Source organism: Falco rusticolus, chromosome 7 (assembly GCF_015220075.1).
Source record: "Falco rusticolus isolate bFalRus1 chromosome 7, bFalRus1.pri, whole genome shotgun sequence".
In the NCBI taxonomy this organism is placed as follows: domain Eukaryota; kingdom Metazoa; phylum Chordata; class Aves; order Falconiformes; family Falconidae; genus Falco; species Falco rusticolus.
Window position 1 is genome coordinate 69,577,820 of NC_051193.1, and position 144,179 is coordinate 69,721,998.

A 144,179-nucleotide genomic window follows, 5' to 3' on the forward strand; every position below is an offset into this window, starting at 1 on the left:
TACTTGGGAAGACAAACACCATCACTCCAAACATTCCTCCCTTCCGTCTTCTTTCCCCAGCTTTATATGCCGAGCATGACGTCGTATGCTATGGAATATCCCTTGGGTCAGTTGGGGTCAGCTTATTTCTAAGACGTATGGAACACAAGGTGGTGCTTTCTGAGCTACTTTGCCACTAAGATTTTATTTGGGGAAGCATTTTTCATGGGTCTGTATTCAGGGAAAGGAATCGTCTGGAGAATTTCTAACATGTTTATGAATTGCTAATACGCATGAAATATGAAGGCCACATGAAAAAAACATTTGTTAATGATGCTGGAATATTCACGCAGTTAGACAGCTACTACCAGGCAATTAGATTAAGGAAGTTAAATGTGCAAACCTATCCTAAATCCCCTTAAGAAAACATTCTTTGCTTAAGGCGGGCACGAGCTAGGTGTTTTATGTTTCCAAATAATTACAAGTCTAACAACTGCTATGTACCGCTTAGCAATGGATTAAAGACTCCAGAATTTGGAATGGGTTGTGCCCTGCTTGCAGACCTCCAAACTACTGCAGAAGCACCAGCTGTTGATGCAGAAGCAGGACACCATCAAGTCTGGGTCACGCACTAAAGCCACAGGCTGTGGGGAAACTCTCATGTTCTGCCCAGGCTATATTATGTTGCCTAATCTATAGGCATCATGAGTCAGTTACCCGGCTTTAAATCCATTGTATGCACCGAGTACTCCAAGGAAGTACGACAGTGCCTCCCATACTGTCATCACAATTAAAACCATATCATCAGCAAACACCTTTACTAGAAGGACAGTCACAGTCCATACTTTTGTTATCTAATTTCAGTGTCTGAACTAGCACTGTAACCTTCATACAGGCTGCACAAAGGATAATCAGGGAAGCTTCAGAAGGATATTAATCTTAAGATTCACCTCATAATGCAGAAAGCTCAAATGCCCAATTTGCACATCTCCTTTAAATGCGTAATCCACCTGTGAGTAATCACTACTCACAAGCTTTTTACTGCAAGCACTTTACAGGTGCAACACAGTGAGGAGCATTAATTAGGAGGCAAATCTAATCAAATATTTTGCTTTACCACAGCAAACACAATTCACACAGGTTTATTCTGGGAGCATAACAGCAGCTGTACTCGGCCAGATCAAAACCGCACTTCCCTGTGTGTGCCACCATGGCCAGAGAACGTCACAGCCACCCAGGGAGCAGCGGGTGCGTAAAAAGGCGGTGAGCAGCAGTGACAATCCCTCCACCTTCCATACATGCCTCCAGGTCCACAGCCTATTACGTTGAGATGTTTTTACAGCAGCTACTTCCTTTCACCAGCAGCACACCCGTCTTTAACTGGTTTTATCAGTACCTTGTGAAGTGCTGTAAAGGTGAGCGTAGCTTGTTGCTCCACAAAAGGGCTCTCAAGCAGAACACCGATGCTATTATATACTCTAAAAGAAAAGGTTTTTTACAAGATGCTTGCCAACCCTGTGAAATCTTAATTTTTTTAGTAGTTTTTTGATTTGGGAATAGTCAGATGAGGGGAACCTGGAGACAAATTTGGCCTCCTTTCTACCAAAATCACATTCTGTATGGAGACTATGTACCAAGCTGTAGTTGTGAACCCATGGTATGAAATGCGTGCTCATTCCTAAGATCTGGCCCATGATCACCCAGCTCACTACATCAGGATCATGAAACAAGCATCAACGGCTAGCTTTCAATATTTAAAGTCTTAAGACTGCACTTCATTGCAGTCTGAACTTAAAATGCTCTCCGTGCCACTACCTAAGCTCCAAGTCAGTTGCTTCCCAAATAAAATTTCTAAACAAAGATTCTGAAACCCCTAAAAGTACTGTTTACTCACCCCGGTAGACTTTACTGGGCAAGTCCTCAGCAGGTGCAAATAGGCATAAGCTTCACTGAAGCTGAATATTATAAACTGATTTGCAACAGTTAAAGAACTTCATCATTCTTGGACTTTACTAGTAAAAATATATTTCTTCTGAATGAAATTTGAATCTGCCTACTTTTGGGAAAACTAGGATTATGTTCTTATAGAAAATCTACTTTTACCACAATCACAGCAAGACATCACTATAGTCTTTACCTTTTATCAGTCTCTTGAAACACACTCACCATATCGTAGCCATCTCAAGATGTATCGTTCATTTCTTAAAAAGCAACATTTAGTCAAACAGATAAAATACTAATCCTAAACCAGGGAGTAAGAAGAAAAATCAAAATCTTAAATTTCTTGCCATACAGGTTCAGCAATTTGCTTCTCTTGCACATTAATCATTTGAGCTACCTTTGGGCAGAAATGTCCCCTAAATCAAGTTCTACTCAGGTGTTGGGAAGAATACTGTCAATATTTAGAGGAATCAGTAAACAAGGATTCCTCAGTTCTCACCTTCACCGAAATAGTGAACCAGAGCCACACAAGTCAGGCCTCAGTTGCATTAGTTAAAATGGGTACTTTACGGGGTTTCAGGAGGTTTCATTAATCTTAGACTGTAGAAAAAAGAGCTAATATGGACCAGAGGATGCAGGGTGTCACAAGGGTTTCACAGAAGAGAACATGTCTGTGTTACACTCTTGGAGAAAGCACACACAGCAACTGAGGTTCATTTTAGTATATGAAACAAGGATGAAAACGTAGATATTTTTAATTCTCTTTGTTTACTTACCAAAAAAAATAAAAATCTTTTCTTATGTTCCCATGTGATAAAACTACAGAACGGAAGTCAAGGTGGAAATATATTATTGTCACTCTCTGATCAAACTGATCATCAGAGAGTATCACTTACTGTGTCTGTGATGCTGCTGTAGTTCTTGTAGAGAGAGGAGAGCTTCTGAGTTTGCTTTGCAGTTTTCTCCAGTCTCTTCATCAGTGACCTGAGAAACACAAAGAACCCCCACTGGAGGAGATAAAAACATCCATTCCTTTTATAAAAGGTACCCTAAAAAATAGGTACACATTACCTCCTCCCCTCCCACCACTACATGCACAGACAGAGGGGGAAAACAAATATTAAATGTTAAGTTACTGATACTTACCAGGTAAGAATTAACTAAATTGTGCTACAAAACGAGTGCCAACAACTGGGGAAGAGAGATGTAATTCAAGGTTAGATTGCAAAAGAGAGAACGTTTGTGAGAAGGAATGATTGAATGCAGCAATAAAGAGAGAACTGAGACAATAACTAGAGGCTGTGTAGCTTGACACATTTAAAGCAAAAATAGAGTCATTCTCAATATGAGCATATAAGTGGGAGTGGAGGGTGTGAGAGTCCATTGCAGCAAACATCCAATATAAATTGTAGAATAAAAGCAAAGCATCTGGATTTTACAATGCAAACATCAGACTGTAAAGGTCTGGCTGGGGCAGTCCTGGATCCGAACACCAGCCTGCTCTTTCAAGAACCCCCTGCCTATGTGATAATTATAAAGCCCAAAAACCATTACTTAAACATACATGGTCACATGTGGGGAATAACTCCTAGAGAAGTCATCTCAGGTTTTACACAAATAGCCCGATGAATACTGGGGCATGTTTCCAAAAGTTGCGGTTCATTATTGGTGGACACTAGGGTCGAATGAAAAACTAGCCGTTTCCAGCAATTTCTAACTCTAACTGCAGGTTACCTTTTGATCTGCTTGAAACAGTCTCACTAATGCGGAGCTTTTGTTGGTCTGGTGTATCTTTGCTTTCTGAACACTTTGCCTGATTATTTACTTACTGCAAGACTTCTGATGAGAAACACGAGTCACACTATACATTTCTATTTTTCTAGTGACTACATATAACGTTTTAAGGCTAATTTCCAAGTCAAAAGGTTTAAATATGAATTCAACTTTAGCTCTCTCCAAGTATTTGTGAAAAAAAGGTCATTCAAAGAAATGCCTCCTGCTAAAATTAGAGTACTTATGGATTACAAATTCCCAGGTGGTACAAAGAGATTTACAGCACGCTTAATAAAAATCCGAACAATTAAAAGACCCACAGAAAATAAATGGAATACTCTGTCTGCCTCCTTCAGGTATCCATTCAAGTGGAACTTGAAAGACATAGTGTTCTACCTCACATATGAGCTCCTCAGACTTCCATCATTCATTAATTTGCAAACAGAGACCCACCACCGGTGGGGGAAGCGCTGGTGTGTGAACTGTTACAGGAGCTTGAGCCCTGCAAACCGATGGCCCCTGACAACATCCACTGGAGGGTGTTAAGAGAGCTGGCTGATGTTGTGGTGTAAGGCCAGTCTCCATAATCTTTGAGAAGTTGTGGAGGTGGGGAGACGTCCCAGAAGATTGGTAAAAGGCTAATGTCACCCCCATCTACAAGAAGGATTTACAGGAGGATACAGGAGATTACAGGCCCATCATTTTACTCCAGCCCCTGGGAAAGTTATGGAATGAATCCTCTCGGGGGCTATCACAAGTCAAATGAAGAAGGTTATTGGGAAAAGCCATCATGGATTCACCAAGGGCAAATCCTGCTTGACAAACCCGTTCACCTTCCACAGCAAAGTAACCCGCTGAGCTGATGTGGGGTGAGCGGTGGACATTGCCTGTGTTTCCCCAAGGCTCTCAACACGCTTTCCCACAGCCTCTTCCTAGAGAAACTGGTGCGTTACGATCTAGATGAGTGGTCCATGGGGTGGGTGGGGAACAGGCTGGCAGGCTGTACCCAGAGGGTGGTAGATAGCTCCTCTTCAAGCTGGCAGCCTATCACAAGTAGGGTCCCCCAGGGATTGACGTTGGGCCCAATGCTGTTTCATATCTTCATAAAGGATCTGGCTGATGGGATCAAGGGTACCCTGACGAAGTTTGCTGGTGATGCCAAACAGTGGAGAAGTGGATGTTTCTGAAAGAAGGGCCACCCTGCAGAAAGACCTAGGTAGGCTGGAAGAGTGGACTAACAGGAACATTATCAAGTTCAACAAGCACAAACGTAAGGTCTTGCACCTGGAAAAACGATACAGGAATGCAGGGCAGGCTGAGAACCACCCGGCTGGTGTGCAGCTCTCTGGAAAGGGACCTGGGGATCCTGGTGGACAAGAACTTCAATAAAAGTGCAGCAAAGGCAGCCAACAGGATGCTGGGCTGCATCAACAAGGGCATCACCAGTAGCAATAAAGAAGCCATTATCCCACTCTACTCAGTGCTTGTCAGGCCTCACCTGGAATACTGTGTTCAGTTTTGGTCCCGCCACACAAAGAAAAAGATGTGGGCAGGCTGGAGAGGGTCCAGAGAAGGGCCACAAAGATGATCAAAGGACTGGGAAGCATTTGAGGCTTCATATGAGAACAGGATGAGGGAACTGGATTTGTTCAACCTTGAGAAAAGAAGGCTTAGGGGAGACCTTTTCACCATGTTCCAGTATTTAAAGGGTGGCTACAAAGAAGATGGAGACTCCCTTTTTGCAAGGAGTCACATGGAAAAGATGAGGAGTAGTAATGGGCAAAAGTTACTCCTGGGACATTCTGGTCAGACACAAAGGATTTTTTTTTTCTCAGTTAGAACAATCAGCCATTGGAATAATCTCCCCAGGGAAGTGGTGGATTCCCAAGCATTGGACACTTTTAAGATTCAGCTGAACAGAGTATGCAACCATCTTGGCTTTTGCCAAGAAAGGTTGGACCAGATGGTCCTTAAGGTCCCTTCCAGTCTGGTATTCTATGATTCCATCTGCCTTCACCTTCTCTTTGACTAGCTTTCTCCTCAGGCATTTTCTCACTTTACTTTTTCTCCATGGTACATGGTGATGGAGAGACTTCCTTTCCTCCTTCTCCAATGCTTCCTTCCACTTAGGAAAATTCTGTAAGCATTTCAGAGGGATTGTCCTTCACAATGAAAGGCCTAAGGAGCTCAGATCACCTCAAAACTTCACTACTAAAGACTTCATTACTATCATAAGCATCTTTGCTGTCACAAATTAGTCCCTGACTAGAAACATAACCAAGCTGGAAAATTTCTGCTACAAAACAGGCATGCAACAAAACTAATCAAGCACTGGAACAAGACTAGAGGAGATGGTAAATTCTCTATGACCTGAATATTTAAATCAGGGTCACAGATATAGCTGTATGTCAGCCACAGCTTGTGACCCCAGTGCGAGAGTTAATGGGTGGCATTCTGCTGCCTGCGTTATCCAGGAGGTGAGGTCAGATGGAGATGATAGGTTCTTACGGACTTAGATGTGAAGGTTTTCACTCTAATCAAGCGTCCTGTCATATTAGACAAATAGGCTACAACACATTATATGAGTATTATGTGAAATTATATCTTGTCTTCTTTGTTACAAGATCTTCTGCTTTTAGAAACTTACACAACATCAGAGCCTTTTGACTCGCAGCCCATTGCACGCACTATATGGCATCACAAGGCTTATCTAGAGCCCACCAAAGCAAGCAGCACTGGTTCTTTAACTGAGGGAGTATGTGTCTGCAGCCTCACTGATGGCTGTGGCAGCAGAATTTCGGCTTTCTTATGTACAGTCGTCATAAGAGTCGTCTGAACACTGTATTTGTTTGTGCATACACATGCACACAAATGTGTGTACTCCCGATCTAGGGAAAGATGTTCCTACCAGTTGCATTACCAAATCATAGAAAGAAAAGGAGAGAGAGAGGGGGAGGGAGGGAGGGAGGTGGCAGTGGCACATACCAGCGTGGACTCCCCAAGTGGGATGGTATTGCAGCATCTTTTTCACGGCTTTTACAGACAAGCTTGTAAAGGTCGCTGCAGAGCAGGTTCTCCTGGAAGATGGGTCATTTTGAAGGCTGGATTTTTTTACGGGGGACCAGAAGATGTGGGTGAAGGATGCCAGAGCATACAGGAAGGTATCCTGTAGGTAAGGGTAAGATTAACATGCCTCTTCACCTACCCAGTTTGTTGTGAAACACTGATCCCAATGGTTCCAAAGAGCTCGATGCAGGCTGTGAGTCCTCATGAAGAAGCAGCAAGTGTCACAATGTCTATTGCCCTTTGAAGTTATCATAACAAGTGCTACATTATCAACTTATCAGTAATTGCTCAACACTAACTCCAACAGAAACATGCTGGAGACAGATATGATCACATCTGACTACAAATTCCAGTTTGAGGCATAGTTGATTATCATAGAGTTAATGAGGGACATGAGGATGTATCAGGATATTTCCTTATATCTTATTTTTGCCTTCCATTAACAAGCAGTTCAGGATCATCGGGTGCTCAGATAAGCAATAACTACATCAAAAAAAGCCAAGTTTTTTAAAAAATGTATAATTTTCATTGTAGTCGTCAGCCTGCAGCTATTATAAATGAGTAACTTATAAGTGTGTAATTTACAGAATGTGTATGGAAGCACGTTTAATGCTGATACAAAGACAGCTTGTTTGTGTGATGAGGATTTTATAGCATATTGTGCTAGGCTTAATGTAGGCATGTAGGTATAGCTTCCTCAGCAATCACTAAGGATTGGCTGAGGGTGTTTTCCTTTTAATTCTGAAAAATGTGCATTTAAATGGGAACCTAGGTAAATTTACATAATTATTTCAAATCTGTCAATGTCTGTTCTTTGGACATGATCACTCTGTAATGTATGGAGGCTACATTAGTTATGAGAGAGGTTTTTTAAACTGTCACAGTGCTACCGAGATGAGAAAGCTAATCCTGTGCTTAATGGATGGATGGATCCTTCTGGAAAATGATGAGAGGCATCCCAGGGAGAAAGGCCTACTAACCATAGAAAACATTTTCAGTATATTTTTTCTATTTTTTCATACTTTATTTTTTTAAGTACGTTTGCGTGAAAACAGGACCCCCAGCTAAGGAAGCCCTTTCTCTCTGCATTCCCAACACCACCACCACCACCATCACGACCCTGGTATTCTAACGTGCTTTTGTGGTAACTAGAGTCCAAATCCTGTCAGCACTTACACACCTACTTAATCTTTCAGACACACCCACCAATTTCCTTGTAGCAATCTACTACAGTACAGTAGTATAGTATAGTAGTATAGTATAGTACTACTATAGTATAGTATAGTGTAGTATAGTATAGTAGTACTATAGCACATGCATATGTATTTGCAAGACTGGGGCCCAGATGATAGTTTCCAGATGAGTGTGTGCTGTAAAGAGAGTGGTAGAACCAGCACTCCTGGAAGAAGGAAATTTCGAGGAATGAATTCAGCCCAAGGTTATGCCACCCAACAATTTCTTTGCCTGGAAGAGCTATAGCGCAGGATCGTTTTTGCCAGTGGGTCTCAGAAAAAGCCAGCGCTACACAGCCTGGGAGGGAACCCAAGGGAGACAAGAGCAGTGGTCTGATGTGCAGACCCTGATGGGATTTCCTCCTTGGTGTGCTGCTGACCCAGACGGCAAAGCAGAGATTATTTACCTCTCTGTGGTACAAGCTGTGACTCCAGCCTTTATCGAGGAGCTCATTTGTAGCTGAATCCATGGTCTCAATTTTGGTGCAGCGTTCTTGCCCTCAAAGAAAGACCACTGTAGTTATTGGATCAAAACTGTCAGCTTTTCCAGTGCTCTTTTTTCATCATCACAACACCAGAGAATAACATAAGTGTAGAAAATGTTGGTGAGGAGCATTAAAGATTTTAAGTCTTATTTCCTCTTCATTCAGAAGTGACTTTTTCTGTAGGAAGTCACATCTGTTTACATTTTGCTCTAAATGAGGAGAGATGGCTGGTTGCTTTCACATGTGTCTGAGCAAAAATTCTAGAAATGGGCTGCATAATCCCGCGTGCTGGGGTATTTTACCTTTCTAGTTGAAGGTCCCAGTGTATTGGCAGAAGACATCTGGGGTGGTCACGATCGGCAAGGAAGCATTTCCCAAGGTACCAAATCCAACAAAAATTTAGGGGGAAAACAAAGAAAAAAGAATCAGGCTTACTTTACTGGCAGGAAAAGATGAAATTTGAAGAGGAGATAGCTGTGTTCCTCTGAGGGGCAGTTCTCATTTGGAATTTTATCACCAGAAGAAGTAGATGTTTTTGGCCCTAGAACAAATACACGAATACTTGTGAAAGCCAGATTTTGCTCCAGGTCATGTGTAGACCTGGAGAGAATAACATGAGACTTGGCAGTTCCGCTGCATTGCAGTGAGTGCAAAGCTCCAGCGCACCTTCTGATCCCCAGTCTACCATTCAGTGTCAACAGAATTCAAAACCCCGAAGTTGAACTCCAGCTAAACCACTGAGTTTCATCCATTTCTGGGTTTAGTTGGGATTTTTATGTAGTTTCCAGCTAGATTTACAACTCAGGCCATGGTTTCCTAATTCAAATTTACCCAAACATCGCCGAATCTCAGTGAAGCTGTAAATAAGACACTGACCTGTGGTTCAGGTTTCCCATGCGATGCAGAACCAGGGGCATTTTTAACTTGTGTGGCTTGGGGCTTTGCTGAGGAACCTTCTCACAGTGCTTCCTGCGTGCACGTGCCTGCCTGTTCTGTTGTAGTTAGCACCATGCTAGATAAACGGCAATAAACACAGAGATTATTGTATCAAAAAGTAGGCACTGTCGTCTTCCTCCATGTCTTTGTGTGTAACTGGCGGGTTTCACACACGCTTGCTGACCATCGCAGACACAACTTGCAGGAGGAACCTGACAAACAATGAGAAACAAAAGTATGAAAAAGAACAGATTTTGATTGGATACTAAAATTAAGTAAACATGACATGTAATTCATCAAAAGTATAAATACAAGCAATGCCAACATGTCTTTTTCCTCTAGAATGATATATTTTACCAGAGGGATATTTTAGATTTTTCACTTTGTGCCAAGGTAAGTTTAATACCTCTCTAATCTACAACATATGGGTCATATGACATTACACATTATTTGCATCACCAATAAAACAGCCCATTAATCAAACATGCCACCATAACCTCCAACAGTATAAACTGGAAAATGTGCTTTTTTAATGTTTTCAGTGAAATTATTTGCTTGAAATGCTCTCTTTTGGTACAATAACCATCTGTTAATTTTAACACTGGTCAAGCATACTGATAATTATTACAAGTCTCGGTTTAATTGAAGCCTTCACTGGAATAAAAAAAACCCAACACTCTGTGAATACATTCATTTCCAAATTTTCTGTGTAGGTTTATTTAGTTTTTCATCAGCATAACTGTGCAAGTTTAGAACAGACTCTTTGTGAAGTAGCTAATATCTATTCTTTGTGTAATTGTATGGTATTTTACTCACGCTCAGTCAGTCTGTAGCAGGCTCTATTAGCAATGGAAATCAAATTTGTACACAAATAGATAATTTTCTTCATAAAATCTCATATAATGAAACATTTGTTTGAAGCAGGAAATTATATGCACTGTTCAGAATTCTCAGTTCAGCCTTTGGCTTGTAACAGTTTCAGAGTTTGAAAACAGGCACAAAAAATATTTCAGATACAGAATTTATCAGCATTTAGGCATAAAACATGTCAATTTAAGACAATAGGAATGGCTTTTCTCTTAAACAGGCAAAGACAAGAGATATGAATTCTGGTTTTATTGCTGTGATACAGAAAATGGATATTTAAATAATCGTTTTGCATGGATTTACATTAATCTGGCTGGCAAATGTCAGTGCCCAGATGAACATGGGTTTTGTTTGGCTCCATTCAAGAAATAAAACCTATGCCTTTGTCTTCCAGATTCCATCTCCAGTCCTCAAACAGAGACTGACTCAAAAAGCACTTAAGCACAGGGTTGGCTCTGAGGACATTTATTAAGTCTTGTTTGAAACAAGGAGAAAGTGAGGGTATGGGTAACCATTTTCTGATGGGGAATAGTTTGCCAAATCAAAAGTATAGTTATCTTCAGCACAGGTATTAGCTGACAGTCACAAAATATGTATGTCCAAAGGAACATAATCAGCATGGTTAATAAGCATGGGAGAACAGGTTTGTATGTAAGACTGAGTCTGTGAACAGCCATTAGCACTGTGGATTCTACTCAACACTTCCATTTCCACACAGTCTCTCTATTTTAGCTTCTTGTCTGCAAAACAAGCGTAACATACCGCTCCACGTAGGGTGATGGGAGGCTGGAACATCCATGAGGCCCTTTCAGAACCTACGGTGACAGGCACTATAAAATCACAAAGTGTTGCTGCTGTTTATTAGAAATCACATCCTATTAAAACTCCCTAATGCTTTTCACTAATATTCCTATTTTGAAAACAAACCACTATTCTCATTAAGGAAGGCCAAGCTATTTTCAGCTAAAATGGGAACTGACCTTACATTTCGTTCAGTACTCACAGGGACTTTTACATTTCAGAAAAAGTTCAAGAACATACTTTTATTGATTGCAGATGAGTCAGATGTAACTAATACTGAGGGCTCCTTCTGCACAAGCTTACACATGTGCTCAGGTTTAGGAGGGTTTCCAGCGAGACTAGATGCTTGTATAAGTTTAAGCAAGTACATCACTGTCTGTAGACTCGCAATCTAAGAAATATTTTTTTACCATTTCTCCGAACCTGCTAATGATAACAAACTCGTGCTGACTTTAAAGCAAGTAACTCATTCTCAGTAGCATTATTATTTTCCTGCAGCAAAATACTTCTAAACTCCTTAGATATTTTAATTTCATAAGAATTCATCAAAAATTATATTTTCCATAACATCAGAGCAGGTATACTGAGCCAGCCAAGAGGGGATATAAGACTGAAAAAGTGTGAAATTTACACTGGGTGTCTGCCTAATGTAAATTTTCATTAGGTGACATGCTATTCAATTATTGTGAAATAATAAAATACACCCAAAGAGTGCTATATTTTTTACCTCTGGGTTCTGATGACATGCACCAGCTTTTGGAGTAATATTGTCACCAGCAACCCTTGATAAAAAATAGTTCGATTTAATACAGTTGGGGGCAGTTCATTCTCTCTCTATTGTAAATATAATGCAGAATATCACATGAGAGTCACTAAATTATATAACTGCTCATGCAAACCTGTACAATACCCCTAATGGCCCCTCGTAAATCTGGAATGTTTTGCTATTTCTTCTCCTTCTCGAGCATCCAGACTTGGGTGTATTTCTTTTAAAATACTTTGTTTAGTTGTATAGATCTTTTCCTCCACCGCTGTCAGTCGAGTTACCGTTGGGGTGAAGGTTCAGTACAGTCCCTGTGCACCGCAGGAAAGCAAATCCTGCAGACAATGCTTGCCCTCAGCAAGAGGCAGAGCTCAGCTGCCTGCTTGACAAATGCTGCTTAAACCTAAATAAGGCAAAAATGAACAAGCACAATGTTTCAGAGAACCAGTCTGTTGAAGCCTGGATTGAAAAAGAACATGTGGGAGGCCAGCACTCTCAACTGAAAAGATTTAAAGTTTTTCTATTGTTTCTAAATAACAATAAAACACATAATAAAATCCCTACTATATAGAAAAAATTAAAATTTTCCCACAAGAGTTGATGGCACTTTCTGATAAAATTAATCGTGGGGTTTTTTCCCCCATCAGAAAATGACAGTCCATCAAAAAAATCCAGAAATATATTCTTTTCCATGAACTTTGACCAAAATACATGGAAGTTGACATGTGAAGGCAAGGTAAAGGCTGCTAACAACTCCTTTTTCTCATTGCAAAAAAGACTTATGCCATTTCTGTTTTTCTCAAAGCAATATTTTTCTTAGAAATTCTTCCTTTCTGACTGCTCAGGTAGCCCATCGCCAGCAGAGGACACTCATTAAGAGCTCGCTCCATCTGAGCCTTGAACGGCCGCTCCATCATAAGGACCAGCCAGAGCCCTCCTGCGAGGGCTAAGGGAAAATCATGGTTTCATTGCTCTGAGCTACACAGTTCAGCTACACAGTCCTGCCTACCAAGTGTTTTTGGATTATGACCTGTTCTGTTCTTCCTGAGGGATTTCATGCACTCTGGCTCCTACAGATCCCAGCAGGTGGCACTGGGGCTTGGCAGACTGACCAGAGAGAACGCTGAGACAGCCCTAGCAAGCAAGCAAGTTAACAAAAAAAAAAACCCACACTTTAAAACCCCCACCAAACAAACAAAAACAAAAACCAAACAAACAACAAAAAAAAACCCCCACAACACCAACCAAACGAAAAAAAATAATTTCAGTCACTGGACAATACAAGTTTGGTGAGCTGCTGGCTGCGGCTGTGATCTGTGCCAAAATACATATATTTTTCTCCTTGTTTGTTAGCTCTGCCTTTGGTTTTTCTGTGCCAGCTCAAGACCCATTAAGGCCATATATTTTAACAATGATGATTTTACAATCAAATATACAATGCATGAATTCATGGTGGCCAAACCCAAATGCACTTTCAAAATGCTAACACTTAGGAAAATAGTCCAGAGGGTTTTTTGCCATAATATTTATTATAGCAATACCATAGATTCTGTTAGCAAAACCACTGCTGTGTCAGCATGTTCTGGAAAAAATAATAAAAGGAACTATAAATAACATACATAAATTTAATTAAAGATTAAATCTTTAGGCAGAAACCCCCTCCTTAAAAGGGACTACAAATGTTTTTTGTGGTTTTATCTTTATGATGTATCTTGTTTTTCTCTCCGAATTATATTTTATTAATCTTGCTGTTTATTTACAAACACAGCAATTATTCAAAAGATGAATGGATAGGTTTACAAAATCTCTGGATACAAAGCTATTCATCTAATAAGTAATGCCATCCCTGTTATAATAATTCTACAGAAACACACCACAAAGGCAGTCCAAAAGAGTGAATCCCCTACATTTTTTGGTTGCTGCTTTCAATAAGATTTTTTTTTTCTATTTTGAAATCAAGATAACTTGTTATTCTTGGCATACACAAAGGGCAACATTTAATAATAATTAAAAAAACCAGAAACATTTAAACATATATTATCTATTTATAACCGCTTATAATTTTGAAATGTCCCCCGTTTCCCTGAGCTGCCTTTTTCAGCAGCAGTTTGTGTTATGGGATAATTCCATGGTTTCCTGCAAGCTCCTGTGAAAGGCCTGTATTTATGCTTGGGACAGAGACACATCGCTGTGTCTGATCAAAGCCGTTGCTCCTACAGGTATCCTTAAATACTGCTGTAGAGCTTTCAGATACGTGATGGAAAACTTGTAGGATACTGTCATCCATTTTGAAATGCTTGCTTTTCAGAAGACAGCCTGCGCTGCAGGCAGAGGGACACCAGGGACAGAATCATGGAATCGTTGAGGTGGGCAAAGCCCTTTGAGACCATCGAGCCCAACCGTTACCCCAGCAGTGCCCAGCCCACCCCAACCCATGTCCCCAGGTGCCACAGCTGTGGGGTTTCTGAACACCTCCAGGGATGGTGATGCCACTGCATCCCTGGGCAGCTTGTCCCAGTGCCTGACCACCCTGTCCATGAAGGAATTGTTCCCGGTACCCCACCTGAACCTCCCCTGGGGCAGCTGGAGGCCGTGTCCCCTTGCCCTGTCGCTTGTTCCCTGGGAGCAGAGACCGACCCCCCCTGCCCACAGCCCCTGTCAGGCAGCTGCAGGGAGCGACCAGGCCCCCCTGGCCCCCTCCTCTCCAGGCTGAGTCCCCCCCCAGCTCCTGCCCAGCTCTGGACATTCTTTTGGATGTTTGGTGTTCCTGAACAGCAAGTTCTAGGAAACCAAGGCAGCTAGAGATTACATTTCTTACCTACGGCAGGTGATGTGCATTGCCCTCCAGAGATGTCTTTCTAGGCACTGAAGGCTGTAGAGGACACGGAAGGAATCAGGGGCTGAGACAGTAGCCCTATTTTTTGGTTGAAAATAAATGACAAAAGAAAAAGACAGGGTGGTTTATATTTTGATCCTAGTGTCAAAATAGCCATCAAGAGCAGCCTAAGAGAGAGGCGTATCACACATATTTGTGACACCAGCCCACTGATGGATGTTGGCATCACTGTGGGGAATCTGTACCTGCGATCGCCAGCTGAACAATAGCAGTTATTCAGTGATCTGGATTGACATTCTGATGTCCACAAAGAAGACAATTAATTGCTCAGCATCTCTAAGCGTCTATAAATATCCAGAGATTCCAGGAGGGCATTGGCTCACTGAGGCCAGTCAGTAGGCAAGTGCTGGCAGCAGCATGTGAACAACATCCCAATTTCATGGCTCGCCTTGGCGAAGCTGGCTGGTAACGTGAAGTCATTGTCTCCTGTTTCTTGTCACGTGTACGGATGGACAGGGTCCAGAAAATCAACCGTGCATCCATGACTGGAGCTTTGTTATCAAGGCTGAAGCCTTGTTCCCTCTTCCAGGTCTTTATTTAAACATTCCAGTGTCATCTAGTCACAGTCCAGACACAGGTGAACATAAGAGCTTGGTAGATGGCAAGGGCAAGAATTTGGCGTGAGAGTCATCTTGCAGAGAGGCCTGGGCAAGGGTGAATGCTCAGGCACACAAGTGAGCATGGCATGTGTGAAAGGTGGCCATTGACTTTAGGGACCTTTGAAAACCTGATGGACACAGCCCACAAATGTGTTACAGAAATGCCAGATCGCTGATGAGCACCTTGCTGTGCGGAGCAGCCTAAAATGGGAGGTGAGTCCCAACTGAGAAGCCTGGGCATGTGAATCCAAACCTTATCACGCCAAACAAAAGACCCATCAGCTCCTGAAAGGCCTATCTTGTTCACAGCTCTGCAGGCTTATATAACAGAAATAGATGTAGGGCTTTAACATAAAAAGGGGCTTAGAGTTTTATTAATGAGGTAATAAAACAATAAAAGGAGTAATGTGTTAATATGTTAGTTTGAAGCATATACAGGCAAGGTAATAAAGATGTTTAAGTAGCCAGCATCCTTAAAAGATATTAGTGCATTCAGATTTTTGACATCACACATTTTCAGACAGCACGTCAAGATTTTATGCTAATGCGTTACGTTAATTTTAAAATTAAATTTACCATCTGACAGATCAAATAAGGTATCTTAAGTATATTATGGACTGTATAATCATATATAGCTAAGAAGCGAGTGATGGCCCTAGATGTCTTTAGGAGCTAACAGTGTGTTTGAAGGAGAGGGGAGATGCTGACAGCAGTTTTCCCAAAATAAACTTCTGATATCTATCATCTCCTGCCAAGTCAAGAAGATTTTAAGCATGATAAGAAACTAAAAATCTCAAAGTATTGCTTTTTTTTCCTCAACAGAGTGGGAAATTGCATCTTGTTTCTTTCTCTTGTCCAAGCACACAGTACTTGCTGTAATAACTTCAATAAATTTAATAACTTCCATTTGAATGTTTAGAGAGGCATACAGGTATTTAGTGGACCTGTTGTTGGTTGGTTTCCATGTAGCAGTCAACGGATCTCATTTGGTGTATGTGTGTTGACACTCATCACTGCACTGTGGCCATAGCGCAGCTGTATCCAAGCTCCCCTTGAATTAGTCCATTCAGGAGCTGGCAACAATCTTCCAGCAACAGTGTGGAGCTCAGCACCAGCAAACAGCCCGGCCGTTTGCCCTGCAGGAATGTTTTCCAAGTAAGATGCAGGCTGCCCCAGCTCTCGGTGTTGGAGCTGGTTAGCTGAAAATGAATCCCTGCAGCTGTAGCGTACCTGTGTTATTAGGCACCTGTCCTGTTAGGAGGAGTTCCCTCTGGTCCTTTAAGTAGTACACAAATTGAGTTAGCTCTGTGAAGAACCTGCAGTCTGGAAAAAACATCCTCTGTGCTCTTACTTTGTTGTTTAGAGAAGAATGAGAGGAACACCCCCTGCCGAAGGCTGCAGCAGCAGAAGTTGCAGAGGATGGCTGTTCCTCCGCTGCTCTTACCTCCCCCTGTCACGGCACTCTCCCAGACTGCATTCCAGTCCCCCCAGCCCTGGCAATCCTTCATGCTACCCCGTGCCTGCTGTAAGTGACATGCTCCCCTCCCTCCAGTGACCAGCCCTCTCCCACCAGCCTCGCCACCGCCTCGCACGGAACCCCTCAGCAGGGAGCACTGAGCAAGCGGCATGTGTGGCCAGATCCCTCGGACTGTTACCCAGAGAAAAGTGCCATTTGTGTTGAAACTAGCAAGTCACGTACCTTTGGTACGACTCCGATGTATAAACCCATCCTCCTTCACGAGAACATCTGGAGCGCTGACCCCTCTCACGCTTTCCTGCCAGCCGCTTGACCTACCACTCTTGTTGCTTTGCTCATCAGAGCCATAGAGATTTCATTTGTCTCTCTTTCCAGAGCAGCACCACATCTCCATCTCTGGCTAGGCTTTCTGTAGGAACAGCGGGTATCGCCATGCCTTGTGCTGAGCCTGGGCTGGCAAAGCCCAGCATGACGGCACCACTCACACCTGACAGGCGAGCACCCACAGGCGTTGGGGCAGGATGCCACCACGCTGCTGCACTCCACCAGTGCAGAAAAGCATGTAAGCGTGCGGAGCGGCCAGAGCTGAGGTGCTACGGGGACTGTACTAACGCACACTTCGGTTAGATGCTCTAACATTAGGCTGCAGCTGAAGCAGAGATTTGGAAAACAGAATTTGGACTTACAGAGTTAAATTGCTTTCAGTAACTATATAAGCCTAGACCTGAGCTTTAAAAGACAAAACTCCCTCCACTGTTTTAGATGACTTTGTGCCCGCTGCACTGGGTTTTGCAGTTTGTAATTCAACGGTGCCTAACAGTGAAGAACAGCAATATTTGCTATAGATCCCCGAAAAAATATGGTTATATAGGCCCTCTTAAGGTCATCTAGTCTCCTTCTCACAGAAGGGTCATGTATACCTGCATCATTACTGACAAATATTTGCCTAATCAAGGCTTCCAAGGATGTGAGCACTGCATCTTTAGGCTGTCTATTCCAGTTTTTTGCTACCTTTACTGGTTTTATTTTTTTAACCTAATGCCTAACCTGGATTGTTCTTGTTGAAGTTTAGTATTTACCACATGCGTAGCACAGTGTAGCCTTTTGGAACTGATTTGCTTTGATTTCTTTATCAGCAAAACCAAAATACCATATGAGCTTGTGAAAAGTAGCAAATGCTTTTACGTTCCCGGTTAATCAGGTCTTCGAAAAAAAGAAAACACTTCTGGCAGCATAAAGGTTTGAAATTCTCTGAGATGTTTGTAAAGAAATGTGTTTTAAACCCTTTCATCCCCCAGAAAAATTCCAAACTTACAGTCAGCTCTGCAGAAACTGAAGAGTACACAGTCTCTACGTGGGTAGGCATTTGCCCGTTCTCTCCAGCCTTAAATGTTGGCAGAGCATGAAAATATTTTTCATATTTAAAGTCATAGCCTTGGAAAAGAAAAAAAAAAAAAAAAAAAAAAACAGAAAAAACCACCAACCAAAACATTGCACCTTTTATAGTAACAAAACAGAAATACAAGTTACCACAGCTTTACGTTCTTGTTTCTAGTATAATGAGCTGCTGAAAAACTGTAGATGAGAATGATTAGAAAAAGAAGCAGCTAGCTGAAATAAGCACAGTATTGTTGAAGTGCATGTTGATAGTCACACAGTGACTAAAACCCACAATTTTCTACTGTAGGGGAAAACAAATCGAAGAAATTCAGCTAATGCCTGTTAAAGTTAGGAAATATCTGTACTGTGATTAAATGGCACGGGTCAAAGCAGCTTCATTTTGTCAGGCATGAGATGAATTCCATTCAATACAATTAACCATTTAACTTTCCCTTCATCCTCATCATTAATATAACTCTGCCATGCTGAAATGGATAGGTTATCAACATGCAATGATAGAGTATTGTGAAATGCCTGTATCTATCAAAGAAATAGCACAGAAATCGATAGCACAGAGGAGCAGGATCCTGGGAATTCTACGAGCAAATGCAGGAAACAGATATCTGCAGGTATGCCAGCATCCTCGTGTCTTGTTCTGTGACAGGTTGTTTCAACACTGCTAAAGGGTTCCCTTTATTGCTTTTCCTCCTATAGCTGTAATATAAACATCTCTCAGGAGACACTGCATATGTTCCACTGAAATATTTCTGTTTGTATCTATTGGAAAATATCTTTCCCACCCACCTTCTTCTCCTCCTGAAGTTACTTGGTTTTCAGAACTGAGGAAGGTCATATCTGTTCTGCAGGAGATATAAACTCTTTTGCCTGAAAGTCACTGGCAGTAATCAAACTCACTGGGGTACACCAACTATTAATTACCTGGTAGGAAAAAGTACAACACGATGCATCTGAGCAAGCCAGCCAAGTGGTTGCGACTTATGTCATTCCTCAAACAAAAATACAGTTTAAAGACTGAAGCAATGAGAAACTGTCATTGCCCTTCTGTGCAGTCAGAGAGCAACAGTCCTGTGGGTAATTAGGCAGAATTTAATTCTTAATATTTCTAAAGTGCATAATAAAAATATCTTCTGTTTTATTACTCTAAAATCGGAAAAGACACACACCTTTTGCTTGCAGGTAATGTGGTAAAACTGATCAACTGGATCAACTCAATTAGAAGAAGACTAAATTAAAAGGGTTCTCTCAATATGGAATTTTTAAGAGTTACCATTTTTTATATTAATTGAAAATTTCAAAGAAGTGCCATTTTGATCCCAAAGCATTGAACTTCTTCATTTAAGCAACAGGTAAAGAAGAAGCTGGGAGTATTTCAGAACCGGGGTTTTTTTTGGGTGGGGACAGTGAAGTCAGGAAAATGCCGTTTCCTCAAGAGCAGCTTCAGCAAAGCTAATTGACATTTTCAAAAAATAAACCTTGTTCTCCATTAGCCATATTGCAGTTGTACAAAACTTCTGGCACCGTAGAAGAGCCACACAAAGGCAGTGTATGACTGACGGAAAACAAGGGACCGGGCCAGCCGGGGCCAGCACCTGGGCTTGTTTGGCTGTTAAATCCGCAAAGCAGGCACCGTTTGTGGGGTTTAATTCTATTCTGTTGCTATGCAAAGCTTATTTATTTAAAACATTTGTTTAACTCCCCCACCTTCATGCGAAGAGTTTTGGAAAAGGATCCTTACTACTGAACAGGAAAAGCTAAGTGAAATCCTTTTAAAAACGTCAGCCACAAGAGAGTAGTAACTATGCTTGTCCCAAAAAGACGGGTCTTAATTTTAATGAGCTTTTTTCATGTGGAACATTTACAGGATTCAGTCCAATGGCTGAAGTGTAGTGTGTACCACTGTTGGTAATAGTACCAGATTTGTTCTTTAATGTTGGACTATGAAGTAATTATAGGTGCATTTGATATGGAAGCGATAGCTCTGAGCTTACTTACTTTATCCCAGGTGCATTCAAGTCTCACTGGCCCACAGGTCAGGGGTGGCTGGTGGCATGCAGCTGGGGTTTTGGACACATTGGATTCCTCTGCCTGAATGGTCTGTTTACAGTTGGGTGAACTGGGGATAGGGCTGGAAGTTTTACCCCTGGATCACTGCAGTCATACTCCTTGTCATCTCTAATTCTTCTTTTCTGTGAACCAGTACAATTTCAGACCAATTTCTTGAGGGAGAGGGATGATGAAAGAGGTTCCACGCTGTTCATTGAAAAGTTGGAGAATTCACAGATTGCTCTTTCAATGGTTTCAAATACAGCAAGCCACTAAAAGCAAAATATTGGCTGTCTGCCCTCGTCTTCTTCAAGACAAAATAACACATAACTGATAACCAGTCGGAAAGATCTAGGTCTCCTTTTGCATAGAGGCCAACATTGCCTCAAGGCTCTACTTCAGCAGAAAGATACTGTGCTACCACCCAGGCCTGACTACACTCTTACTTGGTAAAGCCAGAGCTAAATCCTACTGCCAGCTGTGGTCCGAGCACAGATCTGGTAAGCCCAGAGGCATGAATTTGAATGCATCGAAGTTTTCTGATAAGTAAAATTGCTGATTCTTCTATGCACTTTGTGATCAAAGGAGCATATAGTGAGAAGTTCCAGGGTCTAGAAGAACACTTAGCAGTGTCCAGACAGCCCAAGAAGTAGGTAGCTGGTGGGCTTAGCAAGGGGATTCTGCAAAGTTTGCAAGTCCAGGGAGACAGAGCCTTATCAACTCCTTTCTTCCTCTTCGGAACAGAATGAACTGGTGACATTGACCACTTCTAAAATCCTAGCTTTACAATCAAAACTTTACAGACATTTGCACTGGGTATTAGAAATAGAAATAATATATTCCTGTATGTACAAATTAACTTTATTTTTTAACATTATTTGCCCTGCAATGTCTGCTCGCTAGCATGAAGGCTTAAATAGGAAGTTATTTTTTTCACCACTGCCTGTTTAAATGTTTGAACAGGCTTAATTCACCTCTTCACTTGGTTGCACTTTCATAGCCCTTTCCCATCCACTTGTCAGCTCCCTAAAAGGTCCCCCTCAGACTGGCCAACATGAATGCAATCCAATCATATGGGGGAAAAATCAAAAACAAAAAGCCGAACAAAATAAAAGACCTTTCCATCATACAGTTGTGATTTAAATTTGTATGTATCTAAGTATTTCCTTCAGTAAAGCCCTTCACAGTCCCCTGTGCAAGGCAACAATCAGCTGTTAACAGGAGATAAATTAAAGAATGGAAAATTATAACACACATTCCACCTGCATATTGGCTTTAACACAAACATCAATCATTTTCCAAGGTAATTAGTATTGTGCTGGCCTGCAGGGACCAGGCGAATGAAAAGGGCAAGATTTAATGCTCTATGCAACATGCATAAACACATGCACATCCACACACATGCACGCACCCACAGCAAAGAGGTTTTTTCACTGCTACAGAGCTTGCTGGAAAAGCTCCCCGTGAATGTGACAGATCTCTCGAGACAAATTTAAAAACTAAAAGGAGCCATACCCTGATCACATTTATACAGAGGCAAACCCAGAATAACACCACTAATGTCCGCACCATTTCTCAGGGTTCACACAGAAGTAAATGAAATCTGAATCTGGCTTCAAGTCCTTGCCAAGTTCTCAGGCAACAATACTTTCTTGATTAAGCAACAGACTATGAAGAACAAGGAGCTATTGTCCAAGCAGCTGGCAGCAGACTGATTAATAATAGCACTAGCGGACATCTGAGACATGCTAAAAGTTATTGAATTCATTAAGCTAAATTCTGTTGCAACTTGAAATCACTAGGAGTTTTGCCACTGATCACTGTTTAGACCAGCCTGTCATTATTTCCCATATAAAATAGGCAATAAAGCAGCAGTGCCAAAAAAACATGAAAACCAAAATTGGACAGAACCGTAGGAAATACACAAGTTGTAAAACCGTTTCATTTAGAAGCTGAAGATGGATAACAACTCCAACAGAAATCAGAGTGAAGGGGCCTATGCTACAGTTCGTGAGACACACTTAAGCCCAAAATACACTATTAGCTAATATAGTAATACATTCAGAAGTGGTGGGGTTTGTCTTTGCAAACTATTTTTTGTTTTCAGCACACACACACACGCACACAAAAGTCAAATAATTCTATCATCCCACACTCACATTAGGAGGTTCTAGTATCCTTTTTGAGTCCATGCACAAAGGAAAAATAAAAGCATTTTCGTTATTGTAATTAAGCTTAAAATTAATTAAGCTTGGAAAAGGATGTGCAAGCCATCGCTTGGTAGCCCATAAATGACCAAGAGGATGTCAGATAAATATTTTTGAGTTCCTACAGTTGTAACTCCTGTCACCCCTCCTTTTTTTCCTTTTGCTGTCATTCTAACCAGAGTCACAGATGGTTCCTGACCCCCAAAACCCACAGCATCTTGGTGGCTAGGTGCAGGGAACCTAACACACCTGTGATTATCATTGCTGTGGCACTGCCACTCAGCTTCTGCCCTGTGCTAACACAGAAGAGGAACAATTAACCTGGCCATTGAGAACTTGCATACAATCAGCATACCCAGCACTTACAGCTGCAGAGCAAAACACGAGCTGTGCTTACTACAATAAGCTTTGGAAAGAAAAGCCAAAGAAGAAGAGGGATTTCTTGCCTTCCTGTCAATGCTGCAGCCCAAAACTGAGGAAGGCTGCCCTTCAGCTATTGCTCTGGTATGAGAGAGGCAGGACATCAGAGGCTAAACCAGGGACACTTCCCACTGTTATGCTGTTGATGCCCATTTTGGTGGACAGAAGACAGGTTGCCCAGATCAGAAGGCAAAGGCTTGGTGCTGCAGCCTGCACAAACGAACCCCAGTGGGGCTGGCTACCTGAGCTGGCTCTCAGTAGCCCCCTTTAGGTGTGGGAAGCAGCATGGCCCCATTCTTCTGCCAGTCTGGCTAGACTACCAGGCAGGCTAAGAAAGCTGGGAAGGAAGCTCTGCTAAAGCGATGAGACTGTATTCAATGCCCAAATGAGTTGCTTGAGGGTAGCTCTGTATTGTACACCACCGATGCTGGAAGAAAAAAAATCAACAGTGGAGAAAAAATAGATTGGAATTTGTGGCAGAAGGTCCTCCTGTTCACCTGCAGCATGCCTGACAGCAACTCTAGAAATGGTTCTCTGTGACTGGTGTTACAAGTTCATCGTTCACACGTGTTACTATTCAGCATCCAGTACAGGAACCAGTGAGTGGAGTAGAGGAGGATGAGGAGACTGGGACTGGAACGTGCATGAGGGAGAGCAGCCTGGAAAGGGTTGGGCAAGGAGATCAGTGTGAGTAACGACAAGAAAGAGAAAATAGAGAATTGACCTGGGTGTCAGGCATGCATTGGCTGGCTGATGGCCTCAGGACAAGAAGCTGGTGGGAAGGAATGGAACGGCACAAGGAGTTTGGAGCCTGAGACACATCACTGGGGAGGATGCAACAGCAGACTGGAGGAGGAGAGACAGCAACTGGATAAGGAGTTAGGGAAAAAAATTAGAAGGAAAGTCTAAGAGCCTCGTTATAGAAACAGAGCAGGGAGAATGTGAGTTACGATCACACATGTTGCTGTTCTTCCAGTATTTCCTCATGTGGGAGCCAACAGATTTATAATTTATGCATCCTTTTACCCCCCTTGGAGGTCTAGTGAAAAAGAAATTCTGCACAAATTAGGTCAGCTTTGCCCTCCTTCCAGGGCTCAGGCTGTCACTAGTTTATTCCTTCCCCCACACTGTGGATGACCCAGAAGAAATGACACCTATCCAAGAGTGAAGAACAGTGTCTGGCCTTTGCTGTTGGGCTTGGTCATCTTGCAGAGATACTGATGATAAATTCAGACATCAGACACAAAAGTGTTCAGAAGTAGTATTTCCCACGTAAAAATCAGGCACGGGTGATAAGGGGACTTTGTGTGGAGGATTTTTGTTTGTATTCTTCTCTTTTGCTTTTATGTTTCTGTTCTTGAAGAAATCTTTGAAAAATAGCAATTTATTCAGAGCCTGTCACACAGCTGACAGTCTGCTGCTGCTATCAGAAGATACATCTTATTTCTGTTGAGCTGGTTTGACAGACATTTGTAAGGTTTCTCTGCTTTATGTCTCAGCTCCAGGAGACATCCTTACAGAAACAGAGCATTCTGTCTATTCCACTTGTGGCTAACAGATTATTATTATTTGTTTCTTATCCCAAACTATCAATACTTGGCAGTCAGTCCTCAGCCACACTGCTCACATTTCTTTCTCCTGTTTGCTCGATGAGCTTTGCCCTGTTATTAACTTCATTTTCCCGCACATAAAGCTGACTGGTGAGGCTCTTTTGGGACATTGCTGTCAAAATGATTTTTTTCAATAGAAAACACTGTTTCTGCAAAATTGGACTTTTTTTCCTGGGAAAATGGAATGAGTGCCCAGCACTCAACCTGCCTCAAGAGCCAGGGTAGCTTATGGGATATGTTACTCCAGAAATGTACGTCTGCTTCCTAGCTCAAGGGTCAGCCATCACTACGTGGTGCCCTATGAGAGGAGAGGGCAAGGAGGCAAACACACAAAAACAGGCGCCAAGGGCTGTGCAGATTATACGTCTGTGGGACTCTGCTACATGCAGCTGGAGATGGAACCTTCATTAAGGTGAGATGTCAGCACTTTTTAACAGACCGTTTTGGGATGAAGGAAAGGAATCTATGATCTGATGTACTTCAAGACACTTGACCGTATTTAAACAGCAGCAATATTGGGCCGCTAAGCCCTGATATATCCGAGGTGCAATAGCTGAAACCATGTACTATGCAAGCGTGTTTATATGGCTTTAGATCAAAGCATGGCTTTGTCTTGCTTACATATCATTTTGCTTACGCAAAAACCATTGACTATCTAATTTCTTTAACCTGTTTTATGATTAAACCACATCCTGAAGTTTTTTCCACAGGGCAGAAATTATGCCTTTGTGTGTCTTACTTGAGTCTAAAGTGCATGATGATCCTGATGGTCTCATCCTCCAGGACCCTGTAAGAACTTGCCTTATGTGCTTCAGAGAGTCAGACAGGGTCAAGGATAACCCAGGCAAACCCCCTCAATGCAGCCTTACCTCTGCTGAATCCCCTCTGCCAGCGCTGAAAGTCACAGCAAGAGCTGCAGTCAGGCTGCAGAAGGTCAGTGCTCTTTTGTAATCAGGCCCTTCATTTCCACGGTTTAACAGTGCCCAAGAGCCTCAGTCCACACGCATGGAGACAGGCAGACAAAAGCCCATCTACAAAGCCAGTCAAGCCCCATGAGAACGACACATTATTTTCTCTGCAGCAGATAAGAGATAATCAAAGAAGATCATCCTACTTATTCCTCTCTCTTTCTTTAGACTGAAAGCTTTTCATAGCGGAGAGGTATTTTGTTCATGTTGCATAAGTACAGAGGGTATTCAAGTCACTTTTCCTCCATGTTACACCAACCCGTTCCTCCTCTAAGCTTTCATCCCTAAAGTAGGTCCTGTCAAGCTCAGGGACAAAATGTTATGTCAAGGAAGTATGAAGAACTGCTTCTCTTTGCTTTCCCTGGGCTGTTGCTGTATTTAACTCACAGGCACTTTTTAAATAAATGATCAAAAAATTCCCAGTTACGTTTCCAAAGAATTAAAGAAAGGAATAAGTGGCTTTGGGACTTTTGTTCATCTGCTTTTGGTGAGACATGGAAACTTAGCTGATAGGGTCTTTGAGGGTATTATCTAAGGCTGAGACACCAAAATATTCTCCTGACATGGTCTGAGGGAAGGAAAGAGAACAAAAGCATGGCTGGAGCTCCATGACAGAACCGCAGATCAAAACAGCTCCCTCAGCATTGCGGTGTCTGGCTCTTGATGCTTCTTTTGGCTTGCCCTGTATTCCCAAGCAGCCAGTTGCATACGGCTTCTAGTTTTCAGAAGCACGTGGCACTAGCAATATGATCACAGTTTCACTGAGGTCAGGTTTACCAAGACCAGCTGGCAGCGCAGCTGCCCCTACCCAGTCACACACACGTGCACTCCCAACGAGGCAGTGACCACAGGCACTCCAGCACCCAGCCTGGGCTAAACCTAACAACTAACCTTGCTGCCAGCAGAAATAGAACTAACAGTAAGGAATAAGTTACCCAAAGCCACCATCCAGATTGCAAATACTGCTGAATCGACATTTTCCCTAAATTTAGGGTCTGCAGCAGTTAGAAAGGATGAGAAAGGCTTGGTTACAGTACGGTGGTACACCCATTGCTCCCCAGCTATGTCTATGCCAAACATAAGCCATTTTTTGTCTTTTGAATCTGAATTCAGCATGTCTGTTGGTATGACTATTGCCTTTCAAGTAGGGTTGGTGTGGATTTTTTTCCTACAGGACTGTATCTATCTCATTTGTTTCTCAAAAATATATTTTAGGCATGAATAAGATCTCTGTGGTGTGGGGGGTGTAAGAGGTCAAACTCACGCCAGAAGCTGGAAGTGCTGTCAGTCAGGGAATGCTGGAAGAGATGTTACATCGTCCCCGTACTGAGGCTGTTGAAATCGAGCCCTCTGCACCACCATGGTATCCCAGCCCACCCTACGAGAGGCTGGGGCACCCTGGCCAGCAGCTGGTTACTTACCTCCTGTCCCTGGAACAACAGGCCTGGAGCTTCTCGTATCCCACGCACATATTAACAGGCACTTCTATCATAACCCCACAGTACCTCTCCTTCACTGTGAACCACTCCGTCCGTGAAAAGGGGTTAACAATAAGCCTTTGCATTAAAGAACTGTTTAGAAATAAACGGGTGGACACCTATGAAAAGTGTGGTCACTTGAAAGATGAGCTGCATTTAAAAAAAACCATGAGAAATTAGTTATTCCATTGTTAGAGCAGGGTTTGAAGGCATTTCAGGATTGTGCAGAAAATGACACGTAATGCTACATGATGAACAAGAAGAAAATAAAATATTGAAAAGTAGTCAGCATCACTCCATGGATTAAATGAGGTAGTAAAAAAATAGTGGCGGCTCTTTAATTCTCTGAATGCCTAGTGGGCAATCTCTGTGAGACTGAGCAACCTGTTGCATTTTTACAACTGGAAGGTGAGAATTCTACACAAAGTATCACCAGGAACCTCCAGACATCCTCACTGTCACCAGCTTCCTCAGTGGCTTCCTAGTTGCTGCATTTACTTGTCAGCCTGCTCCTCAAAGCCCAAGTGCATCCTGCCAGGAAATAAAGTGAAACAATGGATAGGAGAGTTGTTTGTGCATCAGACCTCAGAAGTAAAAGCAGGGGGGAATATTTCCTTCTCCTTCCCATCCTGACACATACAATAGACTGTTTTGATGCAGCTCTGTATGTGCGGCTGTGTTCAACAGAGTGAAGCTCCATCACCGAGATGGCAACCACTGCAGATCACAGCTAAAGCGGCTGGCATGTGAAGACCTTAAACATCAGAGATGAGGCAGCAGTCGGTCATCAGAAATGAGTAAAAAATTCACGGCTTGAATTACATCTTACCCAGTAAGGCTTTTTATGAATTAGGTGGGACTTTTTGAAAAAAAATTCTCCCTCTTCCCAAAGCAACCTGACAATCACCACCTAAATTGGACTTGGAAAACACAGTGATATAAACACAGACACCTTCAGAACCAGGTCAACGGTAAGCCCAACTGTCCTACCAAAACTATTAACACCCACAGGGAGACACAAGCATTAGCCTTTAAAGGAAATGGCTTGTGTAGGCAGACTGCAGCATTCAATTCACACTAAATTTACTGATTTGCTGATAGAAATCTGTTCTAGAAAGGTGGTTTACCTTTTAGTAAGTCCTTCAGCATTTTTTCAACCCACCGGCCTTAGTGCATTCCTATATGCATAAGCTCTGCAACTAAGTGTTTGTAGCACTTTTAAGTCCAGAAAATAGACTAGGCTTGGCTGGCAGCAAGGTGTGGTCAAAGCAAGTCCACACACACACGTAAACGTATTCCATGCATCAATCGGGGTACCCACAGCTAACCCAAGAGGCCTTCCACCACTGGCTGTATCAGTCATGACCCCAGCAAATCATGCCATTGTTAACAGAGCTTCTTCAGCTGTGATGCCAAAATAGCTTATTAAGGAATGCATCAGCATCTCCATTACGTGGTTGCTTTAAATCAAGCTTGCCTGCGTGAAGGGAAAGGAAAAGCACACTGCAGTTTAAGTGCAGGTATCAGTCCTAAGACAGAAATTACTGGCTAAAATTTGATGGCCTGCTATAGGTCAGATTAGATTATCATAATGATCCCTTCTGGCCTTAAAAATCTATTAATTTTTAATAAAAAATGAATTTAAATCAAACTCCATCTTGTCTCTTTTATGCAGCTGCATTAAGATAAATTGTCAGGATCTGTTATGCAAAATATTTCAACAAAATCTTACAGAATAACTCTTGAAGAGAACGATATGGCTGTGGACAGGCCGAGAAATGCCCTTCATTTTTTAAATTTTAGTCACCTTATAAAATCTATCTCTCTCCCAACCTAAGCCTCACTACTCAAATTGGTACTCCTGATACTGCACTATATACATGAAAGCATAAATAAAAAAATAAGTTGCTACGTGAAAGTTCCCAGACCACAGTTCCTACTAGATGTTTGCAGCTTACTGGGCAATGTATGTGATTTGTTGCCACTGGATGCTATCAGTAGTAGAGAAGGGGCACGTCCTTGACCCTGCAGCCATGCAAACCTCAGACTATCAGTGGATTTGCTAAAGGAAACACGGTTCCCAAAATCTCTTATCTGTGAAGTCAAACAACTTCATATTTCTTAAACTAACACAAGGGCTGCATTCTGTGTCAGAGCAGAATAATAAGGCCAAAGAACCAAACAGTTTGCAGTGGAGAGTGGAAACACCTCCCAGCATCTCGCCCTCTTTCCCACCCATCTGTCTCCATGCACAGTTGCGTCATATTCAATTTTTTGCACTTTCTCTCCTGCCATTAGTTTCCCCTGCCAGCTGTAGCTCGGCTTTCCCCTCTGCTCTCTCTCATGATTGCCGACCTAGGTTGAAACAGGAAAGCGATAATTTCTGTGGTTCTGTCAGACTTTCAAACCCACAGTACTTAAGTGAATTCTGAATTGGTTGACCACGGAACGGAGAAAAATCTATTAATATGTGCATAGCCCTTCTGGAAACAATGCTTCAGCTAATCAGCTTTTTAGCAACTCCAGCAGCAACCCCAGTGGCAGCCAGGATGATAGCCACTGTGTAGTGAGAGTATTAATGGCATTTTACATTTATATTTTCTGCTGCACCACAGAATCTTTTAATTTAATTTCAATTCTTGTTACACAAGGTCTGATTGAAAGTAACAAACCTAAAAGGAAAGTGATCTCATTTAATTGCAGTGCTTGGTTACTCTTCACTTTTAAAGGCTGTTTTCATGTTATTTTATATAACTTTGTTTGGGGGGGGGGGGGGGTAGGGGGGAGGTTTATGACAAATAGTAAGGGGGTTTCATTTAAAAACCTACTCAGCAACTTAATATGCCTCACTACCAGAAAGTGCAAATAGTGAAGGAATTATGGGCTTCATTTATCTTTCCCTTTTTATCAGCAGTGCCTTACGTTAAAAAGCTCACTTATTCTGAGTGCTATTGGCTCAACTTCTTTTGGAGCTGGCGTGGTACATCACAATAATCGATCGTTGTGTACCGCTGCAGTGCTGTGACAAGGGGATGAATAGCAAGTGAAGAAGTGTCTCTGGGAAAGGAAGGCCAAAATATGCCCAGTTTAAGACTAATTACAATAGTGCTTATCCCTGAAGACTTGTGAAATATAGAGCAAGAGCATAATGACAAGCAGCCTGGTTGTTACAGATCGCACAGTACTGTCATTAACAAAAAAAAAGACATAAAGCTTAGCATCCATATAAAGTGGGCAAAATGATCTTCATTCTGAAGACAATTTAAGACATAGAGATTAAATGACTCAAGTAAGGTGATGTAGCAAGTCAATGGTGGAGTCAGGAACACAATGCTGGGTCCTCACTATGCCAAGTGCTCTTGTCACTGGGACACCGTCCCAAGACGATAAGGCGGCTCCAACCCGACAAGAACGAAGACATCCCATAGCTCCTGCTTGCAAGCAGGGTTTGGAGCAGCTTGGCATGCACAGCCCGGTGCGAGAGGTGGTTCATATCAATCCCTGCTCCTGCCCCACAGCTAATGCAGAGGCCATGACCACTACTTTCCTCTCTTTTACTTCTTCAGCTTGACAGTTATCTCTTCGGGGAATATTAAATATGGTTGTAACACACATTTCAAATGGCAGAAAGCTCGTAGCTTTTTCCACTGGGAGAACATTGCACAGTCAAACAATAAAGATCAGGCTTCTGCATGTTATTTCTTAAACATAGCTCTACTGTTAATACAGCCAAGCAGTCCGACTCAGTGTTCCTATCTTGGAAGGCAGAATCATTTAAAAAAAAGAATTAGTTCTAGTGGTAGAAAGGGAGAAGAACAGGCAGCAAATAAATTAAAAAGCCTACATCCAATCCTTTGTGAGAAGTGAGACATAAAGATATAAGCAATAATGGATAACTTAACAGATGGGTTATCATCGTCATTGAAATACAGCATTTCCTCAGGTGAATGGCTTTACTGGTTGATCAAGACGGGCACTTTGCTCTCAACAGTGGCTATTACTGAGGGCTCAATCTATTTTAAAAAAAAAATAATAAAAAGATGACATAATGCACATAGCCGTTGAGAATTCTCACTAGCATGTGATGATAGTTCATATTTTTGAGTCAAGGAAGGCACACACTCTTGAAATTTTTGCCAGTGTGTTATGGTTTGAAAGCATAACCCTCCAAACTAAGCTAAATTTGAGCCCAGGTTCAGATTATAGTCATCAACAGACTCAGAAGTCGATGTAAACAAGAGATTTTGATGTAAACAAAGCAGCAAAATCTAAGCAGAGCAGATGCAGAGAAAATGAGTGAAGGTGTTGGTCCAAAACTAGCAATCCTGACAGAAGAAACTGACCCATTGCTCCAGTATATCCCCAGCATGAGCCTTCCAGGAGGACCCTCCGGAAAAAAAGGTATTTCCAGTCAGCTTCAGTTTTCCGTCCAGCCAGCATCAACGAGATACACACAAAGTCAGGCTATGGGAAATGGAGGCCAGGAAACAAAAATTAATTTGGTTCAAAAAAACCCCAATACCGGCATGGGGGAACTCTTTTCTAAAGGTTATCCCACTCCCAGAAACAGGCTGGTGCAGCTGGGCATATTTACCCTAAGATTTTTCAAGAGTTTGGACATGGATTCAAATTTTGTGCCATGGTTCATTTTGATTTCTAACCAAGGAGTAATTTCAATCATTTTGTACTGCAAAAACCTTCAGTAACAACATTTGAACCAATTTTATCCCCTTAATGATGTTTAAACTGTAACAGCATCCCAGGGCCAAACCAATCGCTTCCCACTGACTTATTAAGGGTGGAGGTGAGTGTGGGTAATGTTTCATCAAGACACTTTGTACAACATAACTATCTTTTTCTATTTGTGTACACAGAAAGAGTCAGGTTGTGGAGCTGTTAAATTGGATTTTAAATGCTTTGACAGATGTTACATTTTAAATGGGATTAACCTCTCTCACCAGCCTCCAAAGTCTGAACAAATTATTAAATATATCCTACAATGATACCGACAACAAGTTTTCACCTAGTGGATTCTGTTTAAGTGCCATAGCCTTAAGCAATGCACAGCTAGACAGGGAGCAGAGAAGAAAAATGGCATGGGTAATTATGAAATATATATTAATAGACTCATCCAGGAACAGAATTGCCATGCTCCATTAAGAGCAAAGGCACGTGGCAACAAGCTCTTATTCACCAGGTGTAATATGGGAAAACAAGGTGAGTGGTATTTCTTCAAGAGCAGAAGCCCCAGGGAAGAAATCATCCTCTTCTCCCGTAAGTTTGTGTCAGATTCCTGGACAGTCTGCTGGAAAATTTATCTTTCCTACCCATCTAATTTTGCCATCTTGCAACAGCAGAAGGAAACTCTGTGGAGGCAGCTTGTATTTAAAGTCGATCAGAAAGCAATACATCTCTGTCACACAGCCAAGGGTTTGAAAGGCATTTTCATTGCACATCAAGAGAAACTGTGGAGTTTTAATTATTTTAGATAGGGGTAGGGTGTTTTACATTTTCTTGTTGCTGTTTTTTTGATGGAAAACAATAGACTTCCCCAGAACATCCAGCTATTCATGGGATAGGTCAGCTGAATGGAGTCGTGAGAACGTCAGATTTTAGGCCAATGTCCGAAGCACCAAGCTGCTGGCCATGCTGACAAGGGTTGATGGCTCACTGTTCTGTTGTGGACTGACCCAAATTCCAGAGCAGAAATTTTCTTGAGAAAATAATATAGTCAAAACTCACGTATTTCTATGAAAAACTTGAATTCCATACCAAGTTCTCTAACAAAAAGTATTTTGCTGAAAATATCCTGTTTGGTCTTCTCACGGACCAAAAATATCTTCATTTTCAATAGCTACAAGATAAATCTCTGCCCTCACCAACATCCATGTCTCTGCCATAGCCATTTCCAGACAAAGCAGGGCAAAGGCTATCACTGCCTTGAAAATCCCACTCCGTGAATGACTTTCTTCCTGCTGCTGCCGCTAGATGCAAATGATTTAGAGAGCTCTATTTCTTCAAAGCAGGTTGAAATTCCCTTCTTCAAAAACAACAAAACAGAATAACCTTTAAGGGAAATAAATCCAGACCATAACCTCTGTGTCACTGCTATTAGCACCCTCTGTTTTCTTTCTTTGAGCTTCTCAAGGTTTGGCCACTCTTCCTTCCTCCTGCCTGAAAAAGGTGATGGGCTTTTCACACCCTTCCTCATTTAACCTCACAAGAAGGGGTCCGTGTTTCTCTCTGTTTTAAAAATGGCAAAAGGGACAAAAATAAGCCATGAGACGGCATTTCTGACACACGCAGAGAAGACATCAGATACAGCTAGCTCCGTGCACATCGGGCTGTCCTCCTTACAAGGCGGGGGGGGGAAGGTAAGCTCAGCAAACGAGGCTCCGCAGGATCTCTCTGAAGATCAAGAGGTGTCTGAGCCTTGCCAAGCTGACTGCCACCTCTACCAGGAGGGCCACCAGGCAGAACACAGAAAAGGAGGGAGGACCTTACCTGTCTGTGCAGGGAACCGAAGAGCTGGAGAAGATCCAGGGTCACCCCCACCCAAGGGGCTGCAGGGATTGCAGGCGTCCTCTAAGCACGGGTGCATGTGTACCACCTGCCTGCCACTGCCAGGGTGCTAAAATCCTGTCACTTCAGATATGCCCACAGTGTATTTCATATCCATAAAGAAGTTATTTCCCAGCAACAGTGGCTTTGGCTTAAGGGGCAGTCTTCAGGCGTGGGTAAAAATCAGCTAAGAGGCACCAGTACACCGTAACTGAAGATCTGGGTCTCTGTGCATGCAAGCTACACTTCCAGCCAAGAATGTGTTTCATGTCATTTTCTAGCACTCAGAAAATAAAATGACTTGTTACCAGTGAGATGATGCAATTAGTCCACTAGCTTGAAGTGGTAGGAATGAAGCCACGCCTATGACCTACCGTGAGACAGTTCCACAGGTTTTCTAGACACCAGGCAATATCAAATAGGAACTGCTCCACAAAGGTAGTGAGAAATGAAAACAGTTATTTCACAAATTCAGAAATCCATCTGATGGTCTTCACATCTTCACATCCTGTTGGCAGGCTACCATGTGGTAGGTGTTTTGTGGAGTATATTCATAGGAACGTCTGGAAAAAAATGAATTCTTGACTTCAAAATCCATTTAATTGCAAAACTGAATTTGTTTCATGTTCAGGCTTCACAGCAGTGTCCTCTGTGAAGAGCATAGCATTAGCTATTAAAATGCTAGGCTTTGAAAATATCTATAGTTGATATAGATAGGGATGAAGTACAATTTTCTGATGAAAGAAAAAGTTCAGGTCATCTAATTTTTAAAAAAATAATACTGTTTTCATAGTGTAAATGACCAACTATCCAATTTTAATATTCAGTTCCAGCATGGAAATAAAAATTCCCAGTGAAGCGTCATATGATATTAATGGGTAGGTATTTGTGTTTACAAAAGATTTAACATGTCCTAATAGTCAAATTCATTTAAAGCAGCAGTCCCCCAGAAAAAATTTGCAGCAGGAAAAAAGTCTTCATTTGTAAAATAAATTGTTCGTTCTGAATTGTTTCTCCAGATGAAACTTCCATTTTGAATAACTGAATTAATTCTTTCTCACTCTCCCACATTCTTTTCTTTTCCCCCTGAAAAAAAGAAAAAAGTTTTGTTCCTTTTCACACAGAAAAATATATAAAGTGAAGACTGTTTATTACCTGACATATACCAATTTGAAAATAAAACAAAGGGATGTATTTTTTAAATAATAAATTTCCAGTATGTTTACCCCATGCATAAACAGACAGAGCTGGAGTTTGCAAGAAATATTAAAGTTAATTTAAATTGCAAATCTGACCTTATTAAAATGGCTTTTCAGAGAGCTATAAACAAACAGTGTGTGAGCTGGTAATGTAGCCAAAATAACAGAACACGTTCTCAACTAGCATTATAATTAAAGTAAAAAAATATGGTTTTCGCAGTTCTGAAAATCTCACAATGGGAGGAGGAGTGGGGAAAAGGTTTTAAGGAAATCTCAAGGTTGGGGGAAAAAAAGTGTTCCAGTTGGATGTCTCCTTTAAGAATTCTTGGGACATTTACTCTTTCAAATTCAAAATAAATTCTGATTAACAGCTTGAAAACGTTATTAAGCACTTACTAATTTAATGCGTTTTGAATACTTTTCTCCTACAGCTACTACATTGCCTCTTAGCGTCTGAAGCACAACCATTAAGATTTACTGCATTTTCTGTGAGAATAAAAATGGAGCAATTAAGACTGTGCGTGTATCTGCAATGGATGTGGAGAGCTAATAAATTTCAGAATTAAAAGCCAACAGATAAGCTGGGCTGGTTTCTTGGTTTATGGAAAATCTATATCTGAAGGTCTATTTAAACCAGTGTATTGTTAGCAAGCAAACTGTTTCCTTTTACTTAGAAAAATAATACAGGCTGTAGAAGACCAGGGAAATGAGGTGGAGCGGAGGTGAAACGCAGCAGGACACTTCTACCCGACCCCCCCGCAAAGTCTTGCATGAGCGTGACTCTTGGGCAGCACACATGGCGCTCGGTAAGCCTAGGGCAGCACCAGCTCTGCCCCTACGTCTTCTCTCATCACAAATGGATTTTGACTCGTGTCCGTTTTAATTCACGCCCATGTCAGAATGGTTGGTTTGTGCGTTTATCTCATTGAAGTTGGTTTCAAATAAATTTGTTTTTAATGTAATTTAGTTGTTTAACTGTATTGTCAAGTGTACGGTCTTCTCATTTGGAGTCAGCGCATCCAAACAGACAACGGCCGAGGACTGTTTTACTGGTAGGAGTAAACTGAATATTAAAATGGACAGTCATCCTCTAAGGCTACTTTAGGCAGGGTTGCAAAGAAGAGGCTCTCATCTTTAGGTATGTGGGGACTGTTAGTATTTTCTAAGACTAGATTCGATTGTCAGCTGCTTCCCCATTTAAGTGGAGCAGGGAGGGAATCGCAGCCTACAGGGCCCAGGTGCTGCTTCTCAGGGCTTCACAAGCACACAATCTCCTAAACCTCTCCAACAAGCTGAGACACATCTCTTCAGTATCTTGAGCTGTGCCTAAAAGCAGCACCTCACCTCACATGGGAACTTCTTCAGTCCATTTTACGGTAGCAAAAGCAGCACAGCGATTCTTTGCAGGAGCTTTTCCATGTCAGGGTGGTGCCTGGTGCAGGTACGTAGGGCTACTCATGCACATCTCTGGGCTTGGGGGAAGTTCCTGGATCTCCAGGGAGGAGGACAGGCGTTAGACTTCTGCCTTTCCCTGCCTCTGCTTGGGGTGAAAATCTCAGAACCCACTCCGTCCGCAGCAGTTCAGGGATTTCCACATCAGCACAAAGCAAGTGCCACTGCAAAACATGGAAAGACGAAACAGAAAAAAATCACCAAAATGTTGGAAAACTTGAAAAAAGAAAAAAAGCTGCCAGACTTGGTGCAGATTCTGGATTAGGTTTGTGGCAGGTCTGTTTGCCAAGGAATTCCCAAAGTTCCTTTACATGCTGCAGGAGTCACAACAACAGTAACAGAAGTTGTTTGTGTGGAATATCCTTTCTAGGGGGTGCCAATTTTGGCTAAAAACATCCCAGCTTCAGTCATCAGCTCTATTTACCACTGAACTAAAAAAAAATGAGGCGTTTCCCTCCAAAACAGAGGCAGGGCAGAGCAGGAAGGCAGGCGTGCTGGAAGCTACAGGGTTGCAGAGATATTATTTTGTAGAAGTGTTTCTTTTCCCAGGACCTTTCTGGGTTTAAGCTTCGAATCCCCCATCAGCACATGCAAAACCTGGCTCTGTAAGATGACAGGGATGTGATGAGTGCGTATTAGCTTTCCCTAGTTCCTGTGTGAAGAGCTTGGATCTACTGCAACTGAGACGGGTCCGCGAGTGCTCAGCACGAGGCGCCGGCTGAATCGCGAGCTGCAGAGCACAGACCCGTTGCCAGTGCTGCCCCGCCGTTCCTCTGGCCTGGCTTTCCAGCCCTTCATCCGCATTCTCTTCTACCTCACCCGTAACTGTGCTGGGAAGCGTTGGCCTGAAGACTATGGCTACCAGGCTGCACCAAGTTTTTGGGTACTTCCGGCATGAAACCAACAGGGATCTCAGCCTGGTGAGACATGCCAGCTGTGTAAGGGTATGCCAAGAGCAAATGGAGCTCCAGTGAACTCCAAAATTCAAGTACCTGCCGCGTGACAGAGGAGCTGAGCCTCCTGCCTGGCTCCTTATGCTGTGAAGCCTGCCTGGGCATTCCTCCCCGTCTGGAAAAAGTGTCTTCAGTTCGTGTTGGCATCCGAAAAAAATACAGCCTCCTTTTTAGACCAAGGGTAAAGCAAAATAAATAATAATTTAGAACAGGCAACCCCCTTCCCCCACCCCTTCGGCTGAGAAAGGAGAGAGCAGCAGAGGCACACGAGGGCCAAACGTGCAGGACTGTGAGCCACATGGGGACCGAGCCAGGCACTGGGATGGAAAGGAAATGTAACAGGAGCCAAAGCTGCCGCCAAGGAAGCACTACCTGCATCTGTACTGGTATTACGAGGGAAATGCAGCCTAAGAGATTTTTCATACTACAGCAGACGGAATGGTTGTTACGGAAGATACTATATTTTAGGGGATAACAATTCTTAGAAAAGTCATCATACATTTTTAGTTCACTTTCCTTCATACCTTTTCTTGCCACGTGTTGCCAGATGAATGTGTTGTAGCCCGAGCAGGACCATCACATACAAACCCAACTTTAATTCCACTTTAAGTGGAAAAGAGAAAAGATTCAAAATTGGGACTGCAGGCATGGGAGATGTGACTACACGAATCAGTGCATACTCTGTCACACCAAGAAGTTTCTCTGAGACTAAAACTGGTACCAGTATTATCCAGATGGCTCTGATTGCAGGTCTTGGAAGCTGTACAAAGTAGATGTGCCTTACTGACAGCAATATTCAGCTTCTGCATTCATGCCACGCTGTAAATGTGATGGGGTCTGAGGGGAAAGACCACCTTATTAGTGCAAACATCTGAATACTACTTCAGCTTCCCAATAAAGTTGATCTTATTCTAGGCTGGGGAATTTTTCACATGGGAAAAAGTGAAGACAGACGTTCCTGGGCTGGTAACTTCCATTGATTGTTTCCATTTGTCAGTGTGAAAATCAGTCAAACAGCAACAAAAGACTTCCTTTTCATGGTTTTCCTGCAGCTGAAAAATTACTCCTCCTTCCAAGCAGGATGTCCAGAGATTAAAAAACTGTATAGTTCCCCTCAGCCACAGATAACATTTGTATTGCTATCAGAGCGGGTAGCCCAACTGCTCTCTGACCCATCGCAGCCCATGGAACACACGTACATCATGAACAGGGTCGTGCCAGTTAGGCTGAGGGATGGTTATCAGCCAGGTCACGAAGAAGGAAAGAGGAAGATGCTGAAGTCGGGCTTTCAGAGGTAAGAAACTCCCGAGCAGTGATTTCATTTGCAGGCTCACATTTGGCCCTCCCCTGGACCAGGCTTTTGCCTGATTCCCAGATCCAGGCTCCCTCCCCAGCTCTGCTGCCAGAGTCACTGAGAGCTCACAGGTGAAATCACACCGTGTAGCTCCGACTGGAGCACGTTTCAGAAGAATAGCAAATAGGTGACTACTCAGTCACTGGAAAGAAATACAAGGCAATGGAGAATGCTCAGAGAGAAGCAGAACTGCAGCTTAAAACCGTAACCACTTGTGCCCTGGGTGTGGAGAATGAATTATTGCCTTCCTCTTTGCAGCAGTCTTTTATATATATTAGAAGATCAAAGAGCCACACATTAATTTTTTCCCTCACAACCCCTGTTTCTCTAGGCTGTTGATTATTCCCATTGCACTTCTTTTCAATTACAGACACATATTTCTTTGCAAACATACAATTTACACTAATAATAGCCAGCAGACGAAGTGACCAAACCCTCCAAACTGAAGAAAGAAAATAGCTCTCAAAAAAGACTGAATTTACTGCTTGGACTTCAGGTTTTAAGGAAGGAAGTTGTTTCTATCGTCAATAGGTATAACAATACATAACAAACCTCTCCGGACTTGTTTCTAGAACTAGTCTATAAAGTGATTCATCTCAAGCAGAGAGGTGTGAGAACTCTGAAAAGAGGGAAAAATTGTGAAATATTTAACTCAGAGTCAAATTAGAATAGAATAGAATATTTCAGTTGGAAAGGACCTACGACAATCACCTAGTCTGACTGCCTGACCAAAAGCTAAAGCAAATTATTAAGGACGTTGTCCAAATGCTTCTTAAACACTGACAGCCTTGGGGCATCGATCTCCTGAAATACAGGACCAGTGATACCCATAGTTTAGACGGATGATACGAGATTTGTCTGCAAAAATAAACAACCCCCTAAGACACACAATGTCTGCACTGCCCAGCATGTGGGCTCACCGCTCTGGAAATAAGGGAGCCCACTGTCTGACCCTAAAGTGGCACAAGCCTGGCACACAGATGTCCCTGAAGACACGCTTAAATCCTGTGTTTGTCTTCTAATGCTGCCATCGCCTCCTCTGTTCAAAGCCTTTCCCCAGAAGGCGCTGACTGCCTCAGAGGTGAGATGAGTGAAACCAGCGATATGGTTTGCCTCATGTACTAATGCTGCTTCCAAGACAAAAACACTGCAAGCACTGTAGCTATCAAAACAGACACCTCTGGGCACCTCTCACGGCATGTGCTGTCTGCCCTGTGAGCTCGTTTGTACTTGCAGAGATCCAGAGGAGTCAGGGAAACGCTATGTGCCCTCCCCAGCGCTTCCCTCCCCTCCTTAGATTCAATAATAATAGTAATTCACTGTGAGCATGTACAAGCACACAGGTTAGAAAAGCTCTACATGTTAATCCCTGCAGAGAAGTTTATTTTTTTCATTGCTATTATAAACTGAACCATATTCTTTATTCTTTTAAGTTACAAATCATCTACCAACATACTTCCTTTCTAGTCTCCCACCTCCTTCAGGCTGCCCCTACGCTAGACTGACTGATACAGAAGCATAGGGGAAGACCAAAATCACACTCCCAAAACAAACTCAAAAAATACACTGCATTGCTGCAAAGCACATTTTGCGAAGAGCAGTGAAAGCAATTCCAAGCAGAGGCCAAAAAAAAGTAATAAAAAAATACCCTAAATCATAGGAATGAAATGCAAATATCCATTGCCAGGAGATTATATACATGACATGCCAAAAATGAGCTGCAAAATTACATTCACAAGTAGCCTCATGCAACAGCTCTGACTGTTTCTCTGTTACTGCATTAATGATCAGACCAGGAAAAATATCAGGTGACAGATGGAGGCGGCGTTGCAATGCTTTTAGCTCTTTGTTTCTTACTTCATGGGGTTGTCTGAATTCACTCAATTATTATCCAGCAAATAAAAGGCAAGAATTAAAGGCTAAAGGATAATATTCAGCTAGTCTATAACCCATAATAGGTGAAAATATCAGCAGGAAGGAAACACATCTTGACTATGAAGCCAGTTATCAGTTTTCAATGGAACTGGGAATGTCCTGAACGTACAGTACGTACGCTGTCCAGCAGGTAACTTGTCGCACAGCTTGTTACAGAAACGCATCGTCATTGTCATTTGGGTGGAAACTCTTGGATAATTGAAGGGACAGCTTGCAAAAAGCAACAAGTCACATTCTTACATCTCAAGCCCGAATCAAGTATGAACCCCTCAAGACAACCCTTTGACACCATAGAAAGGATGCTCACGTGTAATTGGGAGAGAGGCATAGACCACTACGGAGACTTGCTGTTGTTTGAGTTCTCCAAGTACCAGGACAAGAAGTCCTGATACCTTGTGACTAGCAAAGCAAAACGTGACAGTTTGAAGATGGTTTAGGGTAAAAGTGCTGGAAGACTAATGGAGATTGACTTAGACAAGTACTAAATGTAAGGCAAATAGAGTTACTGTTTGATTAATAAAGCAATAGCTCAGGTCCTGAAATAAAGCCAAGCTGCCACATGCTCATTTTGTGGAGAAAAACTGACTCAGATATAGCCTCAGGCAGTTGGAGAGTTCAGCGAGGAGTAGGAAGCTAGGAGAGACTGACCTGGGGGGCTACCTGGGCATGGACCCACAGAGTCAGCTCAGCTCTGAAGGTCAGCAGGACAGTGGGCAGGACATGATGTCTCTCTTACAAGGACTAGGCAGAAGGGGTTAGTACTAAGCACTGGTTTAATAGAGGGGGAGCTACCAGGTGAGGATTTGACATTTCTCAATATAGAGCCTAGCAGTGAGGTTTCTTTGTAGAACCAGCGGGAATTTCAGGAAGTGAGAGCTAAACGTCTCACAAGCCCATCAGGCAAATATTTGAAAGAGTAATGGCACAATAAATGTGACATTTTATAGCCTCAGCTAATGAGCAGGCTTCAGCACCTACAGCTCTAACATAATTGAAAAGCATAGTATTAGTTAACCTATTTCTCATCAGTGTAGGTGATTCATCCTCAAGGCTCGGTTCAATCTCCTTCACTCGCTTATTCCACCAGCGATCTGCCGAGAGTATTTCCCCCTTTGCGGGCTGGTGAGTTCTGCCTTCTGTAAAAAGCAGGACTATTAATTGGAGTAACTCTCTCTGGAATTGGCTTGTTCTTTGTTTTGATGGGTAAACAGCAGGTCCCATTGCCTTTTTCCTTTGTCTTCTGTGGTGACATTAAACACGGGCACTGCTTATACAAGACCTATCAAAAATAAAGAATTTCACGCAGGTTTTGCAATAGTCCTCTCTAGAATAAAAAGAGATAAATAGGTAGAATCAGCAGAGTAAAGGTGATGACAAAAGGGCAAGGCATCAGTCTGTTGCGGTATAGTTCCTACAGCTTGATAGGAACAGATTCCGAGGTGCTGTTCACCCCAAAACTCTCCCTCAAGTCTACTTGAGTTGTGGATGTTCAACTTATCTTTTTGATTAATCCCAAAAATAGCTCATGAATCCAATTTGACCTAATTTTCCAAAGTCCTCAAGATTTCCCTATCACTCTGATATCCCAGAGCAGAACCATAGCTGCTGGCTGCTCCGTTCACATAAAAGCGGGGGTCAACAACACTCGTGAGAGAGTATCTTGGAAGGCAAAATCCTGAAAGTTAAGAACTCGTCATTAGAGAACCAGACCTCACCTCTTCAACTAGGACTGTTCTAGGACTGCTCAGGCCCTGCTTATCCCTCCTCAGGCCCTGCTTATCCCTCCTTTAGCCCTCCATGGAAATCCCAGCCAAACCAGAAAACCTAATCTTAATGTTCCCAGCACTGACAGAGGTGGAAAAGAAATGTAGGGGAAAATCCTTTCTTTTTTTTTTTTTTTTTTTTCTTGATAAAAACCTTTTGAGTTGTTTCTGCCCTCAGATAAAGATATGATAAAGAGGAGAAATATGATTCTGCAGGTCACCCTTACAGTCCTGACTAAATAATCGCCGCAAGGGTGTCGGTGACCCTGCAAAAGATGGTTATCTGCTGTCCTGTGCACAGAACTGGTCCCACTAACGTGTTTACAGCTCTAAGCCCATCACAAAAGCTGAAAGAGTTTAGATGAAGGAAGAAAGGAATACATGTTTTCTGGGATTTATGTCTACGGGGGGGCGGTGGTTTAAAGAATCCTACAATAAACAGAAGTCAAACACTAATCCTCTTTTACTTCTCTCCTCTGTAGCAGGAGTAGAAGGCTCTGCAGACAGAAGTGCTTACTTGGGGAGCAGCAGGCAGCGGGGCTCAGAGCCCTTGGCTGTCCCTATGCACCGCAGGCAGGGAGCCGCAGCACTTGTGGGAGAGTCAAGCCAGGGACTAAAAGATCTGCTGCTCTGGGATGAAAGACCTAGTCCTCTCCCTCAGCAACTTTGCCTGCAGCTGCTATGGCAACAGGATAAGAAGGATGCAGAAGGGGAAATTATTATTTTTTTCCCCTCTGTGCTGAGTCACCTGCTCAGCCATGAAAAGCAAGTGAGACTGTTTCATGCTGAAGTGGGCAAGTTGTTTCTGTGATTTGGAACAAAGCCTTACCCAGCAGCGCACATGTGATCCCGGCATGCTGTGTGAAACCAGTCCTGCCCGCTGCACCCATCGCTGAAACACAGCCGCGCTGCCGAGGGCAGAGATGCGGGACAGCATGCTAGTGACCAGGACCAGTGTGGGCAGGCAGAGCACAGCACACGGTGCCACAGGGCTCATGGCCTCCGTGTTGCAAAGCCTGACGCTGCCTAATTAAGTTGTACGAATAATCACAGAATCATTTCAGTTGGAAAAGACCCTTAAGATCATCGAGCCCAACCGTCACCCCAGCAGTGCCCAGCCCACCCCTAACCCGTGTCCCCAAGCGCCGCAGCTGCGTGGTTTCTGAACACCTCCAGGGATGGCAATGCCACCGTGTCCCTGGGCAGCCTGTCAGTGCGTGACCACCCTGTCCATGAAGGAATTGTCCCTGATACCCCACCTGAACCTTCCCTGGGGCAGCTGGAGGCCGTGTCCCCTTGCCCTGTCACTTGTTCCCTGGGAGCAGAGACCAACCCCCCCTGCCCACAGCCCCTGTCAGGCAGCTGCAGGGAGCGACCAGGCCCCCCCAGCCCCCTCCTCTCCAGGCTGAGCCCCCCCAGCCCCCGCCCGGCTCTGGACACGCTCCAGCCCCTCAGTGTCCCTCTGGCCGTGAGGGGCCCAGAGCTGAGCCCAGGGCTCGAGGGGCGGCCTCACCCGTGCCGAGCGCAGGGGGACGGGCACTGCCCCGGCCCCGCTGGCCACGCCGTGTGGGACACCAGCCAGGACACCAACCAGACCTTATCTCATACCACATCTAAAAGGCAGCTGCTGCAGAGGAGGCACCGTGTATCTGAACGTCCCTGTGTGCCTCTGGCTGATGCATGGGCTGGTGAGAGAAGCCTCCTGTGCAGCAGCCCAGAGCATCAGAGGTTTCCTCTCCAAGTTCTGGCCATGAAGACTGATGGGCTCAGGGTCCCTGCATGTCGGTGCCTGGTGCTCGGGGCATATGCTGGGAAAATCAAGGACACTTGGTTCCACCCTTCAGCTGACTCCACCAGCTATCACAGCAGGAACTATGGTTGTGCTGTACTATACCGGGAAAGCCTTACTATCGCTGTTTAGGGGGAAATTACACTCCTGTAAATATATACTGTTATTCTGGGAGGGGGTTTTTTGGTAATTAATAGAGTGGTCCAAAGAACCCAGCCACCTTCACTGAGTAAAGGACACTCCAGAAAGCACACTGACCCGAAGAGCCAGTTCCTATAAAAGCCACGACAGAGACCAGGAGCAGCAAATACAGTCACATCCGCAGGACAGACGCCAAAGGGATTTCCTAACTGTCATGCAAGCAGCCTGTGGCCGAGACCAGCTGCTTTGAGACCTTTCAGTCTAACAGCCAAAGCACAAGCTGCTCCTCCCCTTTGCAAGCCCAGCCCTGACAAACTTACCGTTTGATTTTGAGCCTGTCATTTCACTTCACTTTCACTGCTAAAAGCAGTACTGATTATCCCAAGAGGAGGAGAATATTTCTTTGCCTCTCTGAGGTACCGTGGCAGTTAAGACGGGTATAACTTTTTAGGAAGCTACAGAAATGGAAGGCACTGTAGAAGTTCAAAGCAATATTATTATATGGCTCAGAAAATGATACAATATGCTGACAGAAATTACGCAGTATAGTGCTTAATAAACTTACAGCCAGTATAATAAAAAATCTGACAGTAATAAACTCCTTTCCCAGTTGATTGCAGACCTGTGCTGCCAAAAATTATCACCCCCTTGCAGATCCTATAGCACTCCACCTTGATACTCAATAAAATGGTACCCCAATGACATTGGCAGCCATCGTATTTATTATCTACAGTAATGAAAAATACAAATAATTGACCTTAGAATTCTTGGGCTTACTCCTAAATTGCCACATTAAAAAAGTAATAAGACTTTATGCACACTTAGGTGAATGAATGTTTGCATCCAAGTGAGTAAGCCATCAAGCTGCGGACCTACCTGAATCCAATATCTTAGAGGTAACCTTTATCCTCCTTTACTGTTCTCTGCCACGCTGCTCCAGACGTTACTTACACAATGTCTTATTGCAGAATCATCTGGACAACCTGTGCTCACATCCCTGTCTGGCCTGCAAAGCAGCCAACACATGTTCAGGAGCCTTAAAGATAATACAGAAAGAGAATAGATTTTTTTGTGTGTGTGGATATTTGTTCACTTCTATCATGATGTCAGCTTTTCCTACTACTTTAATGAGTAGCCACAAGTGATGTATTGTGCACACGAGCAATTGTGGCGAATAAACATGCTACCAAAAATGCCAATAGCCAGTAATGTCCGTGGGACCATTTTGAAAGGCCTTTGATTTACTTCTTGTTAGGCATAAATGATCTGGTCATTGATTATCTGATCAAAACCAGCATCTTGTCCACTCAGCTGTCAGCAAAGCCAGAGAATAATTTGTAAGTAACAGAGTGAAAGCTGTTCACGTAAACCGATCGATGGACAAATGCATAGAGAAAACAAAGCCTATTGAAAGATTAGTCTTACAGAGAAGTGATTAGAATTCATTAAATGAGTATTACCAGTTTACCAGCTTTAACTATCACACCATGGCAGGCGCTGGATTCCAGAAGACCTGCCTCAGTAGTCGAAGCACAAGGGGTTCAAAGCATTTGAATGCCCACAAAAAGCTGGTTTGAATCCAGGCATGAGCACAACCTTTTGTCCCTTTACGGATGATAGGCCACATATCAGGATGTTTACTGAATGCCGATAAGACTTAGAAATCAGGCTCCCCTGCCAAGATAATAACAATCACATATTAGCTTTTCATTAAAGGAAAAGAATTAGTCAACAGTGTCCTTGGCCAGTCTTCTCAAGTCCAGCATGAGCATGCTGGGCATGACTCCTATATTTCTGTCCACTGCAAAGCTGCGGGCGGCAGCTTTTTATTTTATGCATAACCGTTTATTTCTGTTTCTGTGCAGTCCCTTGCCTTGTCACACTGATCTGAAAACTTAGTGCAGACCACGGAAGCTACAGGTGCTGGCTTTCCATTTCATTTACCAGACCAGACCTTAACTAACACCCCCAATAGAGAAGGTGTTATTTTGTTTTTCCCCATGAGGGTTGAAAGACAACCTATAAGCCAAATTCCGTCGAACTCTAAAATCTATCCCACAGTCGAAATAAGGGGCAGACAGGGAAAGGGGGAGGGGAAGGAAAGGAGGGAGAGAGGGGAGCCCCTGGGACCCCCTGACACCAGGGCTGGGTTCTCTAGTCTCTGCAAATAATTTCCAATTCAAAGACTGTTGTAGCTGTGCGACTTCCAGAGAGGTCACAGCAGGGCATGACAATGGAGTGCTTGTCAGGTCCATGGGTGGGACATCCAGATTTAAGGGAAAGTTGCTGTCTGCACCGTTTGATTCAAGTGCCATGGGGCAGACGGTGCTGACCCTACCTGTAACCAGCTGAAGCTGAGTGACAGAGTGTGCCTGGCCAAACAGTGGCAGCAGGGACCACAGTGCGTCACAGGCTGCAAGCTGTGCAGCTAGAAAGATGTTACCACAAATGGCCATACATCTTCACCTGATTCCTACCGAAGGGCTTAAGCATCATCCTGATAAGATTCTTCTCTTTGCATATGTTACAAGAGAGCACTTGCGACCTGGAACTCATTCAGAGAAACATTATGTGAAATATGCAAAGTCCAAGACCAGCTTGGCTCCTTCTCACACTAAACAGTTGATTACGGTTCCTTAAAGAAGCATAAAAAAATAGAGAACTGAGCAAGTCATTTGACAAAGGAAATGATGAAGAGGGAAGTGCTTTTTCAACACAATATATCTCAAGAATGATACAGATTTATCATACTGTGGGAAATGCTGGGGTTCTTTTGATATATTTACAGTGCTGTTACCCTATGTTATGCCTTTTAAGGATGTGATGACCAAAAGCCAAAAGGCCTTCTCAGAAACGTAGCAGAGACCTAATAAATAAATAAATAATCCAACTTTTCTTTGACATTTATTGACTTCCCAGGGGCTCATGGAATATGAAGGGCAGGCCTCTGGAATTTTAAGCAGTGTTGCCTTGCCCAGTTGAAAGGCAAAAGATGGAAGGACTTTGCGTACCTGTAGTCTGAGATGCAAAGAGAACACAAGAAGCTGAAGGCGGGAGGAGAGGAAGCAGCTATGAAGCATGTTCTGGAGCCAGAGATAATACGGGTACCAACCTCCCATCCAGAGAGCCCATCAGTCAAACCTCATCTGTCAGAGTGAACTGGGATTGGTGTTTGACATCTGTATTCCATAAAATAATCTAGAACTCATGGTTGTGCACAGCTCAAGATGCCTGCTCACGTCACAGTGCCTTTGCTGAGATTTTTTCCCATGTCCATTTTGTTACGATAAGGATACTGCTAGAATTATTCAGTGCAGAACCACGAAAAACAGCTTTTCCCCTCTACACCCTGACCCACACCCCCTTCCGCATCCATCAGACAGTGGGAAATGGGAAACAGATTTTGTCACTATTCAGGTATTTAGTCTTTCTCAAGACACCTCACAAATGTGCTTTATGAAGATACTCAGTTTGGACAAGAAGGAATGTACCGAGGAGGACTTCATAAAGCAAAACTAACATTGTCGGTGATAGCTGGTCCAGTGTTGTGAAGATCTCAAAATTGGTGCTGTTTTCTTAAAATGTATTGTGGCTGTAAGCAACCCACTGAATTGCAAAACTATAAATGTAAATAGTTTATATGTCTGTGTATGCACACACCGGGGAAGAAGCAGAATGTAAAGACAATGGAATAGCTCAAACTCCAATTCAGCTATCATGTTTGCAAAGCTTGATTTACTGTTTTTAATAGGATGACTTCTCTGTGCTGGAGCTGTCTTAAGCATCATTAAACTACTAGAATTTGTTGCAAGCTAAGAACATACATATGTTTTTACAATGGCTCAGCTCAAATGCCATAATTCATCTGACAGCAATTGTAAACCACCATAGGATAAGTCTGAGTCCAGGGCAAACCCTCATGTATCCCCGTCAAAATAGCAAACCACCTCACCGTTAGGGAAAAACAAATTAATTTCCAGGACTTAATCAGGGAGAGCAAGGGTCTGAATATTTTTATTCCAAATCCAGATCCACCAACCTGGCTGCCAGGCTGTGTGTTGTTCTGAAGTGTGAACTCTTTTTGTTCTATCTGAAAAATCCTGATCTGCTCCAGAAATAATATATTCTTTCAGAACCAGCATTATGAAAGGCTGCCTGTATCTACTATAAACCATGAAATACACATAGGAAGCACTGAAATCTGGCTTGAAGTCACTTGTTTTGGAGCTTTTGGTTGAATCCAAGACAAGGAGACATGCCAAACACATTCAAGTGGATTCAAGAAAGGACCGTACTGAAAGACTCTTCCTTTGAAGTTCTTATGCTCCTCAAGCAACAGATCCAGGGGAGTCAGTAGACCTCTTACCCCACTTTCACACATTTTTCATGAACATAATGAATCTAGTGTGGCTTCTCAATCTGAATTCCCCTAGACTTAGAATCCTGATCTCTATGCAATCAATGGAAGCTCAAACAAAGAGGTGACCGAAGCTACAATTTCATTGCAAATTATAAACTCCTTTTTCTTATAATCACAACAAAAAATATCACTGCCTTGATACCCTTTCCTCTCCCATTCCAGCCACAGGCAGAGGTCACACATGCCCTGTATTATGCTTAAGAGGATGCCGCAGCAATGAGATGGCTTTGCAAGTTGCCCATTGGTGGGTCTTTCTCTGCTCTTGCAGAAGTAATTTTGAAAACATCACAAGGAACTCATTGCTATCCCTTTGCTATGCCATCAGGTACTCGATAAAACCCATCATTTATTTGTGAGAAGCTGTTTCTCATTTCTTCAGCCTCCTCATTTTTTTCCAGAGATCTGGCTACCCTGACAGAAGCTAGGAAGAAATCAGAATCATGTGTCATTGCTCTCTCCAAGTGGAATTTTTCCCTAGAATTTTCCAAGATTAATTTTTTCCCATACCAAAAACATCTTTTGCCAAAGGATGGAAATTCCATTTTTCCATGACAGTTACAAAAATATGAAAAGGAAGCCTTATCATTGAATTCATCCAAATAAAGTTAAATATTTAGGCATACTTTACACAGCAGATGAATGCCTCTTAGGTCTTAGCTACAATTCTCTGCCTGAATCAAGTCCCAGTGTCCAGAGCTTGGCTTAAATTGCTTTTGTGTACATAGCAACTGATCTTTCATTTCTCAGTTGTTGCGTTGCCATTACCTAACTACAAGTCCAAGTTTTAGCATTCCAGTTCTCCAGGGTAAATTCCATTATATGATGCTGACTTCCTAGAATGCACACTATTATTTCGGGGCCGGGGCGGGGGGGGGAGGGGAAGGAATTTTAAAAGGCAGGAGCTGTAATTCTTGTGGTTTTTGTTTGAGTTATAATCATACTTTTTTATTTGTGATAGCGTTTTTATGAATAGGTGTCAAGGCTGGAAAAATGGAATCATGTCACTGGCACACCATTTGACAGACAAGGAATCTCAAATACAAGAAACTCACATCAGTGGCAAAAGACTCCACAAAATCCAGGACCTGTGGCAAGACTGGGCCATTCTTCAGTAATTCACAAACATCCCAATTTCAGGTACACAAGGGTTTCTTCTCTCTGACAGAACTCTACCAACAGGCTGATGACACTTTTGGGGTCGCCCTATCTACAGGAGTACCAGCAGGACTAAAAGCCACCGGCAGGTTAAGATGGTGGCATTCTGTCCCCTTGGTCTGAAGGTGAAATCCTACCTTCTTAACCATCTGAGTAGCCTCACCGTCTTCTCACCGAGTTGCAAGGACAGAGGCAGGAGGGAAGCCTAACCAGAAACCTTCATGGACCTGATCTGCAGAAGGGCTACACACCCACAGCTCCAGCTGGGGGTCACCCAGTTCCGCATCTTCACGTCCTCTGGCCATTAGGTCCATTCCCTGCCTTCAAACATCTCCTAGCTCCCAGAGGGCTGCTTCCCAGCTAGCTGTTCCCAGGTACCCTGCCTCACTCCCTCAGGCCAGGGGCTGCCGCGAGCCCCCACCTGATGTGGCATTTTCTACCTTCCAGCTCTCAGCAGACTGTGCTTTGCCGAGCGTTATGTATGGCTCCCACAGGCACCAGATTATAGCTCAGCTCTCTTACTAGGGCACCTTCTTATTAACTTTACTGCTCTGCACTATGCATTACAGCACCAAGCAGCCTGCGCACCCACCAGCGCTGCAGCCAGACCGGGGGTTTGTCACTGCGAGGTGGGGGGGACACCAGGAACAGAAGCTATGGCCAGCAACTGGCAAGCACAGATTTACAACAGCAGCTCACCCAGGCTCTTCCTTCTCTCTCAGGAGCTAAAGGCTCTGTCTTAAGTAAATTCACTCACTAAATAATCCAGAAGGAACTTTTCAAAACGACTCCAAGCATTGCAAACAGGCTGCCAAGCCACACGCCTGCGCTCACCACGCAGGTTGTCCTGGTGTTATCTCGCCAGCAAGGCAGGGCCATAGAACTCACCTGCTCCAAAGAGACTGGTAAATAACCACTGTCCTCTACAGGCCATACGGTACCTCAGGATCTCTCTTCCAATTCCCTGTACATCCTTCACCTCTCCAAGCACATCTGTTGGTAAGCAACTTTCTTCCAAAGTACTGTGGGTGACAGGGAAAACCTATCAAGGCTTAAGAATCACATTCCGGTCCCTTAGCGCCTCAGGGAAAGGTTTCTTTCTCACTTTCGCACCAGAAGCTAAAGTTAGAGCAAGGAAAGGCAAAATGAAAACCTGGGATGGTCCCGAAGATCACGTTCTGTCAGAGAAAACTACAAGGGAAAAAGCCATGACCCAGAGCGTGCCTAAGGACCTGCAGAGATAACCAACACTTGGAGGAATTTCATCAAGAAAATGGAGACAAAAAAATTAATACACAGACAGTACTAAGGTTATAAACCAATAAGTAAAATTTATGTAGTTCTTTGAAGACATTCCCTCTCAGTAGACAGAGGGACACAACGCTTCCACAGAAAACATTACCTTCCTCCTCCACAGGAACTCCTGCAAAACGCTGGCCCTAAGAGCCACTTCAGACAAATAAGCATGAGGTCCCTGCCTCGCGCCTTCCCCCCGCCACACCAATGACACATCCACCCTTCAGCCATGCAGACCTTATGGATGCCTTAGGTCAAAGCTGGACTAAAGAGGAACAGTCCCCACTTCAGTTTCACACATCCTCTGGGTATTGCTGTAACCTCCATCACGATCAGCATCGTTGCTCGCTTTGCTTCCCAGGAGGCAAGGCAGAGCGATGTGTTATCACATCAGCATCTTGTATCTTTGTTTGCAATTCCACAAAGTCCTTTTGCTTCCCAGCCCCTATGCACATCTGGGTAGGCCCTTTCTGGGGCAACCCAAAGGGCACAGAAAAAAACAACCCTGCGACCCTGTAACTAAGGATTTCCTTGAGCAAGGTGTTAGCAGACAGACTTGCGTTGTAGCAGCAGACAGCGTTCAGCTGCCTGACATTGGTGGCCTGCGAGGGACAGGGAAGGACATCACCTCAGGAAGTCTGGGGCTTAATCCAGAGCGAAAACAAATAGCTGGCTATTAACCTACGGCACATAAAGCTTTTGAAAACCTGGCACGAGGGAGTGAATTGCTTTCCTGGTAATCACTGCTCATTTACCTCTCCCATATCTCTGATTATGCTGTTCTGAGACACTTGCTAATGGCCAAAGCCTCCCTCCCTTTCTGCTTTCACACTGTTGACCCCTTTGCTTTTATAAGTTCCTCAATCACCCCAAAGTCAGCAGTTCCAATTCCTGACGTGCTCTTCACGTCCCCCCTTCACACGTTTACAGGGCCGATGCCTTGCCTTGTCTCCAGCCCTCTTTAAGCAAAAGAGCTGCCTTGTTCAAGGGTAAGCTGGGTGACAATCCCATCACCAGTGCCAACATGCTGCTTCCCTCTCACAAAGTGCCTCAGTCCCTTGCTATCAATCCGGTATTTTAGAATTAAAGAGCAAATATAAGCCCCACACATCAGTAAAACATCCAAGGGATGGGAAATAACAATCTTGCAGCTGTACAGTGTAAAAAGCTCCTGCAGACCTTTCCCATTCCCTGTCAGACATAGTCTGGGGTTTCATCCATGCACACGCAGGGCTCCGCGGTGCGCCGTCCCAGCAGGGCACACATGGCTGCAGGCAGTGGCACACGCGTGCTCCCAGCGGGACACTGGCCACCAGTGGGGCCACGGTGTCTGAAAGGCTTTGAGGATACGGGCTGCAGCAGCACGACAATCAGTGAGGAGCAAACTCATCCTGCGCTAACAATAACCATCGCAGATCCTTTCGTTGTTAAATGCACGAGTTAAAGACTACGGAGACTCAGGGGAAAGCTACGTCACTGGCCGCCGTTGGACATTCGGAGCTTTTTCTTGGTTTAACGGCTTTGGTCTGGACAAACCACTGTGGGTAACAGACACTTTACAGCGCGGTTTGGGTTGTATAACGGTTCATCTGCTTAAAGCAGACGCAAAAAGTATTAAAAGACAAACTAGTGTCCGTTGTCAGGGAAGCCTTGGGTGCGCTGTACGGCAGCAGGGCACAGCCTCAGCCTGCCCTTCCCCTGGCCAGAGCTGCCCGCACGCCCCGCGGGGCCGGGGACCGGGGGCCGTCCCCAGCCGGGCGGGCAGCGGTTTAGCCGAGCTGCCAGTGCCACCTAGTGCCACCGCCGCGCCTCCGGCTCTGCCAGCTGCAGAAACGGTCCTAAGGTTCCTGGCAAACCCCGATTTTTCATTCGGAATCCAATCCTTGTGATACCGCTATAGATTTTTCCTGAGCACAGATCAGACTTGCTGTAATGAGGTGGGGGGTTTGGGGGGGTGGGTGTGTAGGCTGACGGATGAGCTACCCCTCCTCTCTGCGCTGAGCCGGGCTTTCAAATACCGTGTCGGTCACACTCGGTGAACAGGAATAGCATTCCTGTTTATCTGGTTTTGGTTAGGACCCAGAGACTTTTCCCAGGGAATGAGGTCTCTGGAGAAAAGGCAGTAGCTGTAGTTAAGCAATAAAGTGAACAGTGCTCATTAGCTTCAGGAATTAAGAGGTGGCTGCAGATAAAACAAGTGGATTTGGCTTTGTTTTCCTCTCGTACTATTCTGCTCTTTTTCTAGGTACGACTTACAGCATTTTTTTCAATGAAAAGAAGGGAGAGCCTGGAGGTGAGTATTTCTGAGGACATATTATGGCCTCAGGCTTTTTATAGAGGCGTTAACACAACCCCTCCTATCTTGTTAAGTCATGGTAAGTACACAGGGCCTGACACAACTCCAGGGAGAGCTTTACACCACTCCCTTATGTGTTTCTATACCAAACAAGGTCATTTCCAACCTCTCCTACCCAACTCCATTCTACTGGTTCTATTAAAAAGGCAGCTGTGAAGCACACTGCACGTTGCCTTACCTCCTTCAGATTTCCTTGCAGGCAGTGGCATCTGTTGGTGAGTTGTGTTTCAGCTTGCTTGACTCCACCACTTTTCCCTGTTTTTTCCCTACTGTGGGACTGCTGGACAGAGAAACCAGAGGACACCAACATACTTGGTGGTACACAGAATGCAACCCCTGTGGAAAGACACACGCCCATAGCATGACTGTCAGTAGAGGCAGAGCATCATCACTGTAGGTGACATGAAGAATATAAGAAGGTGGCATGTTTGACAGCGGATTCAAAAGGAAATAAAGTCACCCCTCCCAGTTCCCCCATCACTAATGCAGAGCTGCCAAGCAGAGGCAGATCTGCAGCAGCTGGCTTCCGAGCACAGGTTTCCCACTTTACCCTTTCCATAGGAGGTGACACTGAGCTTTCCATCAGTGCTTTTAGTCTCTGCAGGAAGGAAGTTAAAGCGACATCTCTGTTTTTAAACCATTAAGCAAAGTGCTCAGTGCCACTACATCCCTGTGTTGCACCTGTTTTCCAATGAGGAAACCGAGGCATGGAGTAAACTCAGGACACCACGTTAGGAACAAATACCATATTGTGGCACCCAAGACTCACTTAACTCTTCACATTGCTCATATTCATTCTAGGTTGCATAGGTAATTGGAACAACAGTTGCAGTTTTCTGTCCTTTGACTGATACACTCCAAATCTCCAGCCACCACTCACTTAAAGCTCTGGTAACTGTAGTGAATTTAAGTGTTATTAAAAAAAAAAAAAAACCTACCCAGGACTGCAAGCAATGCTCCATAGTCACTTAAAAGCAAAACAGTACATTTTGAAAAGCAGGTAAATTCATTATATTCTGCATTCAGAGCACTGTCCCCAAAAGGGGTAAAAATAGAGAATCTCCAGGTCATCAGAAATGTACAGCATGCAACACACACTTCTCTTATCTGCAGTAGAGGGTACTGGTAATATTTACATGGTACTGAGCTCCTTGCAGGATTCAAGAAGTGGGATGTGGTCCATAATCTTTTGAAACAAGAAGGCACAGGGAGAAAAAGACATTTCAGTTAGACAATGCAAGGCTAAAGCCTCACAGGGAAGAACGTCATCATCATCACACTTATAAGCAGCACATTGGTGGAAACTAGCAAGTTTTGCAGAGAAACTGCTTTCTGAAATGGTTACCCCCCAGCAGAAGACTTCATAGGCATCTGAGGATGCACTATGTGCTCGTTGGGGAGGTCACTAAACACAGAATTGCTTTAATTAGGTTTTAACGTAATAAAAGCGAGCCAGCACCCTTTCTGCATGGGGGTCGTTGGCGGGGGCGGGGGGGGCGTGCAGGCTTGGGAAGCGGGCATTCATAGCCCATGAACCTGTATGAAAGCATTCACCTAATCAAAGCATTTTGTCTCTCCAGGTAGAATCATAGGCATCTCATGAAGGACCCAAGGCACCCCAAAAGTAAGTACTGGAGTTCAATAAAAGTTAGACACATTATGCAGTATCAACCTCGTTTATATCATGAATTGGGAAGAAAAGCTGAACTATCTCCCTCCACTCCTTACACAGATCATAAGCAAAAGTAATGTTGTTTAATGTTGTTTTAAAAATCAATAGCAGAATAGCCGCCTGCAAAAGAGAAGTGGAAGCTCTCCCACCCTTCTGTCTCAGCACTCATCTAAGGCAGGCTCCAAAAATGTACAACAGGAAAAAAAAATTATCTTGCTTGGCAAGGAGATGGGCTGAGTGATCATCAGGGTATCCCCAGCCTCCTCCTCCTGGTACAGACTTGCCCCGCTGCGTTGAGCAAACTCCCCATTAATGCTGGCAAAACTTTTTTTTTTTTTTTTTTTTTATAAAGTATTAGCTGAGCAGTGAGAAAAAACTTGTTGAACCATTAAACTGCGATCTTAGACTGAAAGGAAACGGGGAGCTTATGCCAGATGCATCGTGCATCCCAATGCAGCTTTACAGACCTCTGCACCAAGGCATTAGCGTGCACCTCAGCTCTGCACAAAAGCCGCCTGACCTCCTGCTAACGAACACTACCACTTACTGCTCCCACTACGGGAGCAATCACATCAGAAGGGAATACGGACATCCTTAACAGGATTTGCTCCTCCTTGTTGCTGCGTACCCTTTCAAATGACTCTGTTAACTGTATAATCAAGCTAAGAGCTACAGAGCTGCTCCCGTGCAACCTCTGACTGGCCGGTGTTACACAAAGCTTCCTCAAACCTTGGAAGGACAGTAGCAATAACAGAGAAACATTTTCCCCTTTCTTCCAACTCTGCTGCTATGCTAGTAAGGAGACTTTCCACAGCCAGGAGCAGGCCTGATTCACACATCACAGGCATGCCTTTCAGCCACAGAACCTGTTGTCATGTTTTCTACCCTTTTCTAATCCTAGCGTTCTTGGAGAACGGCAGTCTCTAATTAGCTGAACAACATTTGCTTCTTAGCAGCAATGAAGTCTTGTATTCTCTATGGGCATTTGAATTAAATTATTGTTCATGGAGAACAGCAAGGAAAATGACACTTCCCAGCAGGAACTGAACAAAGTCAGGCTAAACCTGGCTTGTTCTTTCCTTTTCCCCAAATTATTTGGGTACACATGCACACAGTTTGTTGGGGGGGTTGTTTGTTGTTATTTTTTTAAAGAGACATTTTGGTGTTATCTTCTCTTGGACCACCAAGGTCTCCCAGACCACAGCTGCACACCAGCCTGGCGTACTAGGTTCTGTTTTCTCCTGCAAACCCTCAAAAGTTAGTGCTGTCCTGAGCCATCCCCTACTACAGTTACACGTTTTGACATGCATCTGTGAGCACAGTAAAATGAAAATTACCATTTTCCTGCTCTAAGTTTTCACTCTCAGTCAGGTACACTTGAAACTAACAGAAAAAGAATTTAAAAAAAAAAAGTCCACACACTCTAACAAATACTTTTAGGTTACTTTCATCTCCACTTTCCAGCGATACGTCTGAGTTTAGCCTGGGGTGCTCAAAAGTAAAGGACAGGTTTCACGTGGTAGTTGCAAAGTTACTTGGAGCCCCTTGACAAAATTGATGTTTGGGTTCTGGATCTGTTTCTAACCTTAGCCAAACATAATTCCTTGAGGGGAAAAAATAGCATTTCAAGGTTGTTTGTCTTAGCCACTATGAAAACCACACAGAAGTATCTTGGCACACTGTGAAAGCTTGGCAACACTGCTGCAACACACATTTTCCACTCCTCGATTGCCAGTAGGTGTTTTGGGTTTTTTTTAAAATGCAGGTTCAAGAAACAACACCTTTATTGTTTCAGTGGCACTTGAGCATAAATGGAGGGAACATATCTAGTGGCAAGAGGAACTTGCTTATGCTAACTTTTCATGCATTACCAGTACGGACAGGATGACTGCTAAGGCTCCAGCCACACACAAAAAGCATCTAACCTTTGGCTAAGTTCTCTTTGTTAAGAAAATGGATAACCATTTGCATTTTACCTCTCTGTTTCAGCAAGCCCTGACATTAATTGGCACATGATATTTCCCCTCGTCAAATATCATAGTATAGTCAAAACCTTAAAATAGCTACCTGATGACTCCCCTACAAGCCCAGCAAGTCTTTTAAGATTAGGGGTTTGGCTGGATTTTGTTGGTGGTTTTGTTTTTCTTTTTTTTTTTTTCCACAACCTTGCCTCTGCCCACCACTCCCAGCATACGCTAGATTTGTATGAATGTAGTACTTACAAGGGGGTTAAAAAAACCCAACCAAACAAGAACACAACAAACCCAAAACATCTAAGGGAGGATACGAACATCTCCAAGCACCATCCCTCTTCGCCCATGCTGCTGAAATCAAAGACAGCAATAATTATGGTGGCTATTTTCACCACACACATTTTATGCGCACCCCTCCAGAAAATGAACTGCAAATAGAAATTTCAGGTAAACCGATGAAAAATTACTAAGTGAAAACAACCTACCTGCTGCTACTGTGCAATAAAACTAATTCAATAAGGAAGGAGAAAACCACTAGCACTCCAAATCAAATTCTGAACTAGAAATTTACTTGTGATACAGTGAAACCAGGAGGCGGCTGCCAAAGGAACCATCATCAGTAGCCTAAAGGTATAGAGTCTCCTGCAATTTTAAAGCTAGGAAGTCCTGGTGTTCTGCAGGAATTTGAAAATCCCAAGAACCGCTAATTGTGTCTAACCTCAAAGGTGGGGTGGCAGAGAAGGGGCAGAACTGATCTGGATGCAGTGTTTGTGCAGGTGGTAACACATACCTGGTACTGGAAGACAGTATTTCCACGGTAATTTGTATGTACCGGCGTGATGGCCTGGAAAACACGACAAGCTCTATGGAATTTCTGCCCCCCTTTTAAAGGTGAACCCATAAGTTTGGGGGTGGGGAGGGAGTGGAGGGATGGAGCACATTTGAAGCTAGATTCAAAAGTATATTCCATAAAACCTCATCTGAGCTTTAAAAGTACACCCGTACAGCACTGTCTGCTTCCATACCTAGGAACAAGACTTTCAGCTAGATCTCACAAGACCTTAATACTCAGCAGTTTTGCATGACTGGCCCTCAAATACAATTGAATTCCCTTAACTAAATGCAAAAAACAAACAAAAAAAAAAAAAACCCAAAAAAAACCAAAAAACAAACAAAGCAGCAAAACATATATTGAGCGCTATAAAAAAAAATTCATTTTATCAACAGCACAAGTGATAATGCATATGGATTTTGAGATATTTGTTAATGAGGACTGTTTGGCTATACAGTGTCAGAAAAACTCTTCCAAGCCAATTAAGTTAATGCCAAGCATATTTATCAAGAATCACAATGGAAAAACTGTCAGCTTTCTTACTGGAGAAAACCAAGACGCATTTAGAGAAGGATTCTGCACAAATAAAGGGGGTTTAAGTGTTTTATTTGTCCATTTGGAATGATTAGTATTTATAATCAACAACATAAATCCACCCCTCAGTGAAAGACCTGACAGCTTGTTATTGCCAAACATATTGCAGCCAGCTGAAGGGTGAAGAATTACAGACATATAAAGATGAATAACATTATATCAGCATTAAATCACACTGTTCATAACAGTTTAATCCTCTAACATTATAAATTAAAAGATTAGGAAAAAAAATCAACACTTCCAGTGATAAAGTACATTGTGTTTAAACAGTGCAGTTTATTACACTAGTGCATTAAAAAGTAAAAAACACCTGGACAGCTCCTTTGGAATAACTGCATCATTGCTGATCTCTCTCTTACACAAACACTGCTTGCAGCCACACAAGCTACCAGGAAGTCCAAGAAGTATCCTACTGGGAAAAATCCATCACAGCTAAAATAAGCTTATTCTGAGAAATACTTCTCCTATACTCATATTACTTGAATATGAGGACCTAAAGTTAGATTCCTTCACATCTGGAGTTACCAGTGACATCCCTTCAGAAATCAAGCAAGTAATGACAGATTTGCATCCATGCTTCAACCATCAAATGAAACTGCAGTGGAAAAATGGCTTTCATTTTTCACCCAGCTAAGTAAATAGTTACTTAATATTTGGAAGCCTTCCACAGGAGTGTTAAAGTTTAGTGGTTTGGACCATTTTTCAAGGTTACTAGCATGTATGGAACTTGCACGTATGACTGACTCCTAACCAGTCAATAGCAATATCAGTATAATAGCTAAAAGATAAAAAATACTTTACTTATTAGAGATGGAATTTTGATAACTCTTCTCCAAAAGCTACTTTGGAAGATAACCTTTATAAAAGTTTTCCAATAATGATTCGTATTACTCTAACTCTGTATTAGATGACAACTTCAATGACTGAAGTTCACACTTGAAACAGCCTCCAAAATACAGTGGATCAAAGTAATAATCTGTATAAATCAAAGTACCCTGCAAATCTGTTTCTCAAGATATCACCTGCTACAGAGGCCTTATCAAGTCTGTGGGACTACTTGCTTGTCAATTAAATTGGATGTGAATGTGAAAAGTAGACGGACACAGAGGGAGTGTTTCATTACGCTAACAGACATCATCTTCATTCCAACCAACAGCAAACAAGAAAAAATCAGAAACCAACCGAGTTTGGAATGTGTGTGACGAAAATCCCATTCAGTACCTCATTATATTCTCAATTATTATTTTTTGGGGGGTTGCACTTGGGAAAAAAAATAATGAAGCAACAGCAAAACAGAATCCCTCCTTTCCCAAGGATCTGAAATCGCCTCTGAACTTTACTCTGTAACACCTAAGAAAAGTTTAAGAACAGCTGCTATTGTGTCCTTACTACCGCCTGGCACACTAAACAATTCTGTCTGCATCCACCTGCTGTCACTCACCTCATGAACAGACTGCAAGCTCTTAAGGGCAAAGGCTATTTTTTATTTTCTTTTATAACAGGATGTGACAGTATCCACATCTCCTCTGTGCTACAGTAATAACAGGCTAAACAACATTGTTATGCTTTCATTATTTTCTGCTCTAAGCTTTAGACCCATCAAAAGCGAGAGGTCTTTGCCCAAGTTTCTAGGAAAAAAAGGCCAGTTTTTCCACATGTGACCTCACTTGGAGCATCCACCACGCAAAGTTTTTATTCTTTGTAACACCAAAGAAACCCACAAAACTATCATTAACGAGCAACTTACGGTATCTCTACGTCCATTTCAACCCTTTCATCGGAAAGAGGAGGTAGTTTCGAAGTAAGGCACAACCTGCACTGCCTAACCAGCCACAAGGCACATTTCCGTTCCACAGAAGATATGATCTATTTTAGGGCTCGCAATGGAAGCTGGAAGAAGCAATCAGGAAGAAATAATCAAATGTAACGTCTAGCCTCAGACTGTAGCAGAAAATCTGACCAAAAAATATTTTTTTTATATCCCTATAGAAAAACTTGGTACTTCAAATGAAATTTGAGAATGACAGACCTGCAACACTCTGGGGCCACTGGCTCATAGGGTTTAATGGCATTTAATTCTTTCTTTCAGAGTGAAAGGAATGGACACAATCATGTAACTTAAAAATGCAGCTTCAGATGCTCTGTTTTCTGTTAACTTCTGAAGTTATCTTAAAAGTGAGCTGGGAAGTTAAGATGTTATTAAAAGAGATTTAAATGCATTATTTTGTTTTCATCATTACCTTGAACTAAATTTTACCCCCCAAAACTCAAAGGGCAAAAATCCCATAGGAATCAGGGGATAAAGTTACAGTCAGGTTGACACCTATTCAAGTAAACCTTTAACAAGTAACAAGGACAGAATTCAGATTCCTTGCCAACAGATCAATCTCAGCATAGCATTAAGTTGTCCTCAAAGTCTGAACTGGCTCTTATTCAAAGTAATATGAGAAGCGGGCTCTCCAAATACAAAAGCCACCTCAGCTAGCTTCAACGTGAAAGTTGTCAAACTGTGCAAACTCAAACGAGCGAGTTCCCATAGCAGCCCAGCCGTTACTTGGTTCAGAAACGGTGACATTCTCCCAGAGTGGATAACCATTTAACAGTCCTGAGGCAGAAGTGCCCTGTCAAAAAAAAGGAGAAAGTTAGCTTTGTAAAATCCAGTGATTGTGTTGACACTGAGCCTATTCACATGGGAGAAGAGACAGGGCAGAAAGATGTCAAATCAGCTTTCAACTACATTTCATGCATTTTCCATGCAGGAGCACATTTAAATACTGCATAGAAACCTCCAGTGCCTATCAGCCCTGTGAAACAGATCTGATGCCTTTACAGTGAATATATAAAAGGCTCATCTAACTCACAGCTTTGCAAACTCAGTGTAGAATCTGAAAGGTAAACTGGTTTTCCTCTTCTCTTTGTGTCAGGCTCCCTCAAACAAGCCAACTATCAGTGCCAACCTGGTACTGATTCTGCAAAATTAGGCAAAAGTCAAAAGGAGAGAGATGTATTTTAGTCGTTAAGCTGAGAGGAAGAAGGGACAGCAGAACTTTCAAGTATCATTCAAGCCATTAAAATTAAACACTGCGTCAGGAAAAGTTATGATTTATCTTGCCAGTGTTCCACTAAACAAATTTAGAAAAAAAGTGTTTTTACTTGTATTTCTTAATCTGAAAGACAGGCACAGGTAAAAGCAAAGAATGCCTTTCAAGAAGGAGTCAGCACAAGAATTCTTTAAAGAGAGCTCCACATTCTTCTCATGACATCACAGGCATATTTGGTACAAAATACTTTAACAGCACAGATGGAAGTTTGTTGCGTCATTTTTAAATCGCCACCAACGTTTTGTGTTTTAAATGATTTATGTTCATCTTCAGCACCCCATTCAGGTTAGCAAATGTCTTGGCCCGTTTTAAAGATGGCAATCACTGTCATAAGCATGGGTGTAGAGAAGCCAAAGGCAACCTATGTCCATTCCAGTGAATGCCTCAGGTGTGAGCGTCCCTTTGTCTCCCAACGTGAAAGCACAAATGACAGCTGCTAATACTCACTGACATTTCAGGATGAGGGAAAGACTCCGTGCATAATTTTAAGACAGTTTGCTTCCGCAGATCTCTCCAGCTAAGATTCAAGCTTCCCCACACTTCAGGCCACATTACAGTTGCAAGGGTTATGTTAAGCAAAAGGATTAGGCATTCAGCGGAGGAACTTAAAGCCGTTTAGTGACTTGCACTAATGTCACACCCAGCTAAGTGCACAGGTATATTTAAAGTAGAGCTTGGGACTACTTTCCTCACCAAATGACGACTGCCAGCAGCGAGGGGTGGGGGCGGAATGTGGACAGGCTTCTTATTAACTGTGGCCCATTTTTATAGCACTATGCCCATGCTTTTTCAGTATAGGAAAGAGGGGTGGCAGCTCATCTTGAGTTCCCCAGTCCTTAACTAGCTCCCATACAAGGCCTTAGCATGCAAAAGGAATCTGTGGGAGCCAGACTTGTAAAACAGGCTATTTATTAGTTTACTGACAGTCTTCAGATCAGGAAGTCAGGTCATGATCTCTTCATTAGATTAAACAAAAGATTTGCCTCTCTAGCCCTCTTACCTCCCTCCAGCTGTCAACTCATCTTTCCAGTTATTTTCTATATCCTCTCCAGTTTCTCGAGATGTCTTTAAAAATACAGGCAGCAGAACTTGGCATGGTATTTTAATATTGGTTTAAAATAACATAGATATTATTTATGTTTTAGATAGGGCAAACTAATCCAAGTAGACAGTCAATACTATAGCACAGTTTTGTCTAAGCAACTTAAGACTGGAAGTTTCATAACTGGTTTTCTAGCTTTTTGCTTGTGTCTTTACCTGGATGTTGAGAGTAAGCGTGTGCCACACGTTATCCCGGACACCAGAAAGTCCTTTCATTAATATTTCTTCTCCAGCTGCAAAACACACTTAAAGTTAGCAAAGTGTTACTTCACCCCTTTGCTGAGACTGATAAATACACCAAGCCAAAGGAACATAATACCTATTTTTCAGAAGTATTCAGGACTGACATCTTACCAATTTCAACTGCACCATGGAAGCCTTAACACACAAGCCTGGTCTCTACATTATCAGTGCATTATCCTGTTTTGCCAGGACTGCTTCTCCACTGAAATCTCCAATGCTCTTGGGTATCTGGCCTGAGATAAGGATTCCCTCTCTAATAAACATATGGGTTCATGAAGTGTGACAGTAGCTATTGCTCTGCTTGTTCTATAGATCTGCTTCTTTATGTATTGGATATTTTTTAAATCAGAGGGTTTCAACTGCCACATCATCATGTTGCTTTGTTCTAGTGAAAATTTAAACTAAGCAAAAATTGGGTGTGACCGACACCTGGATGGAAGACCTGAAAAAAGATTTAAAAATGAAGTGCAACAAGTAGAATCTTCAATTATTCAGTAGACAGCTTTAGCTGCAAGTTAATTTAACATTCAGGCTCCCTTCTAGAAAAATATAAAGACCACTAAAAATATCTGTACAGAAAAAATTACCATATTGTGTAACAAGTATCTCAGTCTGAAATAATGAGGTGGTTAATCAAAATCCTCTCATTTCATCTAGGAAAAACTACTTCTGACAGCCTGAGAAACTAATTGGGTAGTGTTGTTATGTCTTATTAAAAATAAATATTGGAACTGATTCTGAACATCAGTATGTTTTTACATACAGCTGAAACTTAAGTTGTTATGGAGTTAGACATTGCAAAGTTTCTGTAGGGAGCACCACTACGTTAAGAGAAGCTCATGTAAAGCCTACTTTATGCTACCCATCCATGGTAAAAATGGAAAATAAAATAATAATTAAAAAAAACAAACAAAAAACCAACGCCTCTACACCCACCCCCAAAAATTAGGAGAAATGAGAAGCTACAGGTACAACATAGAAATTGAGACTATTTTTAAGGTCCAGTAGAGTAAAATGGGTCATTATAGGCTGTTTTCGTATTAGATATACTGTAGATCTAGAAGTTGCACTTGACTCATCAGAAACCATTGAAAATTTTAATTTATATTCATGAAGTGAGAGAAAATGCATTTAAACAACAAAACCTGCCACTATTTCAAAGCAAATTAACTTCTAGCTATTGAAGCATTATAACACACTTTTGTGTGCTCTATAGATGAACACATACGAGTGTTAGCATCACAAGCAGAATTTGCTCTCACTCCACTGAGCTAGACCACTAACAATGCATAATTTGTGGAAACAGCAGGCCACTCATCAGCATCACCTGAGCCAGATGTACGTACATTGACTTGCACTTTTCTACAAGACAGCCACTGCATTTCAGACAGAATTTTCTTTTTAGATGTAGTATAAGAATACAGATCAAACCTTTGTGTAATTAATATTGTATCAGAGTATTTATGAAAAGCAAAATAATTTATATTTGCTAGTGTAAAATAGGTTTTGACAGCAGAAAAAAAAATATCCAGAAATCTGAGAAGTGGACAAGCCAGTAGCCTTCAGATGCTCTCTTCATATACAAAATGTGGCCACCATTAGAGCAGAATAGATTAAATTCATAGCGATGAGAAGTGAATTACAAAATCTGAATGTTAGTCATATTTGGAAGACTATCAAAATGACACATCCATATGTCAGCATCCACTGTAGCAGAGCTGCTTACCTAGGTCTCCAGTGACTCTGTAGGTGCCATCTGCAAAAACCCAGAAGAAAACTCCTTTGGTACGTCGAACGTATATCCCACCATTGTCAACTCTTCCTGCAATAAACACGCCCCCATCACGTTGTTTTTCTATGTAGATGTCACAAGTGACTGTCATGTTTACCCTATAAGGCAAGTTCAGCGTTTTAACAAGCAAGGAATTGGTTTTTTTGAGGAGGCAGTAGGTAGAAGAGTATTCCCTATGTAGTACAGCAACTTTTTAAAGGAAAGATTTAGCAATCCAAATTGTGACCTACAGGTGCCAGATGCACAGGATTTGTCTAGACTGGTTGTTTCCCACCTGTGAGTTCATAGATATTTTTTTTTATGTTTTTTTTTAGGAAGAGCAATTCTTCCCAGAAACCAACAACAAAATGAAATGTATGGTCAGCAACTTTCAATTCCTAAAAAATAATAAAAAACCAAACCAAAAAACAACACTACAAAGGACTGCTTAACAGAGGGCTACAGAAGAAAACATCAGGTAACTGAAGAACAACCTCCAGTTACATAAAGTGGCATTCCGGCCTTCAGAGCTAAGTGATTCACTCACTCATCCAAGCCAGAAATTAGAAGCATGTTCTGAAAAAGCATTTGGGTGATCAATCATCTAATCAAAGTGAAAAAAAAAATGATATATTCTTTAAAATGCCTGTTCTATCAAAAGATTTAAGCTAGACTTCCAAAGACAAGAAAAAAAATTAAGCATAACGTTTATTATTACTTACTAGTACTGAACCAATTAGTCAACATGATCTCTCCCAAATGTTTTTTAGTTTTAAATAAACTTTATGCTAAAATATGTTGCTTGATTCCAAATTACCATCATTATATCTCCTAGAAAGATCTTCAGTCCTAACCATACTCTTATCAAACCTGCCAATCTGTTACATTTACCCAGAAATGAAACTGTTTTAAGTAGCAGTTGAACCAGATCCACACAATTCTAGGAACGGCTCAGAAGGTGGCAGTCTGCAACAGCGGTAACTGCATTAACTCCCAGACTATTTCACTGATAAGAGACTGATCAACTTGCTAGCAATCAGACAACTCAAAACCAAGTGATTCAAACGGAATCAATTTTTTTGTCCCATTTAAAAACACAATGAAACTCAGTGCACACTTGGAATTAGGATTCTGACTCTGTCTTTCCAGTACTCTAACCCAGATCCATTATTCTGAAAAATCAGCTTGAATAAATATGCCCAGCAGGACATTAGGGGAAAAGAAATTTCCAAGACTAATGCAGCAGTAGGCCAGGCTACCAAGAGATGTGGCAGACTCTCCACCCTTGGATGCTTTTAAAACTCATTTAGATAAAGACAAAGGTGATCTCCTAGAGCTGGCAATAGTTCTAAGCAGGGCTCAATGACTTCTCTAAGCCCCTTTAAGTCATAATTTCTACAGAGTCTGAACGGAAAATCCTTCTGTCCAAGAGAAATGAGACTTGAGACAGATAAACTGGTTATAATTCACACTGGTAAGGAGGACGTTTCCCCACATGTCACTAGAAAATAGTATTTACATACCACTGAAAATTTCCTATGACGCTGATGGTCTGGTCTGCATCAGAAGCCCAAGTGATGGGTCGCTGAACCACCACCTGGCGGAGTGTGAACACATGATCTCCTGGGTCAGAAGCATTTATGAAGTATTCAAACACACCTGTCTGATCCGCAAAATTTGGGGCTTCACTGAAAGGTGGATTACCTGTTCAGAAAGTAAAATACAAATAACACCAAAACATTAATTTTCTTCTGTGTACTTGTTTTCAGAAATTTCCTCTGAAAATAATCTCCAGAATTTTGACTATCAAAGCACAGTCTCCAAAACTGAAGTTTTGGGAGTTGGAAGGAGGTTTTAGTTTTGCTTTTGTTTTTAAGCAGACCCCAGTAAATTACCTTCTTCTCTACCTTCCTTCTAAAAACTAGTTCACTATAATTATGAGCTATAGCATTTCCATCAAGAATTTTAAGACTGTTAGTGACCGCCCAGTTAAAACATAGAATTAAATATACCTCACTGCAACTAAGTATACAGGTGTAAGTTACAAGAGAAGTAGTTATAAATAAAAATAAAACACATATTCAGACTACTTCATGTCACTTACATTAAAGGACTCAACATAATTGTTATTGCCTTCCTACATTAAGACTACATTTGTGTGTGAATTAAGTTTTTGGATGAGAGAATTCTGACTTACGAATATTGAAATCATCTTTGTAATTTGAAGGAAAGGGATGAGGTGGTGGAGGCTTTGGGCAACCACATTTCTGCCCTGTCTTGAGTGTGGTTAAAGTGTAGACTTCATCCACATTTAGATCTAAAGAAAAACTTCCCTTCCACACCTGGAATTGAAGAAAGCTCAAGCTGCAAAAAATCAAACAACTAAATAACAAAATACCCAATTTCCTGAATTAAAGAAGATCCTCTAAAGTCCTGATTTAAGGCCAAAATCTTGTCATCTTGCCTCAGCATATAGTATCTCTGAGCTACATTGAAAACCCCTTTCCCCCAAACTCTTTATTACCTCCAGGTAAGCTTCTATACAGCTAGTAAAATTGTAGTCAAATGGAGCTAGTAAAATATGCCCTAATTATGTAGTTTAGGCATGAAAGTCCAGGATTTCCAGCAAAGGGGGAAGAAACACCTGAAATTGCTGAGACTATAATTAAAATCAATCAACTTACCTTTACAGGACAGAGTTGCTGGAACAGACTAGTGTTTCCAGATTCAAAACCAAGTCTAGAATGCCACACTTGAAGGGTTTCCACCATATACTATAAAGAAACACAATATTTAAAACAAAAAAACCCCCTCACCTTGAATATTCACCTTAAGATATATCAATCCTCTAAGGGTGTCCATTTTTGTTATTTTAGACTGTTTATCACATTAAAGGCCACCACCCTGTTCAGCTAGCCGTTACATACAGCTTATCCTTCTACAGATTTTATGTCAATAAGCCATTGTCCTAACATGCAGTAATGTTGCTTATAAAGACAGAAAGCATTGCAATCACATATACAATATTTAGCTTCTCAATTACTAACACAGTATCTCTTTACTAGAAGCTCTCTGCCTAGGAGCAACAAGGCTGAAATAACCTCCTGCTAATTTTGCTTTAATGGGACCTTTAGTTTAGTTGCTGATTCTTTGATATCCATTCCTGACCAAAGTACTTTGCTTACAGACCTCCAAACTTCTGCAATACTATGTTATATCAACTACATCAGTTACAGATTTTAATCATATCTAACCCCTATAATTTTTTTAGTTACCCAGATGAACAACAAAGAAAGCAAGCTAGAGTTTGGTTTGGATAAGCAGTTTGATACTTCCTCAAAGGTAGCTGTGTATTACACTGAACTACTTTTCCAAAGCAAAACATTATATTGTCAAAAGTATTGTCCAAACTACCACCTCCAAAATTAAATTAATGCTACCAAAAATCAAATTCCAAATAAGTAAACACTTTCAGCTTCTGAGAAGCAATCATCCAAATCAACTAACAAAGACTCACTCCAGTTTACAATGTCAAAGTAATGTTCACATTTCAGAGGGAAATTCAATTCAGCAAGATTACAAAAAAAAAAACAAAACTGGGAGATTCTCAGAATATCTCTTCACAGGATGGAAGAACATAACCTACAGGATACAATCAACTGCAGTTACTGCCCTGGCAAGGAGCTGGTACCAACTAGAAAGGTCACAGCCATGCTGGCTGCTCAGACTATGTCAGCATGTCACAGCACCCAGCCTTGGAATAAATCCTAAAAAAAAAAATCCGACTGCATTTCTGTTCTTGGGAATTTCTTCTTTGATGATTAGACTGGGATGTAGTAATTCTACAAATTCAGTTATGGCATCACATCTCATGCTAAAAGCAGAACTAGAATGCTTCAAACTGCCAGATGTATAACAGCCTCTAGTATTGGAGGTAAAGAATTCCAGTTTCCTCCTAACTTGTGACGTTGTTTTGCAGGTATTTGATTAAACTAATTTTACCAGAATAATCAAAGGTATTCAAGATCTACTTACAAATGACCCTTTGAGGTAGAAAGTTGCTCTCTGAGGTTTCACATCAAAATGAGGCAGCGGAGGCCTGATACACTGAGAGTGATTATGAGTCTGAAGAAAAAAAGTAAATGTAACAGAAGGAACATACATACGTTACTGGAATGCATCACATGGCAATGGTTCATGAAAAACATACAGCATAAACTGAAAATAAAAAAGCAACATAGGATCAATTTGCAACTATTTATTTCACTTCTATCTACTAACTGCAATTATACTAGCTTAAAAAATTTATTTTGAATACTGTTTAATAAAGCATATGATTTAATTTCCTCCAAGAGTGTGTCAACAAATTCAAGGTAATTTGTGATCTAAAGATGACACATGCGTTGGTCTCCAGGAAGATTCAACTAGCTATTTAAAGTTTAGCTAGAAAAAAGGACCTCTAGTAGTCTCACTAACAAATCTACAAGCATCACAGAACATATTCACAGGTGTTAAACTACATAAACCAAGTCAGGTTCTTCATAACAAAACATTTCCTTTATCTTTCCTAGTTCACTGGAAATGTAGATGCACATACCATAGTTTCAACAATGATGGTAAGGTTTCCTAGGCCATCTGTTAAAGCTACAAAACTGCCACCTCCTTCTAAGTGCCCATCCACTTGCAAGTATGACCAGCCTGGCTGAGTAAACTGCGTTGTGTGTGCTGAGACAAAACAGAAAAAAAAAAGAGGAAAAAAAATATCAGAAGAAAATAATTGTCCTCATGAAAAATACCACCATTTGTAGTCTGAATTAAATTTCTCTCTCATGCATGTTTACACAACAAAAACTTGATTTTGGGAACAAAGTAATGGAACTTCCAAAATAAATTCTACCTATACAAGAAGAAAGATTACAGAATTATACTATGGCACAATTAAGAACATCAGCTCTGTGGCAGACAAAACAGTTAAAATTATAACGATTATTTAGACAGGAAGAAAAAGCTGTTATGCTACTATACAAGTCAATCATTACATGCAATATGAACATTCATCACAGTTTAGATTTTCCCAGACCTTTTTTTTTTTCTTTTTTCTTAAATAAACAGTTGAGCCAAAGTAAGTATATATGGGTATCTCCACGAGGAATAACAAAATAAGTAGGGTTTTCAGCATATGAGAGAGTATGAAAGAAGAAAAAGAAATGGATCATGAAAGCCCTGAGCAACGTGGAAGCAGGAACAACTGCTCAGTTATTCAGAATGGTTCATATGACAGTATGGCCTTCAGGGATTTTTAATGCTTTTACATGTACAGCTAACTAGCAGAAGAATAAAAACGAAGGCATTTGCCTTGTTCCTCCTCCATGACATTGCATATGCTACCTGCTCTACTGAACTGTGGCAAAGTCAGTAAAATATTACAGAAGGACTACAGAGCGGCCAGTGAAACCACATGTCCATAGACACTATGTGAGCATGCTCCGCTTTCCCCAAGCGCAAAGAAATTCTGACTTACATAGGCCAAGCAACTCAAGCAGGACAAGAACACAGAGGTTCTTTGTTCCATTTTCTCAAATTGAGAGGCATCAAATGTCTACTTAAGGATTTAAAAAAAGAAGAGGGAAAGGAACAAGGAAAGCACACTAACCTTCACGGGTACCGCATGTCAAAATATTTTAATAGTAACAACTATAAAAGACAGTAGCTTATTCATTTCTGCTGTATCTAATGACCAAGTATTAAGATTTCGCTTGCTACTAGATCTTTCCAATTTCTATTACAAGGAGCATTTTCCCCCCTCTTTCTTTAAAGCATTCACAAAATTTTCCACAAATCTACTTGAATAAAACCACTAAATAAAGGACTCAGAAAATACAGTTACGCCCTGTGCTTGATCACCAAACTTTCTTTTAACTGCAAACTTTTTACCTGTAATCCAAATAGGAGCTTCTACTTTGTAGTGGCCACTCCATGGCTCTTGCGCTGTCATTAATCCACATCGACCAAAGGGCAACTCTTCATAATAACTAGCCACCAAGTTCCATGCGATGGTTCTGGAAGAAAAACAGGTCTATTTGTTCCATTCATATGGGTGGGATTAGATTAATTTAGTACAAGAATTTATTCCTCTTTTTTTTCTTTCAGCATACAATGAAAGGAAGTTTAAGGAAAAAAAAAAATCTTCCCCACTAAAGGAAAAAAACCACAGGAGAGGAAAATAAAACAAATTAACCTCCAATGTTGAGAGAACTCTTAAGAAACTGATGAGACATTCTCCAGCTATATCACCATTAAAAGTCACACATGAAAGGAAATGTGTTCTGAGGGCAATCACCTCATTTGATGGAGTTTTTTCCCTGTATTGAAGGGGAAAAAATTAAGTTATCAAGATTTACAGCTTTCTGATGGGATGCTGTTTGAGATGCGGTTTGGTTGGTTGGTTGGTTGGTATGGGCAGTAGGTTTATTTGGGGAAAGGGTTTGGGGAAGCAGTTATGCACCACTACAAAAAAAAATATCCTTCCTTTATCCTTGTAAATAATGAACAGAAAACCACCCATCCTCCAGGAGTTACTGTTATTTCAAGAAGTTGTCAGGATACTGACAAGGTTCATTACTTCAGAACTTTTGATTTGGTCCTCAATGAAAATGTTTCACTAGGACTTTAAACTTAAGACCTGTGTGCCATAAGTATGCAAATACAGCTTAATAAGGCAGTTATGTAGAAAGCAAAAGCTGGCAGGCTGTTCCGCTATTGCATATAAATGAGAAAAAGGCCTCATTCCAAAGCCATTGCCATAGATCTATCACACTATACATGCATTTCAGAAAAGATAAAGAAATCCTACAAAAAAGGTGCCCAAAAAAATAAACAGCTCTTGGGTTATAAACTCAGCTTGCTCACATTAAAATTGTTCTGCAGACGTTCAAACTTAGAAAAGGAATGTAGGGAACTCACGTTCAAAGGAAACAAGCTTAGCAGAAAGGTATCCTGCCTTTCATCAGGAAGACTCTGTTCTCAATATAAAAGCCAAGGTAACTTCAATATTGAATACATGGACTTGAAAGTATTTGACAAGAATTTCTAAATATGATACATAGGTCTGTCTGTCAGGTTGTTAAACAAATGGGGCATATATAATTACAAAGGCCTTGTAAAAAAGAAAAATGATGGGAAAAGAAAGACCCTGAAGTAAGATATTAAAGCATATGAGGATCAAGAGGCAACCAGAATGGCCAAGTATCCGTGTAGGAAATACTAATCTGTCAAAAAATTTCAGCTTGCAGAGATGGAGACAGAAAATTTATAGAACAGCTTTCTTCCAGATCTCAGTTTGGAAAGAACATCTACAATAGACAGTAAACATATCAAAAGACCACAATATGTTTTAGAATGCACTCTGAGAAAGAAGTTGTATGGAAAAACTAGATAATTACATACATACCTACTACTGAAGACTAACCACCTGATTAAGACCTTAAGAAAAATACAGATAAATCAGCTTTATTGTTATTCTCCTCCAATGTTTTTCATGTTGTTAGTTCTTCTTAAGAACATGCCCTTTTTAACAAATATCAGAGTCTCAAAGGCATCTGAATTCAGCTGCCTAAGCCACTGGATACTGTGGAACAGTAATTCAAGAATACACTAAAACTTGTGGGACTTCCACCCCAGAAAAAACTAAGGACAATAGACTTCATAACCTATTATATTTGAATTCAGAGTGACAGTGGTTTCAGTTTATTTACTACCTTACCATAGCAGATGGATGTGTCATATAGTACATATGTAAGAACTGTTTTAAAGAAGCTGTGAAAGCAAGCAACACAACACTTACGAGGTCATGTTTCCATTCACGTAGTTTTGGTTCAGGATCCGAGCCCAGCAGCCTGCACCTCCTTCATCATTGAAAGTACTGTAATCTTCTGAAGACCACAGTTTCTTCTTAGTTAATATGGCGTTTGGCACTGTTTTTGTTCCAGGATAGTGAGCCCTACACAATATTATGAAAAGAGCGAGCACTTACCACAGAACGAAAAATCAAAGCCTGAAAAGTACATACAGCAGAAATTATTCACCTCCCCCAAATTGAAAATGAAAAACAAGCTTTCTTTTGAATAGTACTAATAGAATAGAAGAAAATGGGAAGACAGAGCACTATAAATCCTGTAGCTTATTGTATTTGCATCAGTAGAAGATTATTTCTTCTGTTACATGCCAAGCATATAAGCAAACCTAGCTTTAAATACAGCATGGAATTCTGCAGCTTGCTAAAGCAAAACTTCATCCTGAAACTGAGCTTAAAGATTTTCATAAATGTGCGAAATAAATGTACTATCTTAAAAAAAACAAACTTAAATAATTATAAAATCAACAGTAATATACAGTACTAGAAATTATTCTAAGAACTTAACTGCATGACTGTCTTGGGACCTAAACATGAACCTGGCTAATTCTGCACACCTTTTTAATAAACTCAGATTTCAAAAAGGCACGCTAGCTGGACTATAAAAGTTACAGAGGTGTAAAATGAAAATAGTTGAAACATACAATGAAAGCTAATTTTCTTTCCAAGATCTTCCTCAATATGATGATATGCTTTCTCCCAAATAAAGACAACTGATTACACTCAATCGCAACACTGATTCACTGTACCAGATTAGTCTAACTGAAAACAAATCTTTTCAAATCAAGAGCAGAAAACAGGGCCATGATTTTCCCCTCACTTAGCACACTCATTGAACAAACCAAATACATAGACTAAAATGAAACGGTCAGCACTGGGCAGGAAGACATCAATATTTCCTTTACTATCAGCCTGAAACTTGACCAGCTGATACATTTGTGACAAGGATACAAGAAATACCCGTTTTTCTAGGCTGACTGTTGGGGTGGGGTTTTTTTCTCATTATTTTCCCCATACTGGACAACGGGTCATGTGCTGTAGTCATTCATATGATAGCTTCACTACTGATAATGTAACAGAGAGCAGAGATTTTAGCTGCATTCTTCTCTACCACACAGGTTACTGTGTATTTCCCCTCTGGCTTGGAAACACCAATACCAAGCAGAGGTTTTTGTAACGGCGTAAAGCATGTAGCTTACAAAGAAGGAATAATTTGTCTCTCTACACTCCATATCCTGAAGAGCTCTTTCTTAAATATTAGGAGTCAACATTCCTGCCAAATACAAACCGCACTTTACAACAAGGGGGGTTGGGGGGTGGGCAGGAGGGAAGCAGGGAGATGCTATAGAGAGCTTTACGTTAAGATTACACAGTAATAAGATCTAAAGAGCTCTGATTTCCTGCACCAAGACAGAGGGCTGCCTTTATCAGCATTAGAGGAAAGAGAAATAATTCAGTGCAAAGACACTAAAGCTGTAGAAATAAATTGTAAAAATTTATATTGGAAAATAGGGATGACAAACAGGATTAAAGTTACAGGGAGAACAATCGGGTTCTAAAGGAAGAGAACCTTTACCAGCAGCTTTGCTCCACTTAAAGCCCACACACTTAATTCTCATTTTTTCCCACTAATAAGCAATCAGGTAAAGCAGTCTCACTGCCAGTTGAGAAATGAATCATTTTGCTCTTCAATGCAATTTCAATTACTGTTACTGAACACAATTTACACTGCCTTTGCTTTTCACTTATATTGCTGTTAACCAAGGGGTTCTGCTTTACTTTCTTAGTGCAATTACCCTCAGGAAGTAATTGGTCCACTCAAGGACCACTACCATTTGGAGAGACTCAAGTATCCTGGTCAAAATTTCAGGAAAAAACAGACTCCTAAACACCTTTCCTTCTTGCATAAACTCTACTCCAGTTTTCAGGCAGCATCATTCTTAGAGAATTCAGCAGAAGCAGTGGGATTTTGGATTCTCTGCTCAAAAAGCAGAGACTGGCACACTATAACAGAAGACCATTGCAAAGAGAGAGGAAAGTGACGTATATCGCAAAAGGGGGAAAAGGAATGGATCTTGGTGGAAAAAAGGTAATGAAAGGAATAGTGGGAACAGAATTACAATAGAAGTGACACAGAAGTTTAAACCTCTTATCACTGCAAGGGAATTTACCAACACCTATTTACTATCACTGCTGTAGTGATAGTAATTCTGCAAATCACTGTCATTTACTGAAAAAGCATTTTCATTGTTCCCTCTTCCTTTCAATCTCTCTGGAACCAGCAGATGCTTGATTCATCATCAGGGCCTCTATCTGTTAAGAGTGGTAAGAAAGGATTTTTGCAATATTAACTATCACAAGATTACGTGTGCTTTACACAGTAGATGATGAAGCAATATGACTTCAATGGGGAAAAAAAATTCATAGTTGCCTGTGTAGGGCAACTGAACTGAATCAGATGTTAAGAAAGTGGCATTAAATTAGAAAAGCTTTTCTACTTATGGATTGCAAATGTTGTTTCACACAGTTGCCCACAGTGACTTCAAGTCAGTTAACTAACTGTGTTATTTTTTGTTTTCCATATAGCAATGGCCCAAAGGGGTAGAAGGGGAAAATCAGGATAGAAATAGCAAGGTTTTCCACAACTTCTCTCTCATGCATCAGTACAAGGCAGCAGCAACTAAATAAATCTTTAAAAAAGATCATCCTGTACTATACCATCACTCCAATGAAGCTTTGCAGGAAAGCACTACTTGTGAAACTCTCAAAATATAGTTCTCAAAAATACCTCTAGAAAACAGAAATCACCAGCTAAACAACCCTGTCTTTCCTACTTCTCATTCTGTATTGGCACACAGGCCCGAGAGGGACTTGGGACAGTTTAAATTCCCACTAGTACAGGCACCACATCACGATTCCATCATGTGGTAATGTCACAACTTCATCTTGTTTTTCTTAGGTTGTTAACTTGGGCATAATTAGGTCTAAAAAAATTCTTTAAAAGTCTTGGTTTTCTGCAACACTTTCAGCCAGCCAGATGTGCGTTTAGAATAGATCTGATTAAGATGCTTCTAACCAAGAAGACTGGGCTGCCACCTAATGGCATACTAAATTTATATTAGGTGAAAATTGAAGTTGTTACACTTAATCCCACTGACTCTTTCTAAAGACTTGCTGTTTTCTTTCAATTAACAGCAGGGGGGGCACGGAGGATAAGGATTTTCAACACAGAATTGCTTGGTCTCTAACCCTACAGCATGCAAAAATCTAACTGGTTTAACTGTGTTACAAACAAGTAGCACATCTAAAGTATCCCTATGAGTGGCCATGGAATTTGCAAGCCCATCCTTGAAAAACACTGTTTTCAAGAGCTACAATATAATTTAAATGCGTTCAAAGTAAGAGTAATGCTTGTTTATAATTAATCATATTTAATTTCACTACTAAAATTGATGCAATAGTAATAGCTCTGAAAAGTTTGTTTGGAAATACACATTATAAAGAAAGAGCTTTGGTGACCTGGGTCATTCCTACGCGGGTGAACTTCCATTAATAGTTTTACAGTGCATCTTCAGGGTTCCCTCTAATTTCTAGCCATTACAATATCTTTCAGATGAAGCCTGGATGCATATAGTGCAAAATAAAACAAAAGCAGCAGCTTTAACTAATCTGCCATCTAGCTCCTCTGATGAGAAATGTCACAGATCAAAAAGTACATTACCAAGTCCAAAATTGATTTAATGTACATTTATGTAAAAGTATGGCTATCTGAAATACTTTTTATGGTTTCAAATAAAAAAGAAAGCCAACAATTCTTTTTTTAAAATACCATGATGAGATGTGCACCACTAAATGTCCAGTAGCCAACTGATTATTCATTACACAAGAGAGTATTTCATCTCCCTATTAAGATTGAATCAGATTAGGGACGTAAAACTTACACTTGCAAAAAGTTAAGCAACTACAGCTTACTGAGATTGTGTAAAAACAGCTGAACTTCAGGACTCTGGGTGCATATTTGTAGCTGCCAAAAAACAGAAAGGAAGCACAGTCCCTGGTCCCTGCGTTGGGATGATGGTAATCACAGTGGATTTGTGTCTGGTCAGTGAGTTCCCAGTTGTGTTCACTTGTTGATCCACACATGATCCAAGGCTCCACTTGCAAAAAACTGTCAGGATACTTTTTGTTGTTCAGAACAGGAGGAGGAATTGATTGGGGGGGGGTGGGGGGCGGGGGGTGGAGAACTAACTGCCTATCCATATGTGGAGGGAAAGCTTTCATTTCTACATCTCCTGTGGGTCAGATCTATAAAAATGAATGAACAAGACTCAAGTTGAAGCGAGGAACACCCACATTTGAAGCACGTGATTGGGTCAGGCAAGTTTATGGAACCTAATAATTAAAATTTAGAGCTACTGTAAAAAGAAAGGTAATGAGCAAGTCATTACACATTACACATACACACAATTCCATTCAGCAAAGTCAGTAATCAATCCCAAATTTAGACTACTGCTTTTGCAAAATATCAGCATCATATGATGAAACCCAGAACTAGAAACACAAGTCAGCTGGCTGTATGCTTTCCAAACACAACCTTCTCATCAAAACAAAATGGGAACTAATAATCAAGACATTATTTTAACTAAAAAAAGAATCACAGCCCAAATTCATTACTGGATCACACCCATTTCTGTAAGAGACTAGCAGAAGTCAGTAATACAAGGCTGTATACAAAGCTGTAAAGGTAAAGCACTTTTTGCATACCAACTACTGAACCAAAACAACCCTCAGAATAAACAGGGTTGTCCAAAAAACCTTCAATCCACCCAAAGTGCAACCACAGCCAACAGGAATCTTCTCCATTATAATTGAATCGTGAGTATTCTATCAAGGGTTCAAGTTGTCACCCGTGTGATTTGATGGTGTTAGTAAAAAAAAAAATATTATAGTATCAATCCCTTCATTGCAAGTCAGAGTACAGAGGTAAAGTTTTGGCTGTGTTATAGACAAGCAAGATGAAGTCAAACTATGAACAGACTACCAAGAAAGAAAAACAGAGAGAACCCCCTACCCAATCACATCGACCACTCCGTGGAGCTCAGAGTCAAGCAGCAAGACAAAGGAAATGGGCTCCCACAGTCTATCGCTGGCTATGATCCTCACCTGCTGCAGACCATGCTTATCCAATGTGTATCTCAACAGCTTTGGGAGGGAAAAAAAAGAGCAAAGAAGAGAGAGAAGGGACAAATAAAAAAATGTTTTTCAGATTGTCTAAAATTTATATTGGGAAAGGCAGCATCTTCTTCAGCACTATTTGAGCATATTTCAAAAACAAATCATATTCCAATTCTTGTTTTTACAACTGTTACACCAAAAAAAACAGAATAGGTTGTGAAGAACAAAAGTGCCTTCAAAAGAGGACACCTTCTTCCTCTATCATGCCAAACCTCAAAATACATCACAAAAGGAAAAATTAAAAATGTCTGGTTCTTATTTTCTTACTTAAAACTGCAGATAAAGGCAAAGTATATCACATTTCATGCAAGATACTCTATTTACAGATCAGCCACTTAGATGTTACAGTGTTAAGGTTACGGCTACAAGGATCACATCCAAGGCAAGGACAACTGAAGTACAACTTAGAAACCTTGTGAAAGTACAGTAAACATTTAATTAAGGAGTTGATTCCCCTTATTCTCTCTGATAATCAACTATTTCAGTTTAACAGTGAAGCAAAACAAATGAGATCAGCTCTTTCTAAACACAGCCAACACAAGAAGCAAGAAAAAACTCAGACACATACACACCTTATTATTCAACTGCACTTTATTTCAAATTTTAAAATTGCAACCACTGTACTTTTCCCTAGGGACATTTTAAGGCCTTGAAAGTCAATGCAACAAATTTAAAGCGTCACGTAAGACTGAGTCTAATGATGTCTTTTCTTGAAGTCCACAGGTGCCCTAAACAGTGTTTGCTGTACTTGCAAATTCAGATAACATCAAGTGCCTAACTATCTTTAAATCATTCTGTCTATTTCTACCATACATAATCTTCCCTAACAGGGAACACGATCTGCAGGAAACAGTGCTGCAAGATATCTTATTTACATACACACAGGTCAGTATCTGAACTTGCTGATGTGCAGTTTGACGGTAGCCTGAAACATGAAAATTTTTTGCCTTCAAGTCCTCAGAAATTTGTCTGAACACTATGTTAGTATTACTGCTGCACTGTATTTTCCTGTTACATCTTGCATTAGAATAGATATGCAGACTTAGCATACATACAAAGGCTAAAGCGTTTAGCGGTTAGGGGAAGTTCCTGATGATTACAGAGAAGCAGTTTTAATGACAGTCTTCAAGAATGATGATCTAAGAAACTACAGGCCCAACAATCTAGCCTCAGTCCCCAGGGAGGTTACAGAGCAACTCTTCCTGGCAGTCATTTCCAAGCACAAGAAGGATAGGAGGATGCTTGGGAATGGCAGCATGGATTTACCAAGGGCCAGTCATGCCTGACAAACAACTGCTTTCTACGGCAAGATGACTACTTGTGCAGGCAAGGTGAAATCAGTAGATATATCTTGATTTTAGTAAAGTCTCCCACCAAGGTGGACAGAAAAGTCCAAGCAGGGTGCAAGACTGCAAGCGATGTCCCCGTAAGATGGTATCAGGTCCAGTACTCAGAAAGTTCACATTTTGCTTTGCTTGCACACACAGCTTTTGTTTTCCCTGTTAAGCTGTCTTTACCTCAACTTGTGAGTTTTTTCACTTTTACCCTTCTGACTCTCCCCCTCCCACCCCACAGAGGGGAGTGAACAAGTGGCTGTGCAGCCTCCTGTTAAGATAGTCCTCTATCTTTCAAGTCTCAAGCCAGACAATCAAGCTAGATGACAGCAAAAGTACAAGGGAGAAAACGGACATAGAAACCTTAAATCTACCTTATATATGCTTCAAATTGCAAACGGTATTTTAGGCAGGGACAAAGCATCATGGGGAGCCATGGTATCAAGGTAAAATTTACCTGATGTGAGAAAGGAAAGAAAGGAAAATTAAAGGAAACACAATGAAAAGTCAGTTACTTTTTGTGGCTGGATGCCAAAGTAATCACCTCAATTGTCTTGATAATTTCCAAATAAAACAATGTAAATTTTATTCCAGGTTCCAATTCCAAAATAGAAGAACTAAGAAAAAGCCACAGAGAGGGTTATACTTGAAAAAAGATTATAGAATAATGTACAGGAAAGGGTTTCTGAGAATAGAATTTAAGACTGTTTAGGAAAAGATATCTGTCTAGCAGATTTTGCAAACAACTAGACACTGTTATCTAAGAGACATATGGATACAGTGTACTTTCAGCAGCTTTCTGAACCTGAGCATTTGAAGAACAGACACCTAAATGCTATTACTTTCTTCTAGGTCAGCAAGAACTCTCATAGTTGGTGCCTTAAAGTCAGCATTGGCTGAGAAACACGGTGTTCTCATTTTGTACTAACCTTAATTTCTGATAGATAACAACACTACTGAACAGAAAATATTCTCATAACTCTTCGGGTTTTTTTGTGATCAGCAGGAGTGGGGAAATTGGGGAAAAATCTGTATGACATTCAGGAAAAACCTCTGACAAAAAGAACTTTCATCTTAAAGAACAAAGAAAACACGTTTATGATCCTGAAGGCTACAAACAAAAAAAGGTACTCCTAACCTTGATTCTGTCAAGCTCTTCAACAAGTAAGAACCATACATACTCAGTGCACTCATTCTGCAAGTTCCATTGGCATGGAAATCATAATTAAGACATTTCTTAATGCACTATAACTTGCTGAGGTGCAAGTCTTGCCTAATCTAAGTTTTTAAACCAAATGAGTTAGCCAATGCTGGCATTGTAGTTGGTATTACTCAGGCAGTCACTTCCAGGCGATCAGTGTTTACAAGCTCACCACATATGAAAGCAGTTTCTTTATAAAATCCCTGCTTAACTGACTTGCTATAACCTTTGGACCATGCATTAGTTCAAACAATTATGAGCATACCACACCCCCTTACATATAAATGAGGATAAATGGTACACTAGTGACTACAAGTATGTTCTTACCACAGTAGCATTAACAACAGAGGTAAAAAAAGTTAACAAATATAGCACAAGTGAACAATTTATACATGTATAGGCCATTTCCAGTGGGAACATGCTTTAAGTTTTAAAAACCTATTTATAGTTTTGAGAAATCAGAGACTAACAAGAAAGTAAGAGCAGCATAGTAAGTATCAAGCCACTTGACAGAAGCAAGGTAGTAAGAAAAGTGTGAACAGTGGGCGTTCCTAGCTGCTAAAATTGATACACATTGCATTAGTTTACAAACAAACCCTGGATGCATGTCTTTACTTCTATTTTACTGTCTGTGTGTGTTCTTCTAATACTATCTGTTATCAGGCATAAGCAACAAACAAACTCCTAGCTTTAGGACATGACCAGAAAAATCTCAGGCAAAGGACATGTAACAGTGAATGCTGCAAGCATGGAAAGTCCCAGGGTGATAAGTTCCAGTGTGAAAGTTCAAGTTCACCTGAAATTAAAACTAACTGCAGACCAAAGAAATTAGTCCTAAGGTTTTTCTGACTGAAGATGCACATGCAGATTAGCTAGAAGTCTCCCATCATTCACTACTGCCCAGATAAGAAGCCTAAGACATAGCTCCTGAACACCTGAAAGAAATGATGGAAGAGCAGTAAGGTTACCTAACACGTGTACTGAACTGAAAGAAGAGAGGAAGACGGGGAAGAGCGATCAGTCACCACTGTACATGATGATGAAAGAGCTGGGAATGGCTAGGAAGTATGAAATAAGAACATAAGACTTCTCAAAATGGAGATGAAGACTTACTTACAGAAATAAAGCAATAAGCAATATTTAAAACTCCTCCCTTCTCCCACACTTACCCGACTACCTCAACAGCATCATTAAGATAGGGATCAACTATCATCTCCTTTGAAACGTTCCAATCTCCATCCGCAGCGATGATGCCAATGTTCCTTAGACCCAGTCTGTCCAAAGATTGTCGAAGTACCTTAGTAACAGATAACATCACTTAAAGTACAGCCTTCGTCAACTAGGCAACATGAAAACTTTAAGACTGAAAACATTTCAGAACTGTAGGGGGAATCATTGGAAGCATTTTTCTTCAGACCAAGACGGGTAAGAGAAGCTCTCACTTCTCAAAAGAAGAGCCATAATGACAACTAAGACAAAGTTAATGATAGGTATTTTTAATACTGAAGGTTTATCTATGGCATTCAGATAGCCATTACACAAAAATGGGCTTCTCATCATTTGGATTACTTTTGACACCCCATGTCCATATGCGTACTCCTCTCAAACACTCTCAACATACTGACTCCATCAAGCACATGCATGTAATACACTACATATGACTAATGGATTTATCATAGTCAGTCATGCTAAGTTGATCTAAAAATGATGACTGAATGGAAAGTGGAAGTGGACATACCTCCACAAGTGATCAGAAGTGAAAGTTAACCTGATCCCTCAAAAAGTATATTGAGAAAACAGGGACTGAAGTTTTAAAATAGAGAAGACCTTGTAACCATGCAGTTCTCCACAAGAACAGAAATGCCTGCCAAACATCTGTAGGCAAAGAACACCTCTGCATTCTTTTCACAGGCTGTTTTACAGAACAAAAAAAATCCTTGATGTTGTAGGTGTCTAATATTTAACTTTACACACTACTTGGCTCTCATATGTCTAATTTTTAGGAACATAATGCATAAAACTGGAATTGTCATATTTACAACAAAACTGAGGGCAGTCAACTCAGAAAAGAATTCCTATTCTGTCTTTCCAGCTTCTCCTTACTGTTTCACTGTCAAAGATGATCAACCGCTCACATCTACCCAGGCAAAATATAGCCAGCTCTAACAGTTAAGAATGAACCAGGTTTATAGAGGGCTGGTATTATACAAGAATGTTTTATTTGAACACTGAATAACAATAAAAAAAATAATAAAGCATTTCCAGCAGCTTCCACATACAGTTGCTCTGAGAAAGGACATCAGTCCACAGTCCAAAATCCTTTTTTCAACCTTGGATATAAAGGAATTATGTACTATGTGCTGTATGTATGCATGCATGAGAAAGATTTTTCCAACCCTTTGAAGACCAGTAGGCATGAATCCTTAAACAAGTGCTTCTAACAGCCCTCCAGCAAACTGAAGAATAGTAAGCATTTCTCTTCTGATGTGTAGTCAAATAAGGATACAAAGTAAAGTCCAAATGTTGGTGATAACAAAAGCCTAGACCTAAAGGACATAAAGCTTATTAGGAAGATTAAGAAGAAAAGTAGTAATGAAGTTCTGTTCAGCTACTTGAAACCTTTGAAGCACAAAGTTTACCAGAAGAAAAATTCATGATGGTAGAAATACTTGCAGGTAGGTCCTTGCAATTTAAAGCTTTCTAGCTATCTATAATTTGGGAAAATAGCTTAACCATAGAGACAGTTCAGAAGAACAAAATTACTAGAAAGGTTACAGAATTTCCATGTTGTTAGATGAGTACCAAGGACACAGAATAGACTCAAAATGCACTCCATAGTAACATATGCAGAATGGTTCCCCCATACTCAGCATTCATATTTATACACCAATACTCATTAAATTTTAATGTTACTTTAAGACGACAGTATTTTAAAATATAATTGGAAGAACAGGATCTTCTTGAATAAGAATTCCTAAGCAACAGAGTCAACATTTCTGTTTTCATTTTTCTACTTAAGAAACATAACTAGTGCCTTTGGGGATGAAGTAACTAAAATTATGTCACGACTAAAATCTATGTCATCTATATGTCAGACATCACACAAAATGTTTGGTGTGCAACAGCACACTTCAGCATAGAGACCTTTTTCGAAAGGCAGACTGCAAATAGAACTATCGTGCCAGTAGAGAATAGATGCAATGTGACACTGCAAAGTGTAAGAGAATGAATGGTAAAACAGGTATTAAATAAAAAGCCCTATATGAACTAACATACAGTGGAGGGAAGGCTGACACTTTTCAGCAAATATCTGGGTGAATTTACGACCAAATTTTAAACTAAACATTTAGCTCTAGAAGCCAAAAGCTTAGTCTCACTTCAACAGCAGTTAAAACCCTCACAAACAGAATGCCACATACTCAACAGTTCGTTCTCCACATTCATTCTCCCCACATTAGGAAGCCAAGACAGCCGAGAAAGCCTCCTTGTGACATGACATAGGACTGAGCAAAGTAAAACATTTTTATTTCCTACAAGACATACAGAAAGCCAGAAAACCAGTCTTAAAAAAAGCCAATAAGTGATATAGGGAAAAAAATGAGCATTTTATTTACAGTAATACCTGCCTTCTCTCCCTGATGATTCTTTTTACAAACAATTCAGTCTCAGATGTTCCAAGCAACATAACATCTAGTCAGTGAAAAAATAAAATTTGCAGCTCAAAAAAAACAAAAAAGATTTCTCACTATTTATCTTCTATCTCACTTGCATTGTTTTATTCCAGCCTGCAAACAAGCACTTCAGTTCTGTTTGGTCTTGCTTTCATGACACACACTGTACAACTAGAGATTTCTACTTGGAAGTCCACACACACACCCCTTTCTCACTCCTCCCCTACCAGCATACCTTGCCTATGGTTAGGATTATCCTTTGGAAGACTACCAGTATCCTTACTAGAATGATTTCTCCATTCGCCTATACCCAATTAGCAAAATGCTTTTCTGTTTTTAAAAAGAAAAATCTGGAACCCTCTTTGCCTGAGGCCAAATGTAACAGAAATTTTCAAGATCCTGAGGTGTTTTTTGGAATGAAGACAGTACCCTATAAACTCATTTCCTAGCTTTAAAAAAAGTTAGGCTATGGTTTGTGCTGAACACACATTGGGATGGGATATTTTAAGAGGAAACTAAGCACACCCACTGAACAAGTTTAGACAGATTTCAGTAGCTTCAATAGCAAAACCTGAAGCATCTAAACACCCACCAGTTTTGTTACTTAACGTGCCCAAAGAAATAAGACACTCTGACACAGATGCAAAGACATCTTGCTGTTTCACCCTTCAGTGTATTTTTATTTTCTCTGGAATGGATTTTGTAAGTCACTCAAACTCTAGTGCCAAACTTGTGTCCAAAAGGAACTAGTGGCTTAGCAGCCTACAACAGTGAGAGTCTAGAAAATACCTTTAATGAAATTACCTGTGAAGTATACGTAACAGAATTTGCTCTAAGATGCAATAAGACTTGGAAACTAAGTTACTGTGGTGGCAGGGGACCCAGTAAATAAGTTTAAAATACATGGTTGATTAACATATTTGTTAACAAAAAAACCCATAAAGCTGTATATAGGGTATTCTTTTTTCTTTGTACAAGGTATATGACCAGCACAGAGCTTTCTGCCAGTGCTTCCTGCTCTCCCTCAATCAAAGCTGTGCACAAATCACAGGAAACAGCTGTAAGGGTATTCATCTAATTCTATATTCTAGGAAATATAATTTTTAAAAGAAATTCTTTATAGGAGAGCTTTCTCAGTTTTCAGGAGTAGGAAGAATTTTATATATGCCAGCCTCATGAAAGATACTTACTTTTTTTTCCTCTTACTGCAGCGTCAAGTTTAACGGTTGTATGCCATTCCCTGTACTAAAAGTAACCATTGAACAAAATAACTGCAGAAGTTACCAAGGACAAATGATGTGACTAACCTCTTCCAATGCACATAAACTGTAAGAACTGAAACTTTTCTAATAGCCACTAATCGACTAATTTTAAGCAGACGGGATCCAATCCCTGCTGAGTTCTAAAAGAACAAAAAAATCAGCAGTTTTTCTATGCACTCAATTTAACTCTTATTTGCTTTTAAGAAGTGGCAATGCTATTGCTTCTTAGCCTCAAAGCAGCAACAAGGAAATTAACAAAGCAGAAGCTCGTACTTAAGATTCCACTTCAGCATAACATAACAAAAAAGGTTTTCAAAAAAGGGCGTGGGGCAGCAGGAGCAGGCAGCTGTGAGATATTAGAAGTATCTCAAGGTTGCTTATGTGAAACACTGTATTCCTCCAACTCTTTTAGAACAGGAGGTACCAAATGTTGCACTGCTACAAACACAGAGCCTTTCTTATGTTTTCCATAAAATCAGAAACTCTAGTTTTATAGCAATAATTTAAGGGTATTATATCCACTGGAACACTGTACAGAGTTTTAAGTAATTACAGATCTCAGACTTATAACTATATCCAAGCCAGTATAAAGATGATTAATTTATACAGTTTCAGTAGCATCAACTGGAGTTTCCATTAAAATTTAGAGGTCCTAAACGCTTAGGATACAGTGACACACTTAAACTTCAAAATAACAGTCTCTGACACACAAAAAAAAAGATCTAGAGATCTGACCTTGTGGGCATTCCATGCCTGCAACTACAAGAAATGGAGTTCAGTAAGTGAAGTAGCTGCAGGATTAAGGTCCCTTTTCTAGGGAGATTCCGAAAAGCTAATTGTTTACATATGGTAACAAACATTTCACTTTAGATAAACAGGAAAAAATACATACCTTAATGTATTTGCTACTAAATGCCCTTTCATTCCATATCTATAAAGGAAAAATAAAAAGCCATTTAGAAAAATCAGCATATGTCAATGCATAATGAAAGATTTTATTTATGTATATGGAAGATTATACAATTCATTAATTAACTTCATGGTTTCAGTTTGCTAGAGGAAATTGCTCTGGCTGGTTTTGTTATCAGCTCTTCAGGAGACAATTCTGTATGAAGGTGCAAAATACCTGTTTGTTCATCTGTCTCTAAGGTCTACTAACTGCCTTCTTGCTGTAAAGAACTCTAGAGTTCTTGAGCTCTACAAGGGTAGCAGTATTACACAGGACATAATTGCTAATGGGCCTACAGTTCGTTAGGAATCGTTGAGAAACACATTGTGGCCTCACGGTGTGGTCCTAATGAAGGGGCCCTGTTGCCATGCACTGACACAGAAGAGCTAGAGGAAGTTCTGTATCAAACAACTGCCTACCGCTGCAGGGGGTTATTCAACAACAGCGAATTCTGTTACAGTTCCTTCTAATTTACACAGGGCTATATGCATACTTCAACACAAGAGATCTCGATCCAGCAGATCAGACACAACATCATCTAATTTCTGTTGCTCTGGATTGTCCCGTCTTTTACGGAAACAGCATTTAAGCTAAACACTGCTCAAAAATCAAAAGCTGGAATGCTGGTCTTCCTTTCTACCAATAACCCTAGCCAACGAAATGCACAGTCAGAAACCTTTTTACTGTCTTTCTAACCACAACACGAACACTGTGACTCACATCCCCCAGTAAAAGTCACAGTATATCCCTGTAGGTGTAGATTAGCCAACCGTGTACGAGCAGTTTCTTGCAGGTGAGATATGTCCATTTGATTTCGGTATTTCTAGATCTTTCCATAAGTGCTCATATGTGACTTCAAAAATGAGCCAACCAAAAAGCTATTTCCTGAAAGGCTCATTTCACCATAAAGCAAATAATGACATATAACACGTTACAAACCAAAACAGCAGCAAAGGCTAACAAAGTAGAATCAGAACAGCATTAAAATTGTTTTGACTGTTTCTGAGCCTTCACAGACCTCACTCCTTTCCTGTATTTCAGATTATACCCACAAAGAAATCAGACAACATGCTATGTCACCACATTGCCTGCAAAAGCAGAAAATTGCCTTTTCTTAGAAGTACAGAATTCAGAAGGCCAGTCACCGTGAAGTAACAACACAGCAGCCAGACATAGCTCAAACACATAAAATGCAGAACTCGCCTTCTAGTATAACAGCATAACAAGGAGAATATTTAACAGCAGTTGTTCTCCCTGTCCCCCACAACCAAAGTGCTGAAGCATCACTGCATTGCCACAAATGCAAGACAGACACAGCTGAAATAAGTCACCCCCACCAAGGGGGGTGCAATCCAGAGGGGAGAAAAATCAGATCTACCTTCCCACATTACAGCAGAAAGGTCAGGCTTCCTTTGAAGGATCGGAACCATAGTTTTAGCAGCTTTGCTCTGGACTGCTGAAGTGATTTTCAGCTTTTCTAAAGTTAAACAACTGTCTTATATCAAAACACAAGTCCAAAGTAACTGTTTCAGTAAGTATAGGACTGATTTTAGAGGAATCCTTGCCATGTATTTTCTTAATCAGAAGACAAAAATAAAAAGTTGATTCTCAGTCAAACAGTAAACTTGAAACGTGTTTTTCCAGATTGTCTGCTTCTCCCTCTCATCTCCAAATCATGACACTTTTCACAGACATTCATTCACTACTTCCATATATTGCACTGCACCACAATACAGTAGTTATAATGTACTGTAACACATGCAGCTTTACCTTAACTACTATAAATGATACAGGCAAAAATGGAAGAATTTGTAGAGGATTGCCCTTCCACAAAACAGTGACCATACTTCATGCCCAGAAGTCACATTAGCAGACTTTCACGCACTCTGTCTTAACTAATGCTTTTTGTTAGCTGGTAACTGTTGAAACCCAAGCAGAACACGCAAGCCCAAGACTCAAACAGATTCCAGAATTCTCAGTTTCTCTGGTAACTTCATTCTAGAACTGGGAAGGCAGGACACTAGCTATTTTACAGATTCTATTTTAACGGCCATTATTGCAGAAAGACTGTAAACTAACATTTCCCCTTGCAACAGAAAAAGCCAAAACTGCAATTACATAACAATTTCTCCTCCCATCCCCCTCCTCCAGTAATCAACAAGGAGAGGCAAGACCAAGATCTTAAGAATGACTATAAATAAAATACACAGGAGGTTTTGCTTTACTGACCCCAACATAATCAATATCCAAATCATGATACTGTTTAGCTCCTAATATCCAAGAAACAACATAGTAAGCAGTGACATCTGGATAGTCATAGGGCCAGTTTTCACCCTTCCCCACCCATGCTGGAAATGTCCAAGGTAATCCTGGAAAGAGAGAAGAAAAACAAATGAATTGGGTAAGCGGTTGGTTTACATTATTCAGCAAGCTTCAACAGCAAGCTGTAATTTGTTCTACCTAAAAAGAAGGAGCACATATGCACTTCAAATTCACATTGTTCCAGAGAAACAATGAAACATAACTTTCATTATGAAACTGAAACTGTTTCATTACGAAACAGAAAATAAAACTGGAGAGTATGCTCTAATATAAATTGTGATCAAATATATTAATAGCTTCCCTTTTTTTAAGCTAGAAAGCCTTCATTACTAGAATACAACTGACTATGTACAATCTTCCAATTGTGTGGAATTAGCTCTAAAAAATCTAAAATTTCAAAGATTTTAGGATAAAAAGTCACAGATTTATAGACAAAGGATCAATACTGAACACCAAAAATTGTTAATCTCCTGAATATTAATTTCAGAAGAAGTGATGATCTCATCATAATAGAGGAAGAAAGACTAGGATCATGAGAAAGCATTTCCGCGTCTGAGCTGTTTACTGGGTCTTTTAAATGAGAACAAGAAATTAACCTAACCAGATTCTGCTAAATTTTCAGCTGGCATTGTATAAGATACCGTGAGCTAATTCAAAGGCAAACCCTCTTTCCTTTGTTGAGAGCTTGATCTGAGGGAAGAGGAAGGTTTATTAATAACCACAATTAGTCATAGATTACTCCTTGTCACAGTGCCTGTCTAAGAACCTGACCAGCAAATCCACCCAGCCTAATCCCAGGAAGAGGATGGGATTAGAAACTTCAATCAATAGATTTCTTGTTTCATGTGACATAAATTTTGTGAAGTGCTTCAGTTAAAGTTTAGGCTTCCACATTTGTACTGTCACAACACACACACAACCCACAATCAAAACAGGGAGACAGGAAAGTCCTCTTATAACACAACTACATACGTTAGACAAATCAGAAGACAAGAACCACCATAGTGGGGAAGGGCTGATGGGTTTGTAGTAAGAACACATCATTGAATTTAGCATGTATAAGGTTCACAGATCTACACTTCCTGTAATTTCACTTTATCTCCCCGATTTTTTTATTCTGTTGTTCAAAAATTCAGCTCTCATGATAAATCAAATTCATTGCTGTGATAGAGCTTAAGCATTAATTTTACTTGATACAAACAAATTATTAGAGTCATTTCTTATCCTATGTTATAGCACAATAAAAGAAAGTAACAAAGGAAAACACAGTAAGTTTAAGTGAAGCATCAAGGCAACATTACCAAATATTAGACATTCTAGTTTGTCTACTGCAACATCAAAACATTTGCCTATTGAAAATAATATGCTAATTAAGGGTAAGAAATGCACTTTAGTTAAGGGGGGAAAAAGCATATAAATCCTAATGCTTGCAGCAATTTACCAATCAGTTTAATTTTGGGGTTCCTCTTTTTAGCTTCTTTCATCAGCCACCATTCATAGCCCCGGAAGTAGTTCTCGTCATTTTCATAGTGCATATGGGAGGGTTCAGTACCATCTAGGAAGGAAAGAGACAGATAGCTCACAATTATCTTCTGTGTCATAAGCTGTTACACATTCTAAAGTTTTCTGTATTGCTCACTGCCATAGTATGCAAGCACATACCTCCAACATGGTTCACGTTCTTTGGTACGTATGTATTTTAAAGCAAAATGAGCAGCAGGAGGGAACATGCAAGACTTGCCACCCTTCGTTCTTAGCGTATTAACTTAGCACTAATTTAGTGATTTTTATTTTTAAGGAACTATGCCTGCTTTTAACATCAGAATGTGATTAGCTACTGGTCATTTTCTATCCCTAGCTATGGTAATACTGAAGCTATATTCATGATTATCTTGGTCCCAAAAACCACTAGGAAAGTTACAGCATTAAGATCTGGAGGGGGCGGGGAAGAACAAAAAAAAAAAACAACAACAAAAAAACCACCACACTTGTAGAAGCAAGTTATATCTAAACCAAAAAGCAAACAAAAGAAGGTAATAGTTTGTCTCTTCTGTGCAAGGCAAGTCCAGGGAGAAAAAAGAAAGGAACTGCCATGAAGTTTTCCAGTGACAGGAAAGATATATTTTTTTTTTTAATAGTAAAAGATCTAGTTTATAATTTCGATGGTGTTCCATGACTTGCAGGAAGCGTCTCTGAAACTGAAGGCTATGGCACTGAATTCCCTCAGGCAAAGGTAAACAAACCAGAAAGGTGGAAAAGAATCAGTGTTGCATGGGAAGTCACTACACACAAAAGCCAATTAATAATTTGTGCATGCAGCTGCAACAATTACTTACACTAAACTATATGCTTAATTGTTCCAGACATCTCTTCTGATGAGACTTTTTTTTTTAAATGAAGACTGCTGAAACAGCACATTTCATTACAGAAAATAGGACTGATAACTTTTTATCTTACTAACACCTAACTAGGCAAATTACACAAAGACATTTTCAATTGTGGCCAGGCAAGAAAAAACAGTGCCTACAGACACCACCACTCCAGTCAAATGTAGCAGTTGACTAAACCAAAGGAACATAATTGCTTCTGACCTGCTGTCTTTGGCATTTTCATGCTTTTAAGACATAACCACCTAGTCCTACACAAGTTTTGCAAAACCGGTGTTTGAGAAATGCACTGCAATTCAGAAAGCTACTAGAGATGTCTTAATCTGGACGGGGGGGGGGGGGGGGGGGGGGGGGAAGAAAACACTTTCTCTAGAATGCAACCTATCAACCATATGATAGTGAGAACTGTCTCTAGAGAACATTAAGTATAAATTTCTCTTCTACAAGTCAACAGACATTGTTAATGTTTTTCTGCAACTTCAGGACAACTACAGAATGCATCTCCAAGCCTCAGCTAAAGGACATGTAGGACATGTTACACAGGGCATCACTGCAACAAGTAGTTAAACCCTGCTCACAAAATCCATACCTGTTGATTGTCCATCACCTCCAATCTCTACTTTGAGGATATGTAAAGAAGCACCAAAATTTGGCTAGAAAAAAAGAGAGACAGAAAAACAAACAGAATCCTGCTGTTAACAAGAAGAATGCAGTACGTGTACAATTTTGAGGATGCTAAAAATTCAATACTTTTTTTTTTTAGACACCCATTATAGAAATTGTACAAGTCTGCTTCAAAAAGGAAATTGAGTGAGATAACTCACACTTATCTTTAGTCAGTTTCACCAGCTTTTGCACCATTAACCACATTTCTCCCCAGCTGTGCAGATTCCAAATTGGTTATGCTCAAGAAAATACTGAAGCACTCTTAGTTAGAACATGGGCTACATGAGCAATACAACAGTATTTTCAATGTTATTACAAGTCAAGTGGATTTTCTTTTAAAATCAAATTATTGAACTTACTATTTCCATAAATAATTTATTCTTTGGTGTAAAGGGTTACACTGCTTATGTGAAAGAGCATACATACAGGTCTGCTAACTAATAAACTGCTAACTACAGGCGGAAAAGCAAGAAAGAACTACCATACTGGAAAACAAATGGCCACCTAGTCCACTACCCTTTTTCCCTGGTATCTGACTGGTGGAGCAGAATATAAAATTCAAGCTCATACAAGTGGATCCTACTCCTAGTCTGTTCTTGCAGTCATTAGTGGCTTACAAGTTACTCAAGCTAGAAGTTACAACTACTCATTATTTTAATAACCGCTAATGAGCTGGCCCCCTCCATGGAATTACCTAAGTACAATTTTGGTATCAAAAAAAAAAGGTCTAAGATGTAAGAATGCAGTTTGATTAAAAAATATGCTGCACAGACAATAGTTTGCTTGGCTTACAAGTTTTGCAGGTTTTATTTGTTTTTAAATAAGAAGCAAGTATTCCCAATTCACCATTTCTCTTCCTGACATTTCTGATTTTAAACCTCTAGCACATTTGCTCTCCCATTTCCATCATGAAAGTTGACTGACACTAAAAGACAAGGAGAGTGAGGCAAGGTATACCCCTCCACAGGCATCTCATGACAGCTTAAGCAGTTTTGGTGAAAGAACATGTAAAAAAATCTTTGAAAATCACAGTCTCTTGGCTAGATTCTTTTACCACATACCTACTGATTCCTTCAGAAAACTCATATTTGTAAAACACAGTTTCAGTATCCAAAATCCATAGGTTTTGATTCCCCAGTCACACGTTATATGCCTTACTCTACACTTTAAAACCAATTCCTTAAACTACATAGTAAACTATTCCCCTCCAGCCATCTGGATTACACTGCTTGAAAGTGACATGACATCCTCTTCCAGCAGAGTAATTTACAGTGCTAAAAGCAAAGCAAATTATTACTGTCCAGCACAATAATCTTACCATATATTAAGTTGGGTAACTCCACAGGTCACACTTGCTAAACTAGAGCCACTTACAAACCAGTAATGTTCACACACCTTCTAGCGTAACTGCACTTACACTTGGAACTAGTAGACTAATCTGGAATAGATATGCTGCTGAAATGATGCAGTTTGCACAGCTGTTTTCATATTATGTGAATCTATCTGTATTCCAAAAAATTCAAAACTGTCTCAAAGACCTACTTCCTGCAATCACTATGAACAACTAAACCTCCCACTTTAGACACAAAAATTATTCAATCCTCATTAAGCCCACAGGGATGGTCAAATATGTTGAAAACATTTTTTAAAACATATTGTGAAAACATAAAAGAGATTTTCATAATAATCTGAGGAAGCATAGAACCATTTTGGTTGGAGAAGACCTTTAAAATCATCAAGACCAACTGTTAACCTAGCACTGCCAAGCCCACCCCTAAACCATGTCCCCAAGCACCCCAGCTACAAGTTTTTTTGAACAACTCCCTGGGCAGCCTGTTCCAGTGCTTGACCACCCTTCCTGTGAAGGAGTTGTTCCTCATATCTGATCTAAACCTCCCCTGGGGCAGCTGGAGGCTGTTTACTCTGGTCCTGTCACTTGTTCCCTGGGAGCAGAGACCGACCCCCCCTGCCCACAGCCCCTGTCAGGCAGCTGCAGGGAGCGACCAGGCCCCCCCAGCCCCCTCCTCTCCAGGCTGAGCCCCCCCAGCCCCCGCCCGGCTCTGGACACGCTCCAGCCCCTCAGTGTCCCTCTGGCCGTGAGGGGCCCAGAGCTGAGCCCAGGGCTCGAGGGGCGGCCTCACCCGTGCCGAGCGCAGGGGGACAGGCACTGCCCCGGCCCCGCTGGCCACGCCGTGTGGGACACCAGCCAGGGCGCTGCTGGCCTCCTGGGCCACCCGGTCACACTGCCAGCTCATATTCAGCTGGCTGTCAGCCAGCCACCTCCAGGTGCTTTCCCACCGGGCAGCTTTCCAGCCACTCTGCCCCAAGCCTGAAGCATCCTGTGGGTAACAGGCTCCTGAACAACATGCAGGCTGTCAAAAACAACAGCTTATACTTCAAGGTTCTGATAAAAATCAACATTAAAGTTGACACTTTAAATGATGGGATTTTGCCTTATTACAAATAGTACTGAATATACTACAGGAGTTCCAAGATCACACAAGAAATTCTGTGTGAAATTAGACATTATTTTAGCAGTGAAACCAACTTTACCTTGAACAGATAATCTAAAATCTGGGAGCGATAAGGTTCTTGGTAGTTCACCAGGAGTCTAGATGTGGCCTAAAATGGAAAGAAAATATTAAAATATGAACACCTAACTTTCAAACATATAAGTACATCCCAGTTTGTCAATCTAGGACTTTCACATAGCTAATAAACATACAAAAATAATAATATCACCAGGATCTCAGCTAAGGCCCTACAAAAAGTCTTTTCTAACCCTGCAATTGTACCTTCCTGGTTTCATAAATTGCATCTGCCTTGTACTCCAGTTACCTGCAATTTACTGAAAGAGAGTCCAAAGAACAGAGAAACAAAAAGATCTCACAGACTTATAATAAGGAAAATGCAACTCCCTCCCAGCACCGTTTGTCCCACTCTGCTTGAACCCCCCTGCTTTGGCTCACCGTACACCAAAGGCAACGGGAGCTCACGGGGTGCACAGGCAGGAGGGCAAGGCAAGCAGCACAGCAGGTCCTGCAGTGGGTAAGAACTTGCAGGATCTCACGGCTCCGCTGGCTGGACCCCAGGAAAGCATACAACCAGCTGTTGGTTCGTCTCACATTTTAAAACTCACAGGGACAAGTCGCTAGGAAGACCCTCTACTGAAAAAAACCACCCTGGCTCGGCTCTCCTCCAACAGCACCAAGGCCCTGGCCGACCCTCAGCACCCCAAGCAGCCTGATGAGCAGGAGCCACAGCGCAGGTGGCCGCAGGGCAGGCACGAAGCTGCCGGGACCACTGCCCACACAGCGCCCCTCGGGGCCCCCAGGAGCCCCCCTCAAGGCCCCACTCACACATCCCGCCTTCCCCCTCACGGCTCCCCTCAGAGACCCCCCCAGCCCTCACAGCTTTCCTCGGAAATCCCCTCCCAGCCCTCAGGCCTCCCTAGGAGACACCCCACCAACCCTCAGGGCTCCCCTGGGAGACACACACCTCCCAGCCCTCACGGCTCCCCTCAGAGACGCCCCCCAGCCCTCACGGCTCCCCTCGGAGACCCCCCTCCGGCGCTCATGCCCCCACGCCCTCCAGCGTCGCTCACCCCGCCGCCGCTGACAGCCCCGATCCCATCAAACGTCCTGCCCAGCCCGCCGGCATCATCCAGCACGTAGGTAGCCGTCAAGAGCGCAGCAGCATCGATCCCGGGGGGGCCCGGCGCACAGCTGCAGCCAAGGAGAAGCCAGCCCCACAGCAAAGCCGCGCTCCCCATCCCGCTCCGCTCCGCTCCGCCGACAGCCTCCCTGCTGCACCGCGCCGCCGCCCGCCGCCGCGCCTCACGTGACCGCACCACCTGGTAGCCACCTAGGGGCGGGGCGTGAGCGCCCCTCGCCGCCATTTTGGTAACGGGAAAGCCATGCAGCTCTTACCCACGCCCGGGATGAAGTTAGTGGTTGCCATTTTGAGAAAGGGCAAGGCAAGTTCCGGTTGGTGGGAAGCGTACCGCCATGCTGGAATTGGGCACTTGAACGGCGAGTGAAGCTATTGCGGAGCCATCTTGAGTGTTGGAAAGGTGGCTGGCTGCGAGGGGAGGCGGGGTGTGGGCGTCACGGCTGGGCAGGGTTTTCCTGCGAACACCGAGGCAAGTGTTAGCGCAGCGTGAGCGGGCAAGAGCTACGCCAAACAAACCTTTTTTTCCGGGGTCTGTGGCAAGGCACAGCAGTTTTCCTGGGAGAGGAACGCAGGGAATCTCTCACTATGAATCTCGTAACTGCCAGGCCCTTGCCAGCACCCACCAGCCATTTCCCTGGTTTTGGTCCGCTCTCCAGCTGTCTCCAAATCACTTGGAAAACAGGCAAAAATGGGCACTTTGGAGGAGAAAACTCGAGCCCGTTGCTGTGAGAAAGACCTTTGATCGCCTGTACAGGAACAGGCAGGGAGTGGCCCTGCAGCACAGGGCCAGGCCCAGAGAGGCCCTGCCAAGGAGAGGGGTGACAGCAGCCTCCCTCGCAGGCTTCCCTGGGGATCACGGTTGGCTCCAGTTAGATCCACAGCTGCGTCAGCAGGACCCCAGAGAGGGATCCTAAAAGTGGATTTTGACCTGCAACGCTAGCAGGGCTGAAGGAGCCTTTCTGTTTGACAGCCTTCATGGGGCACGCTGCCAGGCGGCTGCATAAAACATGACCAGCTGAGATGGTGCTGGGCCATGCAGTAAAGGTTTCTGTGAGGATAGGTGCTCCTCAGACTCCAGCACATGAAAGCATTCAGCTCAAAAGTAATCAAGAGATTAGGAATCAAATTGGATACCCTATAAAAATCTTTAAAGGGGAACTGTCTGCCTGCTGACCTCAGTGTTCTACAGAGGCAATGCTCTGTGTGCTTAAAGGAGGAGCGAGGCACCTCAAAATGCAGTGGTGGACATCATGCAGGCAGTGTGTTAGAGCTGTGGAAAAGCCCAGGTTTTGTGCATTTCTGTCCATAAAGAATGCTGTTATTCGAGCCACTGCCTGTCTTGCCCAGGTCATTGAGGGATCTAATGTCTCAGTGATGACAATACCTGACTAACGTTTCCTGTTTATGTCTTTTTTAATAACAATACCAAACACAAAACATTTTGCACTTTACAGCAATATCAAGCATTAACTAATGAACCTGCTCACACCCAAGTGAGCTATACAATGTCATTATTACATGCAGGACAGAGTGACTTCCTCAAGGCTACAATGAGTCAGTGGCAGAGGTAGAATTATGCTCACAGTCCTAATTCAGATTCATTCCAGCAGACTGTATACCTGGAAGGTTTGCAAAACCTTCATGTATTATTAATTGGTTAATTTTGATAATTTCTTATGTTAATGCATTAGTTTATTCCAGGTAGAAGGCTTCAGCTGTGGAATTCAGTCTCTTACTCATAGGAGCCAAAAAGTACCAGCTTTCAAAACTCTGTTTCCACCCTATGATGTGCTGAGTGCCTCCTGTGTTCAGCTGGTATAGAAAAACATTCTTAGAATGTTTTGGTGGAAAGAAGAGGATATTTTGGTGGGGTTCTGAGGACTTTTATTCTGCATTAGGAATCTCAACCTTGCGATTTGCCTTTTTTTTTTTCTTTGGACTTATGTCCATGACCCAAGAATGTATGATCTGGACTCTTTGTAACCCTAAACATAACCAATAAAATTATTGAGGACCTAATCATTGCTTCTTTTGTAGATAAGATAGTTTTCCACTCTTAATAGTACTTTAATCTCAGCCAGCCAACCCAAAGAGCACCTCTTGTTCCAAGATGACTGATTTGAAATACTACGTATGTCCAGATCTCAAAATAATAATAATAAAAAACCCACCTGGAAAACTGTGCTGCTTGCATCAGAAATTAAACTGTTCCATAAGGACACAGTCAAGATTTTCTTTTTGTGTATAGTTTTACTTCCAGAATGTATAGAATGCATCATCCCCCATCTTGCTTCCTTTGATCTTTCAGTCCCACTATCGATTTTTAGCATGAAGGACTGCAGAAATGTATCAACTATGTTTGTCTATTTCTAATACTGGTAAGAACTGCTTTTTAAGTATAGGAACCCTCAACAGAACAGAGCCAGCTCACCAGTAGGTACCAAGAAAGAGCACGTGAAAAGTGCTAAAACAGGTCTTAATGACTTTTCCCTCAGTGAAAATAAAGGTTTGACTGAAATTCGTTTTAGAAACTAATCTCACCAAATGGTTAGAAAGCCTCCCTTTCACCAAACTGGAGAGGGCTATGACACCAGTTCAAAAATGACCCTAAGTACAGAGTTAATTTTAGGCTTCATATAACAACCACATCAGTAGTAAAACTGTGGATGAAAAGGTCGTGCTCTGGCTGGAAAAAAAAGAAGGAACCAAATCTCTGCATCCAGTGGTTAAATCTTATAGAGCTGCTTGATGTCGTTATCAAGGAAGTCAGTATGTCCTATTTCAGAGCTTTTAAATTTGCTCATCTGTTTCATTTCTCCTTAGCTTCTGAAACAGCAAACAGGCCAGTTTTTGTGTTGCCCAATAGATGTACATTTAAAGTGAAATTGTACCCATTTTCTTAGAAGCAGAATTGAATCATTGCAAACAGAATTTAATAAAAAAATCAGAGCACATAATAAATTGTTCTGATCACAGTGGGAAAAGAGAAACTATCCTCTTGTAACAACTTTCCACCTGTCTAACTGAAGAGAATTATCTGTTAAAAGAATCACCCCTTTGAAAGCTGCATCTAACCTCAGATTCAGTTTATATAAAAATATATCAATTGCAGCTTGTTGCAGTGCATAAAATTCTGTTATCTGTTCACAAACTTCCTCCCTTCAGTAGGCAAATGGGAAAAAACAGTAATACAGATTCTGAAAATAATGAATTATTTCTGCACAAACTCCTAAAGTCATTGTGATATATTTTTATGGGCTCTTCTTTGGTGGATTCTTACTTGATTACGTGATTGTTAGGAAAGGCAAGTGACAAGTCCTTCAGTCAGAAAAAAAAAAAAACAAGTGTATGTTTTGAACATATATAAGTAAACACAAAAAAAAATACATAAACACTCCATAGTCTTTTACTTCTGTGGAGTGGTTTGTCTGCAAAATGCATTGTGTCCTAGATAAGAGGTTTGTAATGTGCTCCATATTAGGCAATATTTTCAATAAAAGTTCATAAACTTACGAAAGAGATTCCTAGATTTACCAAGGTTGGTACCATTCTTTGTGCGTACTTCTACACAACTGCCTTTTTTCCCATGGGCAAGTTTAGATTAACAAGTCATTTAAAAAAAAAAAAAAAGGTCAAAAAAAATTGAGAGAAGTGTGAGCTGTTGCCTCATTGGTGTAATCAAGGGCAGCTTCCTGTTGCTTTATCTGATGGAACAGTTTTTCTTCTCAGAAGCAGACACGCGTTACATTACCGATGGCATCACAGCGAAACTGCAATGTGGGGACACATGGCTGCCTAGGTAAGCGTTCAAAATCCGAGGAGTCAGATTGGTACAGATTTCAGCCTGGCTCTCTCTTAATGTGATGCTCACATCATACAACAAAAAGAAAGGGTATAAAAGGGGCTGGAAAAGCTTGCTTTGGGAGAAGGAATATTTCCCTCCCAGCACAAGTGAAATGTGAGGCAAAAGGGCAAATGACATTGAAAGATTGAATTAGGAAAAACATGCCGGGTTGATTTATTGTAATGGAATTGCCATGATCAAAATACATCTTGCATAGGAAAAGGGGGCGGATGGAGAAGAACAGGATTTGGGGGTGAGTTTTCAGGATTCTGAGCTGTCCTGTCTTCACTGCAGAAAAATGCCTCAGGCCTCACAGGGGGTTCCAGTAGCTCTTCTATTACTGTTCTTTAATATTTTATGGCACTAACAAGGTACTCAGCGCTATTTATATGACTATACACAATGCTTAATTCAGCAGAAAAATGTTGTCCTAAAAGTAGCTTTTTAGAATACAAAGTATCATGTACATTAAAATATCTTGTACAGCATCTTTCTGTGTGCGTAGAGAAAACATGATGTACATAAAGATATAGCAAAATAATACTTTCTTGCGTGGCCTACAACCAGAAAAACATAGCATCTTTTTTTTTCTATTTTCTCATGTCAACAAAATTTTTATGCTGTATGAAACAGTCCATAAAGTGTATCTCAAAGCTAAAAAGACAGAGGTCTTTTTGACCTGTTTGAGAGTACAAAGTCTTCCGGAGACATTGGAGTGAAATTTAGTGTTGCGAGTACAAAGTCTTCCAGAGACATTGGAGTGAAATTTAGTGTTGCATGAGGAAAAATGCTCTTTAGGTAAAAACGTCCATGTTACTGAAAGGCATATTTTGACTCTCCTAAACTGTGAAGTTTTTCAGAATTAAGTTTTGAGATCTGCTCATCAGAAAAATGATCCCAGCTATGGAAGGTCCTTGTGCTTGAGGAAATCAACCAGGCATTATAAGTTACTTTAAGAACACAGAGCAATCTACTTCATTGAAATTGCCTTGAGAGAGAAAAGAAACCAAGAAAACCATCTGTCCTTCCATCTTATGGCTGATACAGAATAGGACCAGTGTAGCAGCTACTGCACTAGCTCGCACAACATTTCTTCCCCTGAAACTTAACTTAAAAAGCAAAGTATTTGTAAAAACTTACCACATTATAATGAAAATTGTTTACAGCAACTTGCCTTTTTATGACCTTGAGTTTGAAATAAAGGGTGAAACGTATCAGTTGCAGATGTTTCCAGAATTAAACTAGTGTTTATTAGCTAATGGAAGAGTAGTAATAATAATATATTTTTTAATTAGCAACTAAATTTTTCTGTTAATAACAAAATCCTTACAGTCTTCTTTAGTTTTCCTAATTTCCCAAACTCTAGTAGCATTCATTTATATGGAAAATAGAAAACTCTTGTTCTTCCCTTAGATAGTTTTTAGGGATAAGAGTGTGGAATATCATGTTGTATTTTTGCTTATGAAAGCATGACTTTACACTTACTTTGTTGCTTTAAAAATGTCATAAATTGAGAGACAACATAAAGCTAGTTTTGAATCTGAAAAAGATACAGTAGGAATACATCAATACAAAACCAGTTTCTAATGGATACTTTCCTTCAGAAACTTTTGAAGGTTCCTTTACAGGCTTGTTTGCATACATAACTTGAAGCGTAGCATTTGCTAATCAGTTTCTCTAAATTTTATGTCTGACTGACTTCTTGCAAAGTTCTTGTACAGCAGGTTTTCTGTAGCAAAATGAAAGAGACAGGGACAATGATAATAATTGAATGATGTGGCTAAAAGAAAATATTACTGTTGAGTTGTTTTTTTTTTTTTTCATTTGAAATATATCTGATACCAAAAGAAGTCTATAAAATAAGTCACAAGTCTACAAAATTAGTCACAGTGGGTCTGGACCATGAAAGTCAAGTGAATAGACTATATTGTTAAACAGAAATTCCTCGAGAGTTTTTTTAGAAAAAAATAACAATCAGTGGGGAAAATTATGAAACACTTTTTTATGTTAGCTGTAAACCAAAACCATCCTCCTGGGTAAAAGCAGCAGTACGCTCAGTAGCTGAGAGAAAACCTGGGAATGCTTCAGATCATGCATTCAGGTAAGGCAAATCATTTTGCATTCCATAGTCCTAATTATCAGAAAAAAAAAAATGAAGCAAGGAAGGGACCATTTCCCCTGAGATATGTCCCCAGGTAATGAATGGGACTGTAATGAAGCATGTTATATTGGGGCCAAAACAGTGCTTTCTGCTTTTACGCTTCTGTGCGAGGAACTGCAGCACACGTTGTGGCATAGTTCATTTGCTGGCTCTTTGACACACTTCAAGACAGGTCATCAGTACATGCCGGAATGACACACTTCTTGTTGTTATCCTCTTTGGAAGCATGCCCTTGTATAAGTAGCATCATTGTGCCATCAAAGCTGGGACGTGGATCACCTGGGGAATTTTAGACAGCCTCCAGGGCTTTGTTCATAGAAGCTATTGATGATACTGGTTAAAAATAAAACCACAGTGTACGGTGACCCGTGAACATGAAGGACAGAAAAAAATTGCTGAGGTGGCAAATGTTGTGTGGTCTCAACTCATCTTTGAATCCCATCTTCAGTGTCCCAGCCTGACATTACCCAGTTTTATCTTAAGGTGTTAGTTCTTTAAGGCAGATGGCAGAAGAACAAAGCAAGGTCTTGCCCCAGAGAACATGCAGTCTATTCAGACAAGGGCAGTACAAGGTCAAGTGTTTTACCTTATGATCAGCGAGATCAACAGAGCAAAACATTTATAAACAGCTAAAGAGAGAAAGCTGAAGAAAGAAAGGTGGGTGGTATGAAGAAATTGGCATGTTGGTCTGTGAGTACATGTGAAAGATCTGATAAAAGTAACTATGAGAGGAGCTGTTGTGACTAGCATGGAGACAAGTCAGGAGCTTATAAGGATGATGAGTCTGTAATACAAGTCAAATAACAATGGAAAAAGAGTTTGTGGGGGAGGAAGAAGGAATTCCAGTTTCTCAGTCACGCGACTAGTAAACATTGCCTCATACACTTGCTACATTACACACATGCTTCTGAAAGGGCACGTTTCCCTGTTAGACATGAAGAGACCTGTCATAGGAAAAAAGTTGCTAAAATGTCATTAGAGGAAGAGGTAGGTATTTTATCTTTTCCTTGTCTGGTCAGTCTGCGTATGTTTACTTTGCTTTTGGTGAGAAGTAGGTCAGCAAAACCCTGGGTCCAATTTCTAGAGCAAGATTTTTAATTTGTGGTATCTGTCTATACTGCTAAGCTCACAATGCCCTATTTACTGTGTGGTTTTATTAAACCACACTGAAAAGCTGACATCCTATGTTTTTCTTAAATACAGACACTGCAGGTTTTTGTTTATTCATCATGTAAGTCAAACTGCTCAGTGGATCAAATTGGCAAGTCCTTCTCAAGAATTTTCCTTGTCTTTCAAACCTGTGAATGAATTTAGCTCTAACTGAAAAGTTAGCTAACTTCAAATAAAGCAGTGGCTTGTAAAATTAAATATGCACTTTCTGACTACTTTTGTCATTGTTCCTTTTTTTTTCTGAATATGCATTAAGGTTGCATTTTTTTATGGAAAAGAAACAAACTTACTTGGGTTTCTCTGGTAAACCCACAAACCTATACGCATGCACGCATCAAACCCCTAAAAGGCAGAATGAGTTTGCCTACCACAAGGGAAATTCCCTGCACCCAAGTTGTCTTCAGTTTAAGCTGTTCCCTATGTGGGAACAGTTGTAGATGGTGTTATCTTGCAGACTTATCGTTCTACAACCTCTTCACCTCCTCGGCAGTCTGGGCTCAAACCACAGATGAGTTGTCGCAGACAGTCTCTGAAGCAGTGAGTGTATTTGGCAGTAGAACTGGACGACAATGAATATTCCCTATTCTCGCATCTCCTGAAGTTAACAATTAGATCTTTGGAGAAGTGAATTACCAAGCGTTAGAGCTGTGATATAATCAGTGACTACCAGCTGTCTCATAGCTAAGGCTGTACAGGCTTAAAAGGTCATCTCTCCTGAGTGCTTCTAAGGCTCATGCATGTGACTCCTCCAGTCCCACTGCTTTAGTCAGGGCTGCCATTTTACTGGTATTTTCATGTTGAAGCTGTTGACACCTACAGCCCTGATAGTGCCTAAGATAAGCTTCATTGCTAATGACTTTATAAACTCATGCACAGCAACTGTAATGCTTAGAGGAAAGAAGTGTAAATGAAAAATTGTACTCCCAGAGTCACCACCTCACACGAGCCTGACTCATGAGAGTGCCTGGGACATACAGCAAGCTTTGCTGGAATGGCACAGTTGATGGGAAGTTCTTGGGGGCTTGCATACAAAGAAGCGGAAGGGAAGCACGGAAGTGTGAGAATGCAACAAGAGAGTAATTCACTACAGGGAGATCTACCAACCACATTTCTCCTCTTCTGAGCAGATCCCAACATCTAGTGGTACCTGAATCACTGTCTTACTAGCCTTGTGTCTCCACTGACTTAGAGGGGAGGAGGTTATTTGGGATAAGAAATCTGCCATATTCATATGGCCAAAACCCTATTCTGCTCACCAGAATAATAAAAAGCGCACTTCTGTTATTTGTGGTGCACTCTGTGACCTCATTCGGCTCTCCCACAGGGGAGAACTGGGATTGCAGGACCCTAGCCCTATGAAAGTCTCTTAACTATTCATCCTGCTCTTGCTGTGCATCTAACTGACCTTGACCTCCTCAGGCATTTGGGTTCCTCTTCCTATGCACTTCTAACTCTGGGAGTGTTTAAAACCTTTGATCTCCGAGAAACATAGTTTCTTTCTTCTAAAAAAAAAACCAAAAAAACAAAAAAACCCCAGACATGCACCAAGAAGAACATAAAAAATGTTCTTCTTTAAAGAACATTTATAAATGTTCTTTAAAACAATTTAAAAAAAATAAAGAACAAAATGTTGTTATAGCTGACTTTTTTCCTTTTTGGTAACAGAAGGCTGGAACCTCACCAACCCTGTCCTGAAGAACTAACAGATGACCACACATCAGAGTACAGAGGATTTTTTACTGCATCCAGGCTGGAATTAGCTGGAAGATACTACTCAGGGTGAACGATGAACAACACTGCTAAGTGCCATGATGATCACACCCTGGACAAGTATTTGTTTCCAAGTGTGTACAGCATTGTGATGATGATCAGTATTCCCATCAACTGCATATCCCTGTATGCATCTTGCATTCAGGTGAGGAAAAAGAATGAGTTAGCAGTCTACATCTTCAGCCTGTCCCTAGCTGACCTTTTGTACTCTCTGATTCTGCCCCTATGGATCGATTATGCCTGGAATGGAGATAACTGGAGGCTCTCTGCCTTGCTTTGTCAGATTTCTGCCTTCCTTATGTATATGAATTTCTACACCAGCACTGCGTTCCTTGCTTGCATCTCTGTTGACAGGTACCTGGCATTAGTTCACCCCTTGAAGCTCCAGCACTTGCGCACAAGAAGATTTTCATTGATTGTCAGCATAATTGTTTGGCTTCTGGAAAGCATCTTGAATTCAGCCATATTGATGAACAACGAAGTATTCAATGATCCTTGCAATTTCACTAATCACACGTTATGCTATGATAAATACCCCCTAGAATGGTGGCAGGCATGGATGAATTTATTCCGGATATGTTCAGGGTACCTGGTCCCTTTGATAATCATCGTGTTTTGCTACCACAAGATCTACCAGGTAGTGAGATATAATCAAGCCACACTAGACGAAGAAAAGAAAAAAGTGAGAAAACTTATTCTGAATATCACAGTTACTTTCATTGTTTGCTTCACTCCTTATCACGTTATGTTGCTTATTCGCAGCATTAAAGAACCTTACAGCACTGACCCACAGCTTTTGCAGCTGATGTATAAGGTTTACAGAGTCACACAGGCCTTTACAAGTTTCAATTGCATTGCTGATCCCATTCTTTACTGCTTCGTGAGCGAAACGGCACGAACAGACATACTGAATTTGCTCAGGTGTCGCTTGTGCCTACGAAAGCAGAAGGGAGACCAAGCAAAAGACCATGCTCTGTGCAGTTTTGCTACAAAGAGCAGTGTGCTGATCACCCACAGAACTTCAGGTGAAACAGAGACTGAGCAAGCACATTCATAGAAAAATCAGATAACCTAACGGAGAAAGAAAGAAAAATGCTTCCCCAGTCTGTACCTAGACAATACCCCAAAAGTCACGGATACTAATCTAAGTGAAACCAGTAGCTGGAGCTACTGAGAGCTTATCACAGGATCAATGAACTCAATGGACTATCAACATGTATCTTTAAATCAGGTGTGGTAGATAAACATACATCAACACACACACACAGAGCCAACAAAGATGATCGTGACACACAACAAAATGACTGAGGATCCCCCACAGCACTGCCCCTGTCACAGCTTGCTGGCTAGCCTGGGTGCTGGGCATGCTCAGCTGGAGTCCTCTTAACCTAGTCATTTGTTTTCAAGCTTTAGTAGAAACCTAAATCTTAGCTGTGAAGGAGTCCCAAAAGGGTTGTTTTTTTTTTTTAAAAAAAAAAAAAATCAGTACTGTGATAGAGATGAATAAAACACACACACACACAGAGATCATTCAAATGATTGACAAAGGAGCAGAGGGAGGGTGGTAAATCTTCTCGCTAATTTTGTGGTGTAATTTATGCTGCTATGATGGTTCCTGTTTTTCAGTAATGACTCGAGTTCTCCTTCTGCATACCCTGGCAATTAACCACTTCTTAAAACTGTTTACCTCATGTGGACGGGTACTTGCCTGCTCTTAAGCTTTTCAGCTTTTGCTGTCATTGAAAATAGCATTCTAATGTATAACCATATCATGCAGTTTCGTTACAATATCAATATTGGGTTTCAGGTAGTTGCAAGATTCATTACTGCAAGACTCTATAAAGAATGGAATCTAGCCACCAGTGCTTTAACTCAGATGAAATTTTTCCTGATAGATGCAGGGAGGAAAGAGAAGGATTGAAAGGTGAGGTTTCACAGCTCCACAACATAAAGGACCAGCCTTTAACTTTGCTTATTATGACTGAAATCTGGAGTGTGCTTACGTTTGCAGAGTCAATTGAGCAAGAAGGTTTATATCCGTTTACTTAACCTCGGCTGAAGGTTCCAGGGTTCTGAGTCTGCCAGTTTTAAAAATATCAAACAACGAACCTGCAAGCAATACTGACAAACAAGCAAAGAACATGTGTGTACCAACAAATGGTAAGAACGGCAACAAAAGCACACACATTTTGAAAGGGTTGAAGACAGCATGCATCAAAAGCACAGCTCTTAATTCAGGGACCAGCTCCTGCGCAGCCCCTGCAATGGCTGTGTGGTTTGCTGCTAGCGGCGGGCACCCAAACTCTGAAAAGACTTCAAACACCACGGAAAGTCTTTTTTTTTTTTTTTTTTTTTTTTTAATCCTCTCACCACTTTTCCCTTTTGTCATGCCAGGAAGAATATTTGGGTATGGTGGTTGTCTAGTTTCCTAGGAAATTATTTTTTTCACCACCACCACCAAAAAAATCCCCCTCTAGCAAGTCTGTGTAGTGGAAAGATTTTTGACCAGCACTTGCTTCTAGGTCTGGCAGTATACTTAGAGGGGGAGCATACAGTGGTCACAAGCAACATGGAAATTCTTCTGAGAAGATCCCTTAGCATGTAAATTATGAACATCTCCGTTACGAAAAGCCACTTTTGTTGTTTTCATTAGTTCCTCTTTATGTCTATTTATACTTTGATTTCACATTCTGAGAGGGGAATTTGAGAGGCTGAGGAGGCTGGGCTTGTTCAACCAGGAGAAGAGAAGACTTTGGGCGACCTAAGGGCAGCCTTGCGCTACCTGCAAGAAGGGGATTGAGAAGATGGAGCCAAGCTCCTCGCCAGAGCATGTAGCAGCAGGACAAGAAATCATGTGCATGACTTGAAGCAAGAAGGGTCAGAGTTGATATAAGGAAAAACTTCCAAACCATGAGGACTGCCAAACAGCAGAGCAGGTTGCACCAAGATGTTCTGCATGCTCTATCCTGACAGGTTTTCAAGACCCAGCTGAACAAAACCCTGAGCAACCTGGTTTGGCCACATAGCTGACCTTCCTGTGAGCAGAAGGTTGACTAGAGACTTCCTAAGCTCCTTTCCAACCAGAATTATCCTGTGATCCTATGAACTGTGCATGTCACGATTCTGGCTGTTGCCATCCTCCCCAAGAAAGCATCTTCGCTTCCCTTCTTTGTTTCCATTTGCTGGACTTTGGTTTGATGTAGGGTTTTTTTCTGTAATACCTTCTTATATATCACAAAGGAAAAAATATGCAAGCAGCATGCAGGTTACTTCACCACAGATTTTTTTTCCTGTGCTAATATATATATTTTGCTACAGAATGTGAAATTTCACTACAGCACTGGAATAAAAGCAGAACCAAGCTTCACTGTAACTTCATGGAAAAAAAGTACTCAGTGGTTCACTTCTAGACCTTTCATATGCCAGAAAGGTTAGAAAGTTAATTCTTTTGGACTTTTAATTTATTTCAAATAAAGAATAATGAAAACTAAGCAACAAAACTGAGTCAAATTTACCTTGTGTGTTAGGGAGTAGTGAGAGCCGAGTGCTGTGCAAGGGATGGGGAGGCAGGAGCTGGGGGTGACAGCCAGGCTGGCTGGGCAGCATCCTCACCAAGAAGCCAGGCAGTCCCGTGGCACACCAGCAAGGCACACAGAACACATATTGTGATGCTAACCGGCGTTGGCCAGCAGCTCCATGATCACCAGACAAATCCGTAGTGACAGGGGAGGTCTGAGGGCAAGCTGGGAAGCTGAGTCAGGAAGGCAAGGTTGGGATCTGACCTCATGCCCTGACTCCGTGCAAAGAGCTTAACTTCCACAAAATTTGACCCTGAGATTTCATACCTTTTAATATTTCACCAACGTTTGTGAAAGTCATAGCTTGGACCAGTTTACATTGGTATGCATGTATGTTTTTCATAGCATCACTTCCTATAGTACCTCCCTGCATTGCTGAAGATGCAGTGCAACATAAAGGAAAACAATGGCGATGGCTGGCCCGTAGGCTGGCCTTCACAACAAAGCTCAGATAAGTTCAGGGTCCTGTCACTTTATAATAATAAAATGTAGGTACCTAATCCCTTAGGTTGTTCTGAAGTGCTCGGGTTGGGTGTTCAAATCACAGCCCTCTGGAGAAACAACGAAACTTTCAGATGCAGAGATTACGACATCCTGTACTTCGATCACTTGTATATTTACCTCATTATTCTTACATAGCTGAAAACTAACATGTTTTTTCATGGTCTTTCCAAATTAGTTTGTCCCAGCTGGACCAAATTTACCATATGAAAGTGAACATCTATGTTCTCTATAAAGTTGCAGCATTACAGGAGAGGTATGTTTCACTACACAAAACTGGTGTTGTGAAAAGTAAATGTCTTCACACAGACGCTAATCCACACACTGTATTATTGTTACTGAATATTCCACTTAAAACTCCCGATGGCTCTGCAGGCAACAAACAAGTGCAAATTTACAGGAACTCTTCCCAAAGCAAGGACATTCCTTACAGGCATTTAGATTGTGTAAAACCTGTTCTGTTTAATGGCAAGAAGAAATGGGTGCATTCAAATTCCATTTTCCTCACAGGCAATGCCTAAAATCATTAGTGTATGGACTCAGTGAGTCACTGTAGTTTCTATCTCACTTCCCAATCTATAAAATAAGAATATGGATAATTAAAAGGGCTGTGATGGTCGTTTAGTTAATATCCACAGGGTATGAAATGTCAGTGCCAAAATGATGTTGCTGTCAGCATAATAACAGCAGAGGTGAATTTATATGTCAATAATCCACTTAAAGCAGAATCCGTCTGCCAAAAGTCCAGCAAAGATACAGCCCAGCTTCCTAAGTTGGGAACTTTTCAGTGAACCTCAGTGACCTAGCTGGTGAAATTTCAGACTTCATTTAATCTGTTCTTCTTAGAATCTTAGCCACGACCTGCATCACACATTCACGATGCAGATCATTATTCTTTTCTGATGTAGCTACACAACGGTTTTGCTTTGTTAATGTCAGCAGGGTCAGTCCCGTCTTACATGGTTGCATGCTAACAGAGACTCTTGCATACCTTTTTTTCTTTTTTTTATTTCTTTTTTTTTTTTTTTGGGGGGGTGGAGGGGAATCTCTAACACAGCCAACATCAGAGCCACTGAGAAAAGTGAAGTGTGAATTTGAAAAATGAGATTGATACATTCCACTTCCTGTTTCCATTGACGGAGAATGACGCTACTAAAATAATTCTGATAAGCATAGTGACAGTCTTCAGCAGCATCCCGCTGAACGTAATGCCAGTAGAGAAGGGGGTGTTGGGCTGTAGCTTAGCCATGTGCCACTTGCCATATTACTTACCAGTTTTATCAGCAGCACTATTGGCCTTGTTCTCCATTTTCTCAGGTGGCAAAGGAGCAAACTGCTCATGTGCTCCCCACCTCCACACAACAGAAAGGTAACGCAGGTGGGAGTATCGGGGCGCTTGGGACCAGCGCGACCACAGTGGCAGAGACCTGCTGGCCCGGAGCAAGGCTGCGGGGAGGGAAGGCAAAGCGTGGCTCTGAGCTCAGCCAGGGCTGGGGCAGCTGCTGCACCCCCAGATCAGTGTTATCTATTGCCCAGGTTTTCCTCCCGTGTGAGATGGCAGCTCCTTGCGGTGCTCAGCACCCTGCAAAATGCAGCTTGCCCCTGCCCCAGGCTGCCTGCTCTGCAGCACCGGCAGCACCTCCAACAGTGCGGACCTAAGGCAGCATCTGATAAGTGATGCTCTGGCACTGATAAGGGGCAAGAGAGCAAAACACTTTGTGCATGTTTTGTAGCTTTTTCTTCTATTGCTGCACCACAAGCTGCCTTACCAATAAATTGCTAGCCTAAGCTGACACGGGGAGATTTTGGCTCCTCAGCTGTGAATTAAAACTATTTCACCTAAATCTCGTAAGGCATAAAATCCATTCTGGATTGCGGCTTTGGGGAAAAAAACCAAACCAACCAAACAGAACAACAACTACTAAACAGAAACCAGTAAAGAAAATGTTGTGTCAAATGACATGTAAAAAGCCTGATCCAGGCGAATGACAAGGATACTGCCCAAGCCTGACGGATCCTCGGCTGTGCCAAGCCAGCGGCACAGGCAGCAGAGCATGTCACCTGCAGCCTGCGTACAGCACAGCTAGAGCACGTGTGCCATAGCATCTCACTGAGCATCAGAGCACACACATACATAGTAATCACATCACTGATGTGGAATGGGAATGCTAAAACAATGGGAGGTGTGAAATATCTGCCAGGAAAAAAAAAGAAAAAAAAAAGGTGGGAAAATAAGTCATTCCTTTTTTTTTTCTCTGTTTTTTAAAATTAACTTTGAGTATTTTGGTGATGGGAATACAGACTCCCAGCTTCTTTAAATGGCTTGTGGGAGAAATTGGAAAGAAAAAAATGTTCTTACAAGAGCTGAGGTAGCTCTCAGGAGCTGTTACTTTAAATTTAGTATTTTGAGAAATGTTATTGCTATAGCAACTACTTGGTTAAAGATTCAATACTAGGAACAAAAGATTCTTTGCTTTTCCATAGTTTTGTTTACTTAGTAAAGTCAAGATCTTTTGCTGGATGAATAATTGAGGGGGTGGCAGATAGGGTAAAAGGACACCCAGATGCTGTACATATCATATCCATCTATATGTGTATACATCCATACACATATAGATGTATAAACAACACATTTAGTTTTAACTTCATTACACTTGAAGATAAAGTACACAAGACAGGGGTGCAGCTCGTGCTTTTTCAGTTTCTCTATGGCTTTTCAGATCTGGCTGGGGCACGTTGCCCTTCAGGTGAGATACTGGAGTTCATTTATCATAAACAACAACTTTCACAAACTTCTCCCAAGAACCGGTCCTCATATCTCCAGACTTGTGCTTTACCTCATCCCAACTGAACCTTACCTGTCATTTCTCACTGTTCAAACTGTTCCTCCCTTTTAACAACAGCTGTGCAAAGTAACGGCTATTTTTCTGACCCTGTGTAGAATCACAGAATGGTTTGGGCTGGAAGGGACCTTCCATGCAGTTCATCCCATAAACACAGCTTAAGCAGAATTCCTTATTCTGGAAAAAGGAATAACGGGTGAGACTGAGGCGGCATGACCAGGGAGATTGTGTCTTCTGGGGAAGCTGCAGAGATTAGTGGCTCCACTCCAGTGGATGCAAAGGAAGAAGGTAGGGTTGGAAGAGACAACTCCAGTGACAATGCGTCCTCCCCTCGTGTTCCCTGGAATGGACCACTAGATGACAGATGGAAAACAGAGCCAAAGCAGTATGGCACCCACGTTAGGTCACCTTCCTGGCTCCAGAGCTCTTATGGTCCCTTCCACTTCAGCTTTCTGCAGTCCATCCAGACTCTCTGCGGATGGTACTGAGCATGAGAGTGGGCAGCCAGTGGGCTCAGGACACAGCTCTTCCCACTGTTGTCCTCTCCTTCCCTTGATGCCCCGCTGCTCCTACTAGTATCCCAGTTTGAGGTGCCAGGTCTCACATATGACATCTCCAGGGTCTCACAAAGCGGGCTGCCTTATGGCAACTCACCTACTGGGGTATCTTTTCACCTTAGGAGATCCAAGGACTGCTGAATAGGAAGAAAGGTGAAAAGCCCTAATTCTTAGAGGGCAAGAGAAAATCTTACCATGCCAAAGATCTGTGAAGTAATTCCTGAAATTCATTGTATTCTCAGAATGAGGGAATAAACACATGGCTTCACCCTTTTTCTTTGCTTATCCTCATGGAGCGCCACACAACGAGTAATCCTCAGTAAAGTACAGATTCTGCACTTTCTCAGAATGCAGCACAGCCAAAAAACCCAGAAAAGGTCAAACTTCAGATGACTGCTGCCCTGGCATGCAGGGAATGAGCACACGTGGCTGTCTGCCAGCTCAGCCGGCATTTGTGAAACTACTACAGGTTCTGTGCAGTGTAACCAACCCAAGAAAGAGCTTCATACTGAAATGTTGTACAGGGAAACAATTCTGCACTGACAGTTGCTACAGAGCTAGGGCCAGAAGCGGGTGAAATACAGGTTGTAACTTCATGGACACCTGTTTTGATGTGATCAGTGCAAGTCTTCCCCCCCCAGCCCCAGCTGCACAGCTGATGGTGCACAATGCAGTGGCTCAATCCACTCCACGTGCCACTATGGGACCTCATAATATAACTGAAGTAGTAAGATACTACAACATATTCTGAAGGCATTGCCATGATTCAACGTTCAGCCTCACATTGAGATTTGCGGCTGTTGTATATCCCCATGTTCTCTTTGAGTAGTGCATTTCATCACTCAGGGTTCACACTTAGAGGCTGATTATTTTTGTGGAAAGCAGGAAATAAATGTAGGCAGTAGCATTTACCAGCTTAAATTTAGCTCCTTTTGGAAAGGAAAAATTCAGTCCTGAAGGTTTTTTTGATCCCTATTACATCACTAGTAGAGCCAACATTTTACTTTTCATGAGCCTGGCATACGCACTTTCAAAAAGATATAGCAAAATTTATCAGCAGTAAGCATCACAACTCCATCTCTACCAAAGGAAGTAAAGGGAAATAACAGTTCTGTTTTTCTCAAAGAAAGTTTTTTCCTGTCTCACTGTTCTACTCATGATTTCTTCAGAATTTTTTCCTGTGGTTAGTTGACAGCCACAGCTCTTGTGTCTGGAGGTTATTGTTTATTATTTTCCTTTACCTTTTCTTGTGTTTTATGTTTATCACTGCACAAAGAGTTTCAACAATGTGAATTTTAAATACCTAAATGTAGGAAAAGGGGTGGGGAAAAGGATCCAAAATATGGTATGTTTTAAATGTCATTATTTTTTAATAAAATCTTAACAGTGACTTCCTATGCATCATTTTTTTTAAAGCTTAACTTTCCATTTATTTCTTTACTGTAACGGGAAGGAAACCACAAAGGGCATCGGGGTAGAAACAATAGAAAGGTATAAACTTCAAGAATAAATTGGTAGCTATGAAAAGTTTTGCAGACTACAAATGCCTGTTCAGTCACTCAGGTCAAGCCAAAGGAACCTGCAAAATGGATTTAACTGGAAGCTTTCGCCAAAAAATAAAAAAAAAGGGGGGAGGGGGGGCTTACTTGGTTCGTGTAGGATTCTCTTTTCTTTCATTTGCATTCATTTTAATTCATTACAGACATATCACAAGTGAAACCACATCTGAATGCTTCTTTGGGTTTTTAGCCAATTATGCAGTCTATTTATTTTTAGCAATTCATTCAGAGAGGCCAGGACCAAGAACTCGGAGACCCCGTGAAGCACTACCTGTGCAGGAGGCATAAGGTGCCCAGCGCAGGTGTTAGTCTCACCCTTCACTCAAGACCCCTGTAAATACCCTCCAAAGGCATTAAAGCCAGAACCTTAATGATTGCAGCGAGAGGTGGTAGCAATTCCGACACCTGGATACATATTTTCTGGAAAATGCCCACTTTCCTGTCACCTCAACAAATTCAGTTTTGCTTCAACACTTGGTTTGTTCTTGCAAAGTGTAATGTAGCATTTTCACTCAAAGAAACACAGCAAAATATTGCAGAGGTGATTGTCCCAACTGTATTTACAGCAGGCTTGTCTGAAAGGAGTGAGCTGAGAGATTATCCTCACTAGGTGGCGATTCTGGTCTGTTTAGCCAGGCTTTACAGAAGAGAAAAAAAATCCCGTTTTTCTTTGGGGACAGAGCCAGCAGAACCCTCTCAGCCTCCTCTCCCAGCTGGCCCAAGCTCTTGGGCTGGGAATCATCAGACTCAGAGCTCAAAACAAAAGGTCAAACACTGAGCTTTCATCCACCCTGGATTTATTAACAGCTGCTTTATGCTAAGTTTTCTTTGTAACGACTTTTTTGTTTAATTGTGTCATCTTCTTCCCAATATAAATACATACACATACAAGCCACAGGCATCTATAATGCTGAACGAAGCAGGCTCTCCCAGCCCCTAGCCTGATGAGCCCCTCATCCCCAAACTCATCCTGCTGGCCACCTCCTCATGCCCTAGCCAGGCTCTGTTCCTGGGACTGGCACCAACCGCAGGGTACCACCAGCACCCGCGATGCTGCCTGGTGACAGCCACCACACCGTGCTGCACGTTGGCACCAGCAAGTGTATGACACGTTTCACCAGCAGGTCCAACTCATCCTTCAGTCGGTCTGCTCCTCTCCTTGAGCATTTATAGCGGCAAGTTCCGCAGGCTACGGCTCGCTTTTGGGCAGCCTCCAAGTACATCAGAATACAACTCAATTACTGTCGCGCCGTCCGTCCGTCCGCCCCCCCCCCCAAAAAAAAAAACCCCAACAAATAAATAAGTAAATAAATCATGCTTTACCTTTTGATTTCTTTGCAAGCAATCACTTCCCCAAAGTACAATAAACCATTTCCACCTGCACGTTCTCTCGATGATCAGACCTTTCACTTGCTGCTCTAGCATCGCGTTCTTCCACATCACTTCTTTAATCTCTGCAGTATCCAGCTTCATGTCCCGAGCAGTACTGATTCTTCCCCAGTTTCTCCCAGGAGCTTACATTAGAGTAAAGCTTTTCAGGTGCTTTACACTCAGCATACCTGCTCCCAGAAGGACTAGGCTTGCTCCTCCTGTTAACTGTTACCATCTGTGGTGAGTTAAGCTGGTGGGCAGCTCAGGCCCACCCAGCCGCTTGCTCACTCTGCCCTCGTGGGAGCGGGGAGAGAAATCTTGTGGGTTGAGAAAAAGTTTCACAGGGAAAGCAAAAACCACACACACAAGCAAAGCCAGACCCGGAATTCCTTCCCCGCTGCCCATGGCAGGGGGTGCTCAGCCATCCCCAGGGCAGCAGGGCTCCAGCACATGTGATGGGGACTGGGGAAGACCAACGCCATCGCCCCGAGCATCCCCCTTCCCTCTCCTCCCCCCGCTGTATGTGCTGAGCGTGAGGCCACAGGGTGTGGGACACCCCTGGGCTCAGCGGGGGCGGCTGTCCCGGCTGTGCCCCCTCCCAGCTCCTGGTGCCCCCCAGCCTGCTCGCCGGTGGGGAGGGGGGAGGGGCAGAGCAGCCCCTGGCGCTGTGTCACCCTGCTCAGCAGGCACCGCAGCACCCTGGGGACCAGCGCTGGTCACAAATCCAACACGTGGCCCCATGCTGTTACCATGAAGAAAATGAGTTCTACCCCAGCCAAAACCAGCACACCAAGCTACTTACACTTTTAGTTGATGCTACTACTTTCTTCTCCTCCCCGTAACTACAATCAATATTCCTTCGTCCTTTGCTATATTCACGGTTTTCTTTTTTTCTGTTCATTAAGACCAGGAAGAACAACTGCACAAGTTTCTTTCATTACTGCAGTGATACCTATGAATCTTCTCAACCCTAGAATTCAAAATCATCATTAATTAGCTAGCTCTTTGCACAATTTTCATCTTGGTTACAAAGTGATTTATGTGTTTCAGGAAGCAGTATGGAATGAATTAAATTCTCAGTTTTTATTAATGTTGCTCCTGTGCGCTCAGTTTTTATTCTAAGCTATATTACTCATATGAAAAATATTACATTTCAAAAACATTATATTCTGACATGATTCCACATGTCTGCAACTAAAACAAGGAATTAAAGCTAATAAACCCTGCACTGAATTATATGTATTTCTCTTTTTTGCCATCAGGACATACTTGGCCACTAAAATTCAAACAATGTCCTGCAGTACACCATCAACTCTCATTCTACTGGTTCAATCATATGTATTTAAGTATTGAATTGAACAAAGAAAAGAACTAAATGTTATGTTGTACAAGGCCATCCAATGGGAAACATTAAACTCTTCTTCCTTTTCCTTCTGCCTCCATTACACTAGTCTTTCCCATCCATTCCCTTCTTTTTTTTTTTATCTTTTTCCCAAGTTCATTCTTCTGTATTGCTCCACCTTGCTCCTCTATATGTCCAGAGGAAAACTTATAATCTGTGCTCAACCTCTCACATCTTTATTACGAACATAAGCAACCCTGACCCACTCCACAGTATGGGGAAGTGTTATGGTTTTGGGGAAGTCAAAAAAAAGCTCGCTAAGCATCCAGTAGTTTGGCTGGGTTGGAAAGGACACATTTACCGCAATGAGGTAAATCCATAAGCAGGATTCAGAAGAATTGTCTCAGAGCTTGAATGAACTCGAGATCCAGCCACCATGAAGTCTCATACACATCGCGTGACAAAATAAACTGATGTGATGTAATCCAGGTTCCTTTTCACTGCAACCTTCAGGGTTTCCCCCTCCCCCCCCCCCTTTTTTTTTTCCTGGTATTTGTGTTATTTTTGCCCCTGTTAATTACTTCTTTGAAGAACTTAATATACAACTGAAGTAACTTAGAAAATGTGGTTTTAACATTAAAAGTTGCTTATTAGAATAAATACTATGACTGTGAGAATACTATGACTATGATCTAAATTCATGTTGAATTTCAAGAACTTACTATAGCTAGATAAATCAGCTTTGCTCAGAAAAGTACGAGTTCAGACATAATACTAACTGGATTGAGTGGTTTCTGACAAACCTGCCATCCTCTCACATTTGGGCTGTCTCTAGGTCCTGCAGCCACCTCCACCTACCCCAGCTGACCTGCAGAGGCACTTTCCCAGCAAGCCAACGGGTTCTCCTCGGAGGTCAGGCAGCTCCACTTAGCAGCAGTTGTTTACGACGATTCCAGTTTGGCACAAGTGCCTTTCCCCAAAACCGGGCAAGAGCACTTTGTGCTTCTGAGCAGCGTGGCTGCTGTTTCTGCCAGCACACTGCTGTCACCACGGCCACTGGTGACATCCACCGCACCGCCTACCCCGGGAAGCCCACCTTGCTGCTGCTACAGCCCTTCACCCTGGCTGGCTAAGGATCCTGTAAATACCCCTTTTTTCAGCCTCCAAATCAGAATCATGGTGCCAAGATCTACAAGCCGTGCAGTTCCCAACTCTTCTCCCCAGTGCACATGCAGAGGACAAATCATGATGGCTGTAGGTGCACATCCTCTACACACAGGTCTTGGCTTCTTTCCCTGTGTGTACCTAAGCCTCATACTAGATGTCTCTGGGGTAATATAATGTTTCAAATTATGAACCAGTCTTAAATTTACTGTCTGCTTGATGTCTCCAATCTCCAGATAAGAGAGAAGCATTATGCAGAATAGCTTATAGCACAAATGCACATATGGACAAAAAAAAAAAAAAAAAAAAAAAGAAAAAAAAGATAATTTATAGCCGTTTAACGTTCCTTGAGATGTGCTGTCTACACTTACATAAATTCCTATTTTTATACCTTTTGTTTTGGTTTGGTTTTTTTTCCTAAGCAATGTAACTGTTGGTGTTTCTTACATGTTTCCTTTTTTGGAGCTAGGCAAAAGAAAACCAGTATTTATTAGAAAAAAACACAAACGAATAACTAGAACACATTTATGAATTCATATCAGTTTAAGCCAAATACTTTAGAAGACAGTATCTGTAAAAACAGTGCTACTTTCTTTTGGCATTTTCTAAAACAAGCATGCCAGATTATTTGAATGTGTTCTCTTTGTAAGATTTGCTAAAGACGTTCCTATTTTACCAGTATGGTGCTAGCTGTTAATATTTTAAAACTCAAAGACACAATGAGACATTTCTATTTGAGAAAAAACATTAAGGTCAACTTTTTGCTTTTCTGTTTAATTAGGAAAAAAATTATTCCATCGATTTTGTGGTCTGCCAGGAAACCCATCTAAAGCTCGCAATCTGCTTTTGGATTTAAGTGAAAATGAAGAATCTTGGGCATAAGGACGAAAGCATTTTTGGTGGAGCCAGGCAGCTTTACATCTGTTACGAAGGTGGCTTTGGGACAGCAAAGCCTCCTCTTGGTGCTGTGAGGAGCTCTGACTCTTCCCATCAGCTCACCTCAGGCTTTTGTTTCAGGAAAGCTTCCAGCTTGCAAATACTGGGTGTCACTCAGCACTGCCGTGGTGCACGTCACCGGGAGATTGTCACATGCATCCTCAGAGGACCAGCAGGACACACCCTTAACCTTCCAGCCCCACACTGTTCTCCACACGCTGCCTTAGCTCTCGGTAGATCATTTTGCTCTTGGTTAGGAAGGATAATGAGAAGAATCTCACTGAGCCCTTACATCGTATTAATAATTCTATGGGAATAAGCACAGTTAGAATAATTAACCCACAGTTAGAGGATGCTATGCTGGGCAGGAATAACAACTGCCTATTTAAAACAGGATGCTTTTTCCTCTATGCAGTCAAAGGCAAGAAAAAAAGAACTGCTGGACAATGAGGCAGATTTATGTTAGTTAAAATAAAATAAATTTCTTTGTCCTGCACCGTCTACTGAGTGTAATTCTCTTGGGCTGAGAGTCTTCCGCTAGTCTTGTTGACTCAGCAAAGACTGATATATAGTTCACAAGCTATTTTTAGCAAATCCATCACTGCAGCGGTCGTGAAGGTAAAAGACGCTTCATAAAAGCTATGGTACCAAATGAAACCATGTTTTTGAAATTCAGCCATGAATCAGGCTGTGGGGATACCAGTATAAGTTAATTATGCATGAGCTAAATTCACTAGCAAAACCCCCATTAATCCAATGAAAACCTAATTAAGTAGTCAGTAATGCTTTCCTAACATATAACTATGAAATCTACATCTAGGCTCTTAAAAATAAAAGTAAATATCCACATTTCAGAACTCGAGTTACAATCACACTAATTAATAACGACATAACACTGTCATTCCTTTCTCCTATGGAATTGTTCCCCACTGTCTTTTCCTAGTCTCATTTCAAAAGTCCCATGTGAAGAAATTTCTATCAAGTTGGCTAATCTATAATCAGCTTTCACTACTGGGAATTTTTCTTCATATTCTCAGATGAGTAGCAGCAAGGAAAATATTAAATATATTTATTTGCTTCAAAATGTTTTCATAGCTATGCAAGCGTTGCAGTGCGGTTGCTCAAAGGATTAGATGACCTATACCTAATTAACAGTTCTCTGAGCTGCTGAGTGTGGAGCTTGATGGAAGATCCACAAAAAGCCTTTCCAGCTCCCTCAGGAGGTGGCACGTCAGTGCTTGCTTAGCCTCCAGGTACAGCACAGCACACACAGCTGAAAAACATCCTGGGGGGAGTCGTGAGGACATTGAGAGGAAGCTTTCGAAAAGCTTAGGAGCTGCCAGTGCTGAGGGTGCTTCATCTGCTGACACATCAGTGACATCTGCCACTAACCCGTTCTTCTCCCACACCGTGACTTCACATATCGAGCAGTGACAAAACTTGTTCTTTGATGACAGGAGAGAATGCAGGTAGCAAAGGTGGAAGAGGCGTAGGCTGTAGCTCTACATCCCATTGCTGGGACTGAATACTCCACCTCCAGGTTTTGCCAGAGGGTCTCCGAGGACCACCAGAAACACAGACGTTTCCAGAACTGGTTTGTACGTGTATAATCTGTTACTGCTCATCTGAAAATTCCCAAAATTATAGTTACCAAAGTCTTCTGAGAATAAAGAAAACTTGAAACTCAGCATTTTCCCTAGCCAATACAATAAACGAGAGAAAGAGGAAACAATCATGTGTTAATAGCCCCTCGTTCAGTACCCCACACATTCCTGTGTCCTCATGTTATTTTAATGCATCAGCTCCTTGGGGGTGTCTGTGTTTTCCGTAAAGCGTGCTGTTGCTTTAAAAATGCACACGCTATTTTGTTTTAGTTTTGTCATTCCTACCGACAGACTAAATCTATTTTCTCATTATCAGACAAAGTAAGGAAATCAAGAATTAAAACAAGGAAATGGAGGCTTTTTGAGTTCTTCTATTTATACTTCCCTTTCAAGAACTTGAAAAACATTCTTCATCCTTCCCGTTCGCAATCAAGGAATGGTAATTTGCGCCAGAGCTGAACGCAGGGAGAATACATGCTCTCACTTCAATTAGTATTGACTCTATCATGGTCTATAGTTGTAAACAATGCCAACAACACATACCAAGAATAAAAACAGAACTGATCAATATTGGGTCAGGAGGACCAGTGGTACGTTCAGCTTCTGGGAATACAAATCCTTGGCAAGAAAACACAGTTTCAGCTTTGGGCTCTGTCACTGCAAGACTCTTTAGAGTTGGAACCAGATTTAGTTTTTAATCTCAGAAATATTTTGCTAACGTTCTCAATAGGTCCCACCAGCGCTACTATTGTTATTATTGTTTTTATCATTAGAATTTCCCACTAACACAATCTTTTTCAAGAACAAGTGGTTATGTAATTCACCAAAAGAAAACCAGACATCCCAATCATTTTCACTCTGTAGTATTCAAGACAGAATGAGAAAATATGTGCCAGAAAGTTTTGTTAATAAGGAAGGTATCTGAAATTTCTGGTCTTGTGGGAACATGATCAAAGGTAACAGACACTAAAGGAAGGTGCAGGCCTGATCCTGCACGGAGCTGTGTGCTGATGTAGTTGGCATCATCAGCAGCTGTATTTGCCATTCATACTAAGCCGCATGCAGGACTCCTGGTTAAGGTAGAGGCTTATCTGCTGGGCCAGAGCCTCTGTGCCCACGCTGTCCCCTCTGCTGCCATGCTGTCATTCTGGGATGGTGCTTTGCTCTTTTGTGTCAAGCATCGCTTCTGCTTGAGGATGCAGGGGAGCAGCACACGTGCAGGTATACACACGCAGTCACGGATACGTAAGGCTGCTGGAAAATAGCTTTGTGGGGAATCACCATCGACAAGAAAATTCCCTTTCCTGAATTATGGGAAACCATGACAAGATAGGTTCTGTATCACATGGCCACCCCTACCCAACCAGTATTATGTCATCTTAAACATAGGTCACCGACAGTCTCTATTTTCTAATGAATACAAAAATACAGATTTTAACGGTCTTTCTTTCCCAAATACCCATTTTTCTTTTATGTTCATGATCAACGAACTGCTGCTGCCCATAGCATTTGCATTACCAGTGACTGCACTGGACGGAAAAAAAAAAAAAAAAAAAGGCTACGGCCATGCTGGTCAGTCACCAGACGTGGCTATAAACCTCCTACAGCAAAGATATAAATAAGATGAGAGTCTGAATACAGTGCAGCAAGTAGTCCCCTTATATACGTGCTTTATACGTCATGCCAATACCAGGTATTATAGAAAACTGATGCCAAGCAGACAACGCAGAGCTCTGAAAATAATCTCTTTGTCCTGAGGTGATTGCAGCCCTTCCGTGCTGCCAGCCATGGGTGGAAGGTAATGAGTGTTCAGTGTGAGGGCTGAGGCACCGAGATTCTGATAAAGAGGGTATTGACGAAGACTTCATCTCAGCACAGAATGGGAAAACCCCATTATCCTGAACCCAGCTTTCATTTTTCTATCTATGGTGCTTGAGAATTCACATAAAAAGTTGCAGCTATTAGAAATTATGTGTACAGAATGACCTTTAACTGCAACGTGCACCAATTCAATAAATTAATTCAGCTGAGTGTAAAAATAAAATTGTGTTTCCCTTGGGTATGGCAACAGTGCTTGCCTTGCAGGGATTCATCTATCTGTAATAACACTCTGTTCAAAGCTGCATATGAATACACCAGCTTTCAAAAAAACCCACAACAGCACATTCTTATTCTAAAAAGACCTTAACTCCCTTGGTGATTGCTGTATCGGGTGAAAAAATAGCAGGGCGCCTGATCAAGCCAATTGAAGACATAAATTATTGGATGAGAGGAAATCAATATTTTATTAGAAGCACAAGGCTTACTGTGATGAACCTCGGAGACATGTGCCTTTCTGTTTATAGGTAAATCATTAGATTTCCTAAAATAGACAAGGCTGCTAGACAGCTGATTTCTTCAGCTCGGGGCCATGGGGATTATAATGTAGGCACAAAGGGAGGAGGGACAGAATGGGAAATGGAGCTTTTCAAATCCACTTGAAGGGAAAGGAGAGGGAAGGAGGTATCAAATGTGACTATAGAACCAACATGCATTGCCTCCTGCTCTCTGAGCTTCTCTTGAACCTTATACTATTGTCAGCCGCGTGCAAAGTTATTAAATATAGCCTATTTTAGAATGCTGGTTTTCATGACAAGCTGATTTCGAGTGGTTCTGAGCCAGCTGAAAAGTCCATTTGCCAAGATCCTGAAAGGTCTTCGAAATCCCGTTAAGTCATTAATTACAGCTTATCCAGAACCTTTGAAGAGCAGGATCCCAGACGACATGGCGCTAATGGGAACGGAGGCTGCTGAGCTCCTGTCGGATGCTTCAGACCTGGCAGAAGCTGGGTCTTGCTACCTGCACTGAGGAAAGCAGAGCATGGGAGTTCTTACTGGGCATGGTGGGGAGAGAGCTGTCAAAAATGTACAAGCCCCATACCAAACTTATGCCTCTTAAATCACAGTCTACCCTTGGAGCCCAACACAGGCTGCTATGGACGTCCTTTAGGCACAGGTATCTTTTTGGCATATTTCAAACATATTTCTCTCTTTGCTCAAGCTGCCTCTTTGCAGGCAGATGATGGTGAACGAATAACCTCCAGAAGGCTGTCGAAATGACCATTCACATATTTGTACTGCCAAACCCCACTATTAAAATATGCTTGATGGATGCTGATGGCTGCCACCTGCAGCTCCAAGGAAAGCACAAAAATGTAGTTCTGAGTGGAAAGACTCAATTAAGTCGGTTTAGTGGCAATGGACACCATCATCCAGAACTGAATTTTGCCTGAACGCCCCTGCAGAGGGTACACTGGGAATATTCCCCCTCAAAGCCAGACTCAGTGCAGTTTGTGAACTGAACAGAAATCAGGTTAGAGAAGTGATTAATAATAACTGTAGTAAGGCATGTTACTTATTTCTCGTTCTCACCATCTTGCGAATGTCTTTTTCAAGGAGCAGCTTCCTTCCCAAAATCAGTATCAGTGTACAAAAGGCATAAGCTATCTCCTGTTGGACTGCAAGGAAAGATTCCTAATGACTTCAGTGAGATCTGGGCTATGTCCTATCTCACAAAGCGTGGCACTTGTGATATCAGTAACGGCAAGTCCAAATTTTAAATAGACAATAGTATTTAATCAGTGTGGTTTGCTTTTCCAAAACAGTGCTGTTGCTAAATGTTCTATTTGCTTAGGCTGCTTTTTTTTTGAGTCTCTCAAGTATTACTCCATTGCTTTGAAAACACTGTGTTGCGAATCTAACTGTAACCTTTAGCATTACCAAGAGCTGCTGCCTTCATGCAAATTCTGGCATTTCTGTACTAGACAACCATGTCAGTAGACAACACGGTGCCGTACATTCTGCCATCAACGTGCTTGTCACCTCGCTGTCACTGCAGAATGACTTTTTTTGCCTCGTAACCGTGGGCGTCTGGGAAGCCCTATCCGTCATTCCAAAATAAACCTAGCTACCATCAGCAGTCATACCTGAACACATTAGGCAGTTTGTCACTCTGGCATACTATTTGGGAAGTAAACCACTGCCCTTGGTCTCTTCTGCGTGGTTGCGCTGCCGGCGCTGGGGCTGGGATGCGCACGCCTGCCTTCTCAGCTGGATGATTTTTGCAATGGCTGGCAGTTGCTCCGAGTGCCACATCGCAGGCTGTTCCCACTGGTGAGGAATCAACTCCAGTGCTCTGCCCCAGTGTAAACCAGTACGTGCGACATGAACCACACCCAGATCCATCTGCTCGCATTCGTCTTTTTCCATCTGCCACCATGCTCTACGTGGTCCGTAGGAAATTGCTTCAGAATTATGAATCATCCTCTCCAGGCTCTCAATATGCTACTCTAACAGATGGGCATAATATATATTCCATAATAACCATTCTGTGTATAGCCACCCTTTGTTATGTTAACGAGTTAATAAGAAAAGAGCCAATGAGCTGACATTACTAAATTACTGACCTTTCAGGTAAAAAAGGCTGAAGTCTAAGTCTGCTTTAATAAGACGAGAGGAGGCATGCCTGTGGAATAATGTCATTCCTCTTGGCTTTCCTAGAAATCAATACCTGAGGTATAATCCAAACCGTTGTTAGTACCGCTAACTGTGGCACGGTAATTCCTAGCAAGAGCAAGTCTTACGAGCAACACTAAGGCTAAATAAATGGGATGTTCAACAGCTCTGACATTTTGGCAATACACCAGCAAACAGAGATTTTAATCTATTAGGAGTGAAGCACAGATGAGCCTGCAATAGGAGAAAAGCATCTCTCTGCTGCTTGTTTTTGTATGACAAAATCTTAACTGCGTGTCAAGTTCTAAAAGATGTGAATTGCTTTCTGCTGCACCGTCTAAATTTCACAAAAGTTATCCAGGGGCTAGAAACCCATATTGGATGTCACAAGGATTCAATATATTTGATTACCCAAAAAGAAAGCTGAGGAGTAATTTTGATCACTTCCTTATACATTTAGACATGGAGAACCTGTGTGTGACAGGAGGCAGCTTCTCCACCTGGCTAGCTAGAAAGGCATCGCAGGACCAAGTGGCTTAGAAGGTGCAGTTTGACAGTCACACATGGAAAAGCCCAAGTTTCCTTGTGACAGAGGAGTTTCAGCATCACTTAAGTTCCCTAGGCAGCAGTCTCTAAAATGATGCAAGATGGTTTCAAAAAAAGCGATAATCCATTTTTTCCAGTAAATATTCTGCATACAAGGCTGCAAATTAGATAAGCAGGACAGGCTCTGCTGGTCCTTGAGTTGGTGAACCCTCACCACATATCCTGAATGCAAAAAGAGATTTTTCCAGGGCGGCTGTGGGAGCTCAAGCTGTCCTTTCTCCTGCACAGCCAGTGTGGGAGTCTGTCTGCTCTGGTCGACGTGGAGGGGAGAACACACTGTGTCTCGGAAAAGTTTCATTCCCGCTGCTCCCTCAGCATCACAGCTGCAGCCGCAACTGCTGAAATTCAGTAACTCAATACTGAGGATGGGAAAAAAAACCAAAGAACACAAGGCTTGGCATGTGCAGTGAGTGATCTATAGCTATGACTATTTATAGTAGAAGAAACAGATTATTTTGGAGCTGTGGGGTGTTTTTTGTAATACATTACAGGCTAACATCCAGGAGGCCTGAGGCATTTCAGAACCCAAGAGCACCGGGGGTCTTCCAGCCTCCCACTCATTCTGAGTTTCCATCTGTCCGGCAGTACTGGTGGCTGCTGGTTCCCCTTGGGCTCTTCAGCTGGTGTTTCCCCTGGATGCGAGGGGCCGGGTACTTGCTGGTATCTAGATGGGCGTCCTGAATGTAGCAAAAGGTTTCCTGTTCTGCTGAGGACAAACATTCCTTCAGTCACTTTGCTGGTGTCTTCATTGATGATGGGATTTTTCTCATCAACACTCCAAAATTTTTAAAGGAACCAGTTACTGTATCTTTACTTGTTGGTGCACGTAACCCGTTCCTGCTGAAAGTGGCAAAGTCAGTTTGCATTTTACGTAAGCAAATGATTTCTGAAGACACTTGCCCGTCTAACTTCAGAGGATGTAGAGGACATTGCCAAACCCACAGCTTCTTTTCCATATATATTGATGGCATTTCCAGAAGAATCTGTATTCTTAGGTCCTTGCTTCCATGCAAATACAAAGCCAGCTTGCCCTGAACATTGAAAATCAGGATGAAAAAGTGCTCTTGTACTATGGCTGTGGTAAGACCTAAGGTCGATTAACTTATTATTCTTCATAAGTGACAGAATTCATTCTCATAATTTAACAGATTTTATCTAAACCTTTTTTTTTTTTTAATGCCTTATTTGCTTTCAATTCCACAGTGGCTAATTAAGATTTATAAGCAAATCCACAAATGAGACAAATTCAGCAGAACCTACTGATAGAACAATCATAATGCATATTTGTGTAATGCAGCTCTCTAGTTATGAATAACCCTTAGACGGCGTAATTCCAGGCTATAAAAAATGCTTGCCCTTCATTTGTTTAAGATTTGTACTACTGGTTCTAAGCACAGTATCATCATTAATAAAAATAATAATTAGATCCATGAATCATTAAAGGAATCACTTCTGCAGCAGTTCATGCTGTTCCTTCACCTATAAAAATCTTTTCTTCTCTTACAGGGCTGAAGGGAGGGCTCGGAATCTTTGCCATTGCTGGCAATTAGCAGTGCTTGCTGATTAACCCAAGACACACCAGAGAAGGTCTGCTCTGTGCTAGGCACCTACCTAGTCCAGGACTTTCTTTGCTTTGAGATTGCTCTTGATGGCACAAAGACCTACCTTTTCGTAAAGATACTTGGACGTCATACAGCAAAGGGACATACGCCGGCAAGACAACACCTCTCCTTGTATTCAAAGCACTTTCTTTTCATAATTCATCTATTAGGAGAGAGAAAGAAGTAGTTGATTAATATGACTGGTATACTGAAGGGCTAAAAACCCCAGTGTTTACCACTATTTCCATTTACATGCAGTTGCCATTCTTTAAATATATTGTACAAGCAGAGGTGGAAGGACATGGTTGCTCAACTTTCTAGGTAGTAGCTTTCAAAGTTGCTCTGGAGACAGCACTATCATGGTGGATTCACTCACTCAACAACCATGACACACCTAACATGTTTCAATTAAAAAAAATTCCTCCCTCAACCTGCAGTTTTTCACTCCTCTGGAAAAATCCAGTGAAATCTCTTTTGATAGAAAGAACGTAGTTTCATACACGTACACGTGTAGGCACACATCCATCCAGCACTTGATTGAAGACCACCCTTAGTTAAACTATGCTGGACATTAAGGAAATATAAGAGCCAGTTTCAGACTCACTGTAATGAGATGAAAATCCAGATCCTGTTTATTCATGATCAGAATTTGTCTTCAGCTCTTCAAAGTTTAGTACTAGTTATTTGTGGAATTAATTTGGAGATATCCCACAAATGGAAAAGTATGTTAATAATTGTTATATTTTACTATTATTTAGGTTTATAGAAGGAAAAAATATAGTTGAGATTAACTTTCAAATGTCCAAAGGGACAGAGTTGTTCTAAAGTCGTGATGTGGAGGCCAAAAAAAAGTATTGGCACAGACATATGTAATTCTAAGGGAGCTGAGGATAAAAGCACCGCAGCACCATGTGTGAAACTCAGCTGCAGTTTGAAGACAACTGTTACAGCAACAAACATTACAAGACGCTTTTACGAGTTTAAAAAGGAACATCAGTCTAACAAGAAATGATGTTGCTATTTCCATACATCCACACTGACAGACGTGAGCCACATTCAACTTTTTTTACCCTATAGACTCCAACAGAAATGGGTCAAAATGCTTTCTGAAAAACAATTACATTAACCACCACTTCCATAAAGCAGATCTTATGCATGAGAGAGACAGATTAAGATTTCAGAACTGGAAAGACTGAGAACCAGAGTAATTTGGAGTGCCTCCTTCATTATGCATATCCAGATTCGACCCATGTCGGAGACAGACTCGCCCTGATGCTCTCAGGCAGGGAACGGAGACCCCCCACCGAGGCTCAGCGCCGCTGTCACCTCCACAGCTGCACAGCTTCTTCCTATACCCTCCAAGGGGCAATGAGTTGGTGACATGGTCATGGGTCTGTGGCAAAGCCAGTATAAAATCTGTAAAGAGAACCAAAGCTGACTGTTGTGAAAAGGGAATAATTGCCAGATTGAATTGGAAAACAGATTGTTATAATTAATTCACTTGAATGACACTTCATTCTCTATAAGCATGACACAATGACTCTTCATTCAGGGACACAGATGTGACTGTCTTCCAATTCTTTATCTATTCCAGCATAATTGAGCATGAAGAATGTGCACTGGAAGCCAAATGTCACCCAAACTAATGCTATTAAGAATGAACAAACATCTACCTGTGTAGCTGAACTACTGCTGAACCTGCGGGCTTATGCAATTCCTGTCACCAAGGAGCCTGTCAGCATCGTATAATGACATGCAAATGAGTAAGGATTGTTTTGAATGAGGGGAAAAAAAAAACCCCAAAACAGGACTACATATCAAAACATGTCTAGAAAGTTCTTCTGTTTCTGGTGGGGGTTCTCAGCCAAACTATTATGCAATAATCACTTCACATACCTGTGCCTCTCCCCTTTACTCCTTTTTTCTTCTGTTTAGGCAAATAAATCTCACCTGTAGCTTTACAAAACGCATATACTTAGTTCATGTTTTAAGAATAATTAAGTAAGAATGCCTATTAAGGTGAACAAGACTAACTTAAAAATTATAGACTTGGTCATAAGGAATCTTTACATTTTTATATCAACAGAAGGAAATAATAGCAGCTAGAGAGACTCCCTGTTCTGCTTCCCCCCCCCCTCCCCCTCCCCTTACCTGGAACAAATATTTAAAGACCTCAACATGCTCCACAGAGTGAATTCATCGCTTCCATTTTGAAGAAGGAGAAACTTAAGACACACTAGACAATTCATGTAAAGTCATATGGTCAAATATATATTTTAATAATTTTCTTCGAGCACCATATGTGTTTTCATGTCTCTCAGCCCCCACACAGCCCCATGGCTTGCACTGCCGTTTAATCCACAGCGATGCTTGTGCGTGCTCCCTTTTGTATCCGCTCACATCCCCCCACAAATGTCTATTTATACTTCATTCTCTTCCTCTGCCGTGTGTGCGTGCAAATAATACTTAGGATTGGCCAGAAAACTACAATTTCATCATGTGAAACATTTTGAACTTTCAAATATATAGACAGAAAATCACTTCTAAACCTAAAAGCCCCTGACTATTTTAATATAAATATTGAAATGTAGAGTTACAGTAATGTTACGATATAACCTAGCCAACAAAAACAGCTGTGAAAAATCCTTCCCAACCCTTTTAAACCTTTACTACTCATCCTCCTTATCAATAGCTGTTAATCAACAATTTGAACTAATGCAGTGAAAGGGAAGGTGCAGAGCCAAGACTGCCTGCTATCAGCCTCTTTACACAAATGGCTTGGAAGACACCATTAGTATGCTTATAGCCCTTCGCTGAAGAATCAAATTATTTCAGCTTTCATACAGGCAGCATTCAAGTAAATTACTGGAGGTGCCCTTTACTGCTTGGCACATCACCAATTACCAGATGCCATTACCTTCAAATACAATGAATTGTTTTGGTACCACAAGGTTAAAGAGAAAACCTATTTGGAATGAAGGAGAGGGCAGAAAATGTCACATACAGAAACAGAAAGACAGATTGAATAGTTCCCACAGAAGCTAGAGGTCCAAAATGTAGATGAGCTGGTTTCCCCAGTAAGATTACTGGCAGTGAATTAAATGGGATACCCACCAGAGCACCAGGAGCATCCGCACCCTGGAGCATTTTGAAGTGTATGCTGAATGCTTTATGTAGGCTCCTGCGAATGAGACAAAAGGTTAACTATTTACTTTTATGTGACGTTGTGTTTAAAACATGTCAGAGAAAAAAACTTCCAGTAGAAAGTGCTGTGTCAGGTCAACCTTTCTGTATCTAAATAATGCTCTTTAAATGTATGGATATTGTTGGGTTTGGGATTTGGTTTTTTTTGGAGGAAAACAACTACAGCATGTCAGATTTACATTCAGATACTTCAGTCTGTAGGTAAGAATTACCTTCGAGGATAAGTTTGCCTTCTGTTACTTCATGTTTCGTTATCATAAAAGGTATTTTGCAATCTAAACTGAAATAATTTCAAATTAAGAGCAGCCAAGAAGTCTGGAGTCCGGTTTCCATGAAAAAGAGTCCCAGCTGGAAGAGTAGATTTAAGTCTGGAGTACACACAATGGAACCTACTACAAAACAAGTACTGTCTTCAACAGATTGAAATTACTACATGCATAGAAAATACTGATGGTTGCACAGGTATACCTGCACAATATAGGATATTGCCTATCAAATCCAATAAACTCCACTGACATCAGAACAGGCTTCCCAAATACATTCTCCATGATTCGTCTACAACTGCGAGTAACCATTAGCAAAACAAAAGTAGCAAGTGTGCAGTCAGAAGCCAACTGTCCAAATTATTTAAAATAAGTAAATCAGGATATCTTCTTTCTCTCCACCCACAAAACTTGGCTCTGCAGAACAGCTATAGATTTTATCTTTTTTTTTGTTGTTGTTGATGATGTCATTTTAGCTGTACTAGTGCCTATTCCCCAGCACTCCCATCCATTTGTCATTTCATCTTCCTCCAGCTAGTGATTTATGCTTTCCCCTTCTGGCTAATAGTATCTCATTTCAATTACTTCACTTCCTTGGTAGTGCTGCTCCTACAATGGATTGAGAAACTGCCATTTTCTTTATTATCCCAGGCACTTTATTTTAACACAGGCATCCCCGGTATCATGGCATCTCAGAAGAGCTTGTGCCTCTATCTAAATTTGCCTTAGATTTGCATTTCACCATTCACATTCCCTTTTCTGTTTGTTTTCTCCCTTACAGACTCTTAAAACCCGTTTGAACAGTCTACTTTCAAAACCAGCTTTCTGTGACAAACACATGAAAACCTTTCTGTGTCAATTAAAAAGATACTGGGACAATAGAAAGGCCAGAAGAGAACATATGAGCTCCAGAAACCTGATGCACAGCAGGAGGCACCGAACCATCCGGGGATTAGCCATTCCCCCTCGCTCCCACACCCCATAATGCAGCTCCCCAGGCCCATCTAACAACCTTAAATCTTTAATAAAATACACCCAGGAAAAGAAGAGAAAAGAGAGAGAGAGAAAAGAGAGAGAGAGAGAAGAGAGAGAGAGAGAAGAGAGAGAGAGAGAAGAGAGAGAGAGAAGAGAGAGAAAAGAGAGAGAGAGGAGAGAGAGAGAAGAGAGAGAGAGAAGAGAGAGAGAGGAGAGAGAGAGGAGAGAGAGAGAGGAGAGAGAGAGAAGAGAGAGAGAGAGAAGAGAGAGAGGAGAGAGAGAAGAGAGAGAGAAGAGAGAGAGAAGAGAGAGAGAGAAGAGAGAGAGAGGAGAGAGAGAGGAGAGAGAGGAGAGAGAGAGGAGAGAGAGAGGAGAGAGAGAGGAGAGAGAGAGGAGAGAGAGAGGAGAGAGAGAGAAGAGAGAGAAGAGAGAGAGGAGAGAAAGAGGAGAGAGAGAGGAGAGAGAGAGGAGAGAGAGAGGAGAGAGAGGAGAGAGAGAAGAGAGAGAGAAAAGAGAGAGAGAGAAGAGAGAGAAAAGAGAGAGAGAAAAGAGAGAGAGAAAAGAGAGAGAGAAAAGAGAGAGAGAAAAGAGAGAGAGAAAAGAGAGAGAGAAAAGAGAGAGAGAAAAGAGAGAGAGAAAAGAGAGAGAGAAAAGAGAGAGAAAGAAAGAAAAAGAGAGAGAAAGAAAAGAGAAAGATGGAGAAAGCAGGTTAACTCAAGGACATTGTTAGTGCTCCAGGTCCTTTCCCTCACAGGAAAATTGTAAGACAAGGGGTGCAAGGCTGTGAGCCCGTCCTACGCAGCCAGGAGGAAAGCGTGAAGCCACAAAACCAAGCCTAGGCTGGCCAGCTGGAGAGTAGTGCCCACCAAGCTCCAGCCACAGGAAGGATTTTTCAATCAGTTTCTGTTTCAGGTTCACACTACATTTCTGATTGCATGTATGAAGCGTACTAATTAGAAAACATCATCAGCTTATGCATAGTATCACGTAAAGCCTGAATACCCCACGAGCAGTGCTGGGCAGTATTTATCCCTGCCAGTGCTGAAGGTGTTTTATTAATATATGGTTAAATAAGTCTTCCCTGGAATAACTGGAACCCCTTGGCATATATCTGGGAAACCTGTCCCCCACGTTGGGACGTGGTCTGTGTCGAGGCTGACTTACCAGCCACAGGAGCACGGTCAGGCAGTGCCGCAGTGCTTCTCACTGATGGCGCAAACAATTCCCACGGCTGCTGCTTCGTTCCCAACCGGCTCAGCTCGCAGAAATGCTGAAGGCGTGCTGACATTGAACGGTTGAAGTCCTTCACTGCCCATCTCCTGGTTTCTCCCCGTGTGACAGCTTTTCCACTAAGCAACACGACTGGCTGCAGGAGAATATTTCAGCATGGAAATATGGAGACGTGGTAACTGAGGAATCTGCGCTGGGGATATTCAAAGAAGAATGACATGAGGCCAGGCCAACCTTTCTCTTCAGGTAAACACATCGTGAGGGTATATATCTTATTGAGTAAATCCTGCTTACTAATACATCCCTTAACGCAGCAAGCTAAGAGCTTATCTTGTAAGCCTTGTACCATGGCAGTGGCGTGCTCAGCTGAAGAAAAGAGAGTCAAGGAAAGTATTCAGTGCCGTGAGTGGCTAAAGGATGGAAAAAGATTAATATATGAAAAATCTGCCATGGGTCTCAGTTTCAAAAACATGTACAAATCTGCCATATGTGCCACCATCCCAGCTGACTGACGGCTCTCTCTGTGGCCACTCTGCCAAGTTATAAAGAAACTGGAACAAAAGTACTGACTGCCTTGTATAAAGCATCAGGTGTATAAGTAAAAAGGGTTAAAATGGGAGACAAACATTTCAAAAGCCCGATAATTTGTGCTTTTGACATTAATTTTTAATATATATTTTTAAATTATATTTTAAATTAATTAATATTAATTTATTAATAAGTTAAAAATTAATTTATATTTTAAAATAGCCCTATATATGTTTTTGACGGTCTCCCTTAAAAGACATTTCACATTTCTAGAAGCAGACTTATGCCCGGCTATAGGTTTGATAAAACTTTTGATGGTGTAGGAACAGCCAATATTTTGAAAGTGGAACTGAAGAAAAATAAAATTAAGAAAAAAATCATTAACATCATCCTTGCCTTTTTAGAAGGAAGAAGAGAGAAAGCCAGTGCACTACAAACCATGCACATCAGAATTTCCCCCGCTGTACTGTAACCAGAGCTGCTTGTGCAGAAGGCTGGCCCTCGTCCCTCTCAATCGGGAGTCGGTGGTTGCTGTTGTTAATTACCTGCACGTCAAAGATAGGCTCTACGTGACCAGGACTGAAGCCCAGAATCAACTGGAAAGGGAAGGCTGTCAGCGAGATGCAGAGCTCTTATTAAGGGCTTCTGAGCTGCCCGCCGTACCTCTAACCCCCCGCTGTCACTTCCAGCCACTCCGCTTTCCCCAGCGATGTAAATCAGGAATGCTCTCCTGAAATCAGGGAAAAGGCAGGAGAGTTAAGGCTAGACAAAGGGCATGGAGAATCAGACCTGTCTTCCAAAGGGCTGTTCTGGAGACACAGCAGCCCTGCACTGCAGCAGGGAAGGTGAGAAAGTACAAAACCTTCCACAACAGTCAAGGAAACAAAGCAAACCACAGACAAAGCACTTTTCTCTCTCTGTAAAATTACCAATTTTTAAAAATTGCTTTTATATGAAAAAGAGCTTTTGAAGTTCAAATTATTTTTTTAAAAAAAAGGTGAAAAAGCAGCATTTTTTCCTATGACCAAAGCCAGTTATTTGCTCCAACTGGATTTTAGCTTGTTTCAAAGCCTCCTCTGCAAAACGATTCAAAAGGATGGTGAAAGCACCTGTAAGTGAACCAGAGCTTTGAACCAAAAATCAGAACCAGAAGATATAATGGTTTTCTTACACACACAGCAAGCATTAAAGAGAAAAGACAGTTTGATTACAGGAAGACAGCTGATTTGGGGTTTATTCAGAGTTAATTTTTTCAAAGAATAAGAATTTGTCCTGTTTGCTAGATCAAAAAAAAAAAAGACATCCTACAATAACATCTTTTCTGTAGCTATTCAAAACCTGAAATCCATTGGATCCGGTGAGAATTTTAGAAGGAAGGAGTTCAGTATGAGTCTTTTCTTTCCATACTCCCTGTTGTTATTTCTGGTCATTATGTATGATAATTGTCTGTAACATTTGCATAGTTTTTTAAACCATTTCCGAGTGGTATCACTGCCTGTATTTTTAATAGCAGAGAGAGTTCATTGTGCATGAGGAAACATCTCTTTAAGTAACCAGGAAAACAAATGCACCTGGCTAGCCATTGGTTAATCAATGGGAACGTAATCTGTAATCATTGCGCAGAAATTCTAATAATTCCCCTTGTTTCTTTCCATCCTTTATGACAAGGGCAGCTGAACAATCTGATAAGCCCTGAGCGTATTAACTGATGCCCTTGGAAGCCCAAGGATCTAATGGCTGTGGTGCAGACAGCTGGGACGATTAGGTCTTATTTTTATATTACACCACATAAACCTACAGCACTCCTATGACCAGATCACTTCAGCTCCCTATGCATTTACTTATACATTAATTATGGGAGAAAATTGGGAGTAAAGTATCTCACAAGGGTGTATTTAAACTTAATTCATCAGTATTTATAAAACCGTTTGAGAGACACGGATGAAAGCTCATCTATGAAGTGTACAAATGGTTATTATTTTCATAACCAGTTGCAAGAACTGATTTCCCAGTGCCCCTGCTATCACACTTGTGTTTCAGCAACTTTGCTGATGGTCCTCAGCAGATACAGTCTCAGCCTGGGTGCCTGGCTCCCATGTGTGCCATGAGAGACACTGAAACACGGAACATCTTCCCATGAGCAGCAGGAGCAGCCCTTGATGCATCCTAGTGCTGCAACGGAGCTGCATGTTTAATGTCAGTATCGCAGTCTTTCTGCCAACCGCTGACTGACAGCAACAACGGTCGGGTTCAAATTTTACAGGGTCTCTAATAAAATGCCAGCTGGGACATCTGCTCAGAAACCCAGGGAAAACAAAACTCAGTTTTCTGCCTTGACTTTCTCTTAGGCAGGTAAATCAATTGGCTTAACAATGTTATCTTAAAGAGAGGAAAGAAAGGGAAAAAAAATAGATTAAGGAGATCAGGAATGAGTAGTTGTCCATTGCTCTCTTTAAGTACAACATCAGGCAACCCTTCCCACCAAGGCAGGTGTTTGCCCAGCCCAAGTGCTTTTCCCTGGCGGCAGCAGCACAGCGCCCACCGGCTGTACTCACACCTCTGCTCCTGCTGCAGCTCTCGGCAGTGCGGAGAGCTCGGGGCACAGGCATTTTTGGGTACCCACATCAGGCCTGTTTCCCAGCTTGCCCATCTCCCAGGCAAAGTGGAGGCTCAGGGCAGCTTTAACTCCCTGTAACAGAGAGTCTGCTCTCCATGTCCTACTATTTTCACCACCTTTCTGCTAAGATAACTAATAAACGCACCCAAACCTATTCTTACACAGTAAAATGTCATCATTTGCAGGGTGGGGGCAGATCATGGTATATCTTGGTCTGATGGTGACCTGCCTATCACCCCACACCCCAGCACATAAACACATCCCATTAAAGAACAGGAGAGCAAATGATGGCCAGAGACAGGTACACATAACCCTTCTTCAGATTGTTTTATCTACCTTGATTTTGAATCGGTCCTGAGGTTGTTGGCCCTTTTCTTATTCTTCCACACTTTCTTAGAAAGTGCCACAAGAGCCAAAATAATATGACTGAGCTTATTCCATATGGTACCCCAAGGGTCAGTCAGGCCTGATTTCTGGTCCAGTATGGCTCAAAGTGCATTTCAAGCAGTGAACTGGAAGCCAAAGGCATGTTTTCTATGCATTATTAGTTCTTTTGAGTCATCTACCTCCTGGTTTATCACAGAAGATAATTATTCATTGTCACTATGATTGTTCTGATCCATACCCAAGGAAAAGCAGTGCTGCCAGATGGTCTGGGACTGCCGAGGTGCAGACAAACACCACGCAGGATTATGAAACTCCCTGTGCTCTAACCTTTAGCATTATGAAAGGATTGTTCCAAACTGTCTAAATATACCAATAAATAAGAAAAAACACCTAAGAGGTAACCACTGCCAAAAGAATACGTTAAAGGTATCAAAGATCTCAAATATTCTGAAATTGCTGAGAAATCCTATGCCTTTCTGGACCAGGATTTCTCAGAATAAAAAGGCTAAGGGATTTTGCTTAACACAGCAAAAACTTGTCAAGAAAAAAAAAAAAACAAACCACAGTGTTTGAGCAAAGGCTCTCTAGCGTAGTAGGAGCCTTTCTAGTGTTTAGAACTGTGTTTTGTATACATGCTAAGCTTTCTAGGGGTCTTATTTGTGTTCCTAGAGAGTAGCCAGAAGACATCTAGTCAGGCTTAAATGCAATCACCCTTAGTTTAGGTCCGAGGCAGAAAACCACCACCACAAATGACTGAAGACAGGTATTCCACCAAAAGAAAAAAATCTCAATCATGAGTTGTTGAAATTGCAGCCTATTTTTTTATTTCTCTACAAAGCAGCATTTGTGCTTACTATGCCAGGTTTTGATGTGTGGTTGGTCTTTAGGCATAAAAAGCCTGATTTTCACAAGTGTCCAGGACTCGAGCTGGGCTCCAGCAGAGGTGCTGTATTCATTCCTCTTGGAAAACCACCACTTATGTAAATGAATTGCACGTCATCCCTTTTGTAATTTCTGCATCCCGAACAACCTAACCTTCGCAGTTCAACCACGATGCCTTGAAGGTTGCACCCATATGTTATTGGATAGGTAATTTACCCTGGATTAGGAAAAAAATGGTCTCCTATTTCGCCTGTGACCCTTCCATCCCAAGGCGTTAGTGCCGGCCGGGCAGGGTAAGTCACCGCGGGGCTGGTGGCTGCGCTGGTGACGTGCAGCTGCTCCAGTCCCCAGCCCATGCCGACGGGCAGGGACACATCTGACCTCACATAAGCAAAGAAGCCTCAGCACAGCTGGTGTTTTAGCTTTCTCTGCTATCGTGCTGAAAATCTGTATCCTTCATTTTCTGTTTCTGTTGAACAGTTACAAAGCAGGTGGGTAAACCAGAAATCAGATACCCTTTCAACACATTCCAGTGGCAACTCGCAGGCTAGTGTTTCAGGTCTGAACTATATAATGAAATTAAACGGTGAGAACAAAATAGCAACTTTAAAGAAAATTATGTTTATGTGACCATTTTTCTCCACAACACAACCACTGGCACCTGACCGGGAGGTGGAAAATATTCTCATACTACAGTGATGAAGAGGAGGGGGAATGTATAAAGGATGGAAAAAATGAACCTTAGTGGTCCCAAAAATGTGCATTCACCTCCTGCCCAGTGCAACAGGAGGTTTTATTGACTGTGAGCGATGAGTGAGGGGAGGTCAGTTCACCTCCTAGGGCACCATATATCCTCATGATAAAGCCCACGGTGTCGTTCAGAACTATTAGGACCAAGATGAAAGAACAAACTTTTCATTACTGCAAGTATTTCTTCTGCTTCAAGAGTAAGGCCAATGGAAGAAAGCAAAGGTCTGTGCTGGGTGCCATGTTTACCTGTCTCTGTGCTGCCTGTGCTACAGGTAGCCAGCAGCAGAACTAGTATTAGGTCTCAGGTCTGTTGACTTCTGTGTCACCTCCCAAGGAAGCCATCACAGAAGTTTTCCAGATACAAATGCTCACACAGGTCTCCTTGGTCACTTCCCAAGGGCTCAATGAAGAGTTGCAGCTGTCACTGGAAGCAAGCCTGCACCAGCCAAGTATTTCTATTGGGATAAATTTTAGCTTTAATCTAACTGCGTAGCACTTCACAGTTTTGCAGTTCAAAGATGTTGCACTTTGCAAAATGAAGACCTCGAGGAACTTACAACTGTTCTAAGAGGCCCATGCTTCAGGTTGTAAGAAATACAGAACTATTGAAATAATTTGAGCTACACTGATCTCACGTATCTGTTTAGGCCAAACAAAACGCACTCTTCAGCTTCAACCATGCCTAAGGATTGTTTTCGTGAAAATTTATTAAACATGAAATTGGGACTATTTTGCAGAACTGGTATGAGGTGGGGAGATGGAAATTTCATCCCAAAACTTCTTGCATGGTAAATGTTTCACCCAGCACTCCTTTTGGAAAACCAATGTATCGCTAAAAAGGTATCTAAAGAGGACCCAGGAAAGTGGTGGATTTTATTACTCTTAAAAATAGGGAGAAAACTCTCTATAAAATATTGATACTTCTGCATTCAGGCATTTTGGACAACTTCATTCTTACTGCTTCTTAGCACAGTGGATTAAATGACTACCCATATCCTTCGTATTTAGTTTCATTTTATGCATTTTGTAAGTAGCTGTGGTTACTAATAATGCCATGAAAACAATTACTATTCTGGCAATCTATATAGGAATCTGCAAATCTGATAATGCAGCAAATTAAATTATTTAGCAAAGTCATCTGATGGGTTTTTCATCTTTAACCTAAACCCACATCTTCTCCTCTCTTACAAAAAGAGAGCTTTAAACATTTATCCTCTCTTATTCTGAAGTGACACCTTTGAAAGGCACTTAGCTCGTGGCTCATGTCATGTACCATTAAAGTCTTATCTCATGCCTGTTAAAGCTCATACATCTTACTACTGATTTCAATGAGATTTACCTCTGACTGTTAATCTTAATGATCGTTATTAGCTTTTTTACCAGTTCCTTTAAAATCATAAAGCATGAAGTGGTACATTTCTAAAAAGATAATTAAATGCAAAATAAATTTGATTTCCCTACTGCTACCACCAAAAAGCTCCTGTAAACTAGCAGTCATTGCACACAAAGAACACAGTTACTCATCTCTATTTATCACATTCATTGCCCTTAAACAGAGACGAGAAACAAGGTGATGTCTACGATCTTTAGGCTTTCTGCAAATCCCCTGCTTCCAACACCTAAATAACGGAGCTCTGTGCCCCAGATGTCAGGAAAACCTCCTCTGGAAGTCCACTGGCTAGTTTGCCACGGACATGAAATCCTGCCTGGAGCTGCACAGCTGTAGGTGAGGATGCTGCTGGTCATTAGCCTTCGACGGAGCCCAGAGGTGCTGAAGTTGCTGGGAAATTTGCTATCAGATTCAAGTGGGCAGCTTCGCCCCAATGGTTTCGCAAAGCTCCTCACAGAACTAGGGTCTATTACAGCTTAACAAGAGTAATTTACATGCAACTAATTTGTAATCATGGGGCAAACTATCTTCTAGTCTACCAGACACTTCCTCCCTTAACAGGATTTCCCCCTTGATTTAAATAGAGGCTAATTGAATATTCCATTAACTTTTTTTTTTAATGACTGCTATTTTTAGGCAAAGAAAACTGCATTTTAGTCTATGGAGCCCAGACAATTGAGTCATCTGACAATTTGAGGAGAAAAAAATTTCTAAATTAATGCTATGCTGCAGCTCATTCAGCTAAGTGCTTGTGTATTTGCAGGTGCCAGGACCACAGAATGTGCAGTGCAGCGTTCAGATTAAGGATTATTCTTCTGTTTAAAACATTGCTGTAAGAGGGCCTATGTCTGTTTACTACCAGGAGTCCGCCTATGAGTAGTGCCTATTTCCATCTTCCTTTAAACCTGTCTTGCTGGCTCCTTGCGCTGGCAGAAGACAAACATACTTGGAACTGAATGGAGATGAGAAGGGGGCAGAAAAAACACTGAGCAGTGATGGGAATTTTCATAGGAAAAAATAATTACTTGCAAATTACTACCAAAAATATATTTCTGCTCTTGCTTATATTACTCAGTTCCCTGTCATCTGAGCTTTAAATTAGAAGCATTTCAGCTTGGCCTGATGTATCTTACCATAAACAAACACTCGGTCACCATGACAACCATGTTACTTATTGTAATGCTTTTAACTTCTAGCGATGGGCAGGGCAAGCTTCATTTGCCTTTCATTTATTTAATCCTTCTACTATTCGGTTTTGCAGCCAGGGAACCAAATCTTTGGGGCCATTTTCATTTTCACCCAACTCTACTGCAATGACCCCAGTTCTACCAAAATTAAATTCCATCTTCCCCCCCCCACCTCCCAATGTGCAAAACCAAAGCAAAAATATTACAAAGTAGGAGACATACAGTAGGTGCATTTAGGTACTGGGTACCTCTTTTGCTCTTCTGTACGAGCAGCCGTGATGCTCTGGCTCCAGGCAGGGCTCTGGTGCCGGGGCTGTGATTCAGAGGCAGCTGGCATGGTGAGCAGCATCAGGATGCGGCGCTGTTTGATGTAGCTCTAAGAAACACCTACACGCTGCAGGGAACGGTGAGTCAGATGTCAGCAGCTTCCCCTCTAAACCACCACAAAACGAAAGCCTTAGTGCAAGGGTAATGGATTAAAATGGACTAAAAATTAAGTTAAAGCTAGAGCTAGATCATTTCAGATTACATAGCTGTTACAGCCACCGCAGCCCGTGCAGGTCATAAGCTGTCTGTGCCGTCAGCCGTGGTACAGCGGTTGGCTCAGGAAGAGGTTACTTTAGCCAGTGATGACTCCAAGGATCCCGCTGGGAATACCGTGTGGGCACGGCGTGCGTGGGTGTCCATGCACTGTGGTTAGGTACCAGCCGGTGTGTCATCACCACCTAGCACAGGAGGGAAGCAAGGCTTTGGGGCGGAGGTTTATGAAGCTGGGGTGGTGGTGGCCCCTACCATTCTCAAGGTGTAAGGTGATACTGACGTACAAGTTCCTTATTTTTGACCAAAGATTGATTCATCTCATACCTCTTGCATTTTTTTCGCGCACAGATTGGTGTGCCCACGGACCTGCTCATCCCCTGCATAAGCAGAAATAACGAGCTCAATGCCCAAAGCTCCAGTGACAAGGTTACTCCTGGGGTTGCCCCTTGCAGTCTTAAACAGCTGTCCCCTTGCTCACAGCCTGCCTGGTGCTGGGCTCCATGGCTGTTAATCCCAACTCCAAACCATCTACAAATGGCTCCAGCGTGAAACACTGTCACAGGGGTTTGAGTTACCATGTCTGGCAGCATGCCCTGCCGTTACAGGTGTGGAAGAACCAGCCACCCTGATTTCCGTCATGACTTTCACAGACTCTGAAAGCGAGGGTGGCAAGAATTCATATTTATCCATCTGAGAGAAATGAAAGCCCTGATTTTGAGGGTCTTTGACACCACAGGGCTGGAGGGGGGGGGGGGGGGGGAAGGGCTGGCCCCCATCCTTCACACATTTCTACTCACATGATGTGCACGTTGCAGCTGTGTTTACTGTAATTATTTTCTTGTGATCACTGAGGCAGAACATTTCCCCACTCTGCTGTAGTTAGGGTGACAAAGGAAAAGATTGTGTTGAAGTGTTTGCATCAAATAATCCAGCTCTGTTTTATTTTGCCAGTTTATGTAGACCTACTATCAGAGACTTTTTGGTGACAAACACCCCTTTGCACTGCGGGCTTGACCTCTAGTAGTGTCTGAAACCTGTGAACAGATCACTGTTAGCCCAAATATCCTCCAAGGAAATATTTCCTATATTGCTGCTTTTGCTTGCACTCTTTGGCAAGCTACACCATAAATCGCATGTTATGTATGTAAGGACAGAACTTGACTCCCGTAATTAACCTCACACGCTCAGCTGCTGACTATCGCATTACACAAACTACAGCCTGAGTCTCCTTACTGAATAATTCTCACAAATCTAATAATTAACAGATCCAAGATTTTGCAATCTGTCAGCCAACAATTCAGCAAAAGTGGAAATCCTTCAGATTGTTATTCAGGGAAAATCCTGCTTCCTCCCTTGCATACAGAACTTTTTTAGCATCACACAGCTTGTATGGAGCACTAAGCACTGGCCCGCTTACACAGACCCTTCTCATGTACTCTGTCACTAGGTACCTCTGTAAGCCAGTCTCCAAATGGCCACAAGGAAAGTGTTTCTTCAATATCAATATTTTTACTGTAAGACTGTGCAAAAATGATTTGGAGGTGACAGGGAGGGGTACATCAGAGCTAAACCAGAAAAAACAGCACAGAAAAAACCCAAACGTAAGTGCCTAATTTTTGTAAATGGAAATTATCCAAAGTGATTCTTTTTCTACCAGTCTCTTCCATCAAGAAGAAAGGTTTAATAAAAAGACCTATAATCAAAACAAAAGCTTTTACAGGCTTGCCTAACCACTGGCTGTGCTTTGTCTTCTGTGGTGAGAACACGCATGAACAGCTTAACGTGCCTGTCACAGACTATTTGTGTTTAATGCACCCTTGAAACATACTGCACGATTCATTCATAAAGTCACCATGTTCATGTGGACTTTCTGCTGGGTCTTTCATTACCTGAGCCCGTACATCTTGTCAAAACACAAATGACATGTGACACTTCCATTTAGAACCGAAGGTGAAACTCCCGCTTGCTGCATCAAACTCACCTTGCATTTCTGCTCTAAAACAAACACAGCTTTCTGCTCACCACCCTCGGGCATTGGGCAAGTCTTCCTCCTGATTTCAAGATATGGGAGCCTTGGGTTTGGTCTTGGTCTCCATGGAATGCCTGTTTATATCCAGTTCTGCACTAGCAGCCAATAAAGGGATTTCCTGCATGTTTATTCTTCTTTAATGACCTTTAACGGTCTTAAAATTAATTTCTGTCAGAATACTGCCCTGCCTCATGGACTGTACCATTAGGACTGTTCACCTCAACCAATTCATCTACAGGTCAGTCTCTGAACACCAAGACAGCACCAAATCTGCAAAGTATTTAAAAAAAAAGAATGTAGAAAGACAGAAACATCTCACACTCTTATTGAGGAAAAAATGAAACTGTGGAAGCCAGAACTCAGGTTTGATGAAGCAAGCAAAGGAAAAACTGCTTTTTCAATATACCTGTTTGCAGATCAAAAAGCCTCTCAGTTTCCCTTGGATAGATGCTCTGGTTCTCCACTTGTCCAGCACCGAGGAGGTCCTCAAGTGACTGCCTTCAAGCTGGCTAAAGCTAGTGTGTACAGGCTGTTTCACAGTGGTTTTCTATTAAAAAAATTCACACAGCACGCTTCCTATTAATCAAGATTTTGTTATCTCAGAAGCCATACAGAATTGTCATCCTTCTAGACACCTGACTGATTACTGATGACAGGGGATATGAGTGGGCAGGATGGGGACAAAACAGCTAAAAACCACAGAATTAACTTTTCAAGCCAGTCCTATGCGGTAACTGTACATTTGTGCTTTTAGGATTTGTTGGGAACACAGTTCAGCCTTTTACCAAATGTTGGCAGTTTCGTGTGTGGAGTCTTGTGACAGCTTTAGTCACGATCCGACTGCTTTAGTCATGCAACAAGTTTAGATTCATTACTTCTGTTACTTGTTTTATTTTCCTTTAACAGCAACGTATAGAAGATACACAGCCGCAGAGAGAAGTTTCTCCTCTCACTACCTCTACAGTTCCCTTTGTCAGGAAAGCCCAAGAGCTGCAGTTTGTTGGGTGTTGAGTATGTTTTGTGCATGTGTCCTTCAAATCGTTGTTACATTTACACTTGACAGGGATTTAGGTGGTACAAGGCTGGCAATCTGTTATAGGTACTCTTGTGTTACAGGAATCCTCATCTGCTAAAATCCCTATTAAGCAGCATCGTTATCGCCAGTACTACTTCTCCTCTGTTCAAGTCCATTGTCTCCCATATATTTTTGCACCTTAGGAAGTCATCAACACGATTTCAGTTCTCTCACAGGGGGTACAAGTGAGAAAACAGTTTGGATGGGGAATGGAAGCTGGACAAGCATTCCACTAAATCAAAGATGCCACTGCTGCATGATGCTGAAGAGCAGAAACAGGATAACTATGATCATGTTTGCATTAACGTGCACAAGAATTACAGTGATGCAAGTAGAAAATTTCAGGACAAAGCTTACTTTTATGTCAGTATTTTAGAGCAAGGAAAGGAGAAAAATAAGGGAAAAGCGTTGGTCTTCTATGATTCATTGAAAATAGGTGAGTAAGTGTCTCAGTATAAGGCTGGATATTGCAGAAGTGAATTATTCAAAACAAAAACCAAGCACTTCATAGGAAGAGTTCATGGAGGGAGTGCTTGATAGCAACAGCCAAGAACAGCAGCGTGTTATCGAGATTATTCTCACACCAAATCCGAAACACAGCACTGCACCAGCTAATAAAACAGTTAACTCTGTCCCAGCTGAAACCAGGACAGGGACCTTCCAAACTTAAGCCAGTTAGCAAACGTCAACAAAATTTGGATTTTGTACCCCCCAGACCCACCACCATTATTGGACTGAATCCAGCGGTGGAAAGTGTGCTTGAAACAGTAAAGTGGGTTTTTTTTTTTTTAATTTGGTTGCCCCTCCC

General features: G+C 41.7%; 2 protein-coding genes and 1 long non-coding RNA gene across 7 annotated transcripts; 1 reads left to right on the forward strand and 2 right to left on the reverse strand.

The window, feature by feature from the left end:
- Nucleotides 1-58,382: 58,382 nt before the first annotated feature.
- On the reverse strand, nucleotides 58,383-95,385 carry GALC (galactosylceramidase). 2 transcript variants are annotated; one of them, XM_037394869.1, is made up of 17 exons: nucleotides 95,147-95,384; nucleotides 94,096-94,164; nucleotides 91,466-91,529; nucleotides 89,931-90,044; nucleotides 88,397-88,536; nucleotides 86,111-86,149; nucleotides 81,455-81,582; nucleotides 72,447-72,602; nucleotides 70,538-70,662; nucleotides 69,201-69,328; nucleotides 68,639-68,728; nucleotides 67,288-67,377; nucleotides 66,801-66,945; nucleotides 66,127-66,307; nucleotides 64,559-64,722; nucleotides 62,746-62,822; nucleotides 58,383-61,008 (listed from the first exon to the last, which is right to left on the reverse strand). In XM_037394869.1, exons 1-17 carry the CDS (start codon nucleotides 95,312-95,314, stop codon nucleotides 60,865-60,867), a joined length of 2,022 nt encoding a protein of 673 aa, XP_037250766.1. In that variant the 5' UTR covers nucleotides 95,315-95,384; the 3' UTR covers nucleotides 58,383-60,864. The 2 variants fall into 2 exon arrangements, with proteins under 2 accessions (XP_037250766.1, XP_037250767.1); XM_037394870.1 differs by lacking the exons at nucleotides 58,383-61,008; nucleotides 62,746-62,822; nucleotides 81,455-81,582 and adding an exon at nucleotides 77,587-77,717 and having other exon boundaries at nucleotides 64,565-64,654; nucleotides 95,147-95,385.
- A 3,544-nt stretch (nucleotides 95,386-98,929) lies between these two features.
- GPR65 (G protein-coupled receptor 65) lies at nucleotides 98,930-107,659 on the forward strand. Its single transcript, XM_037395813.1, has 2 exons — nucleotides 98,930-99,013; nucleotides 104,055-107,659. The coding sequence occupies exon 2, from the start codon at nucleotides 104,176-104,178 to the stop codon at nucleotides 105,214-105,216; it is 1,041 nt and encodes a 346-aa protein (XP_037251710.1). The 5' UTR covers nucleotides 98,930-99,013; nucleotides 104,055-104,175; the 3' UTR covers nucleotides 105,217-107,659.
- A 14,156-nt stretch (nucleotides 107,660-121,815) lies between these two features.
- On the reverse strand, nucleotides 121,816-132,222 carry LOC119151866. 4 transcript variants are annotated; one of them, XR_005105586.1, is made up of 4 exons: nucleotides 131,921-132,222; nucleotides 126,379-129,495; nucleotides 123,579-125,744; nucleotides 121,816-122,457 (listed from the first exon to the last, which is right to left on the reverse strand). It is a non-coding gene; the product is annotated as an uncharacterized LOC119151866 (long non-coding RNA). The 4 variants fall into 4 exon arrangements; XR_005105584.1 differs by lacking the exon at nucleotides 121,816-122,457 and having other exon boundaries at nucleotides 123,292-125,744; nucleotides 126,379-126,477; nucleotides 129,429-129,495; XR_005105585.1 differs by lacking the exon at nucleotides 121,816-122,457 and having other exon boundaries at nucleotides 123,292-125,744; nucleotides 126,379-127,730; nucleotides 129,429-129,495.
- Between the last annotated feature and the right edge of the window lie 11,957 nt (nucleotides 132,223-144,179).

Bases quoted from the DNA above. Each gene is read 5' to 3' on its own strand.
- GPR65 (XM_037395813.1), top strand. From the start codon at position 104,176: ATGAACAACACTGCTAAGTGCCATGATGATCACACCCTGGACAAGTAT.
- GALC (XM_037394869.1), bottom strand. From the start codon at position 95,314: ATGGGGAGCGCGGCTTTGCTGTGGGGCTGGCTTCTCCTTGGCTGCAGC. The intron at 90,045-91,465 runs GTATGGATTTTG...TTTCCTTCCTAG, and splicing joins AGGTGATGGACAATCAACAG to ATGGTACTGAACCCTCCCAT. The intron at 81,583-86,110 runs GTATGTATTTTT...TCTGTTACTAAG, and splicing joins TTAGTAGCAAATACATTAAG to GTACTTCGACAATCTTTGGA.